The 141,311-nt window shown below is 42.8% G+C and overlaps 11 protein-coding genes and 1 pseudogene across 17 annotated transcripts in view; 9 read left to right on the top strand and 3 right to left on the bottom strand.

The window, feature by feature from the left end:
* Positions 1–1,654, top strand: part of si:dkey-246g23.4 (uncharacterized protein LOC559426 homolog) — a 6,932-nt gene extending 5,278 nt beyond the window's left edge. Inside the window, exon 5 of the mRNA XM_068722382.1 lies at positions 669–1,654. Within this exon, the coding sequence (XP_068578483.1) occupies positions 669–871 (203 nt within the window). The 3' untranslated portion in view covers positions 872–1,654. The remainder of the gene's footprint in view (positions 1–668) is intronic.
* A 6,966-nt stretch (positions 1,655–8,620) lies between these two features.
* On the top strand, positions 8,621–20,783 carry wfdc1 (WAP four-disulfide core domain 1). Of its 2 annotated transcripts, none has more exons than XR_011103851.1 (7): positions 8,621–9,102; positions 17,683–17,878; positions 17,986–18,069; positions 18,636–18,776; positions 19,202–19,258; positions 19,350–19,409; positions 19,493–20,783. XR_011103851.1 is itself a non-coding variant. In XM_068723025.1 (7 exons), exons 1-6 carry the CDS (start codon positions 9,010–9,012, stop codon positions 19,406–19,408), a joined length of 621 nt encoding a protein of 206 aa, XP_068579126.1. In that variant the 5' UTR covers positions 8,621–9,009; the 3' UTR covers position 19,409; positions 19,493–20,783. The 2 variants fall into 2 exon arrangements, 1 of the variants encoding a protein (XP_068579126.1); XM_068723025.1 differs by having other exon boundaries at positions 19,202–19,249.
* A 1,258-nt stretch (positions 20,784–22,041) lies between these two features.
* On the top strand, positions 22,042–45,149 carry dyrk4 (dual-specificity tyrosine-(Y)-phosphorylation regulated kinase 4). Of its 3 annotated transcripts, XM_068723794.1 has the most exons (15): positions 22,042–22,166; positions 22,694–22,763; positions 36,260–36,343; positions 37,839–37,991; positions 38,232–38,382; positions 38,621–38,784; positions 39,837–39,973; positions 40,641–40,781; positions 41,659–41,797; positions 42,049–42,130; positions 42,251–42,423; positions 42,528–42,588; positions 42,767–42,896; positions 42,991–43,127; positions 43,292–45,149. In XM_068723794.1, exons 1-15 carry the CDS (start codon positions 22,135–22,137, stop codon positions 43,567–43,569), a joined length of 1,932 nt encoding a protein of 643 aa, XP_068579895.1. In that variant the 5' UTR covers positions 22,042–22,134; the 3' UTR covers positions 43,570–45,149. The 3 variants fall into 3 exon arrangements, with proteins under 3 accessions (XP_068579895.1, XP_068579896.1, XP_068579897.1); XM_068723795.1 differs by lacking the exons at positions 22,042–22,166; positions 22,694–22,763 and adding an exon at positions 30,419–30,508; XM_068723796.1 differs by lacking the exons at positions 22,042–22,166; positions 22,694–22,763 and adding an exon at positions 33,248–33,751.
* Positions 45,150–49,218: 4,069 nt separating this feature from the next.
* Positions 49,219–54,294, top strand: ndufa9a (NADH:ubiquinone oxidoreductase subunit A9a). The gene is made up of 11 exons (XM_068723856.1): positions 49,219–49,298; positions 50,629–50,802; positions 51,329–51,426; positions 51,576–51,667; positions 51,819–51,960; positions 52,062–52,164; positions 52,511–52,581; positions 52,683–52,759; positions 53,586–53,681; positions 53,819–53,885; positions 54,038–54,294. Exons 1-11 carry the CDS (start codon positions 49,244–49,246, stop codon positions 54,206–54,208), a joined length of 1,146 nt encoding a protein of 381 aa, XP_068579957.1. The 5' UTR covers positions 49,219–49,243; the 3' UTR covers positions 54,209–54,294.
* A 3,514-nt stretch (positions 54,295–57,808) lies between these two features.
* Positions 57,809–63,160, top strand: LOC137880845 (probable polypeptide N-acetylgalactosaminyltransferase 8; annotated as a pseudogene).
* A 1,313-nt stretch (positions 63,161–64,473) lies between these two features.
* On the top strand, positions 64,474–70,828 carry LOC137881350 (probable polypeptide N-acetylgalactosaminyltransferase 8). Its single transcript, XM_068723255.1, has 11 exons — positions 64,474–64,642; positions 65,389–65,728; positions 65,917–66,083; positions 67,635–67,821; positions 68,180–68,377; positions 68,553–68,667; positions 69,355–69,540; positions 69,700–69,837; positions 70,007–70,099; positions 70,221–70,391; positions 70,619–70,828. Exons 1-11 carry the CDS (start codon positions 64,474–64,476, stop codon positions 70,736–70,738), a joined length of 1,884 nt encoding a protein of 627 aa, XP_068579356.1. The 3' UTR covers positions 70,739–70,828.
* Positions 70,829–73,416: 2,588 nt separating this feature from the next.
* ribc2 (RIB43A domain with coiled-coils 2) lies at positions 73,417–75,752 on the top strand. Its single transcript, XM_068724170.1, has 7 exons — positions 73,417–73,533; positions 73,660–73,741; positions 74,170–74,466; positions 74,562–74,680; positions 75,059–75,274; positions 75,353–75,519; positions 75,618–75,752. Exons 1-7 carry the CDS (start codon positions 73,417–73,419, stop codon positions 75,685–75,687), a joined length of 1,068 nt encoding a protein of 355 aa, XP_068580271.1. The 3' UTR covers positions 75,688–75,752.
* A 2-nt stretch (positions 75,753–75,754) lies between these two features.
* On the bottom strand, positions 75,755–81,848 carry ada2a (adenosine deaminase 2a). 2 transcript variants are annotated; one of them, XM_068724169.1, is made up of 10 exons: positions 81,050–81,848; positions 80,348–80,674; positions 79,948–80,167; positions 79,035–79,248; positions 78,825–78,952; positions 78,622–78,712; positions 78,357–78,465; positions 77,169–77,326; positions 76,833–77,035; positions 75,755–76,753 (listed from the first exon to the last, which is right to left on the bottom strand). In XM_068724169.1, exons 2-10 carry the CDS (start codon positions 80,649–80,651, stop codon positions 76,663–76,665), a joined length of 1,518 nt encoding a protein of 505 aa, XP_068580270.1. In that variant the 5' UTR covers positions 80,652–80,674; positions 81,050–81,848; the 3' UTR covers positions 75,755–76,662. The 2 variants fall into 2 exon arrangements, with proteins under 2 accessions (XP_068580270.1, XP_068580269.1); XM_068724168.1 differs by having other exon boundaries at positions 81,272–81,848.
* Positions 81,849–82,685: 837 nt separating this feature from the next.
* On the bottom strand, positions 82,686–116,852 carry cecr2 (CECR2 histone acetyl-lysine reader). The gene is made up of 19 exons (XM_068724167.1): positions 116,594–116,852; positions 101,969–102,063; positions 99,377–99,560; positions 98,715–98,842; positions 98,404–98,487; positions 97,614–97,681; positions 97,318–97,478; positions 94,142–94,231; positions 93,592–93,745; positions 92,516–92,645; positions 92,383–92,420; positions 92,201–92,292; positions 91,923–92,049; positions 90,755–91,134; positions 90,508–90,657; positions 89,567–90,371; positions 86,958–89,025; positions 85,795–85,862; positions 82,686–85,549 (listed from the first exon to the last, which is right to left on the bottom strand). The coding sequence occupies exons 1-18, from the start codon at positions 116,711–116,713 to the stop codon at positions 85,811–85,813; spliced, it is 4,926 nt and encodes a 1,641-aa protein (XP_068580268.1). The 5' UTR covers positions 116,714–116,852; the 3' UTR covers positions 82,686–85,549; positions 85,795–85,810.
* A 2,470-nt stretch (positions 116,853–119,322) lies between these two features.
* On the top strand, positions 119,323–126,931 carry slc25a18 (solute carrier family 25 member 18). Of its 2 annotated transcripts, none has more exons than XM_068722894.1 (10): positions 119,323–119,454; positions 120,575–120,922; positions 121,209–121,331; positions 122,351–122,406; positions 122,641–122,731; positions 123,158–123,273; positions 123,582–123,768; positions 124,393–124,556; positions 125,302–125,377; positions 125,478–126,931. In XM_068722894.1, the coding sequence occupies exons 2-10, from the start codon at positions 120,903–120,905 to the stop codon at positions 125,617–125,619; spliced, it is 975 nt and encodes a 324-aa protein (XP_068578995.1). In that variant the 5' UTR covers positions 119,323–119,454; positions 120,575–120,902; the 3' UTR covers positions 125,620–126,931. The 2 variants fall into 2 exon arrangements, with proteins under 2 accessions (XP_068578995.1, XP_068578994.1); XM_068722893.1 differs by having other exon boundaries at positions 121,206–121,331.
* Positions 126,932–126,936: 5 nt separating this feature from the next.
* On the bottom strand, positions 126,937–132,201 carry atp6v1e1a (ATPase H+ transporting V1 subunit E1a). The gene is made up of 9 exons (XM_068722895.1): positions 132,047–132,201; positions 131,558–131,623; positions 129,937–130,046; positions 128,994–129,060; positions 128,730–128,819; positions 128,562–128,630; positions 128,337–128,431; positions 128,116–128,203; positions 126,937–127,468 (listed from the first exon to the last, which is right to left on the bottom strand). The coding sequence occupies exons 1-9, from the start codon at positions 132,077–132,079 to the stop codon at positions 127,406–127,408; spliced, it is 681 nt and encodes a 226-aa protein (XP_068578996.1). The 5' UTR covers positions 132,080–132,201; the 3' UTR covers positions 126,937–127,405.
* A 648-nt stretch (positions 132,202–132,849) lies between these two features.
* The window catches only part of bcl2l13 (BCL2 like 13), a 14,523-nt gene continuing 6,061 nt past the window's right edge, over positions 132,850–141,311 (top strand). The window contains exons 1-6 of one of the 2 annotated variants that reach the window (XM_068722667.1): positions 132,850–132,972; positions 133,923–134,126; positions 136,064–136,138; positions 136,857–137,013; positions 138,048–138,120; positions 138,234–138,362. In XM_068722667.1, the coding sequence (XP_068578768.1) occupies positions 133,982–134,126; positions 136,064–136,138; positions 136,857–137,013; positions 138,048–138,120; positions 138,234–138,362 (579 nt within the window). In that variant the 5' untranslated portion in view covers positions 132,850–132,972; positions 133,923–133,981. Of the gene's footprint in view, positions 132,973–133,922; positions 134,127–136,060; positions 136,139–136,856; positions 137,014–138,047; positions 138,121–138,233; positions 138,363–141,311 lie in introns of both variants that reach the window. The other variant, XM_068722665.1, reaches the window with a different exon arrangement.

The raw sequence follows: 141,311 nt of genomic DNA, 5'->3' as shown, positions 1-141,311 counted from the left end.
GATTATAGGACTTTCCCGTTTGTACAGTCTTCTTTATTATAAATGAAACCCGTCGATATATGGGGCAAATGCTTCTCATTACCCTGCTCAGTCCTTTCTCCATTTCCCTTCCACTTCACAAGTTCCTGAAACCTTCTACTGTAATTTGGATTAAAGCAGCACCACCACACGTAAATGTTAAATTTAAGTTAATGCTAAAAGCTGAAGCTGACCTCAAATAAAGTAAAAAGCTAATTAAAATGAAGGTGGTGTCCTATTTATAACTTAACACGGTCCCTCTGACACAGGCTATTTCTTACTTATGTACTGTACTGTTCAGTACTTTGAGTACTTTGAAGACCAGAGAGTTGATGGATGTTGAGGATTCATCAAAGCGTTCTAATTACGTTCCCTTCATGGGAGGAAGGCGCTGGCATTACTGCCTAAGGATAAAATGAATATTCGTGCAATCTTCTCTGCCTCATCTCTGCCTCAGTCTTCTGCCTCATTTAGAAATATCTGTCATTAAAAGAAGCCAAAATGGTATCATAATTGTTCATGTTGCTGTGCTCATGACAGCAAGGGTGCATTCCAGTCAGCAAAGAATGTTGACATACGACTTAAATACGAGGATTCAAAATATGACTGTGTTAAAGCGGTAAATCACTCACATGCATTCTTCACTTTAGGATTCTTCATAGACAAGATGAGCGATTACGGAATGGGTTTCTTAATGGCAGGAGTGGCTCTCATCGTCTCTGCTCTGTTCCTGCTCCTCCTCCATCAGATGAACCGCAGGGGTCAAGGGTCGACCACCAAAAACATCGAAATGCATACTGACAAGATGGGACAAAGCGGCAGAGCTAAAGCAAAAGAGCAGGACATGACATGACTGAAGGAAAAATTGTTTCAGTTGCTGATGGACGATGAGTTTTTAAAGAGATCTGGAGCTCCATGATCACAGTCAGAGGCTAAATCAAGTTACACCTCAAGTGTTTTTACAAACGCAAGGGACTGAACCACAATTATCAGAGGAGGATCAGAGTTGCGAGAGTTGCTTTTGTATTCAAACATTATTGATATGATTGGTTAGGCAGGTGAATTTTCAGTCTATGGGCAATTTAAAGCTTTCTTAATGTATTTCACTTTGCGAGAGCACAATCAAGAGCTCACTGGTGGTGTAGCAGTCATGTTGCTCTTTTAGCTTAGTGTGTGGATGGAATATTTGCTAAAATGTGATGCATCAGTTGTTTGCTATAAATTTGACAATTTATCATCTTAATTTTCATGTGTGTATTGGTTGTACACAATGTGGAAATGAAGTGCTTGTATGCTTTTCCTTTTTTTGTTATTTATTGTTAAAATAGTTTTGCCATTGTAGCAGTTTAAGATATTGGTGGGAGAGTTTTGTAGTTTTTTTTCTAAGTCAAGGGGCAAATAGTATTAATGTGGGGTTTTGCTTTTTTAAAATGTTTACATTTTTTTATTTAAAATTAGCTTCAGCCGTCCTCCCTACTGCGGTCATTTTTGCACAGTCCCTAGTGTTCACATTGAACATTGAACTCTCTGGAATGGACTAAACTGCAGTAACATAACAAACAGAAACTGTTTATATCAGGAATGTCACAATAGAGTCTCCTGAATTTTTTTATTGATTTTGATCAAAATCACAAGTTCAGAAGTTGATTCAAAAAGCATGTGTTACAGATACTGTCTTAAACTCTCACTTTGTTATTGAACGTGTTTGTGTATTATTGCAGTAGTGTCACGTAAGTATGGATGCTGGGTTGCAGAGGGAAAATGTGACTGTGGCTCCCTCCAGTGAGAAGCTGCTGATATTGCATTTGCAACCTTCTCAACAGTAGGACTGAGCTGAAAAGTGCAGATTTGTCCAGATATTATACCACAGGGAGGATTGTGGAATTTACAGATGTAGACCAAACAACGTAATTAGAGTAAATTGCATCGGTTTTCGGTTCAGTGCTCAAACTGAATGTAGAGTCTTTTGCTACTGTAAGTAAAAATATATGAAGCATGCTCCCATTAACACAATTAGAAGTGTTAAATTGCATCACTGGAACAACACAATAAGATCGAAATGGTTCAGTGAGTTTCTTTCCATCTTCAATCCCAATGCAGCCTGAAACCCGAGAGAAAAGCTTTTCTTCATTTACTTCCTCTGCTGCAGAATGTTTGGTATGTGCAACCAACAAGAAAACTAGCTTTCATAACCCCGAACCAACACGAGGCACCCGATAAACATCTTCAACCTGGTATAATGCAAGCATAAATAAACATGTCACTTTGCATCATTCTGCAATAACAAACCCGAAAACCAAGGTTTACAAACAGTGGCCCACACTAGAATCCCCCCTCTACTAACAGACAGAAGCTACACACACACACACACACACACACACACACACACACTCATTGTCATACACACACTAGAGGAAAAGAAAACTTGCCACAACAAGAGGGTTGGTCACAAAATACCACAAGCCTTTGATCTACCAGACAGGAACAAAGACATAATCCATGTTTCATAGAAACTCTACATGAAAACCAAACACACACTCAAACACAAAGACATGCACACACACTGTACGCCATGGTTGACTGCCAAGAGAGAGCAGAGGCCACCTATTATCAAGGAAAGGAAGACTCAAAATGAGGAGGATTTCCAATCCACTGAACCTAAAAGCTTCTGTTACTTGAAACGTGAGGAAATTTGGTCTTTTAAATTTCTAATACCTTAATTTACACACTGTCTATACGGCACTTAAAAGGGAAAACATGTCTGACTGAGCAATGACTAAAACAGTGAATACACTTTTCTTTGATATATTAAGATATTTTGATCTGTTGAGCTGATAAATGTCCTTAAATAGTGATGTCAAAACAAACCTGTTGATGTCACTGAGATGTCATAAGGATAACATCGGCTGCCGTTGAGTTGCATCATGTGACATGATTCAGCACTTTTGGAGTGTGACCCTCTAGGGACTAAAAGGCAGGATATCTCAGCCTCTGCTGCTTTGATTTTTGACCATGTGCTTTTACTTCTAGCAACTAAGTGGGACAATTTCAGTTTTAACCTGGTCTGCAACTAACTGTGTGTGTGTGTGTGTGTGTGTGTGTGTGTGTGTGTGTGTGTGTGTGTGTGTGTGTGTGTGTGTGTGTGTGTGCGTGTGTGTGTGTGTGCGTGTGTGTGTGTGTGTGTGTGTGTGGAGAAAGAGAAAGAGAGAGAGAGAAAGAAAGGGAGAGGAGCAGCAGTATGCGACTGTCTATATTTGACCCTTTCAACATCAACTCCAATAAAGCAGAAGACACAGGAAGAGCTTTGAAGTCTACTCAGCCCCTCCCGGTCACTTTGACCCTGCAGTGGAACCCCTGGGCTCAAAGTCGCTATAGAAACAGCTGAAATAGTTTTTTCTTTCTTTCTTTTTTTTGCCGACCCTGCTCCCGGGGGTCATGTTGAGGAATGCAGCACGACTACCTGAGTTCAAAGCTCTCGGTAGCGGTGCGAGAAAGAGTAGAGGTGAGAGAAGAAGTAGGAGGGAGAGGAAAAGGGAGAAACCTAAATGGGGGACACAAGAGGGTAGAGAAGGGAAGATAACTGCATGTGAAAGAGGAGAAACCAGCTGGGAGAAAGTTGGGAGAGCCAAACATGAAGAGAGAAACTTAAAACCGAGGAGGAGCACAAGAGGGGACAGAAACAGGAGGCAAGCTACAGCTGAAAAAAAGGAGAGGGAAAATAAAAAGAGCCTAATGTGAAGAAAGAGGAGACTGACAGAAAAGAAGCAATTACTGTATACTAGGAAACCCTCGCCGCCAGCTGAGTACCGCCAGACTTTCTGCTGGTTAGGCCCATTAGAGGATGAAGGATAACGATACAGGAATAAAAAAGTCATGAAGGAGAAGCAGTTGAGATCGGGCATGGCTTTAACCTCCTCACTGATTAGAAGAAAAGAGACAGACATGCTGGTAATGAGAAATGGTTAATGTAGCTACAGGGGCGACCAGACCCACACACCACCTCCACCGAATGCTGAAATACATGTTGATACAGGTTACTGTACAGGTTACTGTATCAACATGGACAGTTGCAGGTGTATATGGCCTGTTGCTAATGTGAGATTTCCTGAGGTGATCCTCATCTTAAAAAATATTTTTTTCCTAGGTTGACTTTTCCAGATCGAATATTCATAATCAGCATCATTTATTTGTAGCAACCAAAATATCCCCGGTCCACAGCTTCAGCCTCCAAAACATTGACAATGAATAATACGGAGACAAATCTTTCACAGGTTTGATGTCTTCTTTTTGGGTAATTTTGACTGGCTGCCTGTCCAAGTTCAACTAGTTATTTTAGTTTGCAATATTTGGGCATTTTAGGCATTGGTTCTTCATTCACTTTTATGATACAAGCTTAAAAAGAATCCAGAAAGAAAGGCAGAGAGACGGTACAGAACTCAGACAGATGTTTGGTCTACATGGTTTGTCTGTTGTCAATCATTCCTCCGCACACACCCCCTTTTTATCGACAAATCTGCTTTTCATATGTCCTCCAGCTTCATGTTTTCTTCCTTTTCACCCTTGATCTTCCTCACCGTCCCTAATGTTTCCATCAGCCATGCCAGCCCGCATCTTTAAACAGCTGTCCCACTTTAACTTACCAATGTCAATGTGTTGAATCATGGCGTCATATAAAAGCACAGAAAAGTAACCATCATAACTGACATCACAAGTATGTGTACAGTAGCAGATTACATAACCAGCATAGAAACTTTTCCATTTGTGTGTTTATGTATCTGGTTGATAATATAGTGGAGCGGAGGGCGCCAGTAATACTCGCCCTGTCTCTTTATAGTCAAATAAATCCACAACCCAATCTTGTTCTTAGAGTGCATCCGTACTGTATGTATGTGCGTTTTAAGTTTTAGCACATTGCTAAAACTCAAACTGAATAAATAATAGAAACACACATCCCATCACAGACTAAAACAGCCGTTAAGTCAGAGATTTATCTGCCCTCTGCAGCTGCTCGAGGTTTATATTCTATCAGACACATATTAAAACCAAATGCGGTGACACAGCTGATGCCCATTGAACTTTTTAAAAGTGAGACAATAAAACAGAGCAAAGTAGATTTTTATTGATGTTGGGAGGACATTAGTTTTGAGTCAAAGTGCTGTAAGGACTTGGCACAACAGTGCAGGATGAAATCACATTTGAATATAATAGATGTAGTACGATAAAGTAAATCTCGCAGGCATAATCGAGGATTGTATTCTGTGTATAGTAAGTATTTTAAATGTGTCATGCTGCATATGTTACGGACTGCAAGTGCAAATTGCACCCCTTTCACAATCCAGCAGTCTATTTCATAACAACCAATCACGGCTGACCCCTGACCCCTCAGGCTGGCCTCTGACACCAACTGACAGCCCCGATTTGGAATGAATGGCTTTGACAGGCTTCTGCTTCAGGCTTCAGCACACTGACACAAGAGCGGCCCACCAGAGTAGCGTGCTAATAGACATTAAAGTGCAATAAAATAATGAATGCCATTTTCACCTTGTTAGCTTGCATTGCTGCCATGCCAAAACAATACCAATTTCAAAGCAAATCTACAGAGGACCTACATCAATGGGAGCTACTATGCTCACAGGTGAAACCAGAGCCAGCACAGTGCAGAGCAGACTCTCTGACCCTGCTGCAAAACATTTTTAGTTTTTCCAAAGGGAATCTGGTGCTCGGATACACTACCATTTTCGTCCACAGGGACCGCCAAATTCAATACAACAATTAAAGTTCCTAGTAGTAAAATTCACAGCTCGAGAATCCTGTGGCCAAATATCTCTGAAAATCTAACTTAAGACATTTTAAGGATCTGTATTTTTTTTTTTCCCAAGATTCTGGTGGATTGCAGCATAATTAGAAAATGTTAGCATGTTTACAGTACACTAAGACGGTGAACACAATAAACATTAACTGGCAAACATCAGCGTGTTAGCATCATCAGTGTAAGCATGTTAGCATGCTGATGTTAGCATTTAGCTCAAAGCAAAGTACAGCCTGACGGTGCTGCGTGCATGAATGCAGACTCTTGGTCTTGTTTGCTCCTACTTCACCCTTGAACAAAAAACTTCTCTTCTGACAAAATATTTATTAACAGGCAATAGTCATCATTCATGACAGGTGACGATTCATATCCCTGTAAGTTATTTTCCTTCACAAAATCATAATTTCAGCAAGAAATATGGTGAGTAACAGAAGCAAGTATCAGTTAATCAATCACAGATGTATTCACCTATGATTGTAATACATGCATACATATTACACCTTGTAAATGTTTTGAGTACACAGGCAGTAACTGCATACTATCAACACATTTGCCTAAGTCTCTGTTAGTCCACAAAGTGCACACATTCCATCCAGATGCACAAGCTGGACCTCATTATGAAACAGATGCATATTCCCATTTGCCTTGTATAAAATCATACTTACCGTGCTCGTATAATCCTCCAGCGCGGCTGAGGAGCTGCCCTGACCAGATCCAGACCAGACCTGTTACGCCATGAATCAGACTAGAATTAATCTTGACCATCAGAGAGTAGAAGCATGTGCAGTGAAGCCCTTTGAGACTCACAGACACTCCACCCAGCAGAAACAGCTACAATGTGCCTTTGCCTGTCAGATAAAAGGAATTTCTCTCTTTTGAGTGGAGAGTCTGTCTCTGAACCCGTTAACATTCGGCAGACTTCTCAGACTATCTCTGAGGTGTTCCTTCCCCTCTCGCTCTCATTTCTGTCATATATTATTTTTAGAATTCACATTTTCCACCCATTCACAACTGTACAAATGTATACTTTGTATACAGTGTCCAGACTGAAGGCTGTGTGTGTGTGTGTGTGTGTGTGTGTGTGTGTGTGTGTGTGTGTGTGTGTGCGTGTATGCGTGTGCGTGTGTGTGTGTATGCATGCACTTAAAGTTGTTATATCCATAGGCTGGAATGTGTGAATGTTTCACCTCTTCTTCTGTTCATGAATGCAATTGTTTAGTTTATTAATATTTATGTATGCATTCCAGATTTAGAAAGAAGGCAGGATATGGATGATGTATGTGAGAAAATGTCTGGGAATATTAGCATGCTGTCTACAACTGGAAACTGTGCAGCTGCAGTCCTTCCCCAATAATTGTGGAGAGACTGCAGACAGCTCAGGGTGCGGTCCAATTTCACAAAATCATGACAAGATAATACAACACAGAGCTCAATTTTGTTTGTATTCTAGTGAATTTCATTCCAGTCCACCATACCAGGCCCATCTAAAATCCAACACACATTTTGCCTCTGTCGCAAGTTTGACTTCATTTCCTTTATTTGTTCTCTTGTGTTAAAGCGAATGAGAACACGACATTTTGAGCCAACTGGTTGAGCTAGCGTTAGCTTATAGCTAAACAGCTAAAGCTCATAAAATCTGCTACAGTCGTTTCAGCTAGCAAAATCTTCAGTCGGCAGCTAGCAAGGAGAAGCCTGCTATTGTCTACCTCTGTCAAAATGATTGAGAATTTTCAGTTTTTAGACTAAACTGCATTATTTTGAATGCAAGAATTGAAGCTTGACCGGCACAACAGTGACTAAAGGTTGAAGGAGAAATAGCAAACTTTTCTTAAATGCACACTTGCACCATAATGATCATAATATGATGCTACCAAGTGGACAGGCTCATCTGTCCGACTGTCTCACATAGTCTCTTCCACTATCTCTATATCTACCCCTGTTCTGTTCTCTCATTTTCTCCCACTCTAACTCTTTACTCTGTCTTTTGTGTAAGTGAAGCTGTGGGCCTCCCAGTGACATGAGCGCTGCTCCTGTAAAACTAATAATGACTGAGATTTGTGCAGGCTTAGCATTCTTTCTCCTTTTCAGTGCAAGACACTGAGAATGGAGTGAGGGGAGGGGATGGGGAGAAAGGTCCAGTGTAAGGGGGGGGGGGGTAATGTTCTAGTTTGAGAGGGTGCAACTTGGGAAGTTGTGAAAAAAGGAAGACAGAGAGGCCCCTTTCCCTGAAACACACCACATGCTTTCATTTTTTATGGTTCAATGACACAGAAATCACACTTCATCTGCTCCAAACATATTATACAGACGCAGGAGTGTACACACATGGACACATTCATACACACTGTTCAAGTATACCCTCCCACTGTGTCATATAAATCACGCATATCCTGTCACTAAGAAAAATCAGGAATGTAAACGAATGTAAATGATGCTGGACAGTTAATAGTTAACATTACTGTTTCAACTCTCGGCCATCAGTCAACACGGTTTTTTTTCTTTTTTCAAACCTCACACTTAGAATCCATTAATTTCCCCTCCTACAATACCGCACGCGAGCAAAACACGAGAAGCAAAGCCACAGCATATAAAAGATGCCCTGGCCACACACTGACACAACTCTGTCAAACTCACATAAAGATCACCAGATGTGCAGCGAGATGCAACTCGGGGGCAAGGGGGAGGTCTCACACGCACTGCCCTATCTGATGCTCTCCCCTCCCCTACCCTCCCCTCCCCTCCTCCCCCCCCCCCCCCCCCCCCCCCCCCCCCAGAGACATGTGCGCACGCTGTGCCAGCAGACAGTTGCGGCTCCCAGCGACTGATGCACAGACAGCTGCTGTTTCTCCCTTCACCGGCTCCCCAAAACTATTCTCCTTCCTTCGTTTCATCCCCACACTGCCTCCATTCATCCCCTCTGTACTTTCCCCTTCCTTCCCTCTGCTCTGTCATTCTGCCCTGCACTTTTCCTCAGGCGGATATAAAGGCAGGTCCCGTTGGAGTGAGAGCGGGCTTGTGGAATCTCTGGCTACACATGAGCACCGGAGAGTTATTGCTTCAGCCGGAAAGGCACCACGAGCGCGTAAAAGGACAAACTTTGGAATAAGGAGAGGAAGAAGGAATACCGCTGAGACAGGAAGGGAGGGAGTAAGAGCTTGGAGTTGGGGTGCAGGACACAGACCATGTCGGGCTCTGTGGTGCTGCTGCTGTCCCTGTTGGTCCTGTCCACAGGCAGTGATACCAGGAGAATCAGGAAAAGAGGACTCAACCATAAGGTTTGGGATGCTAGCCTCACTTTTGACTTTTGCATGTGTGTGTGGATTTATTCTCTATCTCTATCTGACTGACTGTTTTCAGAATATCCTCCAAAGTGGAAGTAGGTGAAAAGCTCACAGCATTACAGTACAATACCAGCTCTGTTGCAGAAAGCTGCTTTTCACACAGTGAGAGCAGTTTTGTGGCTGAGGTGAGAGGTGGTCAAGTTGACCTTATATGAGTGCTTTAACCCAGGAGTGCAAAGGGCAGTGGTGTCAATTAAGTATATTTAATCAAGTTTAGGGAAACAGTCTTTTTCTTGTTGAGAGTTAGATGAGAAGATCAGTCACACCAATATGAGGCTACAGCCAACAGCTGACAAGCTATAAGATAAAAAGCTTGCAAAACAGCTAACTAAGCTCTATCACCTACCAGCACCTCTAAAGCTCACCGATTCACACATATTACGCATAAAAATGACATGTCTGTGTGGGACTATTTCTTGGCAGGGAGCAGAGACATCCAGAACATAACCGCAACTTGCTGTTTGTCATTTTGGTATTTGTGTGGATTAAAAAAGGTTGCTCTGTTTCCAGCCTCTATGCTAAGCTAACCGACTAAAGGCTGGGGACTTATATTTACCACGCAGATATGTATAATTAAGTGTGATTTTGAAGAATTTGCACTTTACTTAATTACATCCATGCTACTTGTTTTACTGCTACTGAAGGAATATGAAAAACATATTTTATTCCACTAAATGTATATGACAGCTATAAATATTAGTTGGTTTGCATTTTCAGATTATGATGCATTGTTATAGACCAGACTACCCAAAAGTATAAAGTAATCACAATTAGCTCCATTACAACAACATAACAATGCTGATCCGGGTTAATGCATCCCTTATAATAATTTATCACTTTGAAAAGGATATTGCGTATTTTTATTTTTTTGCTACGTTTGATACAGTTCACTGGTAATGCTTCTGAACTTTTATGTCAAATTTTGAAAGCAGGACTTTTATTCTGCAATGGAGCGTTACTACAAAGTGATATTGCTTCGACAAACAACAGACAGGCTTTGATTTTGAAGCATGAAAAATCAACATGGACGGGAGTGTTTTTCAGTTTTGATGAGGAGTGTGCAACAGGTTGGAATAAGTTGCTGATTTTCAAGTTTCCATATGAGTAATTGAGGGGCACACACAATGTACAACTTTTGTCTGTGTGTGTGTGTGTGTGTGTGTGTGTGTGTGTGTGTGTGTGTGTGTGTGTGTGTGTGTGTGTGTGTGTGTGTGCGTGTGTGTGTGTGCGTGTGTATGTGTGTCTGTTTGGAGTGGATTATTAGGGCAGGAACTGAACTTGCAGACCGGGCCCCTGCTTGTTAACTCAACTCAGTGTGGCTGATTGATCATCTCTAACAAGGGCTCACTGTAGCGTGCTGCCTTCTCTTTCATTTTCTCTCTCGTGCTTCAATGTTCTCACTTTCTAGCTGGGTTGTGCCCTCATTGGCCCTTTTCTCTCTGTCATGCTCTGCCTTCGTCTCTCTTCCCTTCTGTCGTATAAATCAGTTAACCTTTCGACATCTCTCTGCCCTGCTTTCTCCTTCCCCTCGCCCATGTGCCTCTCTCAGCACACACCCCCCCGTTTTCCCTCTTTTAAAGCTCTTTCTCTCGTCTCCTCTCAGGATGGGCCAAAAGCACCGTCTTGCTTGACTCTGCTTCAAAGCTGCTGTAATTGGAACATGCTGAGACGGCTGTGCAGAAGGAGTTTGTCTCTGTCCCTCTGAACCTTTTCATCTCTGAATCTTTCAATCTTTAATTTTTTTCAACCACCTCCCCCACACGCAAGCATACACACACACAGCCTCTGCCTCATTCATAACACCGGGGCTGCGCGGAAAGACAAATTATAGTCACTGAGAATTTCACGTAGGCACTGTGCTATGGAATAGTCAGTGAGTCTTGAAAGGAAAATTGGTAAAAATGTATAACAAACCCAAGGCCACCAACATGCTGAGTGCCTTATTTATCTAATATATGATCAACTTATGTTTTATATTCAAATAAGATTGGTAAACACATTACTCAATGTAGATTGGAAATGTATTAGCAAAATGTAAGCTGTCACTTTTTATGTGCATTATGAAATCTACAATTTCCAGCTCATAAAAAATGTATTTTCATTATGTTTTTCTTTGTCTCTCTATCTCACTGTCTTTGCAGGAATGACCTTAGCTTCTGTTATCTGACTTAAAGCTCTTAACAGAAAGGTGTATGTTTGTCTTCTGGGTCAGATTGTCTTAGGGAGCAGAGTCACGTTCTCCATGCTCTCTTATCTAGACCTCCCCCTGCCAAAAGGGTCAAAGGTCACCAGTAGCACTTTTCTAATTTCCTCTTTGTGTTTGGCTAATATTGCCTAATACAACGGGGGATGAAATAAGGGTGTCGAGGGAAGAAATAGGCAAGAGAGGGTAACTTACAATCAAGAGAAACCCGTTTGATGTGTAGATGGGAAAACGGGTGGAATGGCGTGGGCTGCAGAAGTCGCACACACCCACACACACAGATTATTTAGTCTCATACAGCCATAACACAGTCTGGCTCAGACACCTGTCTGGGCATGTCAGTGAGCACGAACAATGTCTGAAGCTACCACCATACATCTTTACAGTTTTAATTTATTTGATGTGATGTGAACCACTGTGACAGCACCTGGTATTTAGACAGGGCCCCTGCAGATGCTCAGAAACATGTGTAGCCTACTTCCTGTTCTTGGGCTGGCCGGCTGTTTGACTCGGCCCGGGGCAACTACGTAAAACAAAACAGATTCACACATTGCTTCTTCACTGATTTGTAGCTTATTAGGAAGTGTCTACACTATGTAACAAAGCTGGTGCTATCAAATAAGAGTAAACCCAGAGGTTCAGGTCATGAGCTGAGTTGAAGAGGATTAAAAGGGACATTTTGATTGCAACGGTTGAGAATCAGCATCTATCAAATATAATTACTCAATTACTTATTGACATGCAGCACTACCTGACTCATGCTCTTTTAACTGTGTTGTTGCACAAACACATTCACTGCTAAACGCAAGGAATGTATTTTAATTCATCAGCAAATAGTTTGTGGCCTTGAAGGCTGAGAGTTGACAAGTCCTGGGAATGCATGACAAATGCAGTACAGCCATGGCTAGTATTGGCTGTTTAAAGGTCACACCGGCATTTAAAAGGGCAAAATTCCATTGTAATGAAATACAAAATACAAAAAAATCTCTGATAGTAATGGGTTTGCTTGCAGAGCCAGTGATTTCCTGAGAATTTTTCCGGAGAGTCCAAAATGGAGGAATGTAGCTTAGTTTAGCTGTGTTGCACCATTCACTTTTATTGAACCTGCTGTGTGGACTATACACAGAAAACAGACATGATTTGCTAACACGAGAAAGTAGTTGCTGGTACAAAAAAATCTTTAAAACCTGTGAGAACTTATTGTCCTGTTAGCGATTGAGCTAAGCTAGCAAGTTTGTTAGCTGGAGAGCTTTATTTCCCCTCTTTATTTTGTAAACAAAGCCGTTTAGAGAGGCCGTGGAAGCTATCTTGACTGAGCGCTAGCTCACGATTTAGTTGGCAGTTAGTCTTAAGGCTGCTTGTACAAAACAAAATAATTGCAACAGTAAAATTCCCTGCAGATTAAATTAATATGACAGATAGATTACAGATACAATTAATATAAATATCACATAACACATACAAACATTTGTAATAACTAAAATTCATTGAAAGCAAGACACACATTCTATACTTAACAAAAGATGATGTTTTCAAATATAATAAGTATGTGTTGACAGCCTGGATGTCCACATTTCTTTCTTCAATGCCATCATTTTCATATTTTTCTAATTAGGAAAGGTATGGTGCATATTGAATATTAACAAAAGGAGAGCATTGTATGTTATTCTCAAGAAAGCAATTTAAAATGTACGAAGGAGACAATCCATGAAACCAATATTTGTAAATTTACAATCAATTATAAGAATATATTCCACAGAAACTTCAATATTAAATGTGGGAAATTCAGGAAAATAGCATAAATGGAGGGTAACAGCACCTTCAACTTAGGCAATTTTGTGCGAATATTTTCACATGTAAATTTTGTGGCTCTCTGTAAAGAGGGAGCTATTGTAGTCAGTCAGTCATCCATCTTACCAGTAGTTGCGTGAACTGGTGTGTGCGGCTCTAAGCAGGACTAATCCCAGTCAGATGACGTGAGTCTGCTGGTCAGAAGCGCCTCTGATGTTACAGACATTCCTTTTGTGTGGCAACCAATTCATAGCAAACCTGAGTCTTAGTTTGTGAGACCACAGACATGTTTGTATCCGTAACACTGCTTACCAAATATGTATAATATACAGCTGCACTACAAACAGAATAGTGGAGTGATAGATGAGTTTAGGGCGACCTCTATCATTGCCGTCCCTGCTACCTCAGGCTATGACTGACTGGTAGCAGACGCTGTCTTCCCAACACTAATTAGCTGCATTCACAGTTGGTTTAGCTCCCCCCTGTTGCGTAAACCGCGCCTCATATGGGTCCAGTCTGTTGGTCTGCATTTCAAGGTTAAACATCACCACTCTCCCAGCGTGTCTACAGTTCAAAGACAGTTTTGCTCAGCTGTCGATCTAACAGTTTGTCCATCAGCATGTCTTCCCATCACTCACTGAAACTCTCATCTCCCACTTTTTTTTTGCCTCACAGTTTAGCCTGCTGCTTCTCTATCTATCTGTACGTCTGTCTATCTTTTTGTCAAACTGACTGCTGGTATAGAAACAGGAAATGAGTCCTGACAACCCAAAAGCTAACCAGATGTGTGCTGTGGGCTACTTCATTTAGTAGACATGGGAGATGTGGCACATTTGAGTTGACACAGTTTTTTCCTTGTTTATGCAAATGTGTGCCCAGCCTTGACCCTGCAGTACTGTATATGTGCAGAGATTGAGTGTGTTTCTGGGTATGCGTATGTGTCTCTGTGTGCATGAAGCATAGGAAACAGAAAATCTCAGTATCTGTCTCAGATCTCTGCGTGGAAGCATGAACGGCCTGATCTCAGTACAATTACGGAGCCAGACAGGGTCTCCAGTGGCTTCTCCACACAAACTCCCCATAAACCGCAGAGCAAGAGCACTACAAAGAGAGACAAGGAAAGACAGACTGAACACGAGCAGTTTGAGATCAATCGCTATGACCACCATCATGCCAATGCTCTTCAACACCAATGAGATCAAGGAGGAAGAAATAAAAAAACAAGAGGCAGAGAGATAGTGAGAGTTGACAGAAAGGGGGAAAACATGCCCACAGATAGAACATCCCAACATGAACATCCCACAAGGGCCCGCTGCCAGTGTCTACAGGAGAGCAGCACAGCAGACAGGAGTGTAAATACCCATTGTGGAACATCAGAGAGATGTGCGCGCGATTGTGCGAAAGATCTCAGGATGTAGAGCATGGCGGCCCTTCTGGCATACCAAGACACAGCGTAGAAGACACGAAGAGGAGCAGTTACACTAAGAGGTGAATGACAGCAAAAGTACAGTAAAAAAGAAAACGTTTGTTAGAAGTAGCATCCACAGTGCTGGCAAGTCTAAGGCTCAGGGAGTAAATGCATATAAAAGAACGAGTGGCTTCTGCCGCGTACAGTATTCGTGTGCACAAGCAAACTCACGCTTTACACACGCGGTCACATAAACAGGAAGGGCGCACTTGATCTTTTGTAGGACACGTTTGCGAGAGACTTTAGGAGCAGATCGGATATGAGACAAGGAGAGTAAGGGCAGTCATTATGCCATTATCCAATCACAGCAGACTTTGTAGTCTTCATTCATAGATTTAATTGTACCAGAAGATGTTATGAACCACTTCGGCTCCACTGAGAGCCATGAATGAAGAGTTTGAAAGGCTTGAGTGTACAGTGTGTGGGAATATGTTCAAGCAGAAGTAACTGAAAAAAGGCTCAAGTCATTGGGGCTGAGTATCGTTTGAAGGTTTTGAGACTGGTGTAAATTTTTGGTGCCAAGTAGGACATGGAAAAAATGTTTGAAACCGAGACTCTGCAATTATACGGCATCCACAGTACCCACTCGACTACCAAGGCGCTCTTTTGGCCACTTGCGGCAGCGTAAAAGTTGTAACCACAACATTATCATATCATCTTTTAAAGTTGATAGAGCCAACTGGTAAAGCAAACAGTGGCTTTTTTACTGGACTTTCACTGGAGCAGATCACAGTTAAGTACCATAGCTACTGTACACACACACACACACACACATACACACACAAACACACACACACTGTCCCTCTGATATGCCAGACATTCCTTTTGTTTGGCAGCAGTGAGATTTTCCACATCATATCATCTCAAGCAACTGAGAGGAAATTCTTAGCAACTCCAGTCTGAGTATGTGAAGAAGCCCAGGCATATTTGTTTTCTTCACTCTCAAAGTCAAAACAAAGTGCAGATATATATACCTTGGAAAGTTGAAGAAATCATTTAAAATTGCGAAATAGTTTAATTAGCCACACATGGAACAGCATTAGGGCTCACTTGGGGTTGTGTTTGCGGTCACCTGATGATTGAAAGTCCAATATTACCTCTCTGTTTAGCTCTGTTTTGGTCTCCACCAACTCCTGAGAAAAATATCTGGCTCTTTAGCTGCTAAACACTCCTCTATGTATACTAGCTAATTGCTGGCTTTGTCACAGCGGGTTTATCGGAACAAAAACAGCTGCGTTCTGTGGCAGGAAACAATGCTGAAGAGAGCAGTAAGACTGACTCATAGCTGCAAACACATTTCAGCCAGTATGCAAGTACAAAAAATATTGAACTTTGAAACCCGGCCCCTCAAGTGATGTACAATCAAAACTTGGACCGCTTACTGTAATATGCAGGACCTCAGCGTAACTCTTACAGGCTCTGACTGTATTGTTCCTCCGTCTCTCTATGGTGTGAATCCCCCATCCCACCCCTCAAAGAACCATCCACCCACCAATCTCTCAGCTGCCAGAACAAATTAATGTGGGTTTAAAGTGAACACACGTACAGTGTGTGTGATACCACCATCCACGCCAAACATTTGCTTTCGTTTTTCCGGTTGGTTTGTAAGAGCGCTCAGTAAGCCTGCCAAATAAACAGCACAGTTTTAATGACTGTGTGCGACCCACAAGCTGATTATCTAATTACTAATCTAGTGCAGAGGAAAAACACTCATCTCTCTCTCCCTCTCTCTCGCTCTCTCTCTCTCTCTCTCTCTCTCTCTCTCACCCTCACCCTCCCAAATGAATGGACTTTCCAGGAAATTCACCCACACAACTGAAAAGACATATACTCAGAAAAATGTAAGCACTGGTTGTGCTTGTTTGACACAGCATGTGTTGTTATGACAAACAACTCTGCGGTAGTTACATTTTAAATTTGATTACAGCCATGATGACAGTGTTACAAAGGATTGGATAACCAACCAGCAACATAACTTCCTGTGCCGTTGAAGGGCAGAGAGTTCAAAGGTAACCTTGGTTGCTATAAAAGTGATGTTTGATCAGCACAGTGTTGGTCATTGTTATGTGTAGCACCAAAGAATGGAGTGGAATGAACTAGACACTTGATCACACTGAAACATATCATACAAAGGCAAATACAGTGTTTGAGAAAGTGTGAGAGTTAATGTTTAGTCAAGGGCAGCTGTGCTTCTTGGGATTTTGTTTTAATATTCCCCATGTGTGCATAAATTTGAACAAAGAATAGCTGCGTATACTGTGGCACAGAACTTGTGAAATTTGACACCAGCATTGTGAAAGCGTATTAACACACAATTTCTGTCCTGGACTTGTCCAAACCAATGAACAGGAATCAATAAAGAGCAGCAGCTTAGGAAAAAAAACAACTATTAAACCCCAGACACCATGGCTGGGATGCGGATCTCGTTAAGTTATCCTCTGCAAAGCATTTAAGAGGAGGTCTTCTCAGCAACACTGGAAGCATGTGGGCCTGCGCTTAAGTTTGCCAAAGCCGTCAAAGTGTGTGAAGCGTGTCTTTGCTTGGCTCAGGGTCCTGTGGCCTACTTTCTCCCTCTCAGAATCACTAGAAAAGCGTTTGTTCCCACAGTGAATCACGTTCCCGATCCAGGTCAAGACTTGAGCAGGCAGGCAGGCACACTGAAGCCAAAACCTCAGTGTCCTTGCTGGAGCTCTGCTGTGCTGTAAAAAGGATCACTCAATCCATTGCTGCCCTCTGGTGGCTAAACAGTGCAATCCGTGCAATTTTACAACCACACTGTTAGCTTCCAGTGCTGTCTTTTTTTCAGTTTGGAACCAAATGAGAGGTTTGATTTCCAAAAATCCTTCATGATGTTTAACAAAACACTTACAACAACACTTAATGTTGTTTCCCTCCAAAATGACTTGTCAGGAAGTACAGGTCTAACTACAGAATTCGATTTTTAGCCAAGCTGGTATTAAACTAAATGCTGAACAATCTTCTCTTATATCCAGTGAAATGTCTTAACAGCTACTAGAACAAGCCTCACCTACATTATGTTTCTGTCTTCCAGGACTACGAGTACCCCAACCACCCTCAGTCCACACAGCACCAGAAGAACGACAGGTGTCCGCCGCCACCCCAGATGCTGCCAGAGAGAGCCTGTGAGGTGCCGGGCTGCCGCTCAGACTCAGAGTGTGAGCGCCATAAACGCTGCTGCTACAATGGATGCATCTACGCCTGCCTGGAGTCGGTCCAGCCTCCACCGGGTCAGCAGAACCAGCAGACAGTTACACACTGTTGTGTTTGTGAAATTAGTCTGTTTTTGTTTCTCTCTTGAAATCATTTAACAAGTATCTGTGTGTGTTCTGAAAAGTGTTGGACTGGCTGGTGCAGCCCAAGCCTCGGTGGTTGGGAGGCAACGGCTGGCTGTTAGATGGTCCTGAGGAGGTTCTGCAGGGTGAGTACACACCAACACCTCAGTCACTGAGGTCAGTGGAAACACTTGCAGCTCCACATGGTCAGCTTGCATGACTTGGAAGTAAAACAACTCACTCTCAATGATCACAGTGTACCTTAGCCTTCAGAAATGCTAATGCATTCCTGCCTTTGCTCAGTGAGTACGACACCAGGTGTCATTCAGCTCATTTTGGTTTGATTTCTCCGTAGCTCCACCCTCCGGTGATGTATGTGCTGCTGATGTTGTCGAAACAACAAGGGGGAAACAACTTAATAAGAAGGGACAAAGAGACCAAGTTCTCCACTGTTAATAGTCTCAGTAGACTCAAATAAAATGCATCTACAAGATTCATCACAGCTGGACATTATTCTAAAACTGTCATTCTACTGTTCTTCAATGGATATAAAAGGTTCTTGCAGGTTTTTTGAAGTTTACCTGGTAGGTTGAGGGAGGACAAGTAAACAAAACAGAAGAAAAACATACCAACACCATAACCACGGAATGACGCTAGTGTATGTCATGTTTTTGATTTCTTTCTCATGACCGGTATGTTTTCTGCCCACTAGCTGAGGCCTGCAGCACAACCGAGGATGGAGACGAGCCTCTTCACTGTCCCACGGGCTACGAGTGCCACATCATCAATCCAGGAAACCCTGCCGCTGGCATCCCAAACCGGGGACAGTGCATCAAGCAACGTGGCAACTCTGGTATGGCTAGAGTACTTCCGTTGACTTATATCTAGCCCTTTGACACACATCATCTCCCATCTTAATTTTATCTTTAAAACAAATCTCTTGTCAGATTTAATGGAACAGCTCTGCAAAGTGTGTGCTCTTTTAAATCATCAAGGGACAGAGACACATCACATCGCTGTTAGGTGCCAAGTTTCTCCCATTAAATAGATCTAAAAATATACAGATTGGAGTGCTCTGTCGATAGAGCAGATTGCCTCAACATATGATCTGTGGCTGAAGCGGTTGGCAGAAATATTAAACTAATGATCTAATCAAAAGAACATAACCTTTTTTACTTTATGCATTTCATAATTGCATATCAGTGTATGATATGGAGAGCAGATGTCAATCTTTCTTCTTTTTCTTTGTCATTTTTACTTTGGCAATTTTATTTACAGAAGGACGTCTGAGGCACAAATACTTCAAGGACTACAAGGACTACTTAGGTAAGTGAGGTAATGTGGACAACCTAAAAAACCTGCAACATTACTGAATCAGAAATCAGCGTCGATCTTCCTGACACGTTGATTGCTCTTTCACTGACAGGCACCAGTTCGAGCAATGCAGTGGGCTACGAAAAACATCAACACAAGCACCTGGGATGAAGTATGTTTTCAGTCACGTTGAATTTTAATTTGCGCCTTTAGCTCCTTTTAGACAAAGCCTAATGTTTTCTGTTCTGCTCTCAGATCAGCCTGACCTCAGACTCACCTAAGACCATAACACAACCTCAGAACATCAGCCCAGTCCTGTTCGATCTGCTCTCATCACAACTGAACCGGGATCCGATCTGACCTTTTTGCCAGACTTCCAGCTGCTACCTCCTCTTGCGAAGCCCCGTAGTGCAGCCTGTCCTCACAAAGTGTCTTTGTCCCTCTGTCTGTGGTCTGTGAGAGGATGAGGCAGAGAGTGTTGATGGTGAAGCAGAGGTGTGCACCAAAGCTCTTTATCAAATGTTTTAAAAGGAAATACCAATGCTATTTTTTTTTTTTAATTTCTTTCAAACCCTCTCCTTCCCTGCTGATCATTGTTATTCTCCCAAACACACTCTCTAAGCTTAAGGCTGGTCAGCAGAGAAAACCAAGACCATGTGGCCGTGACACTCATTCTGTCTCTCTTATTCTCAGGACGGTACTCAAATTTCCTGATCTGAAATCTGGAAAGTATTACAGATAAATAGGAAAAATTCCAGCTGCAGTGGTTCTCATCTTTGAATCAAATCCAAATGTGGTTTAATGTTCAAATTTATAACTCTAACTAAAAGAATAAATGCCATATGAGTGTGTGGATTGTGTCAGTTTTAAAGGATTTGGAACAGCTGTAGATTAGTTCTAGCCAACAGATGCTGGCTGTGATTTCCTCCCTATAAAAAGCAAACGCAAATTAAAACTAGGTTTATTTGAGAGAGATGAAGATTTAAAGAGATACTCCACCTGTGGTAATATAAAAAATGTTATACTGTAAATTTGCAGTGGATTTACCTTTCAAAATACAAATCTGTACATATTATATCTGTAATTAATTTCCTGAAATAAATGTAATGAAACAAGTCAATTATCTACCAGTGCAGTATGATTGTTCAAACAATTCATACATTTCAAGAATCATACTGCCTAATTTCAAAATAACGGTCTCTCTATTGGACTTATCACGTCCCCTGTTGCAGTGCAGACCTGATAATAAAAAAGGGCTTTGACACAGAGCGGGTATATTAAACTGTTCAAAAGATCTTCTGTGTCGTTCTCAAACATAGCTTGCTTTAGTCAAACTTAGGTTGTCTCTGTTGTCAATTCAAATGGTGCTCAGTTTCATTGCTGCCTATAATAACAGGAGAATAAGCTGGTCACATGATAAGCTGAAAGATGTCAAACAAAAAGCACTAACCATTCTCTATGTGCAGAGCTAAAGTGAATGTCGCTATCTGACTGGTGCTGCAATGTTGCCTTGTTAATTCTATATAAACGACATTGTTGAAATAAATCTGAGTTCTGTGCTGTCTTTTTTCTGTTTTCGGCAAGTGATCTTAAACCTCAGGACAAAGTTAGAAATTATGATGAAGAAATATTGACAAGTCAGGTAAAGATCAGAATGCCATGACAATGGCTACACCACAGACTTGTGTTCTCTCCGATCATCTCGATTTTGTCTTTAATGGAGTCTTTCAAACAGTTTCAGGATATCATCAGTAAAATTATAAAATGTGTCATTTAACTGCCTGGAAATGAGCACAAAGGAAAAATTACTCTATTTAAAAATTACTCTATTTTTCCTTAGCTTGTTATATATAAATTGTATTTCATATGGATCCATTCGTATTTATTATCTATTGTGTAAAGCGTCTTTTGGTGTCTTGAATGGTGCTCTAGTATAAATGAATATAAATAGTTATAGCTTGTTAGTTAAGAAATATATATGAATGGATACATTTATGTGTACATAATCATAAATACAGCATCCCAGCATTGGGCATATCAGACATGCACGTTTTGCACAACCAAATAAATAATTTACAGTAGAAGTAGAAGATAATGGGAGACAGATGGTTCACAATAGGGTCAGAATTAAGTGGCACTCCACACCTGCTGCTAATCAGCCAATCAATGATAGAGAGAGGAACAGGTGTTTGTCTCCACTTATCATTGGGATGAGATTTGTCGAGCTTATTAAAGTTTATCATAATGATAGATTTTAACTATAGTTGATTCTGGAGAATTGCAGCTTTTCCTTTTCTATAGGATTTTTCTATATTTCATTTTATCATATGAGTGCAAGTTGGATCGCTTCAGGGGTCCAAACTGGGTCGGGTTAGCTACAGGAAATACATTCGAAAACAAAAGAAAACAATGGCACCAATTTCCAACAGCTTACAACATTTAACATCTGCATTCACTTCTTTCTTTCTTTCTTTTTTACATAATTTAACTTTTTAAGTGAACTTCTTATTCATCTTATCATAATATTTTGATTAATTTGCATTCCTGATGTCAAATTAATCTTTGTGCATCTAATGCAATGCTACACCTATGAGGAAAACGTATAGCCCAGTGGGTGTCTGTCCCTCTCTTTGTCTCGCGCTCTCTCTCTCTCTCTCCTCTCACCTATACACGCGCGCGCGCGCAAGCACGCACGTGAACGCCTGTCTAAAAAGCTGCGTCAGAGTAAAAAAAGGCAGAATCAAGCTGTCAGTGAGTACTTAGTGTGCCGAGTATAACAACCATTGTGTTGCGGATAAGCCGGTGGAGGTAACGCTCCGCGGCACACAGGCTCGGAGACTGTTGGGCATGTCGCGCATGACCGCTTCACCACTGCCACCTTGTTGATTTATTTCACCATGAGCGCGCCAAACAAATCATCAGAGAAAAGGTTAGTGCGTGCTTGTGGGCAATAAGTTACTGTCTTGTTGTTTGTTTGTTCATGTTTCGCTTAATATCTTTGTATTCTTTATGGTGTTAGAGGCCAGTCTATAGATTTAAAGGCTGAGCCAAACTCGTGTATTTTTTGTCAGGTAACGTTGGGCCTACCATTCACAAAAGTTATCTATTTTCGGGTTAAATAATAAATTAGCTTAGGCTACTTGTTTAGACACTTAGCTATTTTGGTAGTTTTGCACCTGAAATTGACTGACTTGACACCTCCATAAAACAGACAGAGCTTGATGTGCTGAATCTAAGACAAACCAAATATGATATGCCCAGAAGGTGTCAGTGTAGTTTAATGCAAAAGGCTGCAGCAATGGAAAAGGCTCCTTATCTTACAGCTGTGAAGCGAAAACTCATAAATTCATGCATTTTTAATATTTGGGTCTATATATTGTTGTTGAACCATGGACCAATAAGTATTGGCATCACTGAATATTAGTTTCCATGCGTAAACGTTTTTCCTTTGGACAGAATTGGCTCGAAAAATAAGCTGGAAAAGCTATTAAAGGAAAGAAAAGGCACCTTTCCACTTCTGATCAAGGTAAGAGGTTAGCTTGTTATTCATGTGAATACTAAGTCTTTGATAGGCTTGTATTTGTTTTGTTTTTTCTTGTCAGCCTGATCGCTTCAGTATATTACCATAATTTATAGCGGTGGCCATGTTTTTGAGTGCCTCCAAGCAACCCTACACCCTGTGCAGGCTATTAAATAAATGTTATTTAAGTAATTGTATGAACTCAGCAGAAGTGATTTATTAGGGAGCATACCCTGCCTTCTGATGTTCTTGGCCTGCGACGATAAAACATCTGAGAGCGGTGCCCTGCTGTTGCTTATTGCAAATATTTGGAGAGCAAAACCACCCAACCCTGAGCCGTTATAAGGCCACATACTGTATCAGAGGTGTTCTGCGCCGACAGCAGGACTGCTCCTCTTCATGGAAAGTTCCACGATAAATACGACACGTTCACGCTGCATTGGACCAATTCGCCCCCTCTCTTCCCGCGGGGAGGGATTAGAGTGTTTCAAAGCCCTCACTGAGCTCCTATAGGACACTTTTCTACTTACTGTTGATTGAACTTTGACAATAATTCTTCGTACTGCAGGGTAGGGCTGGGCGATCAAAGAGAAAATTTAAATATCTGGTCAGAAATATGATGAATATTTATGACCCTATACACCTAAATATCAATATTGCAACGATGTTGTAAGGTTGACTATTAGTGCTTTAACAAGATATTTGCGCAATGAGATTTTTTATAAATAATCATCGGTAATGTGGATATAATGACTAAGTGGGTAAAGGCAAATTATAGAACAGCTAGAACAGTCTGGTAAATTCAGAAAATGACCGTAATGCAGCCTTTAAAACACTTATGCGATGCTACTATGCCCAGCCATACTGCAGGGTGTGTTGGCCAAACTCTTTAATGCTTATTCCCATCATGGTCCTTTTATTTGCTTTGCTCTCAGCACTTTAAAAAAACGGCCCCTCACGTAGATATTCTCATTAGAAGAAGATAAGAACACTGAAAGTCTTTGAACATCAGTGCGAAATTGGAAAGAGCTGCGTCAGAGGCGTCGTTAGAAGCTGTTTGGGTTTATACTGTGAGTGGATTCCACGCACAGGGTGTCAGTTCAAAAGATTCTCTCTTTTTTAAAGTTAGGCTATCAATAGAGAGCATTTGCGTCATTACAAATAAAAGCAGCCGCTCTCAGCAGATGCACTGTGCCCCTTCAAGATGTGAAACGCCCCGAGACTGTAGCAGGCAGCGTGTTCGTAGCTTTGACATGATATGACTCAGTACTGAAGTCCACCTTCTGCATTTTAGCCCTCTGTTTATATAATAAAGCGCTTTCAGATCCTTCCAATAAAGTGGAACATCACATGACTTATTTTTGGATGTACTTCCCCTCACTGAAGACTAATCCTGACGTACTGGAGTCTTTATGCCAGATTACCAAAATAGTTATAGATTAACTCTATGTCGATTGACTAATCTATATAAAAACAATGTCACCACACTGGATCATTTGTGGTGCTCTTCATGACCTGCTTCAGAGCATTGGAGCAGACCCGTGCACCTGGCCCAGACTGACTCTGACTGAGGAATAGGGAGTGTGCCTCCCCATTATTCTGATGAACCCTGCCCCTGATTGGGTTTCTCATCACAGCGTTGTCCTTTGTTGACACCGGACCCCCTGAATTAAAAGTGCCCATTAAGAGAGAGAGAGCTCACCTCTGCTGATATCAGTGTCACCAAGCACATTATTATAGCCTATATAATGCAATCCTTTCTAATAGCCTTTCTGCTTATTTCTACTTCTGCATGTATGTGCTGTCATGTGCGTAATTTAAGTTGAGTCCATGTTTCTGCGTGTTTCTAAGCATTTGTGTGTGCCAACTGAAACTTTCTCTGGCTTGTGGTCAAGGCCGTCACATGGCCAATGCTTCTCAACATGTGAATGCACCGTAATAGTTGGCAGCATCCCCTCTGCTGTGGATGACTGTTATCCCTCCCACTGGTGGTGCACACAGGACCGTGGAAGCCTGGGCTCTGGGTTCGGCCGCATACTGCCCAGGCTGAGCCTCGCCTTTGTGCTGCCGTGTCACAGCTGCAGGGTCCATGTTGAGGAGGTGCTCCAGAGAGGACAACTGGACTGAGACACTCCCCAAGTCTGATAAACATTAATTGGATTTTTAAAAGAATGCTGGGTAAACAGCCACCCTGGGAGTTTGGTTAATGAGTGCCTGGCTTGGTTGCACGAAGCGTCTGTTTTCCTTTAACGGTGAGTCATGCAATGCAGAGCAGCTAAACAGGGTATGCCAACGTCCTCCCCCGTCGCAATCTCTCCTTCCATCTCCTTAGGCTCAGGAGCATTGTTGTGTAATAATGTGTGAGGTCTTATCTAAAGTATTGTTGTATAAGAGGATTGGTTGTTGTCACCTTGTTAGGCGCACTGATTCCATCATACATGAAAATATCATAATAATATTAAATGTAATTAATAATGAATCAAATTAAATACTAATTAAATGCATTTTTGTTATTAGTTTGCGCACATTACCACCACTGTGTCTGAACCAGCAAATGCTGCAGTTAATAAAACCGGATAATAAAACCGGTAGAGTCTAAGACGGGATCTCCTTTTCAAACCCTGTCCCTCCACGGTGCTTTGATGACACTGTGTGGCACCGTATAGCCTCTTGTATTTGGCACCCAGAGACAACAAGCGTTTCAATCCTCATTGTCCACATCTGCCAAACATGTCATCGGAATAATCTCTGCAATTTGCACTAATTGTTACAGTTTGAAGGCGGTGTATTGTCTGTGTCAGTCTAGCTCGGACACTGGGTCTTTTGTGTCCAGGTGCCGACAAAAGCGGATCGCCTTGCGAGGTTGTTGTTGAAGGTGACAGGAGAGTCAGTGCTTATGGGGTCAAAAGAAGAGCGGACAACGCTCATCTTACCTGGGTGACAAAGCTCACCTTTGCCCAACACCCATGTAAGAGCAAGAAGACAGGCAAACGGTTTCAGAGGGCAGGGTGGTGGGATACAGGCAGTGACTCGGCATTTCTTTACCGGTTTTCGCAATGGCAAGAAGATTTGAAGAAGGTAAAAAAGACAGGGGGGAAAATTCTTGGAAAGTGTGTCTTGTGACTTGTGTCGCCTGGAGGCGGGCAGCATCAGAGCCATTTGAGGACGAGGTATGCGGCCCCAGAGATGCCAGGCCATCATCACCCACACAGGCCTGGCTGCACGGCTGTGCGACTGCTCCATCCTCAGGTTCTCAGAGGATGGCAGGGCAGAGTCTAGGGCATCCAGGTCAACACCCACACTGCACATGATAGGGGCTAAAGCCTGTAGTGTTGTAAGCATATTTAGCACCGAAACCTCTGACACACACGCTATGATTGTGGCGGTAAACTAGCAGGCTTGAGAAATCTCACACGCACATGCACCTGTCCAAGTTTTGCGCCACACCTGCCTCAGCTGTCTGGCAAGTGGGCCAAATTTTTAATCTGATCAGGTTCTGAGCCAGACATGGGGCCCTTGGTCGGGTCTCATTCCAAGGATGGAAAGCAGCCGATCTTAGATGACAGAGTGATTAATGAGGTAAGGCTTCCATAACTGAGCAATTTGGAGAGAAAGACTGATTATGTTGGCCTGAAAAATATTGATGATGGTGTTTTAAGTAGAGGTTGTATTCGGAGCAGTTCTGCCTGTTAATCTGTGTGAGTATTGATTTATTTAATATTAAGGGGAGATGATGAGAAATATTGTTTTTGTACTGACTGATTTGAGGATAGAACTATAAATACTGTTTGTGAAAAAGGTTTGTTTTTGGTGATACTGCACTAGATAGACAAGAAGATGTGGTCCTCAGTCATTGAGTGGTTTTAAGAGGATTATATCAAGTTGGAGCGCTGGATTAGGTTTGTCTGTGTTTTAGATTAGCCTCAAAAGTGAGGGATTCATTTTTCAGACCCGCATTTGAAAAAAAACATTTTTAATACCACCACGGCCCAACTACCTGCTAAACAAGGCCATGGAACGTGGCTTTTGGCCCAGTTCTGTCTGACAAAGAAGACAGACAGGAAGCTCTTGTATGTCTGTTTGAGTTTATTACAGAACATGAAGGGAGGTTTCATGTATCATGAAGCACAAGAGGATTATGTGTACTCTGTATGTAGGTGGACTCGAGGAGCTGGCACAGTTGACACAAATATGAAGTAGTAGGTCCACCTCCACCTCCATCAACCACCCCACACAATCGCACCTGCAAATACGCACAAGTGGTTATAAATTATGGGGAACGTTGGCTATGACAGTGTATGTGACAGAAACAATGTCATTGTAGGCAAAGCATCTCAGTAAGAAGAACAAACAAACGGGCCGATTTCTTGGTACCGGGTACTGGGTGGAACCGCTTATTGCTGGTTGAGTCCAGGGAAGTGAAGAAGAGTGCGGTTGTATGTAAGTAAATCCAGCATCCAGCTGAAAATAAGAGGCATTCGCTTGTTTATTCAAAGTTAATAATATTGAATGTGTTGCGTGTCCAAATTGCACCAAATTCCAGACTTCGCTCCCCAGCAACACACGGTTCTCGAGAATTATACTGTGATAATGAATAATAATGTTATTGATCTGCAGATTTCTGTTGTCCAAGTTATTCATTTCATTTATATATCATCCTATAGAGTCCGCTACTACGAGTAGCAATGGCTCAAAATTACTGTAGAGGTGATAATTATATGATTTTATGACGGCATTTTGATTGTTTGCAATCTCAATTTTCAATGATTTGTTCTGTTTTTTGTCACAGTTTTTCATCAAGGGGTGTAATGAGCCACCATTTTTACCATGAAGTCACAGCATGCTGTTTAACATCATAACACAATTTGCTGTTGCCCTCTGCTCAAAAACAGAGTAGCTGCATGTACGTAACACTTAAGAGCCACATGTTTATCTATATATATACATGTTACATCAGTACAGAATGTTCCTGACTGAACAAGCTACGCAGCAAACGTATAATGTGACTGCTGCAGTAGCCCATTCAGACTTTGACAAAGCTTTGCTACCGTCAAATGCTTGCTGATTGTTACTGTTGCTGGACACAAGATGCATTAAGGAGTTTGTTTTTTTGTCTGAAGAACACATGAGCCTCTCCACATGGCTAATGGGATTTCGCTTGGTCTGAGCCCCGCTTAATTGTTTTAGCTGTGTCCACTACAACCACACAAACACACACACACACACACACACACACACACACGCATGGATGTACTTGAACAAAGAAACACACAATATCACTGATTGCTGATTCCTTTTGATAGAGAATGAGGGTAATCAGGCAAGAGATTCAGAACTTGACTTGATTGTAATTACTTTACTAACGGCTTATTGGATGTTCTTTTAAAACACTGACTGCTGGTGCTAGTTGTTCATCAGATACCATTGTTCCAGTAGTTGTAGTAAAGTCAGTCGCCCTTGTTTAATATGGGATTGACATTTCCTCATGCCTGTCATGTGATTCTTTTTTTTTAGGGGAGCATGGTCAGGAGCAGGTCAAAGAGCGGTGTCCTTTAAGTCTTGGTCCACTGAATTTCCATTCATAGATAGCTGAATGAAAGACTAAGGGAACATCACCTGAAAACATGTTGTTAATCTGCACCAATATCTATTGCCCAGATCTATTAACATGTCATACGTAAGCCACAGTTGAGCCTATAATTGTCCGTATGTCTTTGAGTGCATGCACTCGTGTCAATCTGGGAACCCATATGTTGCTGAGAAGCCTGCTCCCCGTTCCAAAACTGCAGATGCCGCAGTCCACCTGCCAGCCAGGTCAAGCTACCCACACTCCTCTCTGCCAAATGGAAAGAGACTCTGTTACTGTCTTTTTTGGCTGGCAGCTCAACTCGCATCAGTTTGCCTCGTCTGGCACCTGGCAGCGATTAGCCAGGGCCTCAAAGCATGTAAGGCACCGGGTTATAGTCCTCTAATAGGAGTCTCATCCAGCCTGGTGTAGCCTGTCCAACCATCTGCTGTTCACTCTATCCAGATCTGGCCTGAATGTTCAAACACATTGGGAAAGGTGTGTCCCTGGACAGCCAGCAGCCGGTCAAATGACTGTTATCACTGGGATTAGAGCAAATTTAAAATGAGATTCAAAAGTTAAACTAAAAGATGTGTAGAAAGAAAAGAGATAAAGCAGCCAGCTACGACTCTGTGCCATATAAGCTTCAAGAATGGCTGACAGGGCAGTAATGAAATACAGTAGTCTGCTGAGTCATGCTACAGAAATAGCAGCATTTTTCCTGTCACCAAAACAAGGTGATTAATGGATTTTGTTTTTGTTGGATGGGCAGAATTTATGTAACAAACGTGTGGTCACTAATAGGACACGTCGTTTGGTATGATAACACTTAAAACATGAAATGCTGCACTGTAACTTGAGGTAGAGAGCTGGCACTTACTCACATTGTAGTCTCGTCCAGTAAATTATTTAATCATCAAAAATGAATAAAAAGATACAAGGAGGCAATTGCAACACTATGTTCCCCCCATGACTACCTGCAGAATAAAGCTCATACTCAGCCACTGTGTCCTGTCCTGCTGTGGACTCTGCAGTTCCCTGCCTCTGTGGACTCTGCAGTTCCCTGCCGCTGTGTGCAGCAGGCAGGAGGCCAGGGGCAGCCATGGGTGTGGTGGGATAAGCTTTCACCTACGCACTAGTTGTCAGCTAGAATGTGGCATCCCGCAGGGATTTGTGGTTGCAGCAAAGCAAGTGGAGAACGGTAGGGGGTTGACAGCCCCTCTGGCGTTGTCTCCAAGATACAGTGGCAAGTGAGAAGGCAGAGGAAAGTTGCGGACGTCACATGGGAGGCCCATTAGAGCCGCACATCCTCCCTGTCTGACTTCCCCAGCCCCATGGCCATCAGGGAGGATGATGGGTTTCTGTATCTACCGTAACCCCCTCCCTCTCTGGACCTGCACTCCCACAGGCCTCCTTTACAGGAAGCTAAGTACCAGGCCCCTGCTGCTGTGTCTCCGGCTCAGGATGGGTCCCTTGTTGAGTCCCATCCATACGTCACTAGCAACGGCACAGACAGCGAGCACTCCCTCACCGACTATAGCAACAGCACAAAGCAACAGCCTCCTCTCACTGTCTGTCTTCAGCCTGCCTCTCTACTCTCTCTGTATCCCGGAACAAAGAAATATAGTTTGGATGAACCTGACGATGAAGAAAACGAAAGGGCACCGAGGTCTTAAACAACCGGAATGAAATCTTGTATGAATATATGATGCAGAGTCCAGAGTGTAGGGGGACCACAGGAAGTTCTGCGTTAAGATTAGTCATATTTTCAGGATCCACAACTAAAGACGACAATGGAAAGTCAGCGGGACTGAACTTAGTAGCATCAAAGCTCTGTTAAGTTCAAGAAGAATTTGATTTTGTCAAATGGAGACGAGGAGCAACACCATAACTTACAGTTTCTAGACTACAAGCAGGAGGAAATGCGGGCCTGGCATCATCATCATCACCATCCTTCATTTTGCTTCTAAGTGCGTCTATTTGATCTCTGACCTGCGGAGTGACTCCCCCCCCCCCCCCCTTCTAGATGGAAATGGTGTCTAGAGGCTGAGGTGGGCTTCGGGGTGTGTTTGTGGCAGCATGGGGGAGATGTGCTATGTGGGAAGACGGGACCTCGCCTGCTTGCTGTGGTTTTAGCCGCTTCCAGGGCTGCTGCTGGAGCAGGAATAGGAGGGTCCAACCTGAGGTATGTTTGGAGGCAACAGAGGCAAGACAACTATTTGTTTCGATTTTTTCCATCCACCCAAATCTTATCTAAATGCCCACACTCACACTCCATCTTTCTCACTCCTTTGTTTTTTATTTCCTGTTAAGGCTCTATTTTCAGAATTACTCACTCGGTATCACAGTCATCCTTCATGTTTCATCTATTTTTTGGTTGCCATGGTGACATATACCGTATCTGCATTGTTTTGCTCACCAATGCGTTGTCACCTGGGCGACAAAATGCACACAGCATAATGAATCTCCCAGGTGAACTGCAGCAAGGTTTACAGTGGCTGACTTGCCAGCAGTTTGCTAATGTGCTATTTGATCTCTGCTACATTCTGAAGATACTGTACAGCAGTGCAAATCCAGAGCACACCTTCAGATTCAGTCTTTATTGTCCTCAATAGAGGACATTTGCTGCCACATTCTGTACACAATCAAACACTCAGAAACAGGGTTCAAACAAGCAACAACATCAACACAACAAGTCTATTACAGTGTGCCCGGGCTTTTTAAGGCAGTGATGGCTGAGTAGGCTGCAGCCAGAGATGAGTAGGGGAGTAGGAGGGGGGGTGGGTCAATAATGCCACCATACAGGAGTAGCAGGAGATGTGGTTTGACTGAGAGGGCCCTGAGTTTGCGAATGGCAGAGAGTCTTTGCCGGCAGCATTTATGGATGTCTCTGGTGTGAGGATCAAAGCTCCTTTTATTGTCCGGGTTGATGCCGAGCAGAATATTATGTTGTGATGTGGGAGGGGCTGAGACAGTCACTGATGTAGAGTTTGTTTACAAAGTGACTCAGAACACAGCCTTGGGAGGTTCCAGTATTGACGGTGAAGATGGGAGACATAGTGGTGCCCGCCATGACTGCCTGTCACTTGGGTATCCAACGGATGAGGAGAGTGTTACGTGAAGATGGTAGAGTTTGCTGATTATCAGACGTCGTTGAATGGTTTGCGATTCAATTGCATGTAACCTGCTGGCAGGCCCTTCTGTCTGGAGTTTGCATGTTTCTCCGTGTTTTCTCCGGCTTCAATGTCAAATGTCACACTGTTTCTTAAAGTTACATCTCGAGGATCTCCGTTTGATTCTTTTTGACGGCAGCCATGGCAATAAGCGGCAATTGCAGATGTGTTTTTGGATCCCCCTTCCCAGAGACCCAAACACCGTCGGGGAATGTCACCCTAGTTAATAATACAAGGGCTTTCAGAAGTGGGCCATTCATTTATTACAATGAAAATCTTTACATTAAACTAAGTATTTCTGTGTTTGTATTTAGTACATCATATTCACTATAATTCTTGTGATTCAGATAAAATTGTACTGCAACAGCACATATAGCCTCCAGTCTGTTCTGTTGTGGTTGTAGGTTGTATAAGATGAAGGCCTCCTGCTGCAGCCCTTATCATTATTAATCAGGCCAGATTTAAAGGAGCCTCCAACCTCTGGGAGTGGCCCCTGGCACCCTCTTGTCGTCCCTCTGTTTCTCCTGAAGGGCCACTCCACCAGCAGGGGCCGATCACAGCATGAGTCCTGAAATCATGTGCCAGTTGTTGCTTGCTTGTTAGCAGCACCTTACATACGTCTGATCTAGCTCCAGTGATTTAACTTGTGTGTTTTATTGTAGATATAACTAACTTCTTAAACGCAACAGAACACAGGGAATAGGGGAATTGATTAGGAGAGCGGATTAAGGAGGGCAGGTGCAGCTTCCTCGATGGATACTCATCCTGTGCTGAGGCTGATTACTGAAGTGGCCACTGCTGTTGCATAACAGCTGCCATCTAATCATATTCATCTCCTGTAGCTTACTTGTTCTGGGCTCCTTGTCCCATGGAGCAATTGACTTGTTCCTTCCAGTGGGGATTCGTCCTTGGAAAACAATTGTCTTCTTATATATGCATCAAAACTGTAGTGTCTGTTCTCTTGTTACAAGTTTTAGCTCTAAGAAAAATTCAGAATCCCTTGGCCGTCCATCAACTCTGTTGAATGACTCGAGAAAATATAGCGGTCAGTTCCAAAAGAGAAGAAGACGGGTTTCTTGTTTCTGACAATTTAACATTTCGGAGATGTCTTGGCAGAGAAGTCCAATGCCCTTTTTTCATCGCTCTTCTTTTGGTGCGTGTTGACTATGTGTTAGCTCCTGTACCAATTATGAAAACAGATTTCGATCTCAGGAGACCATCCTGGTTAAATAAAAGCATCCTGCGGGTTGAGAATTGATTTGCAGGGGACCAGAAATTTAACAAGGGAAGCTGCCATCTCACTGGCTGTTTTTGCATGTAATACTGCAATTCAATTTCATCATTATTGTCCACTGCGACACAGTAGTTGACTAAATATATCTGATGGAGCTAAGAGACAGGGAGCCTTCAAAAGCTTTTATACAACTAATACAAATGATCCGGTGATATGATGTTATTTGTTAACAATGCTGCCCGATTTAAAAGATGTCTTTGATATTTGCTTGAGTGATCCCTCTTATATTCTGTTTTCCGATTGCAGCTCGTTCGAGTGTTAAGACCCCCGAAATAATTGACGCCTCGTTGGAAACAACTTCCGTTCTTGTCATTTGATGGAAGACATATTAGATTTCCAGAATGACAGTGAGACCGCACGGCACGATTTTGACAGTCAGCTTCGAGAGAGCGAGCAGAGCTACATAACAGTTACTGTATAATAAGTGTGGCCACGACGTGCGTGCGTCGGTGTGAACCCTCGCTGTAAAGCGTCGGTGTCGGAGAGCGCATCAGTCACACAGCATGGTGTAGGTGGACGAGAGCGAACACGGAAAAAAAACACACACACATCTATATCAAGAGATCCCCAGCTGTCAGCGGCGGAAACCTGAACAGGTGTCTCTCTCGGTGTCTTAGCAGAACGCGCCAAGACGCAGAGACCCTCGACAGCTTGACTCGCTGGCTAATCGCCTCTCTGACGACAGCGCATTTGCCCCGTGCGCGTAAAACCAGGAGTACGGCAGGTTTGGGTCGATCCTCCTCGATCAGTCATCGGGATTGTACTCGTCAGTGTTTATTCAGTCCTCCTCACGAAGTTGTGGAAAGTGCGTCTTTGCGTCGTTTTGAGGCTGGACTGACAGAGTTGGATGCTATGACTCTTTGTTGGATTTCATAAACTCTCTTCCGTGTTTGGATTTGTCAAGCCGCTGTAAAGACTGACACCGGTAATACACAGTATGTTGCCAGAAATAAATAACAAGGTGAGGCGTTTTTTTGTTAGCGACTTGGATGACTGGTAAATAGTAGTTTCCTGTGTTTTTTTTTATAGCGTGACTGTGGTACTCTGGTTCATATTGTGGTCGATTTGAAAGCAATGTATAGCCATTCAGAGTGTCAAAATGATCAGCAGCCATGCCATTATAAAAAAATAATGGCATGGCTGCTGACAGTGCAAGTTTTTATATTGTTATAACCATACTTTATCTCCCGTAATATCACTTTAGCATTCCTCAAAGTAAACTTACAGATTTCCTATTTTTGCTTTTCCATGGAATAAGAATTTCTTTCGCCCAGATACAGGGCCTCGCTCCAGGCTAATTCCATTTTGGGAGAAACCCTCCACAGGTATCCTTTTACAAAGATGAACTAAAATAAAAGTCAACCATTCACTGTACATTCTCTAGTTACCTTTATCGATACATGCCAGGAATGTGAAGTGATTCTCAATTTGGAATTATTTGCATTTCTCCTCAACAAAATATCCCACTTCATTACTTCTGCTGTATTCTGCCCCCTTTCTCCAGACCACATGCCAAGTTGTGATGAAAAATCTGATCCATTTCTATTTCAGTCGTTGTTTAGCCAACTTATTTCAGTGTTTGTGGTGCTGACAGAATTCTATATGCGTTCTGGTATATTTTACACACCTTACATGGAAATTGTTGCAAATTTAAACCTTGCCATTTTGGGAATTTCAGCTCTTTTTTTTGTTTTTAGTAACAAAAGTTAGATATTATGGAATGTTTGCATTGACAAACTAATCATCCTAGAGCCAAGTCTTAATTTTGTGGTCACATTTGATGTTGTGTGCAATAAAAACAACAGGGCAGTGTGATTATACATTGAAAAAAGACATGCTGGCATGTCTGACAGCTGATAGTGTGAGTGGGCATAGTTTCACAACTTGTTGATGTTACTCCTGGTTTTATTGCTTTGCTGACACTCTGACCAACTGACCCTTGAGGACCCAAAGCTGACCTCACACCCCTATGATCCTATCTCCAGTTAAGACCCCCGAGTCACACAGAGCAGAGTCGGCATTGCTCCTGACATCTATTTCTGTCTTCGCCTCCATCCATCTATCTATTCATGTAACTTTATTTATATTTCTAAATGGACTGTATTTATGGCTACACAGGAAAGATGATTTACTGTGCTGTCTTTCTTGTGCGAACATGAATTTTAGGCACAGATACCGACAATGATAGGTATTTCTATATATTGCTGTAAATCTCATTATTTCAGGTTCTAAGGACAGAGGTGAGGAATACAGAAATGTGTGCACTTGGGCATATGTTATGATGTCACTGGGTTTCCACTGGCTAAGTGCTCATTAGCCAGGCTTAAAGCAGACATTAACAGGCAGTGTTTTAGAAGCCAACCTGCCACAGTGACCTACATGGCTCCTGCTGTCACTCAGTGTGCACCTGTAACACGACTACACTGTTGTATCAAACCTTTCTTTGTGTATATTAGGGCCGTTCTCGACTACAGAAATTCTTAGTCGACAAACATTAACGATTTTGTCGACTAATCGATTAGATGATTTAATCAACACCTCTAAATCTGAGTTTCCCCACAAAGAATCACACAACAGCCCCACTTTAAATCCTGTGTTTGCCAGAGATTTGTTTATACGTTTCTTGGAAATAAGTCATTCAATATGAAAAAAGTTTAATAGGTGTAAGATTATGATTGGGAAGCTGTTTCCTATCCAGCACCTGTGGACCCCACCACACCCAGCCTGTCACCCCCTCACCCCCTCACCCCCTCACTCCCTCCCTCCCTCCCCGAATGCAGGCTGGCAGAGTGAGTTTAGCACGTATCCCCATACGGGGCGAAGCTTTATTTCACCCATATGGTGTCGCCCAACGCAGCTGCACACTCACCCGCTGATTAATAAGGCACGCGCAAGCTGGCTTGGTGTCAGAGAGAGTCCCACATAATCATTCCAAATGCGTATGTTACTTTATATATCCAGAACTCTGTTGATGTATTACTTTATTTATCGCTTCCTTTTAACACATTTAGGAAAGTGGATCTGTAGTGCACACAGGCTTTGTGGCGCATGCACACCCACAGCCAGACGCATGCACACACATGTTCACACACCTACGCAAACCAGCGGGTATACAGAGAACACTGGATAGCGAGAGGGTCGTGGTTGCCGGGTTTTTTGCAGAAGTAATCTATTTTAGGATCATAGTACATTATTTTTACTCGTCTCGCTGCAATCTCGCTGTGCTGCCCACGGGCTGTGTGTTTCTGAGAAGACTGGAGAATCCAGGCAGCATGAACACAAGAAGCAATGACTTATTATTATTCATGGTTATTCACGACTGCTTTCGGTTGTCTCTTGGCTTCAAAAAAAATCCTAAATCTGACTTCAGAGATGATGCTGTTAATTGTGCTGCATGTATGAAAATCATTGCAGTAGAAAAAATATTGTTGGTATGGTTTTTAATGAATTATTCTCATTCCTCCCACAGACGTCACGACCGGAGGCCTTCCCTCACCCTCACAGACTCCCAGCAGAAGGCAACCATCTTGGATCAAACCGGTCCTGCTCACAGGTCAGCGCTTCCCCCCAGCAAGAGGCTGTAGCAGCAGAGCGCTTAACCAGAACATGGACCAACAAGGGTGTCTTTTCTATTTAGTGTTAGACTTACATGAGGTTTACTTGAATTATTTCATCAACATTGCTTGAGAGATAGTATTTCCCTTTTTCTTCTTATTTTCTTTTCATACACATGCAGTGAGCTACTCCAGAATGCTCTCTTCTATTAGACATAAAGGGCTTGGTTATGTGATGTAACGCATCACAGATTTCCATTGATAGTGCAGCTTCTCTAAGCAGCATGGCCCCGGTTATGTACAGGCACGTAACTGTGTTTACTTCCTTTGCCTGTTGTGGCAGGTGCTGGCAACTATATTTAGCCCTATCTCTATGCGTCATTACCAAATTGGCAGATCCTGCAGCAGCCCTTAACACGTGAGATGTACAAACTATCTACTGTATGGATGGGGAAAGCTTTTTTCCCTGGAATGCTGTTAATAATTATTATAAGAAATAATTTATTATGTTGCTAATGCAGTACATTGCTGAAGGCTACATGAAACTACGCAGGATTTAGAGGCAGCTCTGTTTGGAATTTTCCACCTGAAATTTGAGTGGGATTGCAGCTCAGTAAGGGAAAACATGTCTTACAATATACTGTATAACGCCCTTCTTGACGCAGATACTCGTCCGTAGGATATCTCCTTTTTCCCAGAGAACTTGGCACAGGACAGAGGTCTAATTTTGCCCATCATTGCCAGGGCTGAACCTTGCAAGGCTGTGACACATGTAATCATGCTCTCAGAGCAAGCAGCATGGCAGCCAGTGAAAAGCAGGTTGCTGCTCTTCAGCTCCCCCACAGAGCCACTACAGACAGACTGTGTCAAGACCCAGCCTCACAGGCTTTGTCCCCATTTCACTCTCTACCTGATCAGTAATTCCAGCCGCCGCTCGCTGGGGGTCCTGGTCACTTGAGCCTCCGCAGACGAAATGCATGTGAAAAGGATGTAGATCGCGAGCTGAGAACACAAACCACAATTGACGAGCTGGAGCCCGACACGGACACAAACTCTTGAAAAAAAGGAAAGGGCCTGTAACAAGCTTTTAGCAACAGTGAAAAAAGAATAATTAATTTAGACTTCCCGCTGACCCACTCTTTCTAGATGCCTTTGGTGTGTGTAGATGTGCTGTTCAGTATTTGTTGTTCTGTTCCATTGAAACACAGTGGGCTATTCCCTACAGGAAAAGATCTTAAAAGCATTCTAGCTATGGAAATTGGCCATTTTCTTTGTTGATTTTCCTGAATATTCTCTTTTTTTCTGAATTAGACTGCATTCATCAAAGTCTTTAGTCACACTGCTTGACATTTTAGGTTGTTGGAATGACAGAAAGATCTTTTTTCCTCCGACCCTATTTTATTTGTGTCTCTGTTAAGAGTATGCATGTAACTTTATTGTTTCTAATTTCTTTATTCAAGGCAGTAAAATTGAATCAATCCTTCTGGTTTACAGAAGTTTGGCCCTGGTGTAGGGACCCTGCCTCAGCTTGAGCCACCGGTGGTCCAGGTGGTGGTCAGCAATGCCAAAAACCAACACCAGCAGTCGGACAACATCCTGCCCCAAATTGCCAACAAAGTGGGCCAAAACAACTACCAGACAAACCCGGTGAGGCCCTCATACACCAGCAGCCTGTGATATCTTACAGTGGCAGCTCCTTTTGCATTGTGATGTTTCTGATGGAAACAAAAAATTGAGCATGATCAATATTTCTCCCAGTAGCTTATATAACTCAAAACGGAGAAAGAGCCTGATAGATGCAGGGACTGTGAAATGTTGTTACTTTATCTGTTATTTGCTCATAATTACAAAGGGTCTCTGCTGTCTCTGTGTGTGTTTATTGTACAGGATGAGAGGCCGAAGCATACCCAGCAATTCACCATGCGTATTGGTGCAGCAATGGATAAAGTGTCCGTCTCACGCAACAGCAAGATTTTCAGCAACAAGCTGGAGAAAGAAAAGGAATATGAGGGACAAAAGTTACCCATGTCCCCCATAGGTATGATATTGTGGATAAGAATACAATACCAGAGAATTACAGAGTCGTTATCTCACATTTTGAATCTTTCGGGAGTGTTCCAAGACAGGCTTGTAACTAAGTAACATTTAGTTTTGATGCCATAAAAATAGCATGCCGGCATTGAAGACGATTGTTCACAATCCTCCTCTCTTTGGCAGAGGTGTAATCAATATGATAGTGACTCATCTCACCCTCCTCCTCTTACTTGCTGTTGCAGAGGCACTGAAGAACTTCCAGGACCGGCTGACGGAGTTTGAGCAGGAGGAAATCATGGACTACGCAGAGATCTGGTTCCTTGGTCTGGGCTCTCAGAAGATCGAGGGTTCCCAAGGCACACCGCAGAACTCTGGATATGATGACGAGCATGGAAGCTACGTCAGGGTAAGATGGTTGGTCTGTCGCAAAACATTAAGTCTGTTTGGTTTTTTTTGTCAAAGTTATGTTATTGTTCTGTGGTTAAACAGTTGCAAGCAAAGTGTTGAAACTCAAGCCTGGCATGCAAACTTTCAAGAAATATCATGTAAAAGATACATATAAGCATCTCGAACTGAAAACGTTTACTGTTTTGCAACTCCTAAGTCTTACCTGATAACATCTCCCAGAGGCACCAAAGAGTTTGCTAATAAAGGTGACTGAATGTTCACCCTGTGGAATTTTTTTTACTGTATCTCTCTAGCAAATTTGAAGAAAGTCAGTTTTCATAAAGTGCTAGCAAGAACTAAAGTCATAGTGTTGTTGATTTGCAAAGCACCAGTATAGTTCTATAAATGGCCCCAAGGTTATTCAGAAAAGTTCATACATGTGTCAATTGTGTAGAAATATGAAATTTATGTAATTAAAAAATTAGAACATCAACTGAAAATGTGAAGACTCGTCAATTATCATTTCACACACACACACACACACACACACACACATATGCATGCTTTCAACCTGCGTGAGATGAACTGTACATGACCAGACGCCTTCATATGACCTTAATCCAGCAGCTGCAGACGGTCTGTTGGGATGACTTCATTGTTTACGACTGTACACAATAAAGTGAACTGAGGTCATCCAGCTCGGTGAGAACAGGCTGAACTGTCTTGTATAAATTTAGGCGACTGACAGGCAGTTAGTTGTTAGACGATATGTGATGGATGAGCTGTTTGAGGCTGAGCGACATGACCATTGTTTAGACTTGTATGCCTCTATTGAGGCTCACCTCACTGTCCCAAGCTCGAACTGACAGTTACAGCAAAGTCCAGTTGAAACTGTAGCGCACAGCAGATGAGTGTGAGTGAGCACGGCGTACAGCCCATCAACGGTGTTGTCATCGAGTAAATAACATGTATAGTCATGTTATTATTATTAAGTGATGGATATTTTTTTATTTCAGTAAAAGCATGCAGTGCTCAAATATTCACAGTGCTCTTCCTTTTGCCTTTTTTCAGGTGCTGCATGACCATATTGGATACAGGTTTGAAGTGCTTGAAGTGATTGGGAAAGGCTCCTTTGGGCAGGTCCTGAAATGCCTGGACCACAAGAACAATGAACTCGTAGCCATTAAGATGATACGCAATAAGAAAAGGTACGAGTACACTCACATAATTCATTCAGATTTATTTAATTTTATTCTGACCAATTCACCTTTGATTGGGCCTTTCCTAGAAAAGATCTTCAAATGATTGTTTATTAAATATATTCTCTATAGAATAAGTTATTTATCGCATTCATCTGAGATCTGATACCCTGTTGTGAAGTTTTCCGAAATGCCTCTGCCTCCATCACTTAACATTTTAGGAATCAAATTGTTGAGATCTTGATTTAGCATGATAGAAGTCGGAACCCGTGGTGTTATCTTACCTGTGAGTCCTGTAGGTTAGATGCAGGAGTCGTCGGTCTTACCGCCGCTTCAATAATGCAGAAAACAAAATGGTGCAAACTGCTTGCCTCAGGAGAACTCTGCTTATCTTTCCATGGAGAGGATTGTGTATGGTTGATAAAGAAATATCCAGGGATTGATGTGCAGGGACAAACCTCTCAGAGATAATCAACAGCAGAAATGTTCATACAGTCAAACACTTCCAAAGAGTGCTGCTATTTATCACTGTTTGGCATGTCAGAGCTTAAACACATATGCATTCATTCATTCTGGCCCTGCAATACCTGGAAATTCTGAAATAAAATGGTGTTGAAATCTCAGGTAATATTTTTGTATTCCAGTTACCTAACACCTTCTGTAAATCTTTCTGTAGGTTTCATCACCAAGCTCTGGTTGAGCTGAAGATCCTGGATGTGATAAAAAGGAAAGACAAAGACAACCTCCACAACGTCATCCACATGAAGGAGTACTTTTACTTCCGAAATCACCTCTGCATCTCCTTTGAGCTTCTCGGGTCAGTACGCGTCTGGTGACTGTGGACTTCGGTACCTGTTTACAGACAAAGTGTTGCACCGAGCTCAGTTTGTCTTACCTACTTACGTACTACCTATTCTGCATGCAAGCAAGCAGGCCTGCATGTTCATAAGTTAGTTTCACAGGAGAATATATAGACATTACTGTTAATCAATGGTACAACAGCACCATTAGATCACTGTACTGTCTTACCAAAGGCACTTCTAACTTCTCTGTATTCATTCATTCTAACACTACGTGACCACAGTCAATCAGGAGTTAAGTGATCACCTGTGTACCTTCAGCCATCTGTATTTTAGCGTGGGAGGCAACTGATATCTATTTGAAGGGAGATAGCACTGTGTATCACTCAGGCTGAGTGACCTTTAGAGGACGTCTGGGACTGCCACCTTGTCTTGCATTACTGTCACCGAATCCTTTAGTTAAGGCCTTGATTAGAGCCCTATCTCTTACCCCTCCTTGCTTCATGGTGTGAAGGCTCAAGTTACACAGTCTAAAGAAGTATATGCTTATTACATGTAGCAAGAAATAGTAGATGGACACATTCTCTGAATGAGGGCACAATCAAGGATCATTTAAGTGTGCGCTTCTCAGTCAGTGGATGTTTCATCAAGGGTGATGTAAAGTGTAGAGTGACATCAGACTCAGCAGAGCGTTTATTTGAGAGTTTATTTGAGGAACATGTAACAGTTCTTCTTGTGGTGCATCTTTTTATAAGTGAATCCGTACTGAGCTTCTTCTGCTATGTAAGGGACAAAGTACTTAGAGATTATTGTAAAGAAAATAGATCCTATCAGTCTTTTTATGTTTTAACAGCATCATGAACTAACGAGACATCGTGTCGTTTCTTTCATCAGAGTGAACTTGTACGAGCTCATCAAAAAAAACAACTTCCAGGGCTTCAGTCTTGCTCTTATCCGTCGGTTCACCCATGCTCTTCTCAGGTGCCTGCAGATGCTGCACAGGGAAAAGATAATCCACTGCGACCTCAAACCGGTACTGACTTCATAGTTTCTGTAATACCTGAACCGTTTTTTGAGCTATAGAATATAAGACAGAATTTAGAATATAGTCAAGAAAACTTGATGTGGCCCACTCCTTTGCACTGACTCATTGCACTGCTGTTGATAATCGATTCCCCAGAACAGTTGTGTGGATTTTGCTCCATCTTGTGGAAGAATATGATCTTGCAGCTGTGTTATATAAAAGCAACCTGTTTGAAGGTTTTTGCTTCTACTTTTCAACAGGAGAACATCCTCCTGTCTCAGAGAGGGCCAGGGAACATCAAGGTGGTTGACTTTGGATCAAGCTGTTATGAACAACAAAGAGGTAAGAGTGTAAAACTCGACTGAGAGAATATGTAACAATACTGTGTCGGGATAGTCAAAGAAATGGTCCACAGAATGTCTATGTTACATCCCTCACAGTCTCTTCTTTCTTTTCCATTAGTGTACACCTACATCCAGAGCCGCTTCTACCGCTCCCCAGAGGTCATCCTGGGTCACCCATACAGCATGGCCATTGACATGTGGAGTCTGGGTTGCATCCTCGCTGAACTCTACACAGGCTATCCTATCTTCCCAGGAGAGAGCGAAGTGGAGCAGATAGCCTGCATAATGGAGGTACGACATGGAAAGACGTTTATTTTTAAATGTAAACGCATAACAATTGTCCAATACGGTTGTTGCGTCAGTTTGTTAAGGCGTCCTGATATTTTGACTTACAGGTTCTGGGGATGCCTCCAAATGATTTTGTTCAGTCAGCTGCGAGGAGAAGGCTGTTCTTTGGTGAGAGCTTATTCAGTTTCAGATATTTTTAATATCTCATACCTGCTTTATAGCAAACAATGTAGACCATGGAGTTACTAAACGTTATCAGAAGATAAATGAATAACTAGGCCAGTGAAGCTATAGGAACAATGTGCCGAGATTTTAAATCAATGCTGTGTTTGATAATTGCGTGCAGACTCAAAAGGAAACCCCAGGAACATCATCAATAGCAAAGGGAAGAAGAGGAGACCCAACTCCAAGGAGCTGTCAGCTGTGTTGAAAACGAATGACGCTTTGTTCTTAGACTTCATCAAACGCTGCCTCACGTATGTTCACTCTAAACATCTGCTTGACTGTCTACCAGAACAGGAAATAACAATGATACAAGCAGACTCAAGTTATTTTTCTGTGTGTTTTCAGTTGGGACCCGACCAAACGTATGACTCCAGATGAGGGGCTACAGCACGAGTGGATCCTGGAGGGAAATTTCAATAAAGTCCGGCCAAGAACCAAGCCAACAGTGAAGAAGGTCTCAGACAGTTCGACCAGCAAGCCGGGTAAGAGTACAGAAATTAGCAGAGACCTCTTACATAATATAATACATAATATAACCTGTACGGTTCAGGGGGAACTATTAGCTATTGCCATAGCAGTGGACATACCAACAGAGTTGTTTTGTGTTCACCTTGTGCTGACATTTAATGTCTTTTCTTTGGCACAGCGGAGAAGGTCAGCTCAGAAAGCAGCACTACTGGCAAGCTGAAGAGAGACGGCACAGCAACAGCAACAAAGATGGCCCCTGCCGAGCGTCTGCGGCCCATCGGGGCCTCAGCGGAGGAGGAGGTGTGTGAGAATGAGGGGAAGCTGTCCACAGATACCAAGCAGCAAGAAGGAGGTGGAGAGAGGCCCGTTCACATTATCATCAAGCCTCAAGAGGAAATGGGCACAGAGAGAAAAGATAGCCAAGAGTCGTCCCAGTGTTTGCCCCCTATCGTATAGCAGTCAGAGGGGAATCGTGCTGCGTTCATGACATGTGGGAACTGTTGTTTAGGCTCAGCGTCCCACTCCCCACCTGAGAGAGATTGAGATGGTGAAGTGGAAGTAAATGGACAGCGAAAAGAAAGTGCCATTTGTTTGGCCCTGGACACATAGAATATTTAAAGATCCATTTACTACGAATACTGCCATGTTGTTTCTGTGTCTACATGACGTCACAAAAACAACATGTTAGAGACGTCCGAACCAGAGGAAAAGTCTCAGTTTCTGAGTTTCAAAGAAGTGGATGTAAAGGTAGGAAGCAAACCAGTTCTCACATGCCGTGAACAAAATGTAGATGTATGGAGGGGACACCATGATCATCAGCAAAGAGGGACACCCTCTATTTATTGTTTTAAGTATACAGTCATGGTGTATTCTTTTATTCTGTGAAACTTTGAGTTTGTATGACCGTGAAGTCAATCAACCAGTAGTACTTTTTTTTTTTTATAAAGGACTTAAGGTGCAGTTGTAGGCATTTTGTTTTAGTGTGTCATAATTGAGATACCAAGCTGTCTGCCACATAAGAATGCTCATGTTGAATATAGATGATTAAAAACCAAATTCATAGTACAGCATCACCTTCTCCTCCAATCTTTGCTGGGCATTGAAATCTTTGATAAACAGGTTATACCATAACACTTTTACTTTTCTCATTTTCCATGTTAAAAAACAAAGTAGTACACACTGCATGGTTATAAAATGTATCAAATATTTGGTTTTGCATTTTCTTTTACATATTTAGCATAACTTTCATAATGGTAAAGTATTTTAAGAAGTGTGTGCAATAAAGGCTGAGCCAAAATATGTTTTTTTAAATCATGTTAAAGAAATAATTGTCATATACTTTTTAATTGTAGAATTCAGTTGATGACATATTGATTATTAATGATTTCACGTATTTATTATGGAATATGTTTGATCCTGTTTCATATTTGTTTAACAATTTTATTTAACAATCACAAAATATTTAATTGTAATATAATTTATTGTATATATTTTTGCTGTACTTTACTGTGTATGTGTAATACAGAACACATGTTAAGAAAATATTTCAGATATGTGTTGAGGGTTTAGACAAGGTTTTACTTGTTGTGTTGTCACTGTATGAAAATATTTTGTATGTCTGTTATTCATAACATTTTTTATTTTAGAAACAAAAAGACAATCCACTTATTGATAGTTTGTGCCTTGCAGTATTAGAAATTTCGCACTTTACTATTGTGTGTGTACACCTGGATTAGAAACCGTTGGATTCTTACCTGTCAACTACTCTGCCAGAATCTATTTTATTTGACAAAATGATGTCTCGTCTAATATTACAGAACATACCATCTTTTTACAATGGATTTATGTCTTAAGTCGCCAACAGAGATTCAATTTAGATTTGTAAGACCGGTGCCCTCACTATCTATTAGCTAAGCAACAAGCGATCCCAAGAGAGTGGATTGCAGCTGAAATAAGAAAAGTTATGTTGTACTCATTAACATTTGTATGTCTCTTTGTCTTTTATGATGAAATAAAAGGTTGTTTTAAAGAGCAAATGCTTTCATATTTTATCATATTTACCCTAATATTTGTGGGGGTTTTTTCCATGCTTCAACTTGAAATGATAATGAGGCACTGTTGGCATATTGTTATAATGCAGTGTAAAGCGCGCACTTGTAGTTTTAAGATGTAGTAATAGTTTTCACTGCCTGTTGCTAAATAAGTAACTGATAAATAAATAAAAAAATTGTAAATAAGAATTGTACAATAATTTTATAATCATGATTCAATTTAGATTATTATTAGTTTTCCATTTAAGAATGTCTCTTTATCATATTCCGTCCTAATAACTTCTCTATCTATTACTGCATTGACTAACATTTGCAGTTTCCACTTTGCTCTCTCTATATGTCTGCCATCTACAAATTAGAAAATCATCAACAGGAGCTCTGATTGGTTGGTTGTTACATACTGTGCAGCACAGGGCTGCCACCTGCTGCTCTGTGCAGGAACTAGTGGTGGAAGGAGTGGCTTAGACCCTCTTGACTTTGAGTCATTCAGTGCATCATAAATACTCATTTTAACAACTTTAAATGTCTAGAGAATAATAACAGAGTCACCTGTCATCATGAAAAGTAAAAAACAAATAATGCTAAAATAAAATTAATATTAATATTTCTCTACTGATCTGTGCTATAAATGTAATTTCTGTATGATTCCAATCATTTTTATAATCAAAATCGCTGAATTAGCGCATGTCTTGTTTAAACAGAGGAGACACATGAGGTGAGGCAGCGACGAGCTGAGCCTCACCTCAGATTGTGAATCCCTCACTAACTGGGTTGAGCGCGTGCCTTTTGCTTTCTCATTGTTTGTCACCACAGTAATATTTGTAGACACTTTTATTATATGTCCTTTCTTTACACAGAATAGGTAATGTATTTCACGAATGTGTAGAACATATTTAGTGTTGCTGATCTGACATTAAACCGCAGTGAAAAAGCACAGAGAGGCAAACAGTACTCTGCCTCAATGAAGAGGGCGAGCGAGAGCCCACGGGTCGGGTTTATGCTTGTTCTGTCGTTGCTCTTCTTCTACACTTTTCTTCTTCTTATATTTTGCTTTGACCACAAAAATGTAATAGAATGAATAAAACACATCAATGATGTCATGGACAGAGTGGGAGAACGATTCTTAGAATCTGAGAGAAAGGACAGTTCTGTCTGAACAGATCAACACCTCGATGAGACATTTGTACCAACATTAGCGCTGAGTTTGCCTCAAGGCGGATTCATTGCACTGAGTAAGATGTCAGGTAAGGTGAGAGTGAAAGAAAAGGGGGAGCAGCGTCCGCGGCCTTTGAGTGAGCCATAATAAAGCTACCCAGAGGTGAAGACTGGACATGATGTTCAAACCAAACACACTTTTGGAGCAACAATCAGAGTCCAAAAGACAAAGCTGTCGGTACCAAACTGAAGTGCTGTCATATTCCCTCTGCCGTCCTAATGGCTGCCCTACAACACGACAGGCTTCCTTCCAAACCAAACAGCCTCACTTCCCTTTTCAGTCCAAATAACAAAGTGGGTCCTGGAACCAAACGGGAACGCTCTTCCATTTTCTCTGCCATCTTAATGACAAGACAGCAGTGGAAAGCCTTAGTCACACACCAAACACAAGCTGCTGAGCCTCATTGTATTTTCCAAAAATCAAGACAAATATCAACAACACATTCTTCAGTATTCTGTGCGGCGGTCGAAAGTATAATGAGTTGAAACCATACTGCTTTTTCTATTGACATGTTTTCATGATTTTGACTATGATGAATCTAGCAATATTCACCCTCCTTTTAGCTCTGTTTTTGGTCTCCACCATCTTCTGAGAACAACATTTCTGCTAAATAAATGCTAAATGCTCCAGTATATTCACTAGTTAGTCGCTAGTCTTGTCTGTCTGGTTGTTTGGTGTAAACTGATTGTAGAGAGAGAAGAAGGCCTGAAGATGCCACTTTGCATTCAGAGCAAAGGTCAACACAACATTTACAGTACAGCCTCAGATTTCCCCACGGAGATCATTAAAGTTTGTAATCTTTACTGGGCTCTTTAAATCCTGCATGGGAATGGACGACAGACGGACCTCGATGTTTCTCACCTCTTGTCGGAGGCCATGAAGCCGTCGTACTCGGCGGACATCTTGCAGGACAAAGCCTGCTGGCTGTGATCTGACTGGCAGCCCATTACCACCATGTTGTAACCTGGACAGAGAGACGGACTGGATTCTTTCAAAGGTTTCTCACGTGAATACACTGTCGACATTGACGATTATGTTGTGCGGTACATTTTCTGACCAAATTAATATAATTAGGATAAGTAAAAATGTGTAATTTTATTGCAAAAGATGATACAATCTGCTGACAAGGAGAGAGAGAGAGGGACTAGACTTAACTATGAAAAACTGACTAAAAGAATACAAAAACATGTGTCCATGTACTGTTGGCCGCACAGTAAGCAGATCTAAATCTAGGTTTGAGACTTCAGAAAGATCAGGATTGCTGCTTACCATTTTGACTAAGTTTCATTTTCTGCGTCTGTGAAAATGAACGTCTATACAAAAACAAAAAACAAAGAGAAAGAAAGCGATTTAAATACATCGGCTTTGATTATATCATAGCACCTTCATTAAGGACTCAACACACACACACAGGATCAATATTGTTTTGAATGACGCAAATTCAATGTGACGAAAACAAGGCTGCCCACAGTGAGCTATAAGAACGAGCACACACACACATTTACGGTCCAGAGTGGTCCGGTTAGAACTAAATGGCAGATTTAATTTGGTCTTTGGCAGATATATGAGTCAAATAAGTCTCAAAAAACACACTTACAAGGACCTTGGTGTTACCACTCTCACAGCCTGCTCTTACAGTCATTCAACCAGACAGACAGACAGACAGAACACTGATCTCTGCTGGTGTTCGACTGTAAAAACACTCAACTCTCTGGCAGCAGATTCGATTTATTTATAATAAAAATAATAAAACAAGTCAAAGTTTATAGTTTGTTTATCCAAAGTCCAAAAATAAACTACAAACCATTATAAAACACTTGCAGATAAAGTAAGTGATATAGATAGTTGTATAAATATACAACACATGATTGCTTGTATTGATATTTTAAACAGCAATTAAATCAAGTTGTGTTCAAAAGTCTTCGCTAGTCTCTCAAGAGACATTGTGATGGACATTGAGTGAGCCCCTCCGGCTGAACCTTCGTCAGGCGTGCCCTAAAATACCTCAGAGCGGGACAAATCACCCGTTAATAAGATAAGCACAAACCATAACTTGTGTTTTATTCAACGCCTGGAAAGGTAGTAATGCGTCTTTCTGGCTTGTATAAGAACACTCAAAATATTCCAGGCATACATTTTAAAGCACTAACTGAACCCCGTCTGAGTGACTAACATACGGGCCATATTCATGACAGGAAGAAGGAAAATAATGGAGCAAAGAAAGGACACAAAATACATCCTGCATGTGACTATCAACTGCCTTTGTTTTAATGACAAGAAACTTGGAATACAAATAGCTTTTTGTTTTCCAAAAGGCTGCTATTTATCGAGTGAATTACAGGGCAACTTTGGTATTTATACAACCCGGACACTATTTTGAAACTGGTCCAGTATTGATAGAGGATCACAATGTCACAATGTACGTCCAATAAAAGTGCTTAACTTTGCCTCGGATTGTTATTGCCTGACAACACTGTGGAAAGGACCCTACAGAGAAATGAAATGTTTTTATTTGGCAGAAACAAGCACTCGTGGAAGAACATCGACAGTGAGGAGCTGCTCGTAGAGTGGAGGCCGTCTGCAGCGTTCTCTGTCAATACTGGGCCAGTTTATATAATTGTCGTCCACCTTTAGTCACTTAGACACAAAAACATCGCTAAATAGGGAGTTGGATAAATCCACGTTTCAAAATACCCAAAGTGACCCTTTAACAATTGAAAAATGGTATAGCTTTTGTATTGTTAGGACCACATCTTTCAGCTTTCGCATTGCGTGTGCGCTGCACTGTGGCTTTAACTTCATCTACCACTGTTGTGAATTGACGTGGGCTTCTTGGCCCATACGGTGTGCCGTAGTCGGAAAGATGGCGACCGTAGCGCTGGTTAGCCGTCCTGCGAGTGTCCTTCCCAGAATTTCAAGTGAGTAATGTTAAAACAGTAGACATGTGATGCTTGCATTGACATCTAGGAATTTATTGTTGTTATTTCAGATATTTACACGTAGTTCACGTTAACCCAGGCGCACAGCTAGACCACACTCGAGTGACCTTGCTAACCGACTCGGCTAGTCACCTCCTAGCAAGGGCTTTAGCTAGCTAGTAGCTCACATTTTTATTTTTGAATAACTCTAACATTATCAGCTTACTGACTATACTAACACCCGCATCACTATGTGCTTTAATACATTAACGATTAGTTAAGTTAGGCTGAGCTATAGCCATTATCCTGGACGGTGGCCTAACTTGACGTTGCGTCTGTTATGGTGGCTCACTTGCTGTTTTTTTGTAACATTAACGTCACGATATGTTTTTACTTGTGAAATACGACAGCAGCTTTATATGTCCGACTAAATGATAATTATGTTGTTTTACAGTGACGATGCTTAAAGTGACACTGAGCTAGCATTAGTGCCTGACTGTGGTTCATATGTAACTATGTGACTATGGTTCACATCAACTCATTGTCTTTATTAAATTACGCAGTACTTGTCCACCTGCACAATCTACGGTTCCTGTCATTGATTATTCGTTAGGAAGCATGCTTCTTGCTCATCACGTGTGTGTGTTTTCATCTGGTCAATGCATACAATAGTATCCAATTTAGCCATTTTGTTACAGCTAATTCGTTGTACGTTCACAAATAGTAAAACACAATGTGCTCAAAGCATTAAAATAGAAATACATACATACATATACATATATATATATATATATATATATATATAGCATTCAATACCACTACAGAAGCTCAGCGTCACAGCTCTACAGCTTTAACGTTAGATGATTTAACTATGTAGTTAGTGACGATGTTGAACTGTACTGTGTTATACTGAAATGGGTTTTCTGTCCACCCCATTTATATGAACACGGTTAAATCACAGTAAGCATCAGTATAATGCCATACAAATTAAGAGCTCCACAAACCTCTATAATGTGATTCATCACCTCATCTCATCTTCATCCGCTTATCCGGGATCGGGTCGCGGGGGCAACAGCTCCAGCAGGGGATCCCAAACTTCCCTTTCCGGGCCACATCAGCCAGCTCTGACTGGGGGATCCCGAGGCGCTCCCAGGCCAGTTTGGAGATATAGTCCCTCCACCTGGTCCTGGGCCTCCCTCGGGGTCTCCTCCCAGCTGGTCGTGCCTGGAACACCTCCCTAGGGAGGCGCCCAGGTGGCATCTTTACCAGATGCCCGAACCACCTCACCAGAGTGATTCAAACACTGCCTATGTTCCTGTCCTCTCAACAGGTAGCTGCTCCCCTGCCGTACTGTCCGCTGCCTCCGTCACCAAAGTCCAGCAGAGGAAGCTACACCATGCTGTCGTCCCCAAAGGGAAAGGAGGACGCTCCTCCTCCAGTGGAATAGCGGCTACGGTGTTTGGTGCTACAGGTTTCCTGGGTCGATACGTGGTCAACAGGCTGGGTGAGTTGAAAAATATAGTGTAAAGTATTACTGGTGTTAAGTTAAATGCACACTAATAATTGCTATATTTTCAGCAAACTTGTGTATTTTGAGCTTGTGCCTGTGAACATCACATAATGTTTCCAATAGCCCAGATATTAAACGCGCCAAATTACTATTTCAGGTATTTTAATATATACTGACAGTCACACGTCACACATGTGCTTCGATAACTCGGTGTAATATAAGCAACAAGCTGCTTCATTGGAGTAAACTTCACACAACAATAAATTATAATGTTGGTTTTATTTTATATATATATATGTATATGTATTACTAAGGAGTTGAAAGTTAGCTTATCTGATAAGTGGGCTGACTAGAGACATTTAACCTATATATTGTAATGTTGCCAATTAAGGAGATCCTTCTCTAAAGTGGTTTGAATGGTAGTCCATACCACAGCAGGGATTTATGGAACCTGCTTGCAACAAAATTGTGATCATACGAAAGAGAACGACCCAAAGATGTGATTGTATGTTTCTTGCAGGTCGTATTGGCTCTCAGGTTGTCGTCCCTCACCGTTCTGATCAGTATGACATCATGTACTTGAGGCCCATGGGTGATCTTGGACAGATCATTTTCATGGTAAGATGCATACAGACACACGGTATCTTACAGAAATCTTGCCACACTCTTGGATGGTGGATTCTTTGATCTGCACGTACTTATTTATATGAATGATACATTTAGAGCCTTAAATGAAATGCAGATGTATTGTCTCTGTCTTCTCGCAGGAGTGGGATGCCAGGAACAAAGACTCCATCAAACGGGCCTTGGAGCACTCTAATGTTGTCATCAACCTTGTCGGCAGAGAGTGGGAGACAAAGTATGTTTGGGCTGGAAAAATGTCCTAAAGTATCTGCTTAATGCATTATGTTTTAAGCTGGTTCAGAGACAAGGTATAGGTGAATGTTGGAGGACGTTGCTGAATGGGCGTGTGAATTGTAGGTAAGCATTGCTCCTCTTTTTGTGCACAGGAACTATCAGTACGACGACGTCTTCGTGACCATCCCTCAGCAGATTGCCAAGGCAGCCAGAGAGGCCGGCATCACAAAGTTCGTCCACATGTCTCACCTCAACGCTGACATACGCAGCCAGTCCAAGTACCTGAGGAACAAGGTGAAGGGCTGTTTAGGCTCATTCAAACTAGTGTTTGTGAACAGTACCGACATGTTTAAGCCAGTGAAGGTTAACCTGTATAAATGTACTTTTACCCGTAGGCTGTAGGAGAGACGGCAGTGAGAGATGAGTTTCCCGAAGCGGTCATCATGAAGCCCTCTGAGATCTTTGGGAGGGAGGACAGATTCTTCAACTATTATGCAAGTAAGACGGTGTTGGTGTGAGTGAAAGTGACTGTCAAGTCATTCATTGACTGTAATCTACTCGTCAGTTTCTGAGCGAGGGGAATGTGACTCGTGTTAGTGAACGATGCTGCGCTCCTCTTCACTGATGTGGTTGCTGTGCATTTAGTGCTCTTTCGTGGACGCTCCAGCTGAGCTCGTGCATTAATTGCATTGTCGTCTCTTCATCAACTTCTACAAGCACAAGTGGAGCTATTACTAAAACAATTTGACCACTTGTTCCACAGTGTTGAAAATGTTCCCTATTTTGATTGTAAGTTATCAGCTAACCAGTGAAAATGCACCGTGTGGTTTTAATCCTTTTTCAGACATGCGCTGGTTTGGCAATGCTGTTCCACTCATGTCTATGGGAAAGAAGACTGTGAAGCAGCCTGTTCATGTACGTTTGTTGAAAGTACATGATTCTGATATTTTCCCTTCTAATAAATACAATAATCATGACCAAATGAACCCAACTAAGCCGTCTCTTTTCTCCCTCAGGTGGTGGATGTGGCCAAGGCCATTATCAATGCTGTCAGAGACCCTGATGCTAATGGGAAGACATATGCATTAGTTGGGTAGGTGGTCAGTACTTAAAAACCTGTGCTTACGGTTAGAGCAAATACTGACATTTGATACACAAGAAGTGCATTGAAAGGGAAAACACAATGAATTGTGGTCAACTGTTTTGTCTTTGGTTCAGAGTTAACAGTTGAACAATCTGAATTTGGCGCTGTTATTAACACTCTCCTATCTGGTAAATACTTTTTATTAGTTTTTAAAGCGCTTCGTAGTCTTGCACTGGTCTATATGTCTCGGATGCTTACAGTGTATGAACTGGTAAAGCCCCTCAGGCTGTTCCAAAGTGCAGGACTGAAACCTTTGATGAATCAGCTTTGTTCAGTGATGAAGTCTTTAAAGGTAAACTTTGATTTAGAATGGTTGACAGACATTTTTAACATTATTTTAGTCACTTATTTTATTGTATTTAAGTTTTGTTAATGACGTTTTTATTTCATGCTGTTTTATTACTTTTACTGTTATTATAGCTTTTAATTCTATTTTATTACATTTTTATCATCAGTCTTTTTTGTTGTTTTCACGGTCCACACTCGTTTTATTTATTAAGTTGGATTATCGATTTTACAAAACAAATTGATTGGAATAATTTTCATTTGTTTGGGAGTGAGAGGAACGAGAGTGTGAGGGTCAGACAAAGATGCAGTTAAATTAAGTGAGCGTTAGAGAAGTGGCCCTATTGAAGGAAAGGAAACCTTGTGTCTGTCATCACATGTTGGTCTGTGTTTCATGCCCTGTATTTGTTTTACTTGTGAGCTCAGGTTTACATGATGGGGGGGCTCTGCTTCATGAATTGTTTTTGTCCTGTTTTCTCTCGTCATTTAGTCCCAACCGTTACCTCCTCCATGACCTGGTGGAGTACATCTACGCCGTGGCGCACAGACCTTTTGTGCCCTACCCTCTGCCCCGCCCACTCTATCAGTACGTGCTTTAAAAATGGTTTTCAGCATTTCCAGAGAAAAGGCATCTTTTATGTGACTATCTGCAGAGATGTTTGAGGTGCTGTTGTTATGTACCCATGTACAATCATGTGATAGTTTCTGTTTTCCTACTTTCAGCCTTGCTGCTCAGTTTTTTGCAATGAGCCCATTTGAGCCCTGGACAACCGCAGACAAAGTGGACAGGGTAAGATGACCAAGATCTTGGTATAACTTGAAACTGGAGGTTTTGGGAACACTTACCATTTTGATGTGCTGCTTTGAAAAGGGCCTATTGTGCCACCAATTGTCGAGGCTCTACCGCCATCACTAATTCTGTACTGTGCTTTCATTTTCCAGTTTCACACAACAGACATGAAGTACCCAGGACTTCCTGGTCTGGAGGATCTTGGCATCACTCCTTCCACTGTAGAACAAAAGGCAATTGAGATTCTGCGTCGTCATCGCCGATTCCGTTACCTGGAAGCTGACCTGGATGAGACGAGGCCAGCCAAGACTGTCAACTATTAAACTACCAACAACACCAGGGCAGTACCTCTGATTGTTTGGTTTTGAATTATATTCTGTACATAAATAAATAAAAAAAGATCCTCTAAGAGTTGTCTTGTTTTTATTACATATGACTTTTCACAATTACAGTGTCTCTATAGAGCTTTCACCTCTTCATGTTCTTCATGTTCACCTCGTTGGACGTTTTATCTTTGTACTGCAGAAAACTTACTGCTTTACATTAACAACTATAACAGCCTCATGTAAATCACAAAATATATATATATTTTTTTTTTTTTGTGATTTATACACACAGTACTGTGCAAAAGTTTTAGGCAGGAGTGAAACAATGCTGTCAACTAAGAATGCTTTTACAAAATGGAAGCGTTCACAGTTTTTATCAATTTACAAAATGCAAAGTGAGCGAACAAAAGACAAATCTAAATCAAATCAATATTTGGTGTTACTACCCTTTGCCTTCAAAACAGCATAAATTCTTCTAGGTACACTTGCACACAGTTTTTGAAGGAACTTGGCTGGTAGGTCCAACTCCATTTGCAGACATGCAGCCCCAAACTAGCAAGGAACCTCCACCACGCTTCACTGTTGCCTGCAGACACTCATTGTATCGCTCTCCAGCCTTTCGGCGAAAAACTGCCGCCTTCTACAGCCAAATATTTCAAATTTTGACTCATCAGTCCAGAGCACCTGCTGCTGTTTTACAGCACCCCAGTTCCTATGTTTTCGTGCGTAGTTGAGTCGCTTGGCCTTGTTTCCATGTCGGAGGTTTGGCTTTTTGGCTGCAACTCTTCCATGAAGACCACTTCTGGCCAGACCTCTCCAGACAGTAGATGGGTGTACCTGGGTCCCACTGGTTTCTGCCAGTTCTGAGCTGATGGCACTGCTGGACATCTTCCGATTTGGAAGGGAAATAAGCTTGATGTGGTTTTCATCTGCTGCGCTAAGTTTCCTTGGCCGACCACTGCGTCTATAATCCTACAAAATCCCTGACTGTGTGCAAGTGTACCTTTTTATGAACTGATGCTGGTTTGAAGGAAAAGGGTAGTAACACCAGATATTGATTTGATTTACATTTTTCTTTTGTTCGCTCACTTTGCATTTTGTAAATTGATAAAAATAAACATTTATACTTTTCAAAGCATTCTTAGTTGACAGCATTTTTTTTCACTGCATCTTTTAACAAGCAGCTACACCGAGTCATGAGGATTACTCTGTAGAACACAGCGAATCTGTCCATATACAGATTGAAGCGTTGCCACATATCCAACAGTTCTGAGAAACTGTCAAAGGTCAGGGAAGTAAGAAGATGAACACATAAGATGGACTGTAAACACTTCAGGAATAATAAGCATTTCATTAGGTAATCAAGCATTAAGTTAGGTTTGTAAGACAGAAAAAAAACAACGCTTTCTCCACACATACAACTAAAAGTCTATGGCCATGCTGGTGGTAAGAATGTGATGATCATCAAACACAAATTATTGGAAGGAATAAAAAATAAATAAACATTGCTGTTCTTAGATACCACTCTGCAAAAAAAAAACTCCCCCCCCAAAAAAGTGAAGTTTGTCCTGAAGGAAGCACCAGAGGTACCACCATGCTTTTACAAAAAAGGGTTTATCCGCTATAGGTGGCAATTTAATCTCATACTCAGCTTTGGACAGAATGATCTCAGCACTCATCAGTCCAGTCTCAGTTTGCCAAAATTCAAGTGAGACAAGAAGACATTTACAAGGACAACAAGATGCTCAATGCTTCCTCCTGCAGTGCGGAGAGCATAAGAGGTCCTCAACAGTCTTACGATGACACAACACCAGGTTAAAGAAACAAGCAGGGGGACATTTTACCATCCTACACACAACGTGTGACCGTCTGTTCCACAAACAGCATTTCCTTAAACTCTTTCAGTACTCGTGTCTGCACAACCCTATCTACTTCCACACATCAGAACACATGCAATCCTTTAGGTTTAGGAACATTTTTACAAACAGCAGCATGATTTAACAGCAAGTAGGCATTAAACTCATTATAGTGGGATAATTGGTGCTATAACCCTAATTTAACCACTGTATACATCTCTTATACTGGAAACAATGCACCCTTAATACACGTACAGTTGGGCCGTCCATTTTGTTCTGTATGAAGTGTGTTCTTCATTAACTGCACTGGTTTGAAAAAAAGAAAAAGAATGAAACAAAGACAGAAGGATTTTTGCTAAAGAGCATTAGTTTATTTCCCAAAGGTTACTTCAGAAACAAGTAATTATGTACAACATCTGGAATGCTGGATAAATGCATATCAATCATCTCACTGTGGCCATTTCCAGAGCAGCCTCATAAATACTAGCGACACATTAAAACGAGTGCCTCTGCATTGCAATGTGTTGCTGCTAACTGCTGACTGCTAACTAAATAATAACAATACAGGAGCATAAGAGACCGGCCCACATGAGTGGAGAAAATGTGAAATGTCTGACTGCACGTTTTCCATGAATATAAAGTGACCATTACCGCAGAAATGTTCCCCCCTAATCTCAGAAAGTCTGAAAGTGAACTCACCGACAAAATGAATACAAATAATATAAACAACAATTCATCTGTGTAAAATACTACTTTCTGTGAGAAATTTTGGAAATGCCCATTATTAATGTCATTGGCCGGTGAATAAAATGTACCAATTTTAGATTCAGTTTAAGGGTACAGCTTCACTTAAAACAGTACAACTATTTCTATTAAAAGGGAAATTTCATTTGGTTAATCACCATAGTATTTTTATTTTGGTTAGACAGTGCCTGTCTAATAGCTTCTGATAGCTGAAAGAAATTGCACTGCACTGCTGAAAAATCTGGAACAGAAGAACTGGTTGCTGAACTTCATTACATAACGAAGCTAAGAGCTGAATATATGTATTATACTGTAATACTGTCAAAAGGTGGAAATTGAAATTAATTAACTATATAGTCTAAAAAAAAGAAATGCTTTGCGCTTTAAAAGTCATACTGGGAAAAGTTCAATACAAGCATAGATGTCCTGAAAGGGCTTAACGTTTTGACATTAGAAGGGTTTCTTTAGCGGAAAGTATGCAGTAGTGGTAGTAGACAAGTAGGAGTCAATCACAAATTGTACAGAAGAAGTCAATTTGACCAAATAAACAAATATTCCATCAATTGGAGCCTAGTGGTCAGAGAGTGAGACTTAAATAATACGATTATAAAGACTAACCCACATAGAATCAAGGCTGTCAATGATGCCAAATATAGGCAACTGTAAAGGTTCAATAAAACAATAAAATCGTGCTCGAAGCAAGGTAGTTAATCTTTGTAGGCACATTAAATACTGAAGTGTACTTTGAAAACTTCTTTATATTTATAACTTGTTAGATAGTGTTACTCCACCTCTCCACCCTCAAGTCAACGCGGTACTCTCAGGCTCTAGGTATTGGAGGTTAACTTAAAAGCAGTGTGTTGACTGTGTTCATATGTCGGCCTCGTTAAACAATGCTCTTTTGTAGATCCTTCTTTGAGAAACCACAATGAAGACATATACGCGAAGAGCTGGAATAATTGGAGCCTTTTTACTCTTAATATACTTCATCATTTACATGATCGCGAGTTGGAGGACAGGCAAATCTTCTCCAGAGGGAGTCACTGATCAAGAGGTTGTGAGGAGGAAACTGGACCGGATTGAAAAGACGCTAAACAAGCTGGGTGAGTAGCAATTCAGAGGCAAATTATAAAAAGGCTGTAGTGTAAAGCTCTGACTTTGTAATCATATCATATATTATTTTTAAAAGATCTGTAATCTAAAGTTAATGAACCAAAAGACATTTCATCATTTCCAAAATATGCACACATGAGCAGTTTCTAGAGTACTGAACAAATCTCCTTGGCAAGTAAAAGTCCTGCATTCAAAGTGTTTTACATCAATGGACAGTGTCCATTGGACACCTTCCAGCCAATCAGAATGGTGGGAATTTGGCACTGTTCTAAACTACTATGGCGGGTTTGGACTGAACGCAAAAATGTAGTGTACACAAATACAAGCAAGTGTACACAAATATCACTGAAATCACATGTTGTTCCTTCAGCCTGAGTTGACAATGTTTCAACTTTTGTGAAAAATGTGTGCATATCCCGAGGCTTTATTTATGTGCACTTTCAAAACATAAAAGTAAACAATAATGTTTCAAGATGTCACTGTCACACAAGCACAGACAGACAGTCGTATGTACATTGCTAGCTAGCAACCATTAACGTTGATCTATATAGTTGTTGTATTGTGTCTAATGTTCAAAGACAAACACCAGGGAAACATTCAAACACACCTTATGAATGAATGCACCGTAGGTCTGTAACAGACAGGAGAGAAAACTAGGTGGTGCGATGTTTTGTACGACATTTGATTTTACTGAGGAAATATTAGAAGAGTTTGCAGCAGCATTGATACGCTTTCCATTTCTTCCGGCTAAGTTGTCAAACACATTTATACTTCTACTGTCGTGACGTTTTACTGACCCTGTTCATAATTTCTGTCTCTTTATGAACACAATCCAAATTCAAAACAAAGCAAAGCTGATAGAAGTAGCTGGTCTGACGAACTCCACCAATGAAGTATTACTAAATGTGGATCAAGTAAAAGAGAAGATTGTGATGCCAAAGTTATATCCAAACTCCATGCTGTTCGCCCACTGGGGCGACGACCTGTCAGAAGAGGAACAGAAGGAGGCTGAGGCTCTGTTTCAGATTTATGGATACAATGCCTTCCTGAGTAACCAGTTGCCAATCGACAGGAAGCTCCCAGATACAAAAACTGATCAAGAGGTTGTGAGGAGGAAACTGGACCGGACAAAAGGTAACTTGTGTTCATACTGGTTCTAACTATTTTGAAAGGGGGTTTGATTATTTTGTGTCCTGACCTTTGCAATAACTTGCTATGCCCAGTAATCCGATGTCTTCTCCGTCTTATGGGTGTTACTATGAACCGACTACCAGTGTTTTATATGCAGCTAATCTAATCAATCATATATTAGAATTTAGTTGCAGTAAATAACTGTGCCGAAGCAATATTTAGCCGGAAATACATGCACTCAACATGACAAGTTAACTGTGACATAATGGCACCCTGTATCCAGAATATGACAGATCCGCCAACCCTACTGCACAGAGCAGGACAAATTAGGATCTAACCTCTAGTTCTTTGAGAGCTTCCCAGTGATTTCAGTCTCTTCATCCTCTCTTTTCTCTTCTGATGTCGAGCCAAATCAAACAACCACTCCTGATGTCCTACATTCTATGATACAGCATGGAGAACATCTACGCAACACAAGCTACATGACATACTGACACACACTTTCACCACAGTACACTACTGCCTGAGAACCGATTGACGGAGACATTAACCACACTTTTCTACACCTCTCTACATCTCACGCCATTTAGGTGTCTGATGAAGAATTATGCCAGGGACCTGCCAACCATCAGCGTGGTGCTGATCTACATCAACGAGGCTCTTTCGGTCATTAAAAGGGCCGTACAAAGCATCATCACCCACACTCCAAAGCACCTGCTGAGGGAAATCGTTCTAGTGGATGACTATAGTACTTACAGTAAGTGTAACTGTGCACTTGGAATAAAGTATGACAATGACTGCATTAGTCAGATACTCAGTGCTTCATAGGGTTTTCTGTATATAATTTGTAAAGCTGTTGTAGTCATCTGTGTTTGTGTATTTATAGATTTGACTGTTGCCTATGTTTACAGATGACTTTGGAAAACCATTACAAGACTACGTTGATCAGATTCACAAAGAGAGGCCTGGACTCATAAAGAAAGTGTGGCATCAGCAACAAATGGGATTGTCCCAATCCCGGATCTCAGGTTGGGAGCATGCCACAGCAGATGTTGTGGCCGTTTTGGATGCCCATATTGAAACCACAGAGGGATGGTATGTACACGTTTCAAAGGAAGGGGAACTGTTGAGGGAAAGAACGGTAAATGTACTGCTGTGAAGTTAACTTCCTTCACTAAGTTCCGGTCAAAATCCTACATAAATAAAGTTGAGAATTAGTTATTTCACCTCCTCCTCCTTGAAGTTATTACTGTTTTAATGTTGGTGTCCTTACCAGGGCAGAGCCTCTGTTGGACAGGATCAAAGCGGACAGGACGTGGTGGTGTCCCCTGTGTTTGATAAGGTGCATTTTGACGTTCTACACGTAGAAATATATATCCCGTCCGCTCATGGCTTTGACTGGGCTTTGTGGTGTTTGTATACGAGTCCTTTAGGCCAGAGTGGCTGAAGACGAGGGATGAATCGCAACCTGGGAAGTACGTGGAACACACAAACTTAGTCAGATCACTGTGAGTGGGGTGATTAGATAAGACCCTAACCTGGTTTTTAGAGTTTTGGAGAGTTCTTCCTTGGGATTGGCTATAATGTGATTTTGAATACTTATACAAAAAGTATCCAGCTTTTTTTGATCTCATGAAGTACTTGTATTCATAAATTCAGGGTAGTTCTAGTGGAGAATCAAATTATGTTTTGTAGCTTATAATAATTGCCAGTGTTCACATTCATTTCACAGTAAAATGAACCTATGTGCCGTTGTCTTCTTTCTATTTAACAAAAAAAGTGATAGAAATCTTTTTAACTTGTGTTTCACTCACTGAATCACTTTTTAAACAGTAAAACGTTTAAGCTGTTTCACAATTTAAAAGACAGTCAAAGTGAAAAGCATGCAGTATTCATTTTGACTCTGGACTAGTGGCACTGTTTGTGTATTTTGGACAGGAGTCCCTCTGTTATGGGAATCTTTGCAGCAGACAGACTCTTCCTTGGAGAAATCGGTGGGCTCGATGGCGGAATGACAATTTACGGAGGAGAAAATGTTGAACTTGGGATTCGTGTGAGTAGCCCAAACTGTTTCAGTGATAAGAATTAAACATGGCAACGAATTGAAAACATTCAAGGTTGAAGATTTGGTAAATCACTAATGACTATCTGATCTGTGTCTGGACTGCTCAGGTGTGGCTGTGTGGAGCCAGCGTAGAGTTTGTGCCTTGCTCGAGGGTAGCTCACATTGAGAGGACGCATAAACCGTATGCACTTGATCTCAACCCTGCCATGAGGAGAAATGCACTGAGGGTCGCAGATATCTGGTTGGATGAGTACAAGCGGAACGTGCTCATTGCCTGGAACCTTCCTTTTAAGGTCGACACAGTGATCATGTTTGTACAGATTGTCATCTGTAGGGTATAGTATTTTATACAGAATAGCTAAATCGGGTAGTAAAACATTACATTCATAAAATGTGGATGCGAGTCAGCGTCTATAACGTTATACTGAATCACCATATATTTTGTAGATAACATAAGATAGAACTTTATTCACCCTGAGGGAAATTGCTCTGCATCAGTAGCTGTAAACAGCAGGAAACAGTCTGTTAGCCTAGAGTATGGTATGGATATACTGTACAATGACCCACTAGCTGCTGAGAACTGTTGTTCAGCACACATAACCTGCTTGAAACAGCTTCACATGCTTGACTTTACTTGATGGCTTTCTTTTGCTCCCACTTGAAGAAACTTCTACTATAGCACAACCCTCAAAGGGATTTTTAGAAATCTTAGACACATCCTATTCTCCTTGTATTCATCAAAATTTTGCAACAATCCAGTGTTAATAAGTTGACAACAAAAACAAGACCATACTGCCCTCTTCCGCCATCCAACCATACACTCATTATGTTTAAAACTCCTTATATTTTACTCATTTCACCAAGAGATGACTAAATACACAAAATAAAAACAGCTCACTGCTGTAGAGGTAAAGTGTGTTTTTTCACAGAAGACAACTCCATTTAGTTCTTCACTTTCAGGGTCCTGGTATTCTGCATGCTGCCTCACTATCTTGGATCACTGGGACATTTGAATAGAACAGATTCATGAGATTTAATTGCGTTGAAGCATATAGATTTGTACCTAAAAAGAAAAGCTGAAATGTAAACCTTTCAAGTGGTACCTGGACCATGTCTATCCAAGTCTGGCCACATGGGATAACCTCTTGGGGTATGGCGCGGTAAGAGACATTGTCAGTCATTAGTTTGCTGATGTATCATGTCATAGTTTAGTGTGAGTAATTTATCAATAACCCTGAAATACATAGACTAATATGTAGCCATGCTGAATGTTGTGATTGGGCTTTACATTTTACAATGTAAAGCCCAATCACGCAGGTTCACGCAGCGGTCAAAGCAAATCAACAACTCTCTTAACATGACACTGATCTGTACAGCTGCAGAACGCCCTTCTTAGGAGCCACTGTGTGGACCAGGGAGACGTTCCAGGAAACATCCCCATCCTGTATGGATGCCACTCCCAGCTGTCACAGGTTATCTAAGAAGACAGATGGGAAAAACTGGTACTGAGATGTTAACAACAAATCATAATATTAAATCACAACCCTTTCTTTCCGCCAGCAATGCTTCTATAACGCAGATGGTGAAATCATCATTGGGGGGATTAAATCTCACAAATATAACAGTAACCGCTGCCTGGTTGATCCAGGCTCTGGCAGCACTCCCACCCTGCAGGACTGTCAGCTGGCTAAACTACAGCAACTACACATGAACTGGGACTTCAAGCAAGTAAGAACTCAGCTGATACCAGTATGGTGGCATTTCGAACAATCCAGCACAGTCTTATGAGACACCAGTAAGAGGTGTCAAAGCCAAACCTACACAAATGTGTTTGAAAATATCATTGTGTTAGATGCATTTATGCTAACAACTCATACATTCTCTCTCTTGATCAAACTTTTGCAGGGCCGATCGATCCGAAACAAAGCAACAAAGAGATATCTTGAGATCGCCCAGGGAGTAAGCTCTTATTATGAGGTCATCATTCAACAGTGCAGTGAACAGAGCTGGACGATTGAGCATCTCATCACAAGTTTTTAGTTTTTTTTACCTGAATTTGCATTAACAAAAGATAATGACGAACGGGATCTTATTTACATTTTTAAATAACTATTAGAAATTTTAAAACAAATCTCCCTAACATGACTTCAAAAGGGTCACAGTTGCTAGTGACTTAACTCAGTTATGACCCACACATTTCTGTTTTTACAGACTATCAAAGTAAGAAAAACTGTGTTTTGTTGCACTACCGATCTACTATCTCTGTGCTTTTTGGGCTATCCAAGCCCCCTTACCGTAACACCTTGACTAGACAAGCATTACATTTCCAGAGCCGGCTGGCTTGACTGCAGTTTGTTTACCCTGTGTGTTTATGTATGTCAAACAGCACTGATTATCTCATCTCAAGCACCTCTGTATGTCAGCACTAATAAAAGATGTCTGTGGTGATGGTAAGTTATGTGACTCCTCTGTTAGACATTGCACGGAATCTAAACTGACGCTCACCTCTCATACACCTGCTTCCCAGACAATAAACGTAACCCCCCTATCACTGAGGGAGTTAAGACCCCCTTATGAACGCGTGTGTAATTTGTATGTAGAATCAAACATGTGAGCAGGTTTGAAAACAGGTACTGGCTGCTGTCACCCAGAATTGTGAGGTCACATTTAATCTATGGGATTAGATAGTGTCTTTGAGTTCCTGTCACTTTACGACAGTTGTGTCAAATGTGTTGGTCTGTTTGGTTCCATAGTTATATGTTTGCAACCAGAACAACATTAAACGTAAACTGTAATAATTCAAAAACGTTTAAAGATATCAAAAAGCTGATTTATATTACAATAGTTCAAAGTATTGTAACCCGTTTAAAGTTCAAATGTAGCTGAAAGTATTCAGAAGTATTTCAAAGTGGAGTAGGTTTAAGATGAGAGAAGATTATCTTCATCGGGTTTGTTTTTTTAAAAATGGAAAAAGCTTAATATTTTTAAAAAGTATAAATGGTAGAAACCAAAGGGAAAAAAAAGACAACACTAATGTCCTTAAATTAGGGAGTGGAAGACCACAAAACACGAAGACAAGGTTCCCAGCAAGCTGTTTATAAATGGACATAAAGGTTTACCTTTTGTCTTCCCACCTCTCCCCCTCCAAAAAAAAAGTTGTATACATGACCGCATGTTACATTATGGAAGTTCCGTTTGAGGAAGCAGGTGACTTCACAACGTCAGCCCTGCGCCTACTGCAAACAAACAAACAGAGGGAGGACAGGTCTCACCCCGCGCCTTTAAAGGAAAGAAGGAATCTCGGTCGGACGTTTGTTATTCTCTTGCTGGGGATCAGTCGGTGTGTTTTCAGCATGAGGGCAGCAGGGTTAAAGCGGGTAGTCCTCACTTTGGGGGGTATCGGGCTCGTCTTCTACATGGGCATGTTTCTAAAATGGAGATATGGGCCTACTGACAAAGAGCTGGACTCACTGCATATTATCAGAATTTTTTCAGACATGAAGACAAACATCAGCAATATCTGTGAGTTGAAGCAATGGTTTATCTTTCTTCCAGTATACATGTTACTCTGTTTTATTTGTTTTTTATCGGGATGAATGTCACCTTCTCACTTCAAATGAAGATGGTGAGATGGAAGTTTGGTTCAGTTCGATTTGATCAGAGACATTGTTAGAAAGGTAAGTGGAAGGATTCATGTCAGTTCACTGTATACAGCAAAAGGTATTTTATGCTTAGCCTTTTGCATATGCATGTTAGGAGACAGAAGTATGACACAAAGAATAATAGTATGTAGTGACACAAATGTTTTCGTTTGGAGAAAGAGAAATGCTTCCCTATGGGTGTTGAATATTAGGTTAAATTGCCTCTAATGAGACTTTTCTTTTTTTGCAGTTTGATGTCTATTAATGAGGTCAAATTTAAGTGCACAATATATGAGTTAATAAATGGAACACTCCGTTCTCTACATTCTCTTGTCTATGTTATATTGAGTATTGTGTTTTATGTATTATTCCTGATGTCTTTATTTAGTCTCTTTTGTGTGCTGATGTATGCTAATCCCAGTATAAGCAGACATAATACACAGACAAAACGAATGGCTCCTACACTAATGCTTAACTTCCCTCTGGATGTCAGTAAAATGTTATTTTTTTGTGTAGAACCAATAAAGAGAACTCGAATCTCAAGAAAAACTATAGTGTACTATTTTCTACAAAAGGTGGTCATGCCTCTAGCTGATTTTACTGTGTCCCTGTCATCCTTTTGTCAAGTCATTGTACTCCAAGCTTTTGAGGAAAAGCAGAAAAGCATGCAGACAATGCTTGAAGAGGACAGAGGCAGACAGAGAAAAGCTGCAGAGGTCGAACAGCCATCAGTCGAAAAGCAGCCAGAGCAACCTGAAGTAAAGATGCAAGACCAACAGAAGGTCCCCAAAGAGAAACAGTCCAATAAACTGTTCCCAGACTCTTACCTGTTCAAGAAGTGGGGGGGAAATCTGACTGAGGACGACCAAAGAGACGCGCAGGGTTTGTATGAGAAGTACGGATACAACGTTTTCCTCAGTGATCGCCTTCCTCTAGATCGAGCTCTCCCAGACACCAGGGATAAAAGGTAGGCTACAATTTATTGTCATTTCCTATGATGCCAAACCTGCCATTCCACGTCGTACACAAAAGTTCTAGATTAATCGATGTCCGTTGATCATCCTTCACATTCCAGTTGACATGGTTTGTCTTTAGACACACCTCACTGATGGACAGATGGTGGTATTTGTGAGAAAACCTTCTGTTTGTGAATAGGTGTCTGAAAAAGAGTTACCCAAAGGACCTGCCAAGCCTTGGAGTGGTGTTGATCTACCTGAATGAGGCCCTGTCAGCCATCAAAAGAGCTCTGCACAGCATCATCAACCGCACCCCTAAAAACCTGCTGAAGGAGATAATATTGGTGGATGACAACAGCTCCGATGGTTGGTTGGCTGCAAATGATTCAGATTGAGCAAACACATTTGATAAAAACTCATCTAATGTATAGGCTACAATAAATACTTCGAGGAAGGTTGGGCGGATAAAACAGAGGCAACTGCTGCTTATTTTGCCACATCAAGTGTTTAATCATGGCCGCTGTTCTAATCTGTGGTGTGTACTCAAGGTGTTACTTTATGATTGTGATTTACATTTTGAAAGTATCTACTTTTTTCTGCAGTCTTGTGAATCTCACAGAATGCAGTTTGAATTTTCGGCTTTAAAGCAGTATAGTTTTTTTTTCATTTTGGGAAATTCGCTTATTTGCTCTCTTGTTGAGATTTTGATGAGAAGATTGATACCACTGTTGCATCTGAATGGTAAAATATGAAACTACAGTCAGCAGCTGTTTAGCCAATCTTAGTATAAAGACTGGACAAAGCTTAACAAAGATCTGCCCTCTAGCAGGTCTAAAGTTCACCAATTAAAGCTGGAGTGCAGAACTTTTGTGTCCCCTCTCCGGCTTTGACAGTAATTACCATATAGTAAAGACCATAGCAACGGAACAATAGCTATCTGCATTGGATGCTCAAAATGAATGCCGTTTACAAGAAGGATTAAAGTAAAAACAAAATTAGCATGGGAAGACTTAAAGAGAGCGCTCCTGTTGGCTTAATCACCATTGTGTGAATTTAAATGTCCGCCACTTCACCTTCATTGTGTTATACCTCTTTTGTTCAAGCAGTACAAAACCAAATTGTTGTTCATGTGCTGGATACGGTAACAACAATAATTCAGGATGTTGGTTGTTAAAGCTCCAGCACATAAGCCCCGGTAAAACCACTAATTAATAAATGCGTGCGATAACCAAAGTGTAAAAGCGCCGAACAAGATGTAATGTGTTTATTAGTAAGCTTTAGAGTTTCTGCTACAGGTGGACTTTGTAACCTTTGGACAGAGCAACGCTAGCTGTTTCTCTTTGTTTCCAGTCTTTATGCTAAGCTAAGCTAATTAGGTGCTGGCAGTAGCCCTATATTAACCAGACGGACATAATTGTGCTATAGATTTTCTTATCTAGCTCTTGGCAGGAAAGCAAATAAAAATATATTTCCAAAAGTGTTGAACTATTCCTTTATGAGCACATAAACCTCGATACGATGTAACACAATGGCCCTGCATTTAGTCAATTCAAAGCTGTGGATGTGTGGCACTGGGTTGCAATATATTGAATGTTGTTTCTCTTTTTTTTTGTCCATTCTGCTTACAGACAACGAGTGAAATAAAACATCAGAAACACCTTTCAGTATAATGAAACCATTACAACATCACTAACTACAGCTTAAAACCAGACGCAGTCACAATATAAACTCAACGTTAAAAATGTAATTTAAATAGCTTACTGTAGTTTCTGAGCATGTGAGGCATGTCTATGATCAGAACTCCCTCTCAAATCGGCTTTGCATTCTGGGTAATCAGTGTGCAAACTGCTATCTCTGCCATGTCTGAACTTGCTAGGAACTACATAGCATATAGCCCACATTTTCCTCTCAATTCAGACGACTTGAAGGGGGACCTTGACGCGTACGTGAAGATGATCGAGCAGCAGAACCCGAGTCTCCGTATTACAAGAGTGAGGCACAGTGAGCAGCGAGGCCTTGCATCTGCCAGGGTTTCTGGATGGAGGGCTGCTACTGCTGACGTGGTGGCCATCCTGGATGCACACATTGAAGTCCATGAGCTGTGGTAAGAATGTGGCAAAAAAATAAATCCTATTATACTATGATTTATGTGTAGTATTTCTAATAAAAGACTTGAAACATGATACATTAGCTGCATCTACGCAAAACAACCTTCATTTTTGCAATTCACTTAAAAAATGAAATTCTCAAGCTTTTCCCCAGGACTGACGACATCACAATGTTAATTATAGCTAGACATTAATTAAAAAAAAGGTTACACAGGGAAGCGTCCATACCGCCACAAGGTACAAACGGACTCTGGTGAGGTGAGGTATTGAACCAGCAGTCTAACTGGTTGCTAAGTAAATGTCAGAAGGATACAGTGATGTGAGAACCGCTTCTCTTCCATTGTCCTCATGCAGGGCTGAACCCCTGCTGACACAGATCAAAGGTGACCGAACGGTGGTGACGTCCCCAGTGTTCGACAAAGTCAACTTTGATGACCTCAAGGTTGAGGAATACCCTCCAGCAGCACACGCCTTCGACTGGGCTTTATGGTGCATGTACGAGGGGTTCTCGGACGACTATTACAAACTCAGAGACGGCTCATTGCCTGGAAAGTAAGTGAAAGTGAAATCAGTCAAGCTTGTTCCAAATTGTGTCAAACAAATAAAACACCATGGTCTCATTAATCGTATATTGGATGAGGCCTTCTTGATGATCTAAAAGCTTGACCTTTAATGGTAATACTGATATAAATTATACAGTTGTGACTGTTGTCTTCTTTCACCTCAGAAGTCCATCTGTCATGGGGATCCTGGTAGCTGACAGGAAGTATCTAGGAGAAATTGGAGTCGTCGATGAAGGCATGAAAGTGTACGGTGGAGAAAATGTTGAGCTGGGAATTCGTGTGAGTAAACATCACCTATCTAACATGCACATCTAACAAATCTTACACCTTATTACGCAGTCCCAGGCCAACTTGCAGCAAGACAGAATGCAGATCCTGGCGACGCAATTGGTGAGGTGGTGAATTGAAGCCAGATTGCAAAAATTGAAAGTGAGAGGAATCCTTAAATGTGCAATAATTTGATTTTGCTTCATATGTGGAGCGCACCACAGCTGATGTAATTATCATCATGGTTTGTAGAAACCCAAGAAAACATCAAATAGCATGATTAAAGAATTGCAGAACAGAGCGTCATTGATATCTTCTTATACTGTGCATACTGTATATTATTAGTTAGTTTTCATCTAGATTTTGCGTGTAAAATCGCTGCAGGGCAGGTATACAGACCTTAATTTATGAATTTGTGGTTTGTTTGATAAAGACAGATACAGCCTACTGTATACATAGACAAACTGAAAACAGCTATCCGGTGCAGGTATCGTAGCACAGTGGAGACACCTCACTGAGTGTGAGAAGATTGACACCACTTTCATGTCTGTGTGGTAAGAATGACGCTACAGCTAGCATCCACTTGGCTTTGCTTGCTTGCCCACATTTTGTAAACATTTAAGTAGCTCTTATTTACTCTTGCATTGACATAATTGATGATTCAGTTTTATTGTATGAGCTCTTTCTTTGCTCATGCAGGTGTGGACATGTGGAGGCAGTATTGAAGTAGTTCCATGCTCCAAGATCGCTCACATCGAGAGGGCCCACAAGCCCTACATGCCTGACCTGAGCCAAGCCGTGAAGAGAAACGCCCTGAGGGTAGCAGAAATCTGGATGGATGAATACAAACACAACGTCAACTTGGCGTGGAACTTACCATTCGAGGTAGGACAAAAACGATGATGCCCTTTCTTGGCATGCTGCATGCTTCTCCACACAGGGTGCAGGATGAACATCCAAGAGTCCATATATCATTAGTTATGAGCACATTTTAATTTCTTAAGTTACAATATCACAAAAAATGACACTCCATATTTTCTGCAGAATCACGGAATTGACATCGGGGACATCTCAGAGAGGAAAAAACTCAGGGAAACGTTAAAATGCAAACCTTTCAAATGGTACCTGGAAAATGTGTATCCCAAATTGGATCCCTGGGACAACCTATTAGCTTATGGAGGAGTAAGTTAAGTTTTATCTCGTGCTTTGTTTGTGTAGTAGAGGCAGTGGGTGTGTCACAGCCACATGCATTGCCACGTTAATTTACTTTCTAATGATTCACTCCCACGTGCAATAGTGGTCGATACATTTTCTCTGGGTTTGACAAAATGATGAACTTCCCCATTTATAGCTGAAGAATCTTGATGCTGATTTGTGCGTAGACCAAGGCCCAGTACCAGGTCACACACCCATCGCCTACGTCTGCCACTACTATGCACCTCAAGTAAGTGAAGCAGCTTAAAAGGCTTGTCTCTCAAAAAATACAAGTGGCAGTATTGTCTGTTTGTTGTCTTATTTAAATGCCCAATCTGCTTGCTGCTTAACTTTTACAAAATATTTTTCAGGTCACCTATTATCGCTCAAACGGTGAGCTTTATATCGGCGGCATCAAGTCCCATAGGTACAATGACAACCGGTGTTTAACTGACGTTGGGGAAAAAGATTCAGAGCCGGGCCTTTACAACTGCAAAGAGGCTGTGCAGAAAGGAATGGGGATTTACTGGGACTTCACTCAGGTACTACAAGTTCAACTATTGTCAAAACAAAGCAAAGTATATGAAAGTCAAGGAGGAGGAAGTTTTATCTCAGTAAGATAGTTGGTAAAAGTCAGTGTGTTTCAAATTAGAGAGTGGATGAGTTTAGGGTGACTTCTAGCTCAAAGTATTGACTGTGGCTGTCTGAATGTTTGAAGATGACATACTGTGCATCCCTATTCTTAAATCTTGACACCTGTCTTTTCTAGGGCAAAGAAATGAGGAACCGAGAGACAAAGAGATGTCTGGAGATTAAAAACGGAAAACTTCTAATACAGGAATGCTCTGGCCAAAGATGGAAAATCCAACACATAATCAAGCCCTTTTAAAAGTGTGTGTGTGTGTGTGTGTGTGTGTGTGTGTGTGTGTGTGTGTGTGTGTGTGGCCAACAAGAAGTGCACTTCTCTGCTCAGAGGTCAGTGGATAATATCACCTGTATGTGTTAAATGTAAAAGAAAGTCAGTGAAATTTGACAGTGAAAGCTTCTCTATTTTGTAAATCTTATATGAAATTATATTTCCCTAAAAACTTTGGCAATTTGCTCAACATCTTATGAATGGCTGTTAAGTCTGCAAGTCATTTTTTGGTTGTGCATACTGAACTGAAGTAGTGTTCAAATTATTATTGGATCAGTAGTAGTTAAAATGACATTGGTTTTCAAAGAACAAGAGAAAAATATATTTTGTTCTATTCCTTTCATGTTTCAAGATCAAAATGTATGAAAACAAATGAGTCTGTCTGTTGTTACTGTGCTGATCAGAGAAATGCAAGCTATCTCCCAGTCGGCCTATATTACAGGTATTGTGTGGAAAAGAGCATTACTGGGATCAGGACAATGTTTTTTATTATTATTAAAGGTTTGTTACTAATGTAATCCTGAAAAGATATGCAAGAGTCAACTTGTTCAGGGGTAAATTAACTGTGTATTAACTATATGTTAGTTAATTACATTGAGTGTAAAAAATGATCTTGATGTGTTCTCAGACTATAATTACCCACAGCCTTAATTTCTTCTGGGGAGCCTTGTCCCCTCTAGTGTCTAGAGGAGGGATAGCTATATTTGGGACTTCGTCGTGGATTACATGGGGGTTGGTTGTCTTTTTATTTACAGCACACCTCAGTGGAGGCCAACAAAGTTTTCTTTTGTTGTGCTCAGACAAAGGCGTATTTTTTAAATATTGTAAAAATATTGATCATTGTCCTTTTTTTATTATTTGGAAATAAACATGATTTATAAAACTGTTTTGTTTTTTTAATTATTTTTCAAAAAAAGGGACGCTCTAGCCTGTCATGTCTAAAACATGTCGATAAAGCTCAGTTGTGTGTGGCTTTCTGGGCACAGAAAGAAGCCAGATCAGCAGGTTATAATGAACTGACTTGAGCTGAACTGTGCAACGGAGTGAAAAACTGTAATATTATGAAGGCTTGTGTGACCATTCTGTGACCTTTTTTATTGGGACTTTTTCTGGAACACAATATTCTATAAATGTTTAGGACTTCTTTTTTTGGCATGCTAAGCTAGGACTTTCTTAATTCCATCTTTATGGCAAACTCGACTGTAATTATTTATGACATACTATACTGAGAGTTTTATAATGAAAGTTTTTGGACATTTTTTATGGCATAGTACGCCATGTATTTTTTTTTACATACTATACTATGACTTTTTAAAAGACGTTTTTATTGCATACGATATAGTGATTTTTTTATGACATGCTATACTATGAATTTCTTTTTCCGGCGTACTATACTATGAGATTCATCTATATTTTTATTTATGTACTTCTTCTTCTCTGATAAGTTGTAGCAAATTACATAGAGAATGAATGGAGAATATGGAAATGAGAATAACATAAAAACTAAAAATAATTATAAAAGGGTTTGATCTCTTTAATTTTATTTCTTTATATTGCCAAAGTATAAAAGCGATAAAACTGTTATTTTTTACATACATATTAGCATAACATTGATGGTTTTCTATCTATGGTTATTTATGGTTCATGGTTATCAGTGCACTTTAAACATTTTTCTTTACTGCACCACTTTTGTTGTTTTTCTGTGCCAACACACAATCATATTACCTTAAGTAAAAAATGCTGTCTGTGGGAAATGTCCTGGTGGTGGACATTTGTTGTGTTTTGTTCTACTTCCAGATGAGGTATCTGAAAAACTAAAGCCCTTTTCTCGAAAAATAAAAAAATAAAAAAGTGGTCTAATGATGGCTCTATACCAGAGGTCTTCAACAGGGGGTCCGCGACCCCTAGCGGGTCTGTGGAGGTACTGCAGAGGGTCCGCGAAATTGTTTTCTTTTTCCCCCAAACATGAATCTGTCCATTATTTTAATAGTCCAGTATTGTATGCAAGATAACAGGTATGTTTATACACGGCACCAGGCCCAGTTTAATATAAAACACAATTTTATACAATATACTGTATATAGTAGGGGGTCCCTGCTCCATCTCTCTATCAGTTTGGGGGTCCTTGACCTGAAAAACGTTGAAGACCTCTGCTCTATACCATAGGAAAGTTCAGGTCACAAAGATGACAATTTTCACTGTGGAGGTACATGCAGGGTTTCACCTAAATCACAAGGAATCAAACTCATGTGATCCCTACCACATACCACATACCACTTTAGTCAGGACAGTGACCAGCAGATAAGCATGGTCTATAACATAGACTCATTTCAAAACAGATACATTGATGCACAACAGAAATGCCAATGCTATGCTTGAGGTAACAATGCTTTGATAACCAAATTTAAGAGATGCTTGTCAAAAATGTAATAATCAAAAATGTTTAGGTATTCATGTGATGGCCAGTGTCTCTGTTCAAGCTGAAGGTGGAACCAAAATATGTGCACGTATTTGTCAGTTACACCGGAAAAAGACGAAGTCTCGCTCACGAAAATCTGGTTTCTTAGCAACCAGAGTGTATAAACAAAGTATCTTGTCTTCCAGGGGTCCATTTCAAGTGTAACACCGCAACATACTCTATTGCAGCCGAAATGTTTAACGATGATTTACTCTCAGACCGCGTCGCTAAGGTCAACCTGCAGCGGTGTCGCAACAGAGAGACTGAAAGACGGGAAAGGGTTTTTAATGACAGAGTGAGGACGATCGGGGTAAGCTACCGCGTTTGTGTCTGAGGCGATACGATGCTCACCACATGAATCCTGCTATTGTATAATATGCTTTGTTCTAAACAGGCTTTTTTAATTGTGCTGTCACGACCGTGGTCTGTTCAATAGGTTGACAAGGAAGCCTTAAACATACAGATGAAAGAAAAAGAGAAACAAGAAGAGGCAGCGAGAGAAGAACAAAACGCTCTTGGTGAGTTAGTTCAACGTTATGTCCAAACGAGAATGATGACTGACTTCATCATTTAGTCAGTACCACGTGTTCTGGTAGGGCGATGGATTACAGGTAAATAGCTTTTGTCACTCACTGATAAAAAAACACGTGGTCTGTTCATGAACATCCACACACATTATTGCCACTGTGTGCATTGTGATGTGTGTTGGGACATTTGGACAAAGTTTCCCTGATGTGGAATTGTTAATGTTGAGATGTCGGACATATAATCTAATAATTGTTTTGTTCCTTCTAATGCAAATTAAAAATGCACTACAGGAATGCACTACCTTTTTTTCCCGTTTTGTTTTGTTTGTCACATTTTCTTCCTTGAGGAGCAAACTTTGCCTTGTGCAACCCGTTGACAATGAATGATCCAGGGATCCTTGAATGTGTACTCCATACAGATGCTGATATGCTCCATAATAGCAAAGTAGCCTGCCTCCTCCATAGCAGAGAAGTGAAGGAGAGGCGTGCGATGGAAAAGGCCATTGTCGACTACCAACGTCAGGACCAGCAGCCTCGGGGCCAGCGGGAGTTTGACCTGAAAGACCCAGGTGACGCACAGATGATGCTCCCCGGCATGGTGGGCGAGGATGCCGACAGTGAGAGCCGGCGGCGGAGGCAGAAGGAGCAGCTCAGAGAGTGGCTCATTCAGCAGCGAAGTGAGCGAGCGGCAGAGAGGCATCAACGGAAGCTGGAGGGTAGGTTTGCCTGATCCCATCCAGGATACAGATGCTCGGTTCACAGACACGCACGCAAAACATAAGCTCACCTCGTCACCTCCACTGTTCTACAGAGCAGCGCTACGACCAAAGCAGAGAAGACATGGACAACAAAGCTCTGCAGCTTCAGAGCATTGAGGTGGAGAGGAGAAAAGCAGCAGCTATGGCCACTAAAGAGTACAATATGGCCAAGGTAAGTCCCCAGGTAATCGCTCAGACTGTTGGATGGAGGTGGTTAAACTTGCTATGAGAACACTGACATGGATTTTACTTCTGATAACAAATCCTTAAAGCAACATGGGAGGCTTAAAGCTTAGAAACACACTCTGAAATGTATATATTTGAACTGCATGGACCTCGAATGGTATTACAAGATCATTCACAGAAGATCCCGCTTAAGAAAACTATTTGGTATTCTTTGGTTGTACCAGATTTTGATGAAAGCGATGACACCATGCGTGTTTTGTGTTTATGTCATGTGCTTTGGTCTTTTTAAAGTTTTGGAATTGGAGGTGTAGTAACAACACTTTCTATCATTCTCTCCTTTTTTGCTGCCTCTGGATGGGCAAAGATTGAAGAGAAGCGTTTCCAGCGAGGGGAACGTAATGACGAGGGCAGTCAAACAGGTACTGTGAGCCATCTGAGAGGACAGCTGACGGGTGTAGGTGCTGAACCCACATGCATGATGGGAGTGCCTGGTAGTTGTCCCAGCAGTGATAGGAGAGCACCTCAAGAGAGCCTGCAGCAGATCATCCAGTTCCAGAAATATCAGATCGAGGAGAAAAAGGTAAAAGGGGAAACAAATGACACTCAAAACACTCTTTTTGATCATTCTAACAACTGTTCACTGGTCGTCTGTCTGCAGAGGGCAGAGCTGCAGAAAAAGCAAGACGAGGAGCAACACGATCGTGTCCGGTTGGACTCGGCTCGGACAGCTCTGTTCATGGAGAGGCAGCAGGCAAAACTGAACAAGCAGCTGAGACGACAAGTGGACAGCACCAATGTCAAGCTGGCAGAGATGCACAAACAACAGTCAGTGGCATCATTCACTCAGCTACACACACACAGTGTATATTTGAGCACATGAAAGAAAGTGTCTCACTCCGTTTCTGAACTGCTGTCATTTGAAGGAAACCGGACATTAAAAGAGGAAGCATTGACGACAGCTTCTTCTCCAAATTCAACACCTGCAGCAGATGATGGATGACTCATTACAGTGCCGATAATGGTGGTACGTGAGAAGAACACGGAATAAAGTACGCAAACCGTAAATCAACAGTTGTTTTTAATGATGTCAAAGTTCATTTCAGTAGTTGACAACATTTGAATATGTCTGGATGCTGACAGTTGTTCATAAATAAATATAGCCTAAAACAGACATGATATACTTTTTTTTTGTTTCTAAGGGAGGTTTTTTTTCATAGATTGTATCAAATGTGCCTACATGAGCAAATGGTCATCTATGCCCTTTTATATATTTACAGCAGCTAAAAATCTAATTAATTCATGGAAAAAAAACTTTAAAACTTAAAGTAAAGATTATACTGTGTCTTTCAAAGCCCACAGGATATAACCACCATTGTAACAAGCTACGTATTACACTCTTACAAAGCACAAGCAAACCACAAACACACTACAAAGAGAAATCAACCAAAATTTAGCACCTCAACCACTGAGCAGTGCTGCCTGGCACTGTTACAAACATAGGCAAACCTGAATCTTAAAAGTGCAAATACATTTTAAGTAGATTTAAAATACATTATGTACATTTTGTATACATTAAGTTCAAGTAATCCCGCTAAATGTGATGTGACATAGCTCAGGCCTGCTTCACACTGGCCAGTTGATTTACTGGATACAGCCGACCTCCTCGTTAAACGTGGAATAGTCCTGTTTCAAAGCAGATATGACTTGATGTAGAAGGGAAAGCACAGGTGTTCCTAATAACATTAAGAATGGCTCTGTTCTATGACATTCAGTCATTATTTATTGCCTTATTTATCCCAGTGCTTTTCCTACTGCGTTATGCCAAATTGTCTTTTGCAAGAAAGGATAATATCTGACCCCAAACAAGCTTTGTTGTCCCATATTTGTTGCTTCCAAAGATCTGCTTCCCTGTGGAGTTTTCCACATTACCATTAATAATTTACCTGCGCTACAAAACAGAATTTCTTTCTAAAAAGCATTTTCGTAGACAAACTTATCCCATCTTCTTTGCCACAGAGCCAGGGCTTTCTCCTGTTGCTTCGAAGTCAAAGAACTGTACCTGAAAGACAGACGATGGAGATGTCAGTGAACGCTCTGCTGAGGCATGTGAGCCCTCACGCACAATTCAATCACCTCACCTGATAGAGTTCATAGCCAGCTCTTTGAGGGAGCCTAAACGGGATCTAATCCCACCAAAGCCCACAAACGCTTCGTAGAAGTCATAAGAGAGTCCAGAGGCGCCGAACATGGCAGGGTCGTCGGAACTGATGACCACCGGGTGGTTTTCTGACATCAGCGCAGCTGCCGGGTGGTTTCGCATATCAGTAACTAGCTTCAACACCTGAACGAGGATAGGAAAGCAGATGTTTGTTTAAAAGATGCACGATAAATTTAATTACAGTTCATAGTATTTTTAAGTATTACACTAGTAAGTATTTTTAGAGTACAGTATGGTTTACGAGATGACAGTGTACCTGGTTGGAGATGGGGCACACTTCCAGAGCCACCCCTCTCTTTCTGGATAGTTCCTTGGCCACTGGGTGGCGAAGCAGAGCAAACCCATGGCCAATACGGGACGTGTTCAACAAAAGAGCATCCAGCAAGTTCTGGTCCACATCGGTGCCCTCCAGATCTATACTTAGTAGAGACAAACCAAAATGGATGCTATTTTGGGATGTTTTTATAACACAAAAAGTGATGGTTCTTAAAAGACTTTGTAATGATTTAATTTCTGTTGTTTGGTAACAACTTGGAATAGGACAAAAAAGATTGGACAGATATGTTTATGATAAGTTTGACATTGGTAGTTGTTTAAACATGTCTACCAATACATTTCTATGACTTTGCAGTAAATTCTCATGACCATACATTCTCTGAATCGACATGACGTGTTTCAAAGTCCACAGTAAATCTTAACTCAAATGAATGACAAGCTATGGCTGTCGTGGAATATGAGCTGAATAAAGCTTGTATTGTACATTGTACACAGGGCTTGACATTTCATGTTTAGATCCCCATCAACTGTGACTTGTGGTTTTCTTGAGTTACTCGCCACTCAACACTCTCACCACACAAAATGTAGTTGTTGGGAAATGATGTTTTAGTTGAGTCAAGTTGACCGGTGTGCTACAATTGACTCGAAGAACTACATTTACAACCCTTTTAAATGCAAATGACCACTACATCCAAATCAAGACAACATCAAATGTATCACTAGTCATCAAATATTCAGCTCTGATTAGGTTGTGTGTGTGTGTGTGTGTGTGTGTGTGTGTGTGTGTGTGTGTGTGTGTGTGTGTGTGTGTGAAGCTCCTTTTGTTTGAAAACATGCAACTAATAAAAACAAAGACATAAAAAAGAGTAAGTGACGTAACTGCACTGCCCGAACATGAAGGTATTGTTTAACACATGTAGTTTTTCCGCAGTCTATCTCATTAAACCGGTATTTGTGAAGCTAATCTTCATGACTTTCTGGGTTCAACAACTGTCCCAGGCCTGGAAATTACTACTTTCAAAACTGCTACTCCTACTAGTTCACTCACATTTATCTGGATGAAGTTGATAATCCCTAGACCTCATGTACGGATTAACCTCTGAGCCACGTGGTGCAGTATGCGATGTGTAATACCGTAGTGGTACAAACTGAATGCGTATGAGCTCACCGGTCTCTCCAGCATGGAAAAAGAAAGGAAGCGTCACCCCTCTCTCTACTGGCAGTGACAAGGCCTCTCTGAAGTACCACAGGGGTCTGCCTCTGTCCTCGCGGCCCACCTTTACACGAAGACAAAAAAAACATAAACCTTCAACAAATACGGAAGTCACGCTTTTACATTAGACATGCTTAAGTAATGCTTGCTTTCACAGATTCAAAACAGTTACATGAAACTAAAAATCAGACGATACAAAAACTGACAAACTCATGCTCACCAGGTCAAAACCAGCCATGATATCTGGGAAGTCTCTCCGCAGCTTCATAGCCTCCTCCACCACTCTGGCCATCACTGATGCATTCACTCCCCTGATAACAGCACAGCGTGTGATTACATCAACATCCTCTTAGGTCTGCTGGGGAGCCAATGAGCAGTAAGCCATTCAGACTAATAAGTAGCATCTATTGTGAGGGTAGTCACCTGGAGTTTGTGAAGATGATCCTCGCTCCGAAGAAGTCTGGGTGGTCCGCTGTGAACTGTCTGGTGACGTCCTGGTAGGTCTTCAGAGTCCAGGCCGTGTCGTGGGTGCTGCCGTCCAACTCGTATATCTGAGTCACAAAACAACAAGACACTCACTAACCGCGATACACGAGCAGACAAGGGAATGCACCGGGCATGACTTTGGTGTACCTCTGGGAGTAAAGCTCGCAGCTCCAGGTACATGATGTTGTCCGTGTAGAACTCGGTGAGACCTTGGTAGTAATAGTCTCTGAACACAGGAGCGTATGTGACCAGGCCCCACACTGCAAGGAAGGCCTGTTCAAACCGATCCCATACCACGTCCTGACTGGGGTACACCATTTCTGGATCCTGATCCGTGAAGAGCGTCATGTTGCCAGTGATGCTGTAAATATATAAGACATGGTTGTGATCAGATTATTTTGGGTTCACTTACCACAGTCGGAAAAAGGAAATACATCTCATTAAGAGAGTAATTCAATAATTTGTTTGGGACCTTTACATACAAACTGTATCATGCTAAACTTAGCTGCAATTTAAAACTGCCATCCATACTAACAAGGACTGTCTGAGCAGAGATTAATATAACAATAAAGTCTGCTTGGAGTCATGTGTTTATGGGCTTATTTCCTGTTAGATACTCTCTGTTTTCCATGAGGGTTTCAGGTAACTGGCAGTCACAGCAGAGTGTAATGACGAAACATTCTGCTACAACAGAGGCAACAAAAAGTGATAAATGATACGCAGGCTTCAGTAGCCGTAAATGACTCCCTCAGAATGGAGTAAACAAGCCCTGATATTTCCAACTACATACTTTTGTGTTGACACAATGATAAATTAGAGGTGCATTTGAAGTCAGTCATTGTCGCACTCAGTGGAAAAGTGCATACTGGTACATTTCATGGGACAATAACTTCAGAAGTTTACATGAGAAACAGAAAAAAAGTAGACTCAGAGAAGAAAAAGAGTCCAATCATCGAGATGTCATGTAGAATAAAATATACTGTTTTCTGTAGCTTGTTTATAAATCTGTGGTATGTATTTGAACTAAATATTCGAAGCCCGTCCAGAAATAAAACCCCACGTGTTGTCAAGATCCGTGGTGTTGCTCATCTTGGCCCTGAGGTTCTCCAGGAGGGTCCAGGGAGAGCAACGTGGTAGAGCTTTAGGCCACCGGGACGAGAAGATGAATCTGATGGACTGATTGTCAGTGAAGCACATGTAGCAGTGGGGACGATAAGTCACGTTCTTCACGAGCCACTCTACGTCCACCATGGACAAGTCGTGGACATGGAGAGCTCCTCCTGAAACAGGGAATTACAAAACTATAAAGAACCCGGACTCTGATTCTGGATTTACAGATAACTCCTAAATATTCCCTGTATGGAGAAACCCAACATTTGTGATTTTCCAGCAACTTTTGAGAACACAATGAAAGTAAATGAATGCTATGAACATGCTTTGAGGCTTGGGACTGAACATGCCTTTAGGCATCTTCTGCAGCAGGTTGAAGATGGGACCGGTCCTGATGAGGTCCTTGGCCTTGAAGAAGTGCATGGCGGGAGGAAAGTCTGCTCTCGCCATCTCCTCCTGCTTCATCTTAAACAGGAGAGCGTCCAGCCGCTGCTCGGCGTCAGTCAGCACCATCTGCCCGCCCGTCTGCATGGAGGCCTCCAGTTGTATGAGGGCCTCTCTCTGCCGGGGGTCCGGGACGGCCAGGCCACCGGTCAAGTAGTACAAGAGCAGACAGGCCACGGCCGCGCGGGGGCGCTGTAGCAGCACTGCCATGGCTCTGAGAGTTTGTGGGGCTTCTAAGAGAAAACATAAAAACTGGGTTAGTCAGGAAAAGCTTGTTTCGACAACCCAAAACAGTTGTTCTCTAATAGCTGAGGTAAAAATAAATAATAAACCTTTAACCTCCAACATTATCCGGAATAGAGTAAATAAAAATGACCAGGTGTTTGTCCCTCAGCAGTCATTTCCACCATGTTTACACGCTAATACTGAGATTACCGAGTGAAAAGTGAACGTCACATCTAGTGTGATAGTCGTGTACACAACCAGAGGATAACATAAACAACAATAGTAGAGTCGGAAGTAAACTCACGCAGGTCACTGCGTTCATTTGCGTTATATATAGGTTGAACAGAGACAAGACACAAGACGACCGGTAACTGTTACATTACCTTACTTTAATCACAGTCTGTCTCTTTAATGTACAGCCGCATTACTGTAAAACATTCCCATTTAACGGACAGCTAGTGCTTCAGTAGCTTAGCTGGTGCCTCGACAGCTGGCGACGATGTACGTAAACAGTCCGGTAGAGTCACTTTAAAAACATATACAGACATAAACTTGCTCGACAGCGTCAACTGGAAATACATGTATGGTTTGGTCGAATAGCTTACTTTATTATTTCAGTGTTACAAAAGTAGCAAATAAGCAGCGCTAAAGCTAAGTTGGGGTCTTTGTCCGTCTAGTCAGTGATTGACTAGTCTAGATGTGTTTTTTTCCTGTGTGGGGTGCAAACCTGAAGTCCCGCCTCCGCCCCGATATGATTGGCTGAAATTGAACCCGGATAATCATTTGATTGGTGGAATGTAGGGGCGTAATAATAATTGGCAACACAGTGTTTTTGAAACGAATGTCCAATCCCCGATGCACCCTGTGGACATACTAGTTCATGGCTTGTTTTTTGTTTTTCTGGGATACACTTTGCGTCATCAACGAGTTTGTCAAATAATACAAACCATAGAAATACTGAACTTTCATTTAGGACAAAAATGCAAATGGAAAAAAACAATAATTTCTGTTGCATGACATACTACATACATCAACAAACTAAAGACATTGCACGTTTCTATTTGAGACATGTATACATAATGAACCAAAAAAGCTAGATAAAGCATGATCTGTACACTATAAAACCTAGGCCTAATTTCTCCATCCAGTCACAGTAAAGATACACACCTGTTACCCATCGTTACTTATTGAAGGGACACTTAAGTATTCCACTCGTAAAAGGAGCAGCTATTCAAATTGAGATCTTAATGGAATAAAACTTCATCTCAACAGATAAAATACTTCAGATGGGATAACTGAATTCAATGTATACATCTTTTCTTCCAAATAAGGAATGACCATTTAAAAGCTAGATACATAAAACTCGACAGACTCAATTCCAGACATTCGTCAACAAGCATTTTCAAAGTTATTGGATAAGTTGTATTGGAAATAGCATCTTTACCGTAAATAATTCTCTTTGGTTTGATTTTGTTTGTTAGAAGGATAAAGTCCTACACTTATTCCCATCTTTGTTCTTTATTTTCCAACAGATTGTCAGTTGTAGTTCTACAACCTGCTTACTAAGTATCTTAATTGCATGTCTCATTTGAATTTTTTCACTGTGCTTAGTCTGTCCTCTTTAGGCTTGAACAAAATCATGTACTCGTTTGCTTACAAGGGGCCCTTGAAGGAAGCGTGAGGAGCCATGCTGCTTCCCCTTGACGTCACAGCACATCTCCTGCAGATATGAGAAGAGTCAAACAAAGCGGCACACAATCTGTGGAGGGTGTTCGTCAAGAGGATAAGCACTAATTGAAGGCGATGGCGTGAGGTGCTCCAATAGATTAATGCATTGTCTTGCATTGGCCCTCTTGTTTTGTCTGTTTGCATTTCATTACTTTTGCCCTTTCAGTTTCTTTAACGGATTATAGATACATGCCCCATTACTACAGCAAAGCATTATTTTATGAATATTTTTTTCACAGCACTGTTAATTTAAGTACAACTGCACAAGTCTAAAGTCCCCTGATATACCGTGAGTGACGTGACTAGTAGTGAACAGTATATATATTTTTTTACTAATATGATTTTTTTTTTTTAATTGACAATGATTAAACACTCTTGTTCGAGAAAAGTGATTTATTTCTAAGAAATGTACAGTATAGAAAATACTCTGTTCCATTTCCAAAATAATCTATGTCAGTCAGATAAGAACTTGTAAACGTCACTGAAAATTAAAACGTACAGTTCTCTTTTTTCAATGCCACCATGCTACTGAGGTAAAAGACAACTAAAAACAAAAAAAAAGAAATATCAAGAAAAAATAGAAACATACACCACATTTATATTAAAACAAGTCCAAAAATGTACAAAAATGCTGGAAAGAGAAAATAAATATGATTCACATTTAATCACGTCTATATGGTTTTCACTAGTGCAGAGAGATGACAGCAGAGTAAAAGTGAGAGATGAATGCACACTTCGATCATCTGGTGCCGATTCTACACACCAGAAACACACACACACACACACACACACACACACACACACACACACACACACACACACACACACACACACACACACACACACACACACACACACACACACACACACGTACAGCATAAGACAGCATCACAACCATAGACCTTTAAAATCAACACTGTCGTTCATGCATTAGACAGTGCAAGTGAACGCACTACCTCCAAAGTGACCCTTTAGGCCCACTAAATATTGAGACACCCTATTTGAACTAAATAGTCTTTTGTGACACATTTAGAAAATTGTCTCACAGCTTCTAGCACTTTCCTATTCCATCATCCTCCCTCAAATATCTCCTTACAATGCCGTAGGTACCTACTCCTAAGGAACATAGTAAACCCATAATGACGCCACACTCTATGCAGTCCATTACAGGCCCTAGACTGGAAGAACGCCTACTTTGTCTAGTTCCAACAACCTTTAGTCAGAAAGGCATGCACTCTGTACAACTTAAGACCAATTTACAGACACGCGACGTTGTATTGTCCATCATACTTAAAAACTGATAAAGAAAATGCCGTCTCATTAAAAAGATTCACGGTTTGCTTCATTTACAGAACGCCCGTGTCAGTCAGTGTCAGTCGGCAACATATAATTCGACACAGCAACCTGTGATCTAGATGGTCCTGTATCGTAAGGCCATTTCATTCATTTCAGTTCTGTAGGACTACAAACTAATAGTGGTGCTAAAAATCACCAGCTGGTCACAAAGTGTTGACCCACAGGAGTCTGGCAGAGCATGAAAAGAAGTTCAGGGACTCAGTAGATGCCAATGAGGTAGATTAATTTACTGTCATCGCTAAACTGCACAAGTGGGGTTCACAGATGCAACATGGACATGATAACGGTGACGGTGCAGGACCAAACCTGCGCGGACCTCATCAGTTATGAGAAAATGCATTGGTGGCTCTTTTAAAAAAAATTATTAAAAAAAACAGGAATGTGGAAAAACTCAAATTTTATCCATCTCACTTCAAATCAACTTTGATTAAAATGAAAAAAGAGACAGGTGGTGGTGGTGAGGTGGATCCATTTGCCACAGTTGCAGTCCCATTTTCCTTATGCTGCTCCTCCTTCAAATAATGCAGACAAATACCCGTATATAGAAACTGTACACCCTGAGGATCTGTTTAGTGTTGACATGGGGAAGAGGAAGCACTCAAAAGACGCAACCATGCAAAGGGCAGAGCCGTGAATTAACAAACAAAGTACACACTTTTAGGTGGAATGCAACAAAAGTCACAATTAAAAAAACAAACAAAAGCAGGATTTTATGCGTTTGTTCTGCGTATGTGCATTTACCAGCTAGCAGAACATGTCATTTGAGAATTTCCCCCGTCTGGGACAAGAGATAAGGATATATTTTCATACATAGATGTGTTTGACTAAAAATAAAACTGTCCAAGGCCACTCAATTCCAAGAGGTCTTGACTAAAATCCATAGTGCAGAACAGAGAGTTATGTCATTTTGCGCCATCTTTGCCTGTCACTCTGTGCTAGTCAAAGACATTCTGGACAATGAAGGCAGCTTTGAAAGATGCATATACGGCGTGTTAGCTAGAGAAACACCGTTAGAGTAGGGGTGGACACGGACAGCAACTGGGCCTTTTTCAGGACGGCTTCTGCTTAAGATCAGTGTTTGTGTACTTTCACATGCAGCTAATCTGCTGTACACACTTTGTCTACACATTCACTCATACATTCACAAAAGGTAATCAAGGCAATTGCAAGGGGCCTGTGAGTTGACTGGGTTAGGGTGACAGTCTCATAGTACCTTCCTTTTCTACACCTGAGTTTAAAGATAGGGTTGGAACAGAAAATATCAGTAAAAAACAACAACAGTCTCTCTCGTCTCCATCACATCCCTCCTCAGCTCCATCAACTACTACAGTCAAAGGACCAGATAGGCAGCAGGCTGTGTTCAGTGTCCTTTAATCCATTCATGTTCCCATTGCTCAAAGAGGAGAGGGCCAGTGTTGTGTGTTGGGCAGGTTGGCCTGGTGGTTAAAACAGCTGCCCTTCTGCTGGAGGACGCTGGTTCAAACACTCATGACGGGAAGAAACCCCTGTGGTGAAGTGACCTCGAGCAAGTCAGTGAATCCCTGCCAGTTCATGTGAAGGAAAGAATTGTTCTCCAGGCCTCAAAAACATTTCACATTATCATCATCATCATCATCTCGGTTATACCAGCTGCCTGGTTGGATCTTGGAGTTCAGCGGTGGGCGAAACCGAGCCAAAAGGTTCTTGTACAGTGTAAGAAAATCATTAAGAAATGTATGTGGAACAGAGGGTCCATCTACAGCACACCCACATACTCTTCCTTCTGGCTCACTGCTTTCTCCATATTGATAATAACATGCCTGAAAGGAGAAGAACAATTAGTAAAACACGTAACATTTGAACACAACACGAACATAGCTCGACAGCATCACGATGTCACCTCTGTGTTTTGGAATCTTATGAACGCCTTTTGGCAGCATGTTTATGTTCTTAGGGATACACACCGTAGGCATATTTAAGGAAAGATAATAAAATAGGAAATTGCTAGAAGCTGTGAGACAAAGTTTTAACATAAAGTGGAATGTGGAACGTCAGTTTTACTCACTCTGATATGATTCTTGTCACACTCCTTGTTTACTGCTGGGGCCTCCTGGAGCAGCCATCATCTGCTGCCTGTGACCATAAAATAATAAATGTTGTCAACATCGTTGCTGTTACTAAAAAGGTCAAGTTGCCACTCTTGTTTGTTTTAAAGGTTGTTGCATTAAAGGTTGTTTTACTGTAAATTACCAAATAACTAAGAGACAAATCCCATCAACAGTACATGGGTTGAAGAGGAAACTTGTGGCCCAAAGAAATACAAATAAAACCAATCACATGATAACTGCAGGTCACAGAGTATTAAGCAGTGGCGATGAACGAGGCAGTGCAAAACATTTAAACTTAAAGCCATCTTATTAAAAGAGAATTTGCAGATTTTCAAACGTATCTCTCTCTACCTTGCCATGTTAGTTATAAAGCAGAAACCTTCGGTGCTGAGAAATGAATCCAACGTGGCCCGGCCAAGCGGCCGTTTCAGGCAAAATATGAGTGCAGTGGATGTTTTGGAGGACTTGTGTAGGTTTTACAGTATTTTGGCTATTTAGCCAGAGAGAGGCCATTTGAGGCTGCAGAAGCTGTACGGTCTTATTTTCCGATGTAGGTGTAAGAATATTTTCTTTATTGATTTATTGGGAGTCGATTATGTTTATTAATCAGACAGAGCGAAACTGCCGCTTACGCGTCATGCATCCTGGTATATGGAGGCACAATTACACCTTGAGGTGGATGGTCAGTCCACGCTTTTACTGAAACTGCTCTTTGTCAATCAGTTTTATTTGTCTTTTTAATATTCACGGCTCCGCAGCAGCAGAGATCAGCTTTCTCGGTCAATAGAGGATTCACTGGGGAATGTATTTCTTCAGTGGACTATATTTATCATTTATCACCATGTGGATGTCCAATTTATCATTGGATAAACACATAAAAAGGTGGCGAATCCCCCCCCCCCCCCCCCCCGAGGCCAAATGCGGTGCTTCTTTTGTCATAACCCATTCCCGTGTTTAAACCTATTCAAATTGGACTTTGGAGGTTACTGCAAGCCTAACTCACAATGTCCTGAGTCTATAGCTCAATAAAAAAAATATGCTTTCAGACATAGACCACAGATACAGAGAAAATAGCAATAGACACCAAACTATAAACTAAAGACTGAATAAATCATTTTACCCTGGGTGTAGGAAGTGTTCTGGTGCCAGGCCTCTCTGCTGAATCATCATACCCTGGAAATTCCCCGCAGGCCGGGGGTGTCTGTACATGACCATGCGTGTCTGACCCGGCGAGTAAGGCAGCTGCTGGGGCCGCTGCAGAGCCTCCATCAGATGTGGGTGAGGTCTTTGGGCGGCATAGCGTCCTGGATCTGAGTATGGCTGGCCAGGGTAAGGAGCTCCGTTGCCATTTCCGCGAGTCTGAAACATCATGTGGGGTGGAGGAACGCCACCGCGCTGCATCCCAGGGTGCATCCCAGTGGCGCAAGGGTCGAACATGAAGCCCGACACCATGTGTGCAGCGGAGGCAGGGTGGTGCTGTTGAGTTGGCTGGGTGCTACGGCGGCGGGCAGCAGCATTATGGCTGTCGAGGTCCAGGATTTCTTTAGGGCTCTCGGGTCGCTCTGAGCTCTCCTCGTGAGCCCGCTTCGCAGGGCTGCCACCGCTGCCGTTGCATCCGCTGGGCTGCTCCCTGCTTTCGCCCTTCCTCTCTTCTGGGCCTCCAGGGTGTGGCGCTACCTCCGGCACAGGGCCAGGGGACATCAAACTGGAGCCCTCAGAGCCCAGTGGTGACACGCTGCTCTCCTTCAGCTGACCGTTGCCTCTGGCACTAGCTACAGGTAGGTAGCCATTGGGCGGCATCGGTTGGCGAGCCTGATAATGAGGCCGATGCCACTCCTCTGGAGGATAACTTCCTCTACTGTTGGCCTGGTTATGGATCTGAGGTTGGGAATGGGGTTGTGGGAAGTAGTGCTGTTGCTGGTACTGATGAGCTGGGTACACGTTGGGGTGGGCCTGAGGGTGCTGTTGGCCTGGTGTGTGGTAGGAGTAGGCAGTGCCTCCCTGCTGGTGGTAGGTGGGGTGCTGAGCAGGATTGTGGAGGGGGTTAATGGCCTGGTTGTGATAAGGGTGGTGAGCCGATGGAGGCATGGGCCTGGTCATGTTAGTCTGGTTGTAGTGTGGATGTAGGTGGTTCCCCATGGCATATGGATCCATGGCTCCATTCACCTGGCCTTGGGAGTGAGGAGGCATGGCTGGATTGTGAGCAGGTGCTGCCCCTCTGTGAGCCTGCATACCTGGGTTACTACCGACCACCTGGGTTTGATGGTGATTGGGGCTAAAGTCCTGGTGTTTATAAATACCATTTGGAGGCCCAGACTTCATCATGTGCTGTGGAGGAGCGGCATTGCCGTCTGTGTCCGGTCTACTTGTGGGCTCACTAGGTCTTTGATCTCCATGGTCCGCTGGGCTAGGCTGGGAAGGTAGTAGTGGAGTAGGATGACTGGGTGGCAACGAGGTAAGAGGAACTGGCTGACGGGGTCCGGGCTGGGCTCCTTGTGTGGCACTCTGTGGCATCCCATGCATGGGGCTGCTCTGTGCAGGACATGGAGAGTTGTTTTGGGGAATGTGGTGAGGGGATAGAAGAGCAATATGTTGCTGTGTGCTCTGGGTCATCGGCTGGGGAGAGCTCCGAGGGTGGCATTGGGGCGGCGTACTCTGGGTTGCCTGAGGTTGCTTCTGTTTTTGGATGTTCTGCTGCTCACTTCGCTGATGTGCATTCTGCATGTGTGACAAGTTGCTCTCGGACATTTGCTGAGTGGAATCCTGAGATGCTGCAACATGCAGCGGCGTTACGGTCTGGTGAAGAAGTGCGGGGCTTTGAGCTTTCTGCTGTGGACTGTTATGCGTGTGCTGAGGGTGGGTGGTGTCAGTGGAGCTGTTGTTACTTGGGTTGAGATGGGATGAAACAGTAGTGGCACTTATGTGTTGAATGGGACAGTTTGTTTGTCTCTGGCCATCTACCTCCTGCTTGTGGCTCTCTGTTGAACTCTGCGACCCTGGTCCGGACGGATTCTCCTCTAATCTGGCCGAGTTAGAGGCGGGGGGGCTCTGCATTCTCTCTGCTGGCCCCGTGAGGTGTTCTGTGGGGCTACGAATGGACGGGTGCTCTCGGTTAATTGAAACTGTGATTTGGTGTGATGAAGCTTCATCCGAAATGTTGGCTGCCATCTTGTTCTCTGATGTCGAGTCTGTTAACATACAGCAAAATGAAAGGAAAGTTAGCGTTGAAAGAGGAATTGTGGGGAGGTTAGCATTTAACATTGATCAACTATTGTTACAAGACCAGATTGTAAAGTCAATACCATTGCATTATGCTGTGTATTATGTCAAAGGATATGAAAAAAATCATCTATCCAAACCAATCAAATGAAAAATACAAAACCAGATCATTAAGAATGTACCCATATCCTTTAAAGTGAGTAAACACATTTTAGGCTTGCTTGTGAAGCCTAACTGACGACATGCCATCTCTTTTGTACCCTCAAAGCAACCAGGAAGAGATTTCACTAAAATAATGAATATTCAATGTGCCACTTACATTGAAAAATAATTAAAAACAAATTGCAAAAATCACACCGAGCAAGGACGAGGATGGGGACGTGCCGATTAACAAATTGAGCCACTACAGTCCAGTAAGAACACTTGTGTAGAAAGGTCAGACTGTGCTTGGGCTCCTTCATGCAGAATATAGACGGCTAGTGAAATACTGAGAGAGAAGGTCAGGTCTACCTTTGGGCAGCGTGTCTGTCTGTAGAGAAGGCTGGCTGTCTGGCCCATTGTCTCTGGCAGGACGCAGCAGCTGAACCTCAGGGGCAGGGGGAGGCTGCTGAGAGGGGTGAGCTGGGATGGTGCCAATTCCTGATGGGGGCCCAGGCTGCTGAAAGTTGCCCATGTGCTGATGAGGGGTACCAGCAGGGGGTCCAGAAGAGGCTGACAGCTGCTGCAGGGCCAGCATCTCTGGGCTTTCCAGCATGGACGCCAAGCGTGTCCTGCCAGAGGAGTCTGGGAGGGGAACAGGGGGGCGTGAGGACACGGGGCCCGGGGAACTGACCGCTGCAGACATTTGATACTGGGCATTGGGAGAAGGGTGGGGGTATCCAGCGGCTTCTGGCCAAGGTTTATGCCCCACTGGAGGGGGGACTCCGCCGTAACTAAAGTTGCGCTGGTTTACCATGTTGGGATCTTGCATTCCCATCCCATTGGGTCTCTCCTGGGGATTCATACCAGTCCACATGTTCGATAGGTCCATACCGGGAGGCCTCAAGCCTGGGTAGTTGTGCTGAGGTGGTCTTTCTGGCCCTAGGAATCTGTTGCCCATGGGGTGCATGGTGTGTCCCTCTGGACGGTGGTGTGATGGATACATGCTGGCTTCAGGAGGAGGGCCAGGCTGGAGGCCCAACGGACGTGGACCCAGAGACGGGCCATGAGTCGGACCCATGTAGGGGTGCTGCGGCTGGTGTGGAGGCTGCTGTTGGTTAGGATCTGGGCCCATTGGATACCTAGGACCCATGTGACGTCCCTCAACCATGCGATGCTAGGAGAAAAAAGAAAGAAAGATTTTGGTTAGTTTAAGGGCACATCAGTTGGTTTTACCAGCATCAAGTTGACACAGGAAAAACTCACTTTTTTGTTATAATTAAGTTTAGAAATATGTAATTGGGTCTGTATACCTGCATGTTAAAGTTGTGGGGCAAGCGGTTCAAACTGGGGTCTCCATGCCTGGGAATGTGAGCTGGGTAAGAGAAGCGGGGATCCATGGCCATTCTTTGGCCATACATGTGTGGGCCATGAGGGCCATGAGGGCCAGGTGGACGAAAAAGCTGGTAAGACAACAGAGAGATTCACAGATTACAGTTTTTCTACTGTATTTCATAGGTTTTTAGAAATGTAGAGGAAGCAAAGTTTCCCTGTGGATACCTGTTGCCCTGGGTGGTACATGCCCCTGATGTCTCCTCGATGAATGTGCTGCTGGCTTGGAGGCAGACTGTGGGGGTGAGGGGGGCCATTGGCCCAGTGAAGGGGCGGAGGTGGACGTGTTTGTCTGTTGTCCTCCTCTGAGAGTGAGCTGCCCTTGCCCCCTTGGGAGTTTCTCTTACGCTGGACTTGCTCAGTGGCTTTGATCAGACTTTCAGGTCCCAAATGTTTACTGCTGCCCCGGCTGCGCTTTTTGTCCTTGCGGTCCTTGTCTTCGCTGTTGATGTGGAATTCCTCATCTGTGTCGCCGTCCTCCGATGGAAAGTGTTTTAATAAGGCCCGGCTAAAACACCGTTCCAGAGACTCCGCCATGATAGTGTACTCTGGGGAAAGGCATAAACATTAGCTATGCTCATAGGATAAAACACATACAAGATCTTACAAACAACCCCATGTTCTGCAGCCACACAAATGAAAGCACATACCTGTAGCACATCCACTTCTGTACACTCAAATAACAGCTTTGTATCTGTCACTCTCTCCCTATCACATGACCACACACACGCTCCTACAAACACCTCAGTCCATCTCTCAGTCATTCCTTCACACTCAAACACTGCGGACCAATACGCATGCCATGTACCCATGGACACACACTTGCTCCTCTGTTCTCATCCCAGCGCTGACCGACTGACCAGGTCAGAGGGCATAGGTTGACCCCTCCTCCTCCTCCTCCTCCTCCTGCTGCTGCTCCTCCTGCTCCACCCTGGGCCCCCTTACCACGCTCCTCCCCCTGTCCCTGGGGAGAGTATTCAGTTGGATGGATGGCTCCAGACAGGGGGCTTAGGGGCTGGAATGTTTCTCTGGCACTGCAGGGCTCAGATCCCCCTGAGCACTGGAGCACAGCTCAATCACTCCTCATTAATCACTGTCAAGGCTGCCCTGGCCCCGGCCCCAACACAGCACTAAGTCCGGCCCCCTTTCTTTTGCTCTCTCTCTCCCCCACCGTCACCCCCTGACTGTCACCCCAAAAATTCATATATGCACTTCTTTCTCACAACACACACCAGCTGAAATTGATTTTCATTAGTCTTTAAACTGAGGCCGACGTCTTAATGGAGGAAGCTGGACTGTAAAGCTGGTTTGTGTTTGTGCAAATGAGTTCATTTACCACTGTCTTCTCCATTGTACTCAATGCAGTTCTCAAACATGAGCTTCACGTCGGCAGCAAACTCCTCCTTAGCGACGTACTCCCCATCATTGAGCTTCTTTTCAATGGTGGACAGGTCCATCGGTGTCTGAGGGGATTGGAGCAACAATTAAGTTCAAACGTTTAAAGATCTTAAGTGATGCAATATTCGTGGTTCATTGGGATTCGAACCAACACAAACAAACAAAATCTCACTAACTACTGCTACATGCCAGCTATCAGTGTCCTGTATTCAGTACCTGGATGAGCTCATGGTAATTGGGGGCGTAAGAATCATCCACAGGCTCCAAGAAAGGCCAAGCATCTTTATGGGCCTTCAAGACCTCAAGCACTAAAGAGGAGCGATCAGATCAGACATTAAACACATATTAATGCAGATTGAGATAAAGCAACAGCCTTGAGTAACTGCTCAGAAGCATACCTTTGTATAGAGTCGTGTAGTCGTCATCAATCTCATAGCTGAAATGTGAAACATTCGACATGTTACAAATAATCAATCATGAGTCGTTTAAGTAGAAAGTGAAATCTGGAGTCAAATGTAGAGAGCCTCTTACAATGCTTTATTCCTGCGTGTTCTGTGGACGGGAGAAGAAGGCTCCAAATTGAGGAGTTCAGGTGGCAGGTCTTTTCCTTGAGACAGTAACCAAGCTCTTTCCTCTCGCATCTTCCTCCTCTTTGCTCGCTCTAAGAGAGAGAGAAGGATGAACACAGGGGGCAATTAGAGGCACAAACAATATAAAAAACATCAGTCTCAGGAGGCTGCAGGCACATGTTAATTGCTTTTTTTTCCCCTCAGGCTCTTGAGTTACAGTTTAAATTGCACTTGCTGTCCATTGAGGCTGTCAGGAGAGTCAATGAGAACCAGGCCATGGCCATCAGAGACAGCCGCCGCTCAGATAAGTAGAAAGAAAGCCATTCGTCAGCCATCTTTTCTTCAACCCGGTTGATCAAAAGAGCGTTGCGGAGCAGAGAGAGTGCAAATGTATTGCTGCAAACATGAGAGGCCTGCCGCCCCATGCCGTGTGAATATAAGAGATTTGAGGGAGGATTCCACATATGCGATCCACACAGAGAGCTGGCCGGTTCCTGCTGTTCATCTATAATACATTAATGAGGCTCCTCCACTGAAGCACAATCAGCAGTTCATTAACCCTTGACAGATGACATCAGAGGGGGGAGTGATCCCGGTGATTAAAGGCCCTGAACATTCCCTCTCACAGTCTCTGTGTATGATACATAAATCACAAGGCTCAGAGCGCTGCGATGCTACTGCAGATTTTTAAACCGTTATGAGCCAAATCACAGCAACGGAGATGTGACAGTCTGTGGGAGGGGCGCCCTTCACAATCCATTCTGCCCTTGATCCATGAGTGGTAAGAGTGTGAAAGCCCCCTACCTGCTGCTTACAGGTCGCTGATGAAAGAATGTGAAACTCTTGATGCTCCTTTGATATTTGACTTTTGGCACTGAGGATAATTTTTAGTTTTTTTAACCCTTCTGCATATACGAGCAGACTTATAAGGATGTGGGCTTGCTGCAGTACATGAGTACATTATTTAGATCTGAAAATCAAGGTACTTTTTTTTTTTTTTTTACAAACAGCTTTCCATTTGTGTCACATCCATCTTACCCTCCACAGCTTTGATCTTCTCCATCTTTTCTCTCTGTTGCTCCTCCTGCTGAAGCCTTTCCTCTTCCCGTCGTTGCTCGGCCAGCAGGACCTGCCTGTCCAGCTCTTCGTCTTTCCTCTTCTCCTCCTCCTCTGCTATGGCCTTCAGATTGTCCTGAACACATATAAGCCCATTAGTCAACTCTGAACTCATGGAAAGACGGCTTTTGTATTGAACACGTGGAAACTGAAAGTTGGTCATCTGTAACTATATCAGTGTTAATCATGCAACACCAGGAATAATGTGCAACGGCAAACTAGACAAGTGGCACACTCCAAACCAAAGATAGTGCTGAACAAACACCTCATTGAACCTGTCCAGCTCTGCAGTAGTATACCTGCAGTCTGCCCTTCCATCAAAAAACATGTACACAGACACACACACACACAGACACACACACACACACACACACACACACACACACACACACACACACACACACACACACACACACACACACACACACACACACACACACACACACACACACACACACACACACACACACACCTCCTCCTCTTGGTTAAAGTGTTTTTCAGAGAACCGTTGTGATATGCGAACTGGGGCTGGGTCCAGTAGCTTCTGTTTCTGCTCCCGCTCCTGAAGAGAGAAAAAAAAAGAAAGAAAAAAAGATGAAGATCAACTCTGCTCCTTATCGCTGTAAAGGCACAATCCATAATGCAAATGTAAACAAAAGGCTAATCCTGAACTGGAACGTCCTATCGCTCCAAAACTGATTGTTTTTTAATAGGCCAAGTAGCAACAGATGACAATTTAAGTTATTTGTTTTTCCTAATCGTAAGAATTACATTTTAAAAGTATGCTCGATTTTAATCTAGCATTCCAACTGTTTTTTTTATTTCTGAGTTACATGCGTGGATATGCCTGTATCATTTACAGTATATGGTTCATAAATTACTGATTGAGTCTTCAAGACAGAAAGACAAATTCTGTCACACACAAGCCAGGCCCTGGGGAGTTGTGGAGGAGCAGTGAGTATAGAGAGGTCAGAGGTCACTGGCTCTGCTCTCCCCTCCCCCAAGTCTCCCTCTCTCTCCTGCTGCCTGCAGTCCCCCTGACAGCCTTAGTCTGCTTGAGAGATACACTACATATTGATAGAACACCAGATAGCAAAATCCAGCTCATTTTGAGCACGGTATTTTCAATCCTTCACTATGCATCTTAGAAATACGGTCTATGATCCACATTTCAATCAGTGGTCCAGATATAGCTCACAGGAGGGGAGGAACACCAGCCAGAGAGCTCTGAACAGATCTCTTGAAAGCCCGTCTTTATCAGGGACCGGCTCAGCTCATGTCAGAGTTCATCAGGGAAGATGGACTGTGAATAACCGTCAGCCCGGGGCGGCCAACAGCACTGAGAGGTGTCACACTCAGGCTTCTGGTCGTCCATAAAACAATCATGAGAGGCCTCAAGAATGCATTAGCAGCTGTGTGAAACCTGTGCGTGTGTGCACGGTGAGGAGGCAAAAGAAGGGAGACATGGGTGACAGAGAGGAGAAAGACAGAAAATAAAAAAAATAATAAGACCGATGTTCAAGATCTGATCTATAGTGCCCTCTAAAACTCTTCTGTCCCCCACTCCATCTCTGCCTCGTCTCAGCGTGAAGCACCGGCATATCCCGGGGCTCCACAATTCCTCCCTACATTACCGCCAGCACTAAATCCCTCCTCCACCCAACACACACACACACACACACACACACACACACACACAAGATCGAGTGCCTCTGGTGTCGACACTTAAGAGAGGTCGAGAGAATCCTGCAGCGCAGCAGAGCTGTCATTCAAGAGGCTCCATCCTGCCTCAAGGTGAGCTCCCGCCTGCTGTCAGTGCCCCATGAAATGGCTGGTGACAGCAGCCTGAGACAAGCGGAGGAAAGGATTCAAGAGGCTACACACACTCTGTATTTGACATGCACACACACATACACACACACACAAATACTTTGGGTCTGGGAAATCCCATCTTCATGTAAACTAGAGGATTATGGGCGGTTTAAGTAATTATAAATATGTATTTGTAGTAATTAGACAACACTCAATAACATCCACAAAAAAAATAACTATGTTTTATGGACCATTTCACAGTTGTAAACGTAAACATTTGAAAAGGCGTTCCAGTTTATTACCCGTTGTAGTTCATGTGAACGACAGAAGCTGACAGGAAGTAAACAAGGACCCCAGCAGTTGCCTAGCAATGCCTCTCCGTAGAAGATAAGTTAAAGACAAAGTAAAAATCAAGGGCAGCCTCTATACAGTACCGTGGTGGAATGATGTGATGTACATTTAATGAATATGCAGGATCTTTTGATGTGATCTCCTGCTGTGTTACATCAGTGGAATCTATTTTCACATAAGAAGAACATCGGGGGAATGCACTTCCCTTGAATTGAGACGGTTCTTTGAGCAAAGTCAAATTAATCAGAGTATTTTTTCCACACTGTGATTAAGTCTGATAGACACCATGGTAAGTTCTCTGTGCTTCTTAACATGAAACCGTCTCTTTAAGTCTAACGCGCTGTAGTGGAATTGCATGCTTTCAAAACATGTATGCAGATTAAACTCAAGAAGTCTCCAAGAGGCTCCTCTACTGACCAACACATAACTAGTAAAACATGTAGTTGTACTAGCAGTGAATCTGCTTTCATTACAAATCCACCTAAATGCTTCAATATTATTCCACATTATGGGAGAAAAGGCCTTTTAAGCCCCATATATTTCATGCGAGTATGAGTAGTAGAGCTGAGTGTTCAGTCGATGAAGGATGACACGACATTCATCTACTGACCGTCTGAGAAGTGACCGCTGGCCAGACCACCTTCTTTATACAAGCAGGTGGGATAAACACAGGGACCAAGTTCAGCTTTGACTAGCTGTAGCGTCCAATTACTGAAACTAATAACATTGCAAACTATAGAAATAAGTTGGAATGAAAACTGAGTGTCTAGTGTTTGCTATGAACAGCGGGAAAAATATCTCTATGATCTCCCCCTGAGGTACTGAACACAACATTTGATGACAAATGATCATGAACATGACCCACAGGTATGGCCAAGCCCAATGCAGATTACTACAGAACTCTCCAGTCAGGCCTGAGGCAAACTTCATTACAAAGCTTGTGTGCAGAATTAAGGGCAAGCACAGACCGGCTTCCCTTCACTTCACCTCTCCTGCAGCTGGCCCCGCTAAAGTGTCCCGGATCATGAAAGAAACTCCTTGAGGGGGACAGTGATCCTTCAGAACATGAAAGTAACTGAATGGAGGTAGAAATTGCTCAATCTTTCAAGCTCCATTAGTCCAGCTCCATCGGAACGGCCAATGTCAAAAAGTCACACAGATAGGGACTAAAATCAACATTGATTTAAGTTGATGAAATGACAAATGTATTTGTTTTTTTCTACCTACCATGGCCCTTATACGCTGCATACTTCCAAGAGTATTAAGTTAAAATGAGTTTTTAAGATTAAGTACTGTAATACAGACAAAAAACAAAAACATCCATCCAGCATTTTTAGATGTAAACACTGGCAAATGGTTGGAATTGCTGTTAATGAGCTGTTTATTCATTAATATTGCTCGAGGCAGACAAACTGGACCCTAATGAAGACATTATGCATCGCTGTAATCGGAGCCGATCGTAACGACGTCTCTTTGGTGTCTGACCTTGTGCTCAATCATGCTGCGGATCTCCGGCAGGAAGTTCTGGCTGATGACACGGTAGAGGTGGCGGTCCTGTGGGGACGGTTTGTCCTGGATGCTCTCTACCAGACTGACCCACTGCTCCTCCGAATCACACACAAGCGACCAAGCGCCTCGCTTAAGGCCTGGTAGGAGCAGAGACACGTTGACTTATTGATTCAAGGGGAAATGTAGAGAGACATTACTATCAGTGAAACTGGTAGTCGAAAGTAAAAAAAAATAAATAAATAAATGTGCTTATATTCATGAGATCCTTTTACCTGTGCTAGGGCGGCGATCTTCCAGCTCGTTTTCTGACTTCACTTCGGTCACTTCGCTTTCCAGCTCACTGAAGGTAAAAGAAAACATTAAAAAATAATCTATACAAAATATTCCAGAGGGATTTGAACTATTGCATCTTCAGCAAATTGCAATGTAAAGCGACCGCCTGACACTTTGTGACCATTAGGCTTTTTGGACTTTAGATTACGCTTATGTACAACTGGAGACGAGCGCTATATAGCAGGGAGTTCAGGTATTCAGTATTCTCCAAGTACTTATTCACCTAAGCCTTGAACCTTTCAGTTCCCTTGCACTTACAGTCAAATCCAAACTGCACAGTAGCTACGATGACGGTAAATTTAGGAAAACAACATATACTGCAATTTATATGACCTCCATGATATTCTTCACGATGAGCATGTTTTCCCCACAGAGCCAATTAAAATACAAGGGGTCTACACTCGTGGTGAGAATATGGTTGGTATATGCGAGTATGTGGCCAAGAAACACTCTTTATTATTTATAAATTACATTTCAGATACAGCAGTGGGCTACAGGCCAGTCAACGACTCACTGAGGGCTACAGGGAATCACAGCACAAGTCTTCAAAGCCCTGATCATGTATCATTCTCCTCAGTCATGACTGTGTAGACCCTCTCTATTGGACACAGCCATGGCGTCTGTTGTGACCGCTAAATGCAGATTTTCTTTTGACATAACTGCACATTTGAACATTACGCTTTTGGCAGTGACAACAAACAAAAACATTTTTTATATATTTATTTTCACCATAGCTGAGGTTCTTCCAGTTTTATCTTCTTTGGTGGTCTTCCCCTTTTCTTTTTCTCTGGTAACGTCAGCTCAGTGGTTTCACTGAAAAACAACATCAAGTAGAAGGGATGTCTTTACAATTATAGCCTTTTAACCAAGTAATAAGCAACATGAGAGCTCTATAATTAACCCTTAACAGGCCTGTAAACGAGGGTCAACACTTACCACATGCACTGGTTAACCACAGAAAAAACGTGACCAGTGACATAACGTCTGTTCTTGTTGTACTGGACGGAGGAAGACGATACGACATGCACAGTGATATTTACCTGATCTTCTCTGCTTTCCTCTTGACTGGCTCTTCTTTGTACATGCGAGTGCCGTAAAAGTACCAGTAGAGGGCTCCACTTCCATCCCGCCCCAGCGGTTCCACTCTCAGGCTGTCTGCATCCAGTCCCTGATTGGGGGGGGGGGGTGTAACATCACATTTCTTAAATCATGTGTAGGACTGGGATTTTAAATCATCCGTCATTAGCAGGTGATGTCATTCAGTCCTTTGAGCCTACATGGCTGTGAATCATATACAGACATGGAGCGCTTTCAGCATCTTTCCGAATACATTCGTAACTTGAATCTGATTTATTTTTGAAAGAACTTCTCTTGTGAGAAAACTGTGGAATATATCAGAGGGAAATTATAAACTGACGGAACAGGATGGAAGTAAAATGCTCAGGTTATTATTGGAAGTTAATTCCAGGATATATGTTGTTTTAAAGGTCAAAACTAATTAAAGTAGTCGCAGGTTTTTTTAATGTACTGACCATAAAGTGTTAATGGGATACAATGCGTACAGGCTATGTAGGTCATATTTCAGTGGTTTACACATTAAGTAATGTGTTTTTGTACCTCCTGATTTCAATCCAGTACCTGAGTGTAATGCATGAAAGCCAAAATGTCTAAATAGTTTGAGCGGATCCTCGTGGACGTTTACCTTGAGCAGGTCAAAGACGTCAGCAGCATCCAGGCGGTAGTCGCACAGCCGGTGCAGCAGTTCCACCTGAGTGCGAGGAGGGAGGTTCTCAAAGGGACCCTCTCGTAGTGGGTTGGGCTTCCCTTCCTCCAGCTCCCACCGGTAGCTGATGATGTCGTCCAGGTAACTGCTAAATGCCTGGGGGCTAAAGGGCGGGGCAAAGGAACAGATGAGAGACAGAGAGTGACAGAGGCAGGCGCGATATGTTTCTCAAGACCAAAAAGCAGAACTTTAAACAGCATGAAAACCTTTTCAACACCACGTAACATTTCTTCAGATACAAACATTGACAGCTTATTTGGGCATGCATGCCAGCAGAGCAAATTCATAAAAAAAAGAAAAGAAAAAAAACAACCACTTGATGTACCATTACATCATCACAATAATGTTTTTCTTTCGGTCTCATTTAGTCTTTACATAATCGGCACAATTAACCATTGTGGTTCAGTCCCCCCACCTAAGATCTTCCATTGTATCGTTAGTGTGGACAGTTGTGATGGAGTGGTGCCTTTGCTTTCTGTGAGGGTCTCAGGTTGGTGGTGCTGAGCAGGTAAAGCCAGACTAGGAGGCTTCGGTACGTCCCTTATGTCCTACTTGTGTCTTGTGGTGAAGTGCTGTTTCTTAAGTTTGTTTTGTAACTGATGATTAGTTCTATTAAGGTATGCTCATCCACTGTAAATACATTTGAAACATGCATGTTAGTCTCTCTCTCTCTCTCTCTCTCTCTATATATATATATAAAAATAAAGCAGACTTTTTGATTATAATAATACTTAGGTTTCTATTAGTTGCAATCCCTAAATAATGGATTAATTTATGTTAGATTCATTAAACTGATGGTTGTGACTTGTTACAAATATTTATTGGATCATGAGTTTAAAAGAAACTTTGTTATGTATTAACTACAAAATTAAGATGCATATGACGTTTATTATAACAAATAATAAAAAGGAAATAAGACAGAGGGTTTTTTTTGGTCCATTGAGATCTGTCGGTATGGATAACTGCAACCAATTCAATTGCAAATGCTGTGTGCACATTGTTAGGCCAACACACCGCGTCTCAAAATCAACTAGTGTCCTTTTAGAATGCACAGCTTAGGAAACAAACAAAGTTCAAACTGCCCCATTGGCTTTGAGACAGGGGCTGGACTAATGTCTTTGAATGGCTGAGTGGGGCTGTATCTCTGCTATGAGTGGAAGCTGGTAAATAAATGCTGGTTCCGGTTCAGGTCTTGCCGATTAATCTGTACCTTTCAGTTCCAACTCAGCTGAACAGAACAAGGGCCCGGGGCAGGGGTGAGCATCTCCGCAACGGCACAGAGAAAGAGGGCCAGAAAAATGGCTTATCTTGAAAGAGCAGTGTGCACTTTTCACACAGCTGCAGCCCCCCCCCCCCCCCACTACCCCATCTCTCTCTCCCACTCTCTGTCGCTCGTTCTCCCCAACATGCCTCCCCCCTCCCTCCTCTCCCCCGCTCCGGCAGAGCGTTTAACACGTGCGGATGAAAAGGGCAGCTCTGTGAAAGGCTAGTGCTGAGCAGCCACCCCCGGGATGCCAGCGCCTGTCCACTCCAATAAAGCAGGTTGTCCTCCTGTTACCGGTTGCCTGGGTGGAAGAACTGGATCATTCCTGCCTCTCTGCTTATCGGTTCACAGGGACCACTCTGCTTATTTCTAATGATGAGCGAGGGTAGGAGGTGTGTTCGAAGGAGGGGGAAGCCCCATGAGAGATTAAAGCCATTTGTGGATTTGAATAAGGAATCACTTTCTCCCATCATTTGGTTACAGAGGAGAAAAAAAAAGTTCCAGTGGTTGAGCTGTACACATGTATTGCTGTAGTAGTAGAGCACTCTTTCACCACAGACCGTAAGTCATCGCATGGTGAGTAAATTCTGACGCCTCAGCGAGTCATTGTGCCGGTGACTCAGACTTCCTGTGGCTCTTGGGTGCTATGACTAATTTAAAGTAGATGGAAATACTGCTTTTTTCCAGCATTTCCAGTAAGATTCATCACTTTGCTTACTTATCATTTCATCAAGTACTTTAAATTACATTTAGATTAAAATGTTCCTAATTTAGCTCTTATATGGCTGCTTGTGCTTGGACATCATTTTCAGCTTAATTTGTTTAATCAGAAAGATTTTGTAGAGAATTTCTTTTTGTATTTCTCAAAGCAAGATATATCAATAATATATTTTTCTGGTATGGCAAACCAAACAAAGGTGCCATATCAATTTCATATTGGTATCTTATCACAAAACTTTGAATGATTCGCAGCCCTAATGGAGAAAACACTGGATACTCAAAACTATGTATAGATGGAATTGTGAACCGTGCGTACCTCTTCACCGCTAGACTTCAGTGTCATTTGATGCTACTGTCAACTGTCAAAGTGTTATTATCTACACCGGTGATTCCAGTTAACTTCAACTTATCCTTCGGCCCAGACTCAAAACCTCATCCAACTATCGTGTTAAGCTGCAGTGACATTAGTTTCAACCGCCTTTGCCGATATACCAGATACTTTTTTTTGTTTGTCACTCTATACTCACGTGATGTCATTGCGCTGGTAGCAGCCCTGCAAAAGACAAGCGATGAGGTCCCTGAGGAAGTCCAAGTCCTGCTCTGACAGGGCCTTCTCCAACTCCTGGAGAAACACAACAAAAGAGACAGTAGGGTCAAGAATACATACTACTATCAGATATTACTAATTGTTGCCACAAATTATGAAACCAGAGGAGTTTCAAAAGGAAAACTCTTTCAATACGGCAAAAGCCATTATGAGCAAAACACAGGAGATTTATGACGTATCAAACGATCGGTGGTCACCGCATGAGAAAAGGAAAGGCAATGTCTGTACGGTGAGACGATGAATGAAGAATAAGACGTTATATTCCTGAGCCCTTGGCATATGTTTCTGACAGAGTTGGTACCAGTGGAAGGTAAGCTGGCAGAAGCAGACAGCAGGAGGGGCGGTTGGAATTTGTCGTTGTCTGATTCGGGCTTCTTGGTTTGCCAGTGGTTGTTTGGCTGAAGCAGAGGTTCAAGTTCAGCCATGACCCCTCTCTCCTGGCATTGTGTTTCCGCCATTGAGGTTTTATGAAGCGGCAGTAACCGGCAGAGCAAACTCTAAAAGGCCTGAAAGCGCTGAGGAGAGATGGGAGGCAGCAGGGGCCTAGAGCTGCAACACAGCCGTGCCGCCCCCCCCCCTCCTCTTCTCCTTTGCTGACCAACCAAAACGCAGCACCCCACACGGCTTCCCAGCATGCACCGCTTTCCCAAATGATACCCAAAAAGCTCTGGAGTAGAACAGGAGGGGAGAGAGAGACAGAGGGAACAGGAGGCTGAGAGGGCAGAAATGCAAATGCAGAGAGCTCCGTCAGCCAAGTGTCCATTTCACTTAAAGCCCCCTTATGCAGGTTGCAAACAAGCCCCTTCAGGGTGGAGCCAAACAGAACATGCCTGCCTACAGCTGATCACTCCTTACACCTCGTAGTCCTTGCTCTCACACTTGCAACAGATCCAAACTCTCTCTCTATCTTCAGGGGTTAAAAAAAAAAAAAAGGTTCAAAATCATCTCAAGGACAAGGAGGCACGTTGGACTATTGTGCACTCACTCGTCTCCTCTCAGTCCGCCTCTCTCTAGAGGAACATGGTGGTCGCCAAAGGTCAGCGTACACACCTCCCCGCCACGGAGAACGACGGACGCCAGGAGCCGACAAGTCAGGACGATGACAAACAGAGGAGGAGGAGGAGGGGCAGAAAGGTGGTTGAGAAAAGAAGTTGAAAAAGAGGATAAGATTAATGTTGCTACTTGAGGTTAGAAGAGAGGGAGACTCAACAGCCCGCTTTTGCGTCCGACTGATGCTAAAGAAAGATAGCAGGAGAGCAACTCTGATGGCAGGAAATAAAAATCAGCTACGTCTCACTACTCAAAGGAAGAACAGTTCATTAGGTTTTATGAACACATTCTAATGACCAATTTAAAAGTCTACAAATCAACATGCTCACAGTGGCAAATGAGACAGATTCTGAAGAATATTAATACAAAAGAATTCAACAAAAAGCCATAAGCAGGACGACTTGGCGAGTCAGAGCACGTGAGAGTAAGGCAAGAGCACACAAGGTGACATTATAGGTCTAAAAGGTAGCAGGACATTTCAAAAACAGTCCTCGTCTTGCCATGGTGACTGAAGTCCTCTCACATGATGTCACAGCAACTGGCTGAAAGATGTGTGCCTTCACACATTTACAGTAAAAGACCAGAAATGTAAAGAATGTACAGGCTAGATAGTTTCATCTAGCCTACATCAAGGCAGGCAGAGCTTTCACAACAGAGACTGTTGTTCAAGCAAGCGCGTGTGTCATGGCTTGTTCACACTTACGAACGCTACTCAGCAGCAGATCTATGCCATAGCCATGAACTATGGTCTTGAAAAGGATAGAAAGCACAGAGTACGTATCGCTGTGTGTACAAGCACATGTGCATAGGATGCAGAGAGATCCTGTGTCACGCTCCCTTCCACTTCCTGGTCCCCCTGTCAGGCAGCCTCTGGGCCAGAGTGAGCCCATCCATCAGAGACAGACTGCACTTTGATCACACCTCGCAAAAGGCTGGAGGGGCCACGGCCAGGGGACGAGCCTGAGAGCTGAGTGCGGCGCGGCAGAGTGGAGGGCTTGCTACGGCCCCTGGATTAACACCACCCCTGCTCCACCTTTGAAGTGCCACACTGCATCTCCGATGGCAGAGGGAAGGGGAATTAATGTAGTGTGCGTGCCTTTCTTTCAGCCGTCCGTCCAGCCGGCCAACCCCTGTGAGGCCCGGTGCTAACTGACACTCATATCGATGACGGGCTGCGAGGGACGCTGTCCTGTGGGAACCTTCCCCCCCTCTATCGGCACGCACACACGAAAAATAGCGATCAAACCAACACACTAGAAGGACACAACCCGCAACCTTCGGCAAACATGAGGTCAACAACAGACACACACACACACTTTTACCGACATTCATTGCGCACACACACACGTGTCTCAACAGAATAAACACTTTGCAGTACTTTGGCTGCTTCGTATTAATGATCAATGGGACTCAAAGATAAGAGCGCTGGATACGTGATGAGCTTTAAAAGAGTATAAATCGTAGAGCCATATTTCTCACTAAACACATCGGCTATGGGTATTCACACACAAGACGGAGATTGGAGGGAGAGTCGAGGCTTGTCAAAAGGTGTGTCATCACCACAGCCCTTCTGTAGGCCTGGCTTGCAATCAGCAATCTGCCCTGAAGGCATTTGCTGCTCCTCTCACCCGACTCCCCTGCTGCTCCTCTCTCGCTGGCTTAACCTCTTATTCCTCTCTTCCACACCATTTTCCTCCCCCTGTCTTGCTGCACAGTGCCTACAAGGGCCTCTGAGACATTCTATTATTCCCCTGACAACACCCGTTCTCCTCTCTCCACCCCACTCTTCTCCTCTCTCTGTATTCCTTATCTCTCAGGCTCCCTCCACACATTGTCCCCGACTCATGCACAGTAGCGGAGGACGGAGCAGAGCTCCTGTTGTGATCTGCAATGATTCTACCAAAAAATATTTTGTGGCACAGTGTGGGGGGGGGGGGGGGGGGGGCGCGTGACAAAGCAGCCTCTGGGCAGAAAATCTGTGTTTGAAAAAGTGTTCAAGGTGCAGTCTCACCTATCAATGTATTAAATAGAAACGGTGTGAGAAGTAACACCCATCACCCGCAATCTGTTCTTGTGCCTCTCACATAATGCTGACAAGGGCAAGCCTTCGTGTAGGAGGCGGTCCTTAAGAGTTCCCATTATGTAGGTTTGCATTATCTTTTTAATATCACAAGTGTGTATGCTGTGGGCTAATGTTTCAGTCATGGATAGATTTGGGCCCATGTAGACGACGAGCCGTGCCGAGTCCACTACCATCCAGTCCACAAACAACATGCATGCAGTGGGTCAAAGTCAGGCAGGCTCGAGGTCAAGAATGGGTTGACGCGTGTCAGTCAATTCAACACTTGGTTGGATGCCTGGTTTTGATGAGCATGCGTCTCTATTAGGGATGGTCTATGGTTTACCAGTGGAATGTTTAGCACTGTACTGCACACTGGAGTCTCTGCTTAAGGTCAAAACCAGAGATTCCCCTGTGACTATCTCATAAGAATGGGTCCAATGCGCATTCAGAAATACTGCGTCGCACGCACATCTGCCGTATAAAAGGGGTTTAATGATGCAACGCTAAAGATGAGCCTCCACTAGGAGGACACAGCTCCAGGTCTCTGCTTTGACACGAAAACCGGTACGGTAAATGTTACGAGACACGTGACGTAAATCATCTGAGAAAGGAGAGGAGCAGACTTTTCAAAAGAAAGGAGACGTCAAGGCTACACTGAGTTCAAGGCAGAACACACCATCTGCATTTGCAGATAAAAGTGAAATGTGCTTTCCCCAGTGGACACCGATGGCCCCGTGATGTGTCCCATTCATATCGGTAGAGGGAGAGAAACTGAGATAAAAAGATGTACGAGTGTCTGGCCAATGCATGCATGCAGCGAGCAAGCGAGCGAGCGAGAGAGAGAGCACGAGAGAGAGAGAGAGAGTGTCATGGGGTTGTGATATGCAGTGGAGCGGCATATGTATCAGCAGCCCCAAGGTTGTGGCAGATCCACAGAGACCGTAGTATCGGGGGTTGGCCTCTCTGGCTCTAGCCTCACAGCAGATACTTTCCATGCCACTGCCGTTAACAGCTCCTCCGGGGTCTATATCACCAACAGTTGGAGGATGTGTGCACAGCCAGCGGGAGGGGGGAAGGGAGGCCTGTTTGTTGTGTAAAGGGCCCTCTCTTCCTCTCCTTTGCTTCTTTCTTTATTTCTTCCTCCCCCACTCCCCTCCCACTTTCATCTCCCACATGGTTCCTCCAGGAGCCATCATCTGACAACACTCTCAACCCCCCCCCACCACCCCACACGTAACCACCTCCTGCCACATGACAAACATGCGCACACATCAGCCATAACATCGCAGGAAGACGCCCTCGCATCCTCAGGATGTACCGTTCATCTGATCATCAGAGGGGAGCGGCGAACATCTTTCAGCTGCTGCCAGACGCATCTGACTCACGCTTCAAAACAAGAACTTGTTGCCTGGACAGTTATTCTTGATCTACAACATGTCTGTTTGAGCCAGAGTGGAAGGTTGTGTACTCCACACCTGTCCTGACTAGCACTATGACACATTCAAACAACTAGAGCCTCCAGGCGAGGACACAATTTGTTTATGAAAATATGTGCGCAGGAAGAACAGTTGATCTCACTGAGCTGCACTACCAGGTGGGCACAGCCACAAACACTAAATATAGCTTATGCGCTACACAACTGTAAAGAAAAAAATAAAACCCTTTTTTCCTGTAAGGTCAGTTTCAACTTCCAACTGAGTTTTATTACAGTGCCTCAGGGCTAAAAGGGACAGGTGGCTGGGCTGTATGAAAGGGTAGTGGAGGAGAGGCTGTGTGTGTGTGTGTGTGTGTGTGTGTGTGTGTGTGTGTGTGTGTGTTGAGGCATGGACGGTGGACAGATCCTTCCTAGGACAAACCCTAACCCTTTGCCTTGGCCTACCCGGCTTGCTATGTGGGTGAAAATCATTAAGCACAGGAGATGGGAGGCCTCGCATGCTTCCACTGTCAGCTCTGAGGAAACCACATCATCGACTTCCTTCTATGAAAATGGAGCTTCCTGCTTCAGCTGACATCCCAGCGGTCCCATTTGCTGACTGCATAAACATGCGCCCGCATACACGCGCACACGCCCACACAAACGGTTCGGTAAAATGTTTTGCCTGCTGGCCCTGAGGAGGAAAAAAAAATGGTCCCTGACCAGTATGGTTGTAGACGTCAGAGGGAGGAGTCTAGAAATGGAGAAAACAACATCAAGCAGATGGCTTGCAGCCTCGGAGTTAAAGCAAAAAGACAGGAGGAGACGGCTTCTTGACAGGAGAGGGAGAGTAACCTTTAGAGATGTTTGATTCCAACATGTTAAGTGACACACTAAGAACGGTGTATATCTTGCATCTCTTTTTCCAAAATGGAAGTGAAAAAATGTAAGAGAAACGGTTGAATATTTCTTTTCAGTATGCGTAATTTGTGTGTCACACAAAGTTACGATAAGATAAGATAAGATTTACTTCATTGTCCCACGGCGAAATTCGTCACTGCATCACACAACACATTTGGCAACAATGTCACAATGCACACATAGAGCATAGATCAAGCATGCGTACCCTAGAGATACATACATACATACAGACAGTAGAGATCTTATTTCCCTACGTGGTCATGGCTGCTTGAGTAAGACGCGGATGCTTGTATATCAACTGTGCCGACAGGAAATCAAATCATTAGTTTACTATGTACAAAAGGAAGTCTACGCCTTCTCAAAAATTGTAAGCTGTTTGAATATCCTACTGAATCAGTAGCTACTGTATTTTGAGAACGAGTTGTAGTCTTTGCATTCTGTTGAATGCAACATTTAACATTTAACATGGGAGGACGGTGTTGGCTCTCTTTGGCTCTAGTTATTTGAATTCAGCCTGCTGCTGTGTCAAAGTCCTGACATTCCCAAACAATGGTGCAATAGCTCCAGAAGCACTAAGGCCACGTTTAGACGCCATGAATGTGAAAACAACAGTTTCAACTAATTCATTAAAAGAAGACCCCTCTATTGATTGCTTAAAATTTTTTTTTAAAAAGTTCTACGCATGGCTGATAAAATAAGTGTCGGCGCACATCAAGATTGTTTTTTGTCGTTTCTTTACATGAACACCATTTCATTTGTTTAAGTCTCCGCTTTAACAACTTTTCAGAGTGTTACAATCCATTAATTAATGTTCTGGTGTTCAGCCTTAAGTGGTTCCTACAACTGTACTTCTACTACCAAATTCATTTTGGGTCTGAATCCCTGCTCCTTCATTTGAATGATTTGAAGCAACGAAGGTGCCAAAGCAGAGGGCTTCGTAAAACAGTTGGAAGTTGCTCAACTTTTGCTGCAACGCAACATCACCCAGAGTAAGATGCCGCGCTCCTGAATTGCATTTATTGCGTCACCACTAGTAACTGAGCAACATGCCCGCAACAATGCAATCTGTTGTATTGTCAACGCCCATTCAGACCTAACATTGTCAAAGAACAGTGTTATGGCTCACTAGTTAGTATTTTGACAACATGTGTAAAGATGTGGGGTTGAGAACATTCAAAGTGTGCCAACCAGAGATCCTTACTTAAGCCTGTGGCCTCCAGCAATCCATGTAGTCAGCCAAGTGTGTGCCAGTCTGCCCCCCAATGAGGCCCCCCAGATCCAAATCCACCCCCCCTGCATCCCCTTGTGCCAGCTCTCAGACAACTCTCTGGTCAGCGTTGTTATAAAAAAAATGTCAACTCAACCTTTTAGAATAATATTCCCAATGTCCCGCCCTCTTTATATATCCTACTTCTTGTTGAAGAGTGTGTTTCCTACAGGAACAAACAGCAACATGCTCCATGAATAAACCGCTCCCTTTATTACCTCCTCCAACTGTGCTGTTGAAACAGACACAAACGCACATCAACACAAAACGCTGTTTCTAAGCACACCAAACACGTGAACCAGTGACCCCACTAAGTTTTCAGAGGCTCCCACTGGATGAGACCTGGTTTGGCGAAGTTCTTGTCACTTGGTTTCTCTCAGGCTTCTCGTCTCTGCTGCACAAGCAGCCGCTGAGGCACAAAGTGAGACAGCATCACTGGAGGGGCTGGAGACAGACAGAGGGAACCATGGGGAGCTTCAACAATGGAGCTGGCTGAAACAAACCCCGGTGTATGTGTCCCTCTGCCTCCCCCTCTGTGCACACACTCCCCATGTGAAACCATCTGATGCATGTACTGCTGCTCTCACTTGTCAATCACAATTGGGGGGAGGGGCAGCAGCCCCTTACAAAGCCACCCTCACAACACATGCAAGGGAGGGCATTACAAAAAAAAAAAAAGACATGCAAAGCGGTTCTTGATCTTCGAGGGGTACTCCCAGAGTGTGAAAAAAAGTCTCGAGGCCTTTATGTGGAGCCTGATCTGGCAAGAGAGTGTCAGAGGTTGGAGTCTGTGAGGCTGTAACACGGGCTGAGCTGGGGATGTGTCAGCGGGTGGGACAGAAAGGGAAAGAATAGGGAAAGCGATGAGGGATGAGTTAACAGCGCAGATCTGAGATGAGAATGGATCCTTGTTGTTGCGTTAAAGTAGGTAAAGCAGCCCTCGGTTAGGTTTAGGGTTTACTGAACCCCGATGGTGGTGCAGATATCGCAACAAACTCCAGAAAAATCTCAGAAGTCCATCCTCTGCATGCTTTTGCTAATGATATCCCGCCGCACATCTTCACCACAACCACCCTTGGCTATCACTTCAAAAAAAACTTAATTGGAGGTCAGACTAGGGTTGTCAACGCATTTTCAAAATTTGAATATACGAGTAGTAAATAAAACATATTCGAATATAAGTAGGAGACCTAACCACTTGAAATATGAGTGAGTAGTACTTCTACTTCTACTCACGTATAACCAAAAGCAGAGCGATCTCCCTCCAGCCTGCTGCCACCGTATTTAGTGTTTTGTAGTGATATGACGGGGTATCATAAACTGCCGTTCCTCATCCATTGTGCTTTACCCCTTTCAAAGTGAACAAATATTTGAACGTCATTTTTGGCCAATTCTGACAGCCCTAGGCCAGACTGGCAAGTAACGTTAAGTTAACTGTTTTCTACAGTTATAATCCACAAAACCGGGAATCAGCAGAAGCGAGGCCATGACGGAGCAACACTTAAGCCTTGATCCTATTCCCCGTTAATCCATTTGCTTTCGAGACAACAGAAACAAGTATGTTGCTCACAGGCTGCCCGCTCTTGCTTATTTACCAGATCTAATAGGACTAAATCTTCTTTTACAATCACACCGGGGGCTTTGCGAAAATAGGACCCCCCCCTCCCCAGAAGGGCTGCAGCAGCAGCAGCGGTAGCTAGCACCCAGTCAGAGTGGAGAGCCTCCACCCTCCAGGGGGATGGGAAAGAAAGACTCACCATCTGGGGTTTAGTCATGGTGATGCCAGGGGCCGGGCCTCGAGAGAGAGAGAGGGACGGGGTAGAGCGACAGCTAACGGGTACGAGGCAGTGAGACAACTGATGGCAAAGAGAATGGGCCGTGGTGAGAGGTAGACAGAGAGGCTAGTCCTTGAATGCTTACTGAGATCTTCAAGGCTCAGCACATCCAAGTGTCCAGTTAACCTGGCAGGTTGGACATTAAATTGGGCTGAAGTTGGGCGTACCACTGGGATGTCACCATCTCTATGAGCCAATAACAACAATGTATAATTGTACAAGCGTCAACAGATGCAACATAACTGGAGAGGGAGGGAGCTGCCAATCTGTACCCAAACACACTAATCAGGCAACATAAGTGAAAACAGCTGTGTGGGACGACTACGGGTGTGTGAGGACTTCAGGAGATAATGAGGAACCGAGGCTGTCCACACTGTTAACAGGCTAAACAATAAAACCCAGGTATGATTGGGATTAAACTATCAAAACAAAAGAGAATAATAATAAACGGGTGGTTAAAAAAGAAATCACGCTGGCTATTAAAACTGGGTGCCAAAGAGACCAGTAGTTGGACAACGTTATTCTGTACGCTGTGAGAAAGTGGAGACAGAAGCAAATGTTCTTCATACGAGTTAGTATCTGATCTCAAGGTCTTTGTTTCAAACTAATCAACCACGGCATCATTAATCAGATTGATGGCAACCATAAAGATATAAATAATCCAAATAACCAATCAGAAAGTAATCCTCTGAAACATTCGCAAATCTACAAAACCACAATTAGTTCTTCATTAGTGGCCAATAAAGTGTTTTTGAGAATAAATAATATTAGGCTCTAAGCTGTTAGCAGACCCTCTATCTAGAAGTCAGTTTTGTAAGCTACCGGAAACACTTATTTTCAAAATTGTTAAAGTAAACCGCCTCTGGAGCTGCAGTCCTTTCAGTAAATACTGCTTTCCGGTTCCAGAAACCATCTCACACCAGGGTGACATGACTTCAACCACGGCTCCTGTAGAAGAACGACTGCTGTAACGCAAATGGCCGATGACTTTAAGATTAAAACGGTCACGTTTAGACACAGTTTTAACGTTTTCACATTTGAAACTCTTGAATTCATGAAAATATTAACCACAAAAAGAGCATCATAGGTAGGAGCACTGCAACATGGCGGCGCTCTTGCCACTAAAGACTTAACGGCGCTTCTTTTCTTCTTTTAGATGCTTACGTTTGTAAATCAGCTTAACTTGATTGGCTTAATTTCCGCTTGAAGACCAAAGCCATGTTAGCAAAACTGTGAGGCTGTTCCTTGAGCTGAACGCCAACACCGTGATGATGTTCAGCACGTAAAATGTTTACCACAACTACCGTCTTAGTTAAAGCATGTCGGCATGCTAACATTTGCTAATTGAAAAAAATAAAAATAAAAAATGGAAGTCCACTTTGAAGGCTTATAAATTGCCCATGTCTCTAAGCTAATCACTAATAATGGGAATCTCCTAAAAGGAGGCTTATTTAAGTCAGAGTTAACCACATAGATTATGACGGGCAGCTGATGAAGATAGACGGAACAAATGCATGACGATGTGCCAAACAGGCCGCCGGCGGAGCGGGAAGGAGACGGGGACAGAGGTCGTCGGCAAATGAAGGCCGTGTCTGGTGATGACGGGCACATCGTTCAGAATCCAGCAACGGAGGCCTCCAGCGTCTGTTGGCTGTGGGATTCTAGGCATCATTTCAAAAAGACACACAGCCAAGAAATCAAGCATTCGCCACAGAGACAAAAAGCCAGGGGACAGGCATGTTGACCCTGGGTCTCCTTCCTGCAGATCATACTCCCACTCTTCCACACTAATGTCCATTCACTTCGCAGCTCGCTCGCGCTCTCTCTCTCTCTCGAGTACACTTTTTCTCCACTGCCCCTCTTTCCCTCCCACTCATTCTTTCTTTTCCTCTCCATCTCACCCACTTGACTGTCTCATCCACACACACACACACTGCTTTCCCAGCTCGCTGCCTGCAGCCGGAGGAAAGTGGAAACCAGTGTCAGTGAAGTGTATCAGCCCAAGGAACAATGTGCAAGGGGCTGTTTTGTGAGGCTAGCCAAGGAGATTTGGAGAGGAGGAGGGGGGCCCTCCATTATCACTGACCAGCACCATAGTAAGAAAAGAGTTGCCCCAACACTACCACAGTAGTACTGTCAGACTCACTCACTGAGTTTGCCAAAAATGCACCCTGGTAGAGGTTTCACAGAGTACGAAACATAGTGATCTCAAATGTGCCGTGTTTCATCATTAGGCTGTATGCCTCACTGTGTGGAGGTGACAGCTCATTTATTAATTCCTGATGTAAGGCAACATCAGGCTCGACTAAAACATTGCTTTCTTAATTCATAGATAGCAATACTGGATAGTTAGTTTTTAAAATAATGGTATTTAACACCAGACCGGCCGATTTGTCACAGATACCCAATCCAGCTATGAAGAGTCAGTATCGGACTCATCTTTCTACTCATTACACTTCAGCTCACATTGAACAAAAAAAACCTCAGAAGCTTTTAGTGTTTAAATAGGCAACTAGACCTCAGATTAGTGAAAGTATCCACCCCCACTCCCTTAAAACTCACCTCCCACAGGTGACACATCCAGAATAGGTCTCTAACCAGGAAATACATAGCAATGCTCTGCCACGCAGAGTTGGTTGAGGCCCTCAGCGGTCACAGCATTGACCCCTGCCGTCTATAAACTAGGGACATGGTGGCAAAGACGGACAAAGGACAACAGCAGCCAATATGACGCTATGTCCACAAGAAAGGGCCGACGCTATGTCAGAGTGTGTTGACACTAAAGCACAGGACAGAGTGAAATCACTCGACGTCCCCCCCACTCTGTCATGACTAATGACAGCCACTTCCTGCCCCGTTTTCCAGCCCTGATTCTTGGGTAATTCAACCTGCACATACACAGATTGTAACTGGAGCTGACTGACATTACCGTACCATTTATACACAAAGTGCAGCCGAAAGCGCACGAAAGAGGAAGACTAAAGAAAAGAGACATCAAGTTGAAAGGCTTTGTCGGCTGTCAAATTAATATTGATTGAGTAATATGTGCGTGTGTGTGTGTGTGTGTGTGTGTGTGTGGCTTATCAACTTTCTCAACCGTATAACTGTATGTCGAGACAAAAGCAACAACAGTTACAGTGCCCAAGCCAGCTTGTCTTGTTGCTGGCATGTGGCATTAAGCAAAACAAACATGTCTCACTAACAGTTTCCTCTTATTTCTATGAAGTCCTCAGAAAGTAAACATGTCTGCACTTTGGAACAAGCCATTCCCGACTTCTGTCCTACATTAATCGAGAGCCAGAAGTTAATGTGGATAGTTAACTGGATAGGAGCACGGACTGGACTAGTAGGACATGACCCCGGTCCTCCTGGTATCTGCGGTGTGAAACACAGAAGGTCGGACTGAGGTGGTCTGCGTTGCCTGATGTTTATAACTTCCTGACATGAAAGCTGACCAAAAGCCCACTTTAAGCACCAAATGGTATGGAGCACATTAGGCGTCAAAGCTGAGCTCCAAAGCACAGTCTGGCCTGAAAGACCATATAAAGGTCACGTTCTGATGCACAACAGCCCTGGGAACTGCATTGGGCACACTGTTTAAAAAACAACACTTAACTTAAGTGGGCAAACGTGCAGGTGTAGACGTTTCAATAACTCAAAGCAAGAAACAACATCCCTAGAAATAAAAACTGAGGAAAGAAAGCAAGAAAAACATGATTTCTTGAGTCATTGGGCACACATATCAAGACTTTCCTTAAGCTGACAATATGCTTGAGTTTGTGACAATATGTTACCTGTACATACATCAATTCAAATATATTGATGTAATGCTGGATCGGTTGACGCACAACCTTTGCAATTGAATATGAAGAACTTTAATAAATAGGCCTAGCTAGCAACCAAACCAAAAGGACCATAAATGTTTTGAGTCAGCGTCACCATGTGAAGGCTTCAAAGATGGTTTTAAAACTGTTTTATAGTTCTTTGCCACAGAACTGTGGGGCTTCTGCCAGGATTAACATCAATCAGAACGGATTCCAACGGCGTTTTCACCGCTTAAAAGAAGTATCCCATCCGAATGTTGAATATGTTTCACACACATGTGCATCCAAACACAGCAACTTTTAAAGAAGTGACACTCCGCCATTGACAGAAAGTAAGAATGGAGGATCTAAGAATGATGTATGATTTCGATATCACGCCAACATTCCCTCAGTGATGCGGACTGGGTTCCGATACCACAAATATGTGACAAGGTGAGAACTCAGCGATGTGTTTTCCCACCAAACCGGTTTAAAGTGGAGGTTTCAGCACCGACACTACACTGACACAGCACAGCATTGCTTAAGTTTCATTGGAAGACATGTATTTCCACTGGTTTTCAAATCAAAGCACCAAAAACAGTAAGCTTCTATCACCATTTACTATCTATTATAATCCTAAATGTAGATAATAATAGGCCTGCTGAGAACCAAAGGAGTATTGACCTTGAACACTGATGGGATGTCCAAGTATGAGACTACTACATTAATCTCAATCTATTTTCTATATCCAGTTGGGGGGGGGGGGTATCTGTATGCGACGTGCTTAGTGATGTAGTTAAAGACGACTCTGTGGACAGCAGAACGACCCTGGACCGGTTCAAACCATCTTTTGGTCTACAGATGCATTTGTAAAGTTAAAATCAAGAAGCTTTCCTTCCTTTTTTTTGTTGCGTTAATCCAATTCCATCTTAAAAATGGAAAGGCAACAGCGCAAGTGCCTCAACTTTCATGTAAACTTGGCGCAATGCGATCCCCCATCTGGCTCGCACCTCGTTTAATAACAAAGCGATGCCTACGTGTGTTCCTCCGCCTGAAGGGGGTGGGGATGAATGAGTGATGGGAGACTGTTGATGCGTGATGTTGACCGCACCAGTTTCTCTAAAGTGCAATCATTCCTCGATGAATTAAACGATCTACAGTAACTGCAATGTAAAAAGGCGAGTCGAATAAATACACGCCGGAATTAGCTTGTTCTGTGAAGTCCGAATACATTTTCAAACGGAACAAGGGGGTCGAGTCGAGTGGTAAAGTTGTATTATGTAGCCTAATCGTTGTGCGATACATGTAGTTTATTCTCTATTGGTCAGAGATCTTACATCGGTCGCTTTTCTAACTCGATTGATATCTGAAATAAGCGTTTGAACCATCGCTTCTTGAAACAAAAACAGTACGTGACGAGCAAACAATGCCCGAGCAGCATCTGCGTCCCTGTGGCTCCTCGAGCCAGATGGCTCACAAACTGCAAGACAATAAACTCGAACCTCGCGCTATGAACTTAACTTTTACGTCAATTGACAGATAAAAGAAACGAAAAACACCCAGAGTCCGTTTAGTAAGACAACGAGTTATCACGCGACTTTTCGCTCACACATACTCTAAACACATGATGTCGCCTACATGTTCGCGTGTTTTCGACTCGTTTTGTCATACAAGCACAATCTCATCGTCTTCTCTCGTTTGCTTTTTGTGTGTGAATGACCTGGAATAGGGTCGCTCTTCAACATAAACAACACGCGACTCTGGCCAAATGAAAACAAACGAGCGGCACATGGTTGTTACAAGAGCACCTTTATCTAAAGTTACTCAGGAGCAGCAGAGCATCCGTTCATATAATAAAAGCCACACGTAACTTTATACTGTGAACACCGGACGATAACACTGTATCATGACTGATCAAGACAGCGGACGTCTTTAGTGTCATTTTACAACTTTAAAGAACAGAAATTAGCAATTAAAGCTAGCTTTTAGCTGCGCTAACGAGCTAGCTCGTTACCTAACAGGATTGCCTTAGTGAACGAGAAGTTCAGAGGACACTAAGCTGGTTACCCGGATAGCTAGTTACACTAAATGCGGTCCAGAGGCCAAACAGACAAAAAAGCTGACACAAACAACTTTTCATTTCCGCAATGAAAGACATTCGCGTTACCGAAAGCAGCCACAGTTGTATTTTACCTCTATTTCAAAGTCTGGCAGGTTGAACGCGGTCCTGAACAGCGAGCAGAAGTGCGCTATGGCGGGGACTTCCCACCAGGACTGGATCTCTTCCACAGAAACTCTACATCCATGGGACATCTTCGGACTTAAGATATTGTGTCACGTCTGTTGTTCACATTAGAGGGTAGTTTCCTCAGCGACTTAGAATGTCTCCGTAACATTACAAACACGACAAAAGTTGCTGGTGTCGTCCTTGTCGGACAGTTTCCATTGCGACCCGAGGAGCGCTACAATCTGTTTCAATCAGAGTCTCACTGGAGCCGAACAGATGGGGAGGGCGATACCACCGCACGGCGAGGAAGGGGGGGAGCTTCTACTTTACTTATATGTTAAACTACATTTAGACACAAGTACTCTTTATAGTGACGACCATGTTAGTGTTTTACAACAATAACATGTCACTTTTAAACATGTTTGCACTTAGATATCTCTGCTCGTTACAGTAGCAAAAGTCTAAAGTCAACAATAACCCATTGGTTTGGTATTGCGGCCGCCGTTTAAAGGGAATTCCTGTGAATGGTGAATGAATACAAATAAATAAAAACATGAACCAGGTATGAGCCGGTAACTTGTTTTAAGTTTCATCAGTGTTGTTTCCGTGCGCAGAGATGAGGGTTTAGTTCAAATCATTTGGCGCATTCGTTATATTTAAATTCCTATTGTCAACGTTTTGTTTTTGTTTTTTTACCTACCACCCCTTTGATTTGATTTACAACAGCAACAACGGTCTTTAATCCATCAAATGAAAGGCTCGTTCAGCTGATCATTGTCGTGTACAGTAAATTGCCAGCTCCATGTAGGCTAGATTTTGTAAACAACATCGCGGCGGAAGATGTCCTCTACACTGGACAAGGGCTCCCTCCATCGCAATGTGTGAAAAGTGCACGCTATGAGACAGCATTTGCGCTGCGCTCGGTGACAGTTAGTGCCAAAATAATAAATGTATTAAATGAATTAGGGCCAAAGTAAACACTCTGCCCTGCACGGCTGTGTTCAGAGTTAGATGCCCATGCACAAATCTCTTATTATATCACATTTTATTGATTTAAAAAAAAGAAAGGGTCACACATTTCCCAAATGTTCTTGCTCAGGTGTTTGCCAAGGGAATAAAAAAATCAATGGTAAACATATGGTAAAAAGCCATTGGTATTAGAAAAAATACTTAAATGTTTGATTTAATATTTTTTCTTTAAAAAACTACTAGCTTGTATTGATTCAAAGTAAAATTGAAAGTATAATTAACGCATAATTATGCATTTAAATTATTAAATTATTATTCTTAAATTAAAAAATTCATCAAACATTGGACATGCAAATGTCCAAAACGTACCCCATTCGAGGCATTTAATTTAATGGCATTAAATTAAGTGATTAGATTTATGAGATCCAGTGTGCAAGTTAACGTTTTGGCCTAAAGGTGGTGCAAGAGGAAAACTCATGATTTCTCCAGCAGGGTATATTGTCCTAGGAGCCTGTTCCATATTATTATACATATAGAATGTATACATATACAAGCTGTATATTATACAACATATGCTGGGTAACTTCACTGGTAATAATTTACATGCTATTTTATACTTGTACATATAAAATATAAGATCACTTTATTAAGTATGATGCACTTTTAGTGATTACGCTATCTAACAGTATAATAAGTCATTCAAATTTGCTCCACCTCGACCAGCTTCATTAAAATGCTGCTTATACTTGTGAATAGTAACAAATAAATAGCCTCATAAACAAAGTTATAACAGACAGGTTTCACTCTGTCGGATGAGTACTTTTATTTTTGATACTTTACGTACATTTTCCAAAAAATACTTCTGTACCTTTATTACCGTAAAATCTGAAATGCAGAACGTTTCTTTTTACACTTTGGTATTGTTACTTTAACTTGAGTAAAGCATCTGAATTCTTCCTCCATCACTTCAGGTTTTATTTCCCAGTAGAGCTTTTCATTTCAAAAGTGTGCCTTGTGGTTTTGTAACACATATGTGTAGGTCTGTCTACATCTTATGCTTTTCACTATATATTAACTTAGGGGCCACATTTTGCCACTCAAGCTGAAATGAAATAAAATAAAAATCCCTTTTCTTTCCTTACACTATGGATACTTACAAGTTATCCCAGCTGATGAGTGTAATGATCACTGATAGTAATTGTTTTTCCATCAACAGGAATCAATACATCAATCAATGCTCATTAAAAAAATAGTTTAGGGTCAATGAGTGGTTGCTGTGGCAGTCACATGCTCTTTATGTTGATGTCCTTACATAACTTTCTGTTTTTTAATAATGACCTAACTTTACATATTTCCCATTATAAATAATGAACTTGTCCCAGACAGTGGTAATCATATTGGCATGCCCCTGTTACATTGGTCGTAATTGTAAGTCTGTTAACATTTGTGGAATTCAATGTGCCTCGAGGTATTATGTAATACCAGGACCGTTGAATAGAGAGCTCATTACTGATGGGTAGCCTTTTTTGTTGCTGTTCATGTTGTACATGAACATATGTTCTTAGAGAAACTACACATTGAGTTATAACTGTGGGCATTTGCCCCGGCTTTTGCGTGCCTTGTGGCATCAGCATGAGTTTATGTCGAGTTGTGTTAGTGCAGAGCTGTGTTGCTGGGGCTGTGTCACCACGAGAGGGAGGGACTTAGGCAGCAGGACAATGCTGGTGTTTGTGCAACGGCCCCTGAGTGGCGGCTGGCTCTCTCAGATCGCTCTCGCTTGACTACCATTGCTGCACGCATTGTTGAAGTGAAAGGAAAGTGGACAGCTTGATCCTGTCTGTGGGATGCACCGACAGAGGTAAGACCCCACAATTCCCCGCTGCTATATCTCTGTGATGGTAGAAAATTAAGTTTTTCTGAAAGCTGTCACATTGGGACTTGGGCTGTGTGAACTGGGTGAACTGTGCGAGCGGGGTGTTCCAGTGCAGTTTTTTAGAGGAAAAAGGGGGTCCGGGAGCTGGAGGTTGGCTTGGGGTGAGGCACCGTTGTCTGTGTTTTGGCAGGGTCACTACTGTGTGTGAATGGAGCTGAGCTGAAAGAAAGTTTCACAGAAAGAGGCTCAGCAAAAGGCATGTGTAGAATGTGACCAGGATACAGCAATGGAAAAGACAGAGTATGAAGGGGACATAAATAGAAGGAAAAACTGTTGAGGTGATGGAAAATGATACAAATCAAGATGAGAAGATGAACAAAGCAAAAAAAATAATTATTGATGACGAAATGTTTCCTTTACTCTCAGAGGAGTGGACAGGCGAGGATAGAGTGAAGGTTTAAAGTGGTAAAAATAGAGGCGGGATGGAGTTGGAGAGATTAAGAGAGAGATTAATTAAGGAGTTGACAGAGAGGGGGAAGTCAAGAGGAGAAAAGGCAGAGAAGGAATGGAAGAAACAGAGAACATAGTAAAGGAAAGAAATTGCTGTGGAACCAAGATAAGGTTTCAACTGCATCTGTATTATCTCCCCAGGGCAGCAAAATACTATCCTTCCAGAATAAACAAATAAAATATGTCAAACTAGTTTTTCCACTTCTATTCAAATGTCCTTTTCAGTCCTTTGTTAAATGCTGGGTTCCAAATGTGGTAAAAGAATACCGGTAAGCCCCCACATTTTCAGTTCGGCCCACCTCGCTAGATCAAATACTCTGATCCCTTTTAGCTGACAGATTAGAGAGACTCAAGATGTTCTGTCTCCGTGTGGTAGTCCTGGGGTATTCCGCTATTCACATTTATCAATGACTAAATCTGGACTTGATAGGCTCTATAGTGAATGTGAGGTGTGTCCATCCTCCATCACAAAGACACTCTCCTACACAGGGCTTTGAGAAAGACAAGCGTCATATAGAACAGAGAAACAGTGGTCTCACTTGTACCCTTTCGAATTACTTAATCCTTATTAATTGCATGCGTTTTATGTTTCCAGGCAGTGGGATATTCGAGATTGGATTTTGGTGTGAGGTACAACAAAGCAGAAAGGCTGGCCAGAAGACACAGATCCAACAGATTCTGTTGTGGTTTTGTCCACAACAGAAAAAAGGGCGTCCAGGGGGACGAGGGCGGTCCGTTGCTGCCACATTAAAAGAAGCAGTGAGCTGCATTTGTGGCGTGGGCGGGCAGGTGAGGGTTAAGCTGCTGTGACAACATTGGGTGGCGTGCCGAAGTGTGAGAGGAAAGAGGAAGACGAAGAGGAGGGGTAGGTGGGGGAGGAGGAGGAGTCGTGGACTTGGGCCTGGAGCCCAAACACAAGCAGGATGGCGGAGAAGAAAGTTAGGTGAGTATCTTTGCCACTTTTGTTTAGCTTAATGAAGACGGCTAAAAATGCATTCATAATGTGGAAGCAGCAGCTGGGTTGACGTTGGGCTTTTACTCTCTCTCTCTCTCTCTCTCTCTCTCTCTCTCTCTCTCTCTCTCTCTCTCTGTGTCTGGCTGGTGTGCCTGCTTTTATTTCTATTTTTGTCATTGAATGGATGTGTCATTTGCATGGCTTGTGTTGGTGACTGTGTTTCAATGGGTCTGTGGATGCATGTGGGCCTGTGTCTGTGTTGATCCCTCAGCAGCCTCCCCGCTAAGCTGATTAACGGGGGTGTGGCAGGCCTGGTTGGTGTGACATGTGTATTTCCTATTGACCTGGCCAAGACCCGCCTACAGAACCAGCAGGGCGTCCAAGTCTACAAAGGAATGTGAGTAGGGCTCCCCTGGCCCGAGTTAACCCGATACATGTACGCAGTTGGTCTTAGCATCCCTGAACAATACGTTTTCATAGTTTTTGTTGAAAAAAAGCCTCTTAAGTCATCTTTATAAGTTAGGGAAGGAAGACAAATCTTTTTTTTTCTGCATGCAAATTCAAGCCAAGTCTCTGAACTGTAAAAACCGTTGCAAACTATCTGCTGGTGATGAATGGTAGCTAAATGTGCTCTTTGGTAGACAGCACTCTCTAATTTGAGCTTCAAACAAGTCAGAATTATTGAGACGATGCCGACATCCTTTTCCTCTGAATCTCAGAGGGTGGAGCAGCACAGCTCAACACACTCTTCCCATACTTGGTCCAGTGATTTTGGTGAGTTTGTAAAAAACTCCCTCATGGGGTCATATGAGTGAAAGGGAAAGACTGTATACAGTGTGTGTTTTGATGGACTGCCATGGTAGCTTAACCAAAACCAGACAAAAGTTCAAACGAATGCACTAAGACTATTTCACATTCAATTACTTAAAACGAAGAGATGCAGAGCAAAAGACAGATTCTGTGTCCTTAAAAGACACACCAACCACAAACTGTTAACTGCACACATCTGGTGGGCATCAATATTGCTGGCTGACTGGGTGTGGTCATCCTGTGTTTACCACATTTTAGACTGAGGTTTTCCACTCTGAGTCAGACATGGAAAAATAGCTTGGATAACTTCCCTTCAAGGCCCAGTCACAAGGTTGGCTTTTTTTTTTTGTTGTTGCTCTTTGCAAAGACAGAACATTAACAGCACTGTTCTCTGCCCTGTGTGTTGTTGTGGCTGAATAGAGGGTCCTGGTGTAGTTGGGTGAAGGCCATACCGGTGATGATGCTTGTAAATGAAGCATATAATTGACTTGACCTTAATGTCTGTCAGTAGAGTTAATGGTGAAACATATGAACATATGGAGTATTCTAGAACCTCGTGAAAAAAACAGACAAAATGTAAATTGCCTTCTTTTTTGGTCTTTAAAGGATGGACTGCCTGGCAAAGACGGTACGCTCGGAGGGCTATTTCGGATGCTACAGAGGTATTTTTTGCATTTCTAATCCCTGTGACAAACAACACTTCGACCGTGCTTTACTATAAGCTTAATCTGGCCACGTACGCTGTTGTTCCTCCTGCGAGCCCTCGATCTTATTGTCTTAACAACCAGCGTCTACACTGCCATCAAACGTGAGCCATAAGCTGCCGTGTAGGTCCGCTCTATTTGTGTACCTCAGTGGAAACTGTTGTGTGTCATCAGCCTGTTTGTCTCCTCCAGGTGCCGCAGTAAACCTCACTCTTGTTACACCAGAAAAAGCCATCAAGCTGGCTGCCAACGACGTCTTCAGACAGAAGCTCTCGAAGGATGGGTAAATAGATTTGTGCCCTTCAATGATGCATCATATAACAAAGCCACATAAAAAGCATCTCAAGCAATGCAACAGGTCCGGCTGAAACGTACTCGTTGCATTACAGTAGATTCTTTTTCTTTAATTAACAACTAATTCATCATGAAATTCAATCAGTGATAAATGTGTTTGTTGATCTTGTTTTAAGTGTTAAAGCACTTAAATCTAAGGTCTTAGTGTAATTTGCCAAAAATAAAAATAAAATAAAAAAGAATATGCTGATGATATGCATGATTTGCCAAGTGCTTGAGGCAAATCCTGGGGAGCAAACAAAAAAAAAATTAAAATATCAAGCTTGTGTGCTCTTCAATATACGGACTCATTGCCTTTTACTGTAAAAGCGTGCTCTTGATAATGCTGTATATGTGTTATTGACACTGTTTCCAGGCATTTACCCCTGTGGGGGGAGGTACTGGCGGGCTGTGGGGCTGGGACCTGTCAGGTAGTCGTCACCACTCCTATGGAGATGCTTAAGATCCAGCTGCAGGATGCAGGAAGGCTCGGTGAGTTGGTTCCTGGATTTAATGCTTTTTTTCAGTTTTTTCTTTTTTTTCTTGTACAAATACCAAGAAGCAGTGTGTCAAAATTCATGTCAGCGTAAAAGGATGCAATTCACTGGAATCTTGTAAAATCATATTAAGTAAATCAACTTGGAAAAATGCACCTTTTTTCCCATATTTATAATAAGATTGATTTGGTGTAGCTTAAGTCATATACACGCCATGCCTCCCAATAATTAAGACCTAATGTGAGTGTTGTTATTGAGCTATTGATTGTTGCTAACCTGGGGCAGTCTGTGTTTGACCATCAGCTGCTCAGAGGCCTGTTTCAACTCCAGCTCAGGCTGCTGCCCCTGGTCTAGCTCAACCATTGGTGGCCCCCCAACCAGCGCGACCGAGCCCGGCACCTCGGCCCTCGGCCACCAGCATCACTGTGGAGCTGCTGAAGACTCGTGGAGTGGCGGGCCTCTACAGGGGAGCAGGAGCTACCTTAGTGAGGTCATACACACAAAAAGATAAATACACACACACACACACACACACACACTTTCAATACACACACACTCATCCACACACTTTCAAAACATGATGTTTTATATTTTACAATGAAATTAAAAAGACAGAGGCAAACCATAGCTTAATACCGTTCACAATCAGTCTTTTTCCAGAATCTTTATATGTTTTGAATTATTCCAGACAGTTCTGGTCTCCATTATAATTCCTTGTCTTCTTGATTACCAGTGGTGTCACTCAGTCCATGACATTATGCTTTTTATACTTTGCTCTCATGTTGGAAACCTTTGAAAAATATCACAACCATGCACAGCTGCTTGTGTTCTCCAGCTCTCCTTTCATTCAACTCTGTCATCACTGCTTTAATGAGTTGATTTCACACCACGCTAGTTGTACTTCCTGACAACTCTGACGATCAACTCTGATCAATAGATTCCTGCAGCTATGTCTGGCTGCCATACTGCAGTTGAATGGGGCCATGTCTCTTTCTCTCTCCCTTTGTTTACAGTCCATCCCCTTTTCTTTCTTTATGCCATAACAGCATCCCTCTCACATTATGTCCTTTCCGCCTTTCCGTCAATCAAACATTTCTGTAATCCTTATTTTCAGGGACGTCCCCTTCTCAATGATCTACTTCCCGCTGTTTGCCAACCTAAACGCGCTGGGTCGGGAAAAAGTGGGTGATGTGCAGGCTCGGGCGCCGTTCTGGCAGTCCTTTATGGCCGGCTGTGGCGCAGGCTCAGTTGCAGCTGTGGCTGTGACACCATTGGATGGTAAGTGGGAGGAAGATACAGACAAAGTGAGAAAGACAGTAGGTCAGGAGTTGGAGTGTGAATGGGGATTCAAGCCTACTGCTAAGATAGCAGGTGTGTGTACACACACCCGGTGATACAACTAATCTTGTATCTCTGTGACCTGCTCGGCCCAGGGACTACAGAAGATTAGCTTTTAGCTATATCTGGTACAATATATGTAGTGTGCATTGTCCCTGCGAAATAAACAATGAATCAAAAATAACACCTCACTCATCTTACAAATGAAAAGTTGCATTTATAAGAAATAAAACAAAATATTGCTCAATTTAATGCACTTAAAGGTTTTGTTGCTTTAGCCTCACTTAGTAGTAGCTTATGGTCGCTACGGTTAGCTAATGTAAGCCAACTTTAGATGGATATTAGAAATGACTTCCTTGTTCACTCACTCATGTCTCTACTCACTATCTATAATCAATATTCTGCTCAATAGTGTACTTAATAGGGAGCAGTACATTTGTCACTGCCAGCTGACACATACAGTGATATATATATATATATGTATATATATATATATATATATATATATATATATATATATATATGTATATATATATATATATATATATATATGTGTATATATATATACATATATGTATATATATATATATATATATATATATATATGTATATACATATATATGTATATATATATATTGATCTGATGTAATGACATTACACCTCTGTGTTTCAAATGCTTGTACAGTCATAAAGACTCGTCTGCAGACCTTGCAAAAAGGTGATGGGGAGGACACATACAAAGGAATTGTTGACTGCACACGGTAAGAATTCAGCAGTCAGAAAACATGTGTTGCCTAAATATCTTTAAGTGTGGAGGGCCATGTAACATTTCCCCTCTCCTGTCTCCGTGTACTTTTGCAGGCGCATCATGACGCGGGAGGGCCCGTCGGCGTTCCTGAAGGGCGCGGCGTGTCGCGCTCTGGTCATCGCTCCTCTTTTCGGCATTGCGCAGGGTGTCTACTTTCTTGGGGTCGGGGAGACGGTGCTGGGCTTGCTGGGATAGCGGCGCTTGGCATTGGGTGGCGGTGGACGTGTTGTCCCCGCTGCCTTTAATTAAGTGAATGAATGACACAACCGAGCGAACGCTGAATACAGAGAGAGGGGAAATACGGCCGCAGTCTGCCTAACCAAAGGAAGAGGAATGGTCTGACATATGAAGAGGGTCTATTTGCTAAGATGTGGACCAACGGATTCTAATCACTAATCAAGATTCTCTAGGTTTTTTTCATGCTGCCAACAGGGTCCTGTGTGTGTGTGTGTGTGTGTGACTAATCTGAGTATGTGTGTCCCTAATTGTCGGGGTGGTCCCGTGTGCTTGCTGCAATATGTCTGGGTTTGTTACCTTTCACCCCGAGAAGGATTATTCGGTCTGGTTAAGAGAGAGCTGCTGCATGTGGTTTGAGGCTGCTGACTAAAAAGCCAATCTGACCATTTGTATGGTCATGACGGAGAACTGTGCACCATCCTATGTAAGTGATTCCCCTTTCAATCTTCATCAAAAGCTAAGATTGCATCACATTGAATGTCAGAGTCTGAACTGGCGTCAAATGCCTGATCATCATTTAGAGTGAAATGTTTGACGCGCTTCTCTGGAAAATTCGCTCAATCTCCTTCTGCTCACCCTGTTTAATGCGTTCCTCCCACTCCATTCGTGAGGTCCGAGTTGTAATCTTGGATTCCTTCAGTGGATTGGGAGTTGCTGGCTGCCAGAAACTCTAAGGTCAGTTGTTAATCTGATGGTAATGCTTTAATCCCGGCATTGACATACAATACACCCTAACACACAGCTCACTTCCTGCCTAAAGGCCACAGGTTTAGACCGCTGGGCCACGTATACTGTCTCGTAGCCTTCACTTCCTCTTGTCCACACAGCTTGGCAGGGCTTCAATAAAACCTGAGAAAGCATATATTACCGCTTATTTACACATAAAAATACATCGCTTCAAATGACGTGTGCACAATAACTGAAAGAGAATGCAATTAACGCCTTGTATTTGCTGGTAGATTCTAAATCATCAAAAGTCTTAAATTAATTCAGTGGAATTGGGAGTTTTGAAACATTGATTTGGTATTTGAGTCCCACTTAGGACAATTTGTTATACCCATGGGGGGAGTAGGGCACCTTGTTTTATAACTGTTTGCCATTACTGAAGGCACTAAAAGAGTTTTGTTTTTTTTACATTTTTAATGCAAGACACATTTTTGATGTGGCTATCGTACCTAGACTACTACATCTTCCTCATTGTAGAGTCATAGCCGGAGTAAAATGTTTGTTTACAAGCTGTAAATAAAGATTTCTCATACGTGCTCATTTATTTATTTTTTATTTATTTGGCTTTCGTATGTTATTTGGCTTTCGCTGTCCGCATGCAGACGTAGTAAAACTATTTAAAAAGAAGAGATGTTTGGCAAACATACCATATAATCCACATTATAGGCTGTACTCTACACAAATGTATAGAGTATATGTGTATATTTGTTGACCTAATTATGTAGCTTTGATTACAATAATCTAGTATCAAAGAGCAACAGATTTCCCAAAACAACTGAAGGAATACATTTTTGCAATGTCATTGCAATTTAAAGCAGTTAAAGCAGAGTGCGCTTACACATAAATAAAAGTGCACTTGTTGCATTATTACGTCAATTAGTGCAAAAAAATAAAGCTATATCAACACATCAGTAGCATCCCATTGGGTGATTGTACAGACTCGTGCTCACGATGATGAAGGTCTTTGGTCACCTTATACATTCCACCTGCGTCCACACTGCTCTCCTCCAACCCGCTGCTAATCCGTGAACCTGCGGTTTGGATTGGCTCCAAACAAGTCCACTCGGATTTCAGGCATCATCTGTCAGGCGTGAAGTCAGGACACGAATGAGTACACAAGAAACCAAAAGGATAAATCATTGAACCTCCCTACAATCTCCACGACTAACGTTGAGGACACAGACGTCGAGTGCCAAAACTTAAAGAGAAGTGAAAGTTTCTTGCTTGCAAAAAGTGAAATACAGTTAAAATACATCTTTTAGAGGACGCCTATGTAGCGATGCGGCTCTTGTCTGCATCAGCAGCTGTGTGGAGGAAGCAGAAACCATGTCGGGACGCTTGCTCAAAACAAATCCCTCTCAAGGTTTCTCTGCAACACGAGCGGGTCGCCCAAACACAAAGCATGAACGAATACAGTTTAGTGATTTACAAAAGCAAAACGGTCACGTCTGTATTTGGTAAACAACCGGCTTCCCTGCTGCACCTGAATCTACAATCCAAGCAAAAAGAAGAATCAGTTGTTCCCCCCATTCTTAAAAATATTGCTCAATAAATAACACCCAATTAAAGTTCGGGTCATTTGTGTGTAGCTTGTCAGACAATCGGCTCACTGGAAAGACAAGTGGGCTCTGCTGCCCTCCACAGGCAAACAGCAGAAACTACAGTCACAGTGTTATAAAGGTGTGTGTACTTTATATTTTAGATACATTAAATATTACATTACTCTACCTGTTGTGCCATCAGCTCAAGTCTGTTCTCCAAAGTGTTGGAAACCTTGATCTTCCTGTTATCATTGTACACTTCTATCCCTCCGCAGCTGTTCAAACAAAGAGTTTACACAATTGTGAGACAACCAAACTCATTTCAAGTTTGCTTTCTCATAAAAAAAAAGTAATCTGACGATACATTTAAAACCATAGACTAAGAGTTGGTCCATTAAACCATCTTACATCTCTGACGGAAGAAAGCGTTCCTGGTCGATTTTGACGACTATGTTGATCTTCACGGCCTCTTTGTAGATTGGGATGTTCTTCTTAACCGCAGCCTGTCAAGCAATAAAACAAAGACTTAGAAACACAACACCAGCTATAAATGTAACAAAGGATGAAGCGGCTGTTGTAATTAACTTGTAACAATAACTACAACATAAAGCACCATATTTAACTCCACCTCACCTGAACCATCTCTACGTCCTGCTGTCGGCAGCGAATGGTAACTTTAGGTTCCAGCAGTTGATAGAAACCCTAAAAAAAGAGTGAAAAGCACTCAGAAAACGCAGAGGAGCAACAGACCGATCAGCTGTGTATTTACCCGTATTGGCCGTCCCATGAGAGCGACTCTACCTGCAGCACCAGGCCCTCCAGTAAGGCGGAGTAACTCGCAGCGTCCTTTGCAATCTCTGCAAGTCTCTGACGAGCCTCGTTCAACAAATCCTGAGACAGGAACCAAAGCAGAGGACAGAGGTCTCCCTGAATTCATTTCGATAACTTTTAAAGACATAAACGTGCTGCTCATAAACTGGTATTCAGATCCTTTGGAATAAATAACAGTATATAAGCAGTACTGTGTAAATATAGACGTGTAAAATATGAGCCTTGATCTCTCACCGTGATCATGTCGTCGCGGGCCTTCAGCACCTTCAGCCTCGCTTGGTTCATCAGGTTGGACATCTGGCTGTGAGAGCGGAAGGAAAAGTCAATGAGCAAATGATCTGCAGACATGAAGACGCTCCGCATGACACCCAGTCCTCACAGCGCACCGATTTAAAGACGCCTTTGGCATTACAAGGGGATTTTACGGGGCGAATCGTGAGACGTCCGTGTCCAGGAAGGTGATGTAGTCACAAATATTTATTTCTGTTCAACTGTAATGAGAACTTTACCGAGGGCGACCGTCCTTAACCGAGGGGACAAGGAGACGGTGAAGGAAAGCTCAGAGCAACTAAAGTGACTGAAAGAAAGGGGAAAAAAAACAACTTTTCTGGTAAGAATTGATTCAATATGATGACGAATATTAGTTCAACTCGGTCTCTCAATCCATCTGAGGACTCAAGACCGCAAAAGTCTCACAAAATGTAAGGCCGTCGATACTCAAATTGAAGAATTTGGATGAAGTGTGAAAGACAATGACGGCAAACCCATACAATAGCTAAAGAAAGAAACAGATAGAAGCCTGTTGTGGTGTAGCATTATCTAGTAGTGTGATCCCTGTCATGTGAAGTCTGTGTCCCTGAACATAAGATATGGGAACACTACTGACATTTGTCTTCATTTAGTAAAGCTTAAAAACACCAAGGGGGCCTCTGTTAAATAATGATTTAAAGGGGATGGAACAATAATTTGTATCATAATTTCACATTAAATTATGTTTGATCAGTGTCAGAAACCTGATTACATCAACTGTGAAAACAAATCATGAGAAGGTCAATCAATGGGCAGGCAGTGTATCAGCACTGCTCACAATTTTAGGGAGTGTAAAAAAAAGTACAAACGTTTTCTTCTCCCAATAGCATTGTTTCCCTAAACTGGTAATAAATGACCAACGACACACATTTTCTTATGTTGTTCGATCTGCTTGTCCTTCTTCTCGTAGTGCTGCATGATCTTCACCCTCTGAGTCTGAACCAGGCGACCTTTCTCAATGTTGAACTCTTCCTCCGCCTGAAAACAGACGCATCGACGAGGCCTGTTACTGCAGTGGACATCACAAGACTGACGGAGACAGACAGGCTGACGGAGACAGACAGACTGACAGAGACAGACAGACAGAGACAGGCTGACACAGACAGACAGAGACAGACAGACAGAGACAGGCTGACAGAGACAGACAGACTGACAGACAGAGATAGACTAACAGAGACAGACAGACAGAGACAAGCTGACAGAGACAGACAGACAGACAGAGACAGACAGACAGAGACAGGCTGACAAGACTGACTGAGACAGACAGACTGACAGAGACAGGCTGACAAGACTGACTGAGACAGACAGACAGACAGACAGACTGACACTGGCAGAGACAGACAGACAGAGACAGGCTGACAGAGACAGACTGACTGAGACAGACAGACTGACCGAGACTGACAGACAGAGACAGGCTGACAAGACTGACTGAGACAGACAGACTGACAGAGACAGGCTGACAGAGACAGACAGACTGACCGAGACTGACAGACAGAGACAGGCTGACAAGACTGACTGAGACAGACAGACAGACAGACAGACTGACACTGGCAGAGACAGACAGACAGAGACAGGCTGACAGAGACAGACTGACTGAGACAGACAGACTGACCGAGACTGACAGACAGAGACAGGCTGACAAGACTGACTGAGACAGACAGACTGACAGAGACAGGCTGACAGAGACAGACAGACTGACCGAGACTGACAGACAGAGACAGGCTGACAAGACTGACTGAGACAGACAGACTGACAGAGACAGGCTGACAGAGACAGACTGACAAGACTGACTGAGACAGACAGACTGACACTGGCAGAGACAGACAGAGACAGGCTGACAGAGACAGACTGACTGAGACAGGCTGACAGAGACAGACAGACAGAGACAGAGACAGGCTGACAAGACTGACTGAGACAGACAGACTGACAGAGACAGGCTGACAGAGACAGACTGACTGAGACAGACAGACTGACCGAGACTGACAGACAGAGACAGGCTGACAAGACTGACTGAGACAGACAGACTGACAGAGACAGGCTGACAGAGACAGACAGACTGACCGAGACTGACAGACAGAGACAGGCTGACAAGACTGACTGAGACAGACAGACTGACAGAGACAGGCTGACAGAGACAGACTGACAAGACTGACTGAGACAGACAGACTGACACTGGCAGAGACAGACAGAGACAGGCTGACAGAGACAGACTGACTGAGACAGGCTGACAGAGACAGACAGACAGAGACAGAGACAGGCTGACAAGACTGACTGAGACAGACAGACTGACAGAGACAGGCTGACAGAGACAGACTGACAAGGCTGACTGAGACAGACAGACAGACAGACAGACAGACAGACAGACAGAAACAGGCTGACAGAGACAGACTGACTGAGACAGACAGACTGACTGAGACAGGCAGACAGACAGACTGAGACAGACAGACAGAGACTGACTGACAGACAGAGACAGACTAAACTGCAATTACCTTCGCGTCAATTTCCTCAACTTTCTCACTGGCCTCTTGTTCGATGAAGCCCATCATGTGCTTGATCTGTCACAAGAGACAACATGTAGTTTGTTCAAATTCGGAACTCATACAACTTGAGCTTAAGCATTAACGTCACGCTGCCACACTAAATGACTGGGAACGTTAACTATTTAACTTGTGTGATAATGCAACAGCTAACGTTAGCTAACACAATTATGTAGAATGGACCAATACCCAGACTAAATGACGCGAGTTTAGCAACAACCTCGAAAGTTAAAACGACAGTTTAGTACACGATAATAGATTAAGCAGCTAACTTTAACACAAAACGATACCTTAGTTCAGGTTTTAGCCCATTGGCTAGCGTCAACGTGTGTTGTGTTAAAGTTAGCTAACTCAACCTAAAGTTATAACTTAAGTTAGGGATACATATGGTTGAACATTACAGTTTAGAGTCTAACATCGTCAACATTGCTTTAGCGTTACCTGTTTCTGTACGTCAGCATCTGTAAGCGCCATGTCTGTCCTTAAATTACTTTGTTTATTATGAGACTGTAAAAAAAAAAACGTCTTCCCGACCGCTTGGACAGTCCAGTTACACAGAAACAGTTAGGACAACATGCTTCTCCTCTTCCTTTGCATTAAAGTCGAGCTAGCGATACAAGACGAACACAACATCCGGTTATACCTTTCAAAATAAGACATGTCACCCTTGGAATAGGGAACAGGCACACCTGTCACAATATTTTCCAATAATTAAATTTATTTAACTGTGAGCAGAATACCATATACATATTTATTAATAATATATATCAATAATGATTACTGTTATAATGAATAATTGTGTTTACTTGGGCAGGCAAGCTTCTTGTGCGCACTGTTTCTGTCCGCTTTTTAAGTAATTATGATAGTCCCATACGTCATAGTTGATGGTATGTTACATCTTTGAGGATTATAATGTTAGTTATGGATATAAGTTTAAAATATCTCTCTCTGGAGAGGTAATCATAATAATCATATACGATTATAATTTTCATTTACGAGAAGTCACGTTCGGCCTTTCTGTAGTCTATGTTACACAGAGGTGCTCAACTGACATCCTTTCACGTGGATACACTGAAAGACACTTTGAACGACACGTCGATGCAGCACAAAGTAAGCGATACGTTATCGTTCAAACAAGTTGTAACGCCGTCTGTACTAACGAGAGTGTTATTTTGAAAGCCGTGACCGAAAGTTTGGTGATGTATTGTCGCCAGCTTGTCCTGCTTCCAAAGCACACACTGTCCTAGCGCTGCTGCTGCCTGCCAGTGGTGGTCTTGTTCTCTTCTGCTACTGCTGCAGAGGATTGTGTCGCATATTTCCATTCTACCTGTCGTTTGTCCGCACCTGTTTGCCTTTGGTCAAGGACGGTAAGAAGTCGACTCCACTTTGGCTTAATTTAAGTTAAATTAAAGTTTTGCGTCTCCGAAATAGCACCTTGAGCGTGAAACGTCAACGTTGAGCTAGCTAACGCGTTATAGCTTGCATGTGTGAGAAGGTGTTCCGGCGAAAACGACTAAAAACGTACTTTTTCAGCGTAGCAGACAATTATGAAATGTGTCAGTTAATTCTAGTTAATTAGCTTATCGAACGAGACAAAAGTCCGGCATTTAGGTAATTGCGTGTGAGCATATACCGTTAATGTCGTAGTCTTTTGGAGCCATGCTGTCACTTTGGAAGAATGAAGATAGTAGTAGTGGCTTGTATTTCAATTGTTTTAGTCGTTATAAAGTTATTATCTGCACGTAGAAACTTTGGTGTCACACGGTTCGGGATCTCCATAGAGCAGCTAGAGGTTTTATTTTGACAGCTCAAGCCGGAAAGTGTTTCTTCTTTTAATTTGTAACTTGACAATAATTTCACTTTTGGTCCGCATGGTGTTGCCTCATCTCTGGGGGACGGTGTGAGCTGAACTTCCATTTAATACTAGTTTAGTAAAGCCACTTACTGCCCTTTCAACCCCTTCTGTACACCACGTGTACGTTGAAGCACCCATGTATCTTGGGTCTATCTACCTCTGGGTTCTCAGATAGCAGCCATGCAGTCACTGACAATTAGTGATCCATTCTATCCCCATCCCCCCTTTGCTGGAGGAGGAAGTGACCATGTCCACTTTGCATAATGGCCATAAGACATTTTGCTACCATGCCTGTGATGACACTGAGTGGGACATTCATTTAATTTTACAGATGTCAGATAGGACGTTTAGGTCTGATGTAATGTGAATTTTGGCGTTTTGGCCAGATTTGACAGAACTACTACAGCCATGATTGTCAAATCAACGTATTCATTTTCCTCCCGTGGCTCTGATTTTCCTCAGGTGAGACGTCCAGCTGTGACTGTAAAGACGCACATGCCTGAGAGTCTGACGTCTGTTCAATGGCTACCTCGGGCCCCACCACCTCTTCTGCCTCCGTCACCGCCACTGTGCCTGAGGGTTTCCATTATGAAACCAAGTACATTGTGCTCAACTACCTGGCAATGCTGCCTGTCGACAGATCACGGGCCCTAACCCTTCCTCAAGGTGAGAGGAAAGACTTTAGACTGGCGGGTAAAATGTTCTTCTGATTTCCTGATGTAGTTTAGGTGTAACCTGACGGGAGGTATTGCTTCAATCTGAAGTTAAAGTGCAGTAATGACATGTCCATGTCTCCCAAAGAGAAGCACTGTCAAGGACACCCTGTTTAACCGCTCCCTTCATGTCTCTGGTGTGTGACGCATATCTTGGGGCAAACCTCACACATGCGTTCACTCAGTACACAAATAGAGTCGTGCGCACACAGACACAGGGCAGTGACAACAGATATTCAGGGTGTGCAGGCAGGTCGCCACCAGTTTTCTTGCTCGATTTAGCCTTCGCTGACATCGGCACAGAAGCGCATCCCGAGACTGTTGTGCCCACGTAATCATGACCGTTAATAAACTACCTGCTGCTTGTAAACAAATAGATGTCATGTGAAAAGCTACATGTAAGCCCAGCTACAATCCTCTCAATATGGTGTCCAGAGTGGCTGAAGACTGGTCTTCCTTTACAGAGGCTTTTATAACGTGTTGCGCCATGACTTCAGGCTCAGAGCATGCAGTAGTTCCAGCTTGTTCCCTGTGCACCGAGCACACACACACACACACACACACACACACACACACACACACACACACACACACACAAAGCAGAGTGCATTTTGAACAGAGTTTGACCTTTTTGACACATATAGATATGCCACATTTGTAATTCTTTAATCAATCAATGTGCGGAAAGACCGTTTTAGGCCATGCGTGCCATTGCCTCCGTCACAGAAACAAACAAAGATCTGAGAAAAAAATTCGTCGGCATTATGAGCAAAGAAACCCCAGAAGTGAGCGATAGTAAAAAAGACAGAGGGGGGGAGGTCCCTATATTTCCTGTCCCTTTTTTATTGTTGTGTGCATGCTTGGAATGGGCGGGGAGGGGCAGATGACTGGCTGATCCCGGCTTTCCGCTTGGCCCGGTCCAATTTGTGACAGTCTGTCATGTGTAATCACTGCAGGATAACTCACACGCCAATGAACCAAAGCCAAATAGTTGGCCGGGTGGCTGTCTGGCTGAATGCTGAAACAGCACCGAGCCCAGGAAAAACCAACAGTGGACCTTTGGGGGGGGGGGGGGTCGTGTATGAGCTGCATGGACACAGACAGAATGGAAAAAGGGGGTTGGCTGAGTTTCCTCCTCCTTCCTGTTTAAAAACAATAAATTAAATAAACACCAGATTTCCGTCACAAAAACATTAACTGGAAAAATCAATGAGGAATGATACCTAAAGGACCTTTTGTGTTTCTTTTCTATGAGCTGATAGTCCACATTCCATCGTCTTTGAGCGGAGTGAGTGAACCGGAAGGAGCCTGATCAATGCTGGGCCTCCACACTCTGAATGTGTTTTACACTCATGTGATATTCATTCACCAGCAGCCTTTGTCTCAGTCCTTTGTGGTTCATTATGAATCTCATGTCAATAAGCTTGAGCTGTGCATCGGTGCCTTGGATGCACGTCATGAGAGAGAGAGAGAGAGAGAGAGAGAGAGAGAGAGAGAGAGAGAGAGAGAGAGAGAGAGAGAGAGAGAGAGAGAGAGAGAGAGAGAGAGAGAGAGCACCATTTTCAACTGTTTCCTGTTTGAGTTCAGCAGCAGCATCATGCTGAGGAGGAGCCGATGAATGAGCTGAAAGTAAAGGCCGTTGGTGTTAGTAGTACCCGATGTTTCTCCCCTCCAGGAAAGTTAGTGTTCATACATCACTGTTTTTGTATTTATTGGTGGCTGTAGAATATTTGTGAGGAGTCTGTCTGTGTTTGTGTGATCGAGAGAGAGAGAGAGAGAGAGAGAGAGAGAGAGAGAGAGAGAGAGAGAGAGAGAGAGAGAGAGAGAGAGAGAGAGAGAGAGAGAGAGGCCGTTGTTTCATATGACATGTGTTTGTCTCTCTTTCAGAAGATGAGAGCGAGAGGCGCACATTGATAAAAGAACATGAAGAAGAGCTGAAACAACTGGACGATGAGATCGCTGCATGTAAAGTGGACACATCACACACACACACACACACACACATCTCACACACACACACGCATCTCACACACACACCCAATACGAGTACTATTCAGGTCTCAAGTCTGATTTGAAGTTAACCATTAAGGAGTCAAGTCTCCATAATATATTGGAGAAAATAGATATAACCAAAATCTGGTTCTGTGTAGACGTTTTAGTGCAGATGTATACATGAACCGCATTTATCACAACTCAAAGCACAGTATAGATAAATGAAAGGAAACACACAAAAACCTCAATGTTGTAAAACGGTCTTTTCTTTGTGCCGTTCATTGTTCATGCAAACCGTTGGGCTCCTTTATGTAAAGGAGTCCACAGGTCAATGTACAACGTGAAATGTATGCAGCGAAAGAGAACTTTGGTTTCTTTACATAACCACAGTTCTCTGAGTAGCATGACACGAGTGAGTGTCGCTCCCCGACCCGCCTCGCTCACGTCTAGTAAGGAGGAGGTGAGCTTCTTGAGTGGGGGATGAGGTAAACCCATTTATTAGGAGAGAATCCCCTGTCTCCCTGACAACCAACATCCTTTATTTTTCAATGGAGGCGTGCGAGACACTTATTCGTGCTACTCAGATAACCGTAGTTCCTTAAATAACCCATTTGCCAATGGGAATAATTCCTAAAAAAAAAATGAACCGCACTTCCTGTCTGAGACAACATTCTCTCCTGTGTGTCCGCAGCCTTTTCCACAACAGGCTTTGACCGGCACACGTCGCTGGTGTTCAGTCCGGTCCTCCCAGAGACCTCTGTTGAAGACTGCCTTGCTGCAGTGGGAGACCGCGTGGCCGCGGAGCTCGACGCACATCTGGACGCAGCTGTACACGCACTCCTCGCAGGGTCAGTTTACAACTCTCTGACTTTCTCGATCGAGTGTATTTCTCATGTCGATACTGGTGTAGATCAGCGGCATCGCTGCTCTGAGACGATCGCCGCTTTTGCCGACCGAGTTTTTCATCCGAGATTTTTGATTTCACACGGAAACAGAACGGTGTGAGCCGGTGAATACTACACCATTCAGCACTGAAGACATTTTCTTTCTTAGTGAACACTCTGTGAACTTTCACAGTGAGGGCGAAAAGACTGTACGGCATGAAAGTGATTGAAAGGTTTGCATTCAGCTCTGAATGTATTAAGATTGAACACAATAACACGCACATAGTTTTTGCTCAAATGTATTGACTTAACACACATTCTTTCACACACACGTGTGTACACACACATTCATTTCTACTTTTCAGCTTTGAAAATCCATCAATCGCTGGGAAAGGTGTTGTCACACAGACTGAGACTGCACACAGATGATGAATATGCAATCACACTATTGTAGTCATTTGAACATGGGGGAGGTTCACCTGAGCAAGGCATCAGCCCCAGCTGTTCCTGGAGTCGCTCTGTGGCCAACAAATAAGACTGTGGTTGTACTGGGCAACGTCCAACTGTGTTACTGGGTCGGCAGCTGGCAAAAGACCATTCAAGCTCAGGGGAAGTACCCCAGAGAATATTAAGCAGCTTTTTGGACGTGCTCCATGGATATTAAATCATATGCAAAAAAAAAAAAGGGAAGAAAACCAAGGCACACAAAGTTCCGACTATAAAAAAGGGTTTAATTTTAAGCATAGATGACATCCGCTTTACAAGACAAACGCATTTATATTATATAACACAAATACATTACAGGTGTGTGAATTTGACCAAGGAGGAGTGTGTACAGAAATCGTGGAAATACAATATGCAATGAATACAAGAGAGGCTTTTATGGGATGCAGAGTATGAATAACTCTTGTATTCTAGACACATTTAACTAATTCCTAAACAGCGATATGTAGACCTTTTACGTTTAGTACCAGTGATTATGTCTGTGTGTGTTTCAGGCCTCTGGACTACCAGAGATTCAGAGACACAACACAGGATCTCTCAATACACACACAGGGAGGCTGGAGCAAGGTGAGTTTTATGAAAGACATGCCAAATCTTCCATTTTCATATATCGATTACCTCTGCCATCCTTGCGTTTCTTCTTCTCCCCTTTCCTTCCTACGTCTCCTCCTCTCTCCCAGGTGCTCGTCCCTTTGGTGCTGCTCCAGGCTTTACAAAGCGAAGGCCAGTCACTGACCACTCTGTTGCACCTGGGGGTGCGCTTCCTAGAGGAGGACGAGGCAGGCTACATCATCCAGCAAGGGGGATGGGTGAGTTTTTAAAGAAAACCTTTATATGCCTACCCTTTGATTTGATACTTGGTCACCGGGAAGTCTAAATAGTTTTTGTAGTGCATATTTAGATGGGAAATACTTGCACCATGCTTAAATATTAAGTAAAGGAGATGTGCAGAACTCAGAATAGCCAGATGAGGGCGGCAGTGAGTTACCTGTACAGATGTTTTATACCCAAGAGACTCTTTCGCTGCCCTTGTTTGGTCTTTCATCTGTTTTTGATGAAGATGATGTGCTTATTTAAAGGTACAGACTTCCAAATTCAGAGCACATCTAAATTTGAGGGCTTGACTCCACAAGGCTCTCAACGCGGTGGCGACTTACAGCTAGTGGTGCTAACAGCACGAGTAGTGCCAACAATGGCAACATTGCTGACAGAGCTAGCTGTGTAACCCTGAGGGGGAAACAGAGGGGGGGGTTGTTGAGTGGCGGCCATTAGCTAGCCAGTGGGGCACAACACACCGGGACTCACGCGCCGACATGCATGGGCTGCCGGTCCAGGTATGTAAACAAAGCACAGAGAAGCTCAGATTACAACACACACGGAGGGAGCGCGACTTCAGTCTCTGATCAGGACAATGTTTCTCCACCACATCTTTAAATAGCAGATAGTTATAGTAATGCTTTGGATTTTGACTTTAGCATATTTAACCATCCCGCAACATGAACTCTCATGTGAGCTGACCAATAAATAATCTCGGCAGTTTGCGTTTAAGCTATGCAAGGTGCCACTGATGTGTCCTCATAGTTTTCTAATGTTGTAATAAGTGGAACACCGTGTCACAGATGGGCTCCATGAACGAGGTCATGCTGATAAGGGTCACGTGACTTGACGTGTTAACGCCTACCTCATTGTCGGCCCGGTTTCGTGCAATGTAACGTGAATATAATGCGCTGGCTCCAAACAAAGCAACATTCTTGCTCTGCGTTATGTCACAGGGGATGACCGGAGGATAGGCTGGGCCAGGATCAGCAATGGAGGGATGGAGAGGAAGAGAGGAAGAAAGGAGGAGGAGGAGGAGGGAGGGAGGAGGGGAGAGAGAGATTGCATGAAGAGACTGGCGATAGGAGGGGAGGGAATACGAAGGAGGGGAGGGGCGAGAGAAAGAGGGTGTGCATGGTGAGCCAGTGAGAGCGGAGTGAAATCTCCATTGGTTTGACAGCTGCCTGCATGCACACTTCTCTCTCTGCATTCACTCCATGAGCGGTCCAATAGACAACAGACACTAGGACCGTCTACTGTTTATTCAAGCCATCCAGAGTTTTCAAGACTTCACGTTGAGGTAGGATGATTTACTCGTGATGTTGGAAGCAACTGCAGAGTGAGCTCATGGGTCTGGATGCTTTTGCGTGAGCGAATGTTTACTCTGAGAAAGAGCGATGAACTCTTAGCCGCCGAATAGATCTCTCCGCTCGAGCAATATGTCCAGTTCTGGTCATTGTTGAGTGATGGCGAGCAAACGTACTGTACAGATTTTGTTTTAATTTATTGTAGCACAATAATCTCCATGAAATGTGAACTTGAAGAGCAAAAATATACCAAAATGCTACTAAATGAGGAACATCAAGTACCATTAGATCAGAGAAGATGGAGAGCAGAAACACGTTTTGTTTATCATATTTATCTCATTTATTTATTAATCCGTTCCCGCATTTTTTGTTGAAGCGACACAAAAAAACAAACAAATCCTAAAGGCACAGAATAGTACCGGGTTGGTCACTTTCCAGTGAAGTTGCTAGATTTGGAGGCCTCTCATGATGCCATTGTTGGTTATATCAGAATACAATACGGATTATTATGACCTTAATGTGCTGTACACATGAACAGGCAGGAACAAAACCAGCAGCCGAAGACGGTGCACAGCCAGGGGCAGGTGGGGGGGGGGGGACACACATGATTTGGACACACACACACACACACACACACACACACACACATGATTTGGGGGGATGAGGGGGGGAGATGAGCAAAAGAAAATGGCCTATATGGAGAAAGAGATTGTGAAATTCAAGAGACGTACTGGGAGCTCTAAACTGGAGAGTAGAGTTAGTCGCTTGTAGTTCAGTGCCTCACACAGTGGGTTGTCTGTGTGTCTGTGTGCTTGCGTGCGATGGTTTGTCTTTCCGGATGAGGACTCAGACGATTGTCCTTCAGTGAAAACGGCTGGACTGGAACAGAGTGTGCACAACAGCCATTTCATATTACTGTCCCTGTGAGTGTGATGTAATGTGACTCCTGGGGTTTCAAAGTGACGCGCTGACAACTGCACCTGACCCATTAGCAAAGAGAAAAAGGATAATGGAGTCATATATATATATATATATATATATATATATATATATATATAGATATCATTTTACTGCAGCATATTTGATGGTAAATTGATAGTCAAAGCGGCATATCTTTAAAGGCAATAAAGCAACTTCTCAGTTTTACATTTGCGATCGCTGCTTCTGCTGCTGCTCCGGTGGTGAAGGTGCGGTGATGACGTTTTGTGATGACGAGGCGCTTCAAGGGTTCCACCCTGGGCCGTGTCATGCTGCACCCTGCACAGTGCAACAGTTCTCCCCCGTGTTATGTAAGCGCCCTCTCTCCAGCTCCGGGGGTGAAACATGCGGTTCCACTGCATTCGTGTGAGACTAGTAGAGTGCCTGTGTAGACTGAGGAAGGCCCCCCCCCCCCCCCCCCCCCCCCCCCCCCAAAAAAAAAAAAAATAACTCGTAATCCTCTAAAAACATCATCACCGGGGGCTGGACTGGCCCACTTGTAGCTCGCTAAATAACTTGTACGGCAGCAGCACACTGGCTGCCTGCCAAGGTTTAAACAGGGCAGCCATCCCTCCTCTCCCTCCTCTCCGTCTGTCCGTCAGCCTCCCTGCTGCCACAACACTGGTTATGATGACGGGACAGAAAACAATATTTACA

This window comes from Cebidichthys violaceus, unplaced genomic scaffold (assembly GCF_023349555.1).
Source record: "Cebidichthys violaceus isolate CVI_PGR_0920_01 unplaced genomic scaffold, fCebVio1.0.p SCAF_3, whole genome shotgun sequence".
Taxonomy (NCBI): Eukaryota; Metazoa; Chordata; class Actinopteri; order Perciformes; family Stichaeidae; genus Cebidichthys; species Cebidichthys violaceus.
This window is presented reverse-complemented; position numbering and strand designations above follow the sequence as displayed.

Bases quoted from the DNA above. Each gene is read 5' to 3' on its own strand.
- wfdc1 (XM_068723025.1), top strand. From the start codon at position 9,010: ATGTCGGGCTCTGTGGTGCTGCTGCTGTCCCTGTTGGTCCTGTCCACA. The intron at 18,070-18,635 runs GTGAGTACACAC...TCTGCCCACTAG, and splicing joins TCCTGAGGAGGTTCTGCAGG to CTGAGGCCTGCAGCACAACC. The intron at 19,250-19,349 runs GTAAGTGAGGTA...TTTCACTGACAG, and splicing joins GGACTACAAGGACTACTTAG to GCACCAGTTCGAGCAATGCA.
- dyrk4 (XM_068723794.1), top strand. From the start codon at position 22,135: ATGAGCGCGCCAAACAAATCATCAGAGAAAAG. The intron at 36,344-37,838 runs GTCAGCGCTTCC...TCTGGTTTACAG, and splicing joins CAAACCGGTCCTGCTCACAG to AAGTTTGGCCCTGGTGTAGG. The intron at 42,897-42,990 runs GTATGTTCACTC...GTGTGTTTTCAG, and splicing joins TTCATCAAACGCTGCCTCAC to TTGGGACCCGACCAAACGTA.
- ndufa9a (XM_068723856.1), top strand. From the start codon at position 49,244: ATGGCGACCGTAGCGCTGGTTAGCCGTCCTGCGAGTGTCCTTCCCAGA. The intron at 49,299-50,628 runs GTGAGTAATGTT...TCCTCTCAACAG, and splicing joins TGTCCTTCCCAGAATTTCAA to GTAGCTGCTCCCCTGCCGTA. The intron at 53,886-54,037 runs GTAAGATGACCA...TTCATTTTCCAG, and splicing joins CCGCAGACAAAGTGGACAGG to TTTCACACAACAGACATGAA.
- LOC137881350 (XM_068723255.1), top strand. From the start codon at position 64,474: ATGAGGGCAGCAGGGTTAAAGCGGGTAGTCCTCACTTTGGGGGGTATC. The intron at 65,729-65,916 runs GTAGGCTACAAT...GTTTGTGAATAG, and splicing joins CCAGACACCAGGGATAAAAG to GTGTCTGAAAAAGAGTTACC. The intron at 66,084-67,634 runs GTTGGTTGGCTG...CTCTCAATTCAG, and splicing joins GGATGACAACAGCTCCGATG to ACGACTTGAAGGGGGACCTT.
- ribc2 (XM_068724170.1), top strand. From the start codon at position 73,417: ATGTTTAACGATGATTTACTCTCAGACCGCGTCGCTAAGGTCAACCTG. The intron at 73,742-74,169 runs GTGAGTTAGTTC...TACTCCATACAG, and splicing joins AGAAGAACAAAACGCTCTTG to ATGCTGATATGCTCCATAAT. The intron at 74,681-75,058 runs GTAAGTCCCCAG...GGATGGGCAAAG, and splicing joins AAGAGTACAATATGGCCAAG to ATTGAAGAGAAGCGTTTCCA.
- ada2a (XM_068724169.1), bottom strand. From the start codon at position 80,651: ATGGCAGTGCTGCTACAGCGCCCCCGCGCGGCCGTGGCCTGTCTGCTC. The intron at 77,327-78,356 runs GTGAGCTCATAC...TACTAAGTATAG, and splicing joins TTTCCATGCTGGAGAGACCG to ATCTGGAGGGCACCGATGTG. The intron at 76,754-76,832 runs GTGAGGTGATTG...TCTGTCTTTCAG, and splicing joins CTGGCTATGAACTCTATCAG to GTACAGTTCTTTGACTTCGA.
- cecr2 (XM_068724167.1), bottom strand. From the start codon at position 116,713: ATGTCCCATGGATGTAGAGTTTCTGTGGAAGAGATCCAGTCCTGGTGG. The intron at 93,746-94,141 runs GTGTGTGTGTGT...ATATGTGTTCAG, and splicing joins ACTTTAACCAAGAGGAGGAG to GACAATCTGAAGGCCATAGC. The intron at 92,421-92,515 runs GTAAGAGGCTCT...TTCACATTTCAG, and splicing joins ACACGCAGGAATAAAGCATT to CTATGAGATTGATGACGACT.
- slc25a18 (XM_068722893.1), top strand. From the start codon at position 120,903: ATGGCGGAGAAGAAAGTTAG. The intron at 121,332-122,350 runs GTGAGTAGGGCT...TGGTCTTTAAAG, and splicing joins GTCCAAGTCTACAAAGGAAT to GATGGACTGCCTGGCAAAGA. The intron at 124,557-125,301 runs GTAAGTGGGAGG...ATGCTTGTACAG, and splicing joins GGCTGTGACACCATTGGATG to TCATAAAGACTCGTCTGCAG.
- atp6v1e1a (XM_068722895.1), bottom strand. From the start codon at position 132,079: ATGGCGCTTACAGATGCTGACGTACAGAAACAG. The intron at 130,047-131,557 runs GTAATTGCAGTT...GTCTGTTTTCAG, and splicing joins TTGAGGAAATTGACGCGAAG to GCGGAGGAAGAGTTCAACAT. The intron at 128,820-128,993 runs GTGAGAGATCAA...TTCCTGTCTCAG, and splicing joins CCCGCGACGACATGATCACG to GATTTGTTGAACGAGGCTCG.